General features: G+C 35.8%; 6 protein-coding genes across 11 annotated transcripts; 4 read left to right on the forward strand and 2 right to left on the reverse strand.

Moving 5' to 3' along the window:
• Positions 1-18,935: 18,935 nt before the first annotated feature.
• On the forward strand, positions 18,936-44,092 carry LOC128224638 (uncharacterized). Of its 2 annotated transcripts, none has more exons than XM_052934572.1 (8): positions 18,936-19,017; positions 25,693-25,847; positions 26,935-27,259; positions 28,082-28,290; positions 30,573-30,717; positions 34,740-34,867; positions 41,495-41,632; positions 43,468-44,092. In XM_052934572.1, the coding sequence occupies exons 2-8, from the start codon at positions 25,728-25,730 to the stop codon at positions 43,654-43,656; spliced, it is 1,254 nt and encodes a 417-aa protein (XP_052790532.1). In that variant the 5' UTR covers positions 18,936-19,017; positions 25,693-25,727; the 3' UTR covers positions 43,657-44,092. The 2 variants fall into 2 exon arrangements, with proteins under 2 accessions (XP_052790532.1, XP_052790525.1); XM_052934565.1 differs by having other exon boundaries at positions 18,966-19,148.
• Positions 44,093-49,663: 5,571 nt separating this feature from the next.
• LOC128220288 (uncharacterized) lies at positions 49,664-70,602 on the forward strand. Its single transcript, XM_052928635.1, has 25 exons — positions 49,664-49,813; positions 50,154-50,233; positions 50,632-50,769; positions 50,968-51,149; positions 51,897-52,073; positions 53,910-54,104; positions 55,274-55,522; positions 55,946-56,064; positions 57,258-57,408; positions 57,512-57,560; positions 58,184-58,254; positions 59,382-59,473; positions 61,707-61,869; positions 62,234-62,341; positions 62,662-62,818; positions 63,155-63,333; positions 64,183-64,311; positions 64,727-64,865; positions 65,246-65,436; positions 67,430-67,601; positions 67,920-68,149; positions 68,416-68,650; positions 68,919-69,034; positions 69,442-69,606; positions 70,038-70,602. The coding sequence occupies exons 1-25, from the start codon at positions 49,751-49,753 to the stop codon at positions 70,331-70,333; spliced, it is 3,846 nt and encodes a 1,281-aa protein (XP_052784595.1). The 5' UTR covers positions 49,664-49,750; the 3' UTR covers positions 70,334-70,602.
• A 1,625-nt stretch (positions 70,603-72,227) lies between these two features.
• Positions 72,228-81,453, reverse strand: LOC128206459 (26S proteasome non-ATPase regulatory subunit 12-like). Its single transcript, XM_052908892.1, has 11 exons — positions 81,333-81,453; positions 79,930-79,989; positions 79,585-79,713; positions 78,916-79,023; positions 78,509-78,613; positions 77,598-77,747; positions 77,005-77,139; positions 74,631-74,743; positions 74,254-74,431; positions 73,972-74,049; positions 72,228-72,841 (listed from the first exon to the last, which is right to left on the reverse strand). Exons 1-11 carry the CDS (start codon positions 81,429-81,431, stop codon positions 72,632-72,634), a joined length of 1,365 nt encoding a protein of 454 aa, XP_052764852.1. The 5' UTR covers positions 81,432-81,453; the 3' UTR covers positions 72,228-72,631.
• Positions 81,454-81,590: 137 nt separating this feature from the next.
• Positions 81,591-100,506, forward strand: LOC128206470 (cytoplasmic phosphatidylinositol transfer protein 1-like). The gene is made up of 10 exons (XM_052908901.1): positions 81,591-81,735; positions 86,787-86,935; positions 88,811-88,899; positions 89,657-89,664; positions 91,431-91,502; positions 91,720-91,818; positions 92,216-92,275; positions 93,901-93,996; positions 94,259-94,322; positions 94,870-100,506. The coding sequence occupies exons 1-10, from the start codon at positions 81,688-81,690 to the stop codon at positions 95,004-95,006; spliced, it is 822 nt and encodes a 273-aa protein (XP_052764861.1). The 5' UTR covers positions 81,591-81,687; the 3' UTR covers positions 95,007-100,506.
• A 1,053-nt stretch (positions 100,507-101,559) lies between these two features.
• LOC128216424 (alpha-(1,3)-fucosyltransferase C-like) lies at positions 101,560-103,099 on the forward strand. Its single transcript, XM_052922990.1, has one exon. The coding sequence runs from the start codon at positions 101,560-101,562 to the stop codon at positions 102,727-102,729; it is 1,170 nt and encodes a 389-aa protein (XP_052778950.1). The 3' UTR covers positions 102,730-103,099.
• A 52-nt stretch (positions 103,100-103,151) lies between these two features.
• Positions 103,152-119,850, reverse strand: LOC128209654 (dual oxidase maturation factor 1-like). Of its 5 annotated transcripts, none has more exons than XM_052913793.1 (12): positions 119,696-119,850; positions 118,100-118,271; positions 113,197-113,254; positions 112,592-112,726; positions 111,929-112,021; positions 111,480-111,633; positions 109,209-109,420; positions 108,788-108,907; positions 107,164-107,178; positions 104,415-104,599; positions 103,959-104,092; positions 103,152-103,806 (listed from the first exon to the last, which is right to left on the reverse strand). In XM_052913793.1, the coding sequence occupies exons 2-12, from the start codon at positions 118,256-118,258 to the stop codon at positions 103,764-103,766; spliced, it is 1,308 nt and encodes a 435-aa protein (XP_052769753.1). In that variant the 5' UTR covers positions 118,259-118,271; positions 119,696-119,850; the 3' UTR covers positions 103,152-103,763. The 5 variants fall into 5 exon arrangements, with proteins under 5 accessions (XP_052769753.1, XP_052769765.1, XP_052769759.1 ...); XM_052913805.1 differs by lacking the exon at positions 119,696-119,850 and adding an exon at positions 118,916-119,030; XM_052913799.1 differs by lacking the exon at positions 119,696-119,850 and adding an exon at positions 118,907-119,030.
• Positions 119,851-121,896: the final 2,046 nt, after the last annotated feature.

Below are 121,896 nucleotides of genomic sequence, written 5' to 3' on the forward strand. Positions count from 1 at the left end.
AATCAATATGGGTCATCTTCTAGTCATGACCAACTAGCATACCAAGTATGAAATTCCTGGTTGCAAGCGTTCTCTAGTTATTGAGCAGAAACAGTTTCTTCACCTCAAGGTCACGGTGACCTTGACCATTGACCTACTGATCTCAAAATCAATAGGAGTCATCTACTAGTCATGAACAACTATGAAGTTCCTGGGTACAAGCTTTCTTTAGTTATTGAGCAGAAACCATTTTTAAGCTTAAGGTCACTGCCAACATAACATTTTTTACCTGAAGGTAACCTTGACCTTTGACCTTTTGATCTCAAAATCAATAGGAGTCATCTAATAGTCATGAACAACTAGCATACCAAGTATGAAGTTCCTGGACCCAAAGGATCTTTAGTTATTGAGTGGAAACCGTTTCTTCACCTCAAGGTCACGTTGACCCTGATCTTTGACCTAGTGACCCCAAATTCAATAGGGGTCATCTACTAGTCATGACCAACTAGCATACCAAGTATGAAGTTCCTGGGTCTAAGAGTTCTATAGTTATTGGGCGGAAACGAAGTGTGACGTACTGACTGACTGACTGACAGACTGATGGACTGACTGACGGACAGGGCAAAAACAATATGTCTCCCCATGAATGGGGGAGACATAAAGATATTACACGCAAATGATTTTTACATGGAAGGTCACCACGACCTTGACTATTGACCTTGTTACCCCCAAAACAATTGGGATCATCTAGACATCATGACCAACCTCACTTCAAAGTTTGGTGAACCTAGATCAAAGCATTCTCCTGATATTGCACGGAAATATTTTTTTACATTAGAGGTCACAGCGACGTTGACCTTTGACCTTGTGACCCCCCAAAATATAGGAGTTTTCTAAACCTCATGATCAACCTCCCTACCAAGTTTGGTGAACCTAGGTCAAACCATTCTCAAGATATTGAGCGGAAATGTTTTTTACATTGGGGGTCGCCGCGACCTTGACCTTTGACCTAGTGACCCCAAAAACAATAGGGATCTTCTACACCTCATGACCAACCTCCCTACCAAGTTTGGTGAACCTAGGTCAAACCGTTCTCAAGATTTTGAGCAGAAATGTTTTTTATATTGGGGGTCGCCGCGACCTTGACCTTTGACCTAGTGACCCCAAAAACAATAGGGATCCTCTACACCTCACGACCAACCTCCCTACCAAGTTTGGTGATCCTAGGTCATGCGGTTTTCCAGTTATCGATCGGAAACGAAGTGTGACGTACAGACGGACTGACGGACTGACGGACTACCGGACTGACGGACAGGGCAAAAACAATATGTCTCCCCCAGAGAGGGGGAGACATAATAAATAATTAATAAATTGATTAATTAATTTACTTAATTAGTTACTTTTAAATGACTGGATGAATAAATGAATTATCAATTAATGATTCAAAATAAAATAAAAAAGGATAATTTTAATAAATCAATGCAATAAATCATAATTTTATAATATTATGCAAAATAATACACTTACAAAATAAACAGTTATTAATTACATTCAACTGAATATTCACAGAATTCATATTACTTTAATTTCTATACATGTTATCATCATAGATCTTTAATGCTTTGTTCATAAGCCATTCCCATGATAAGCCATATTTGTACAACAACTAATCAGAATCTCAGAACCAAATTTGAAATAGGGGCGGCCATTTTGTTGGGATTTCAGCAGGAAGGGTTGGATGGTTTTAAAGAAATTAATGAATTTACACAAATAACAACCATTGATGATTAAAGGGATAAATTAATGATATTAAATTTATGATATAACTATCATAAGATCAGATGAACATGGACTATGATTTGGAATGACAATCCAATCATTTGATGTTTTGTAAAAGATGACATTCTCGACTTTCCAATAGACCATAATCCTTTGGGGCCGGGTGACTTCCGGTTTATTTCCGGGTTATAACGAAGTATAATAACAGCGATAAATACGGACAAATTATCATTCCAGGTTTGTTATAATTTATTTATTTTGATTAGATTTGTCATTTTAATGAGTTTATATTACATTATTGTGATATTATTTGAATGTCATAAGTTATAAATCACTTGACTGTTTACCTGGACAGTTAGTTCTAGTGGGTGGGGTAGATGGTTCAGAAAAGACTGCGGTTACTATTCTTATTGGAGTATTATTAACAACAAATAATTATCATCTATTCTTAAACATTTGTTTTGAAAATTAACACAAATAATATATTAGTCTGTTTTACTATCTGACTGTCATAATCTATAATGAGAAATCTGTACATTACCAGGTATAACTACTGTATGTAATAGTCTTATGAATGAACATATATAAATCATCATCAATATAGATTATGATATTTATACTGCTCGGTGTATTTTATTACTATGTAATAAACATTTTACTTAGAAAGAGTAATTATGTCATGCTGTCACCTGTGTAGTCTTCTGAATGATTTGTTACTAGTTAGTTATGTTTAAATATTATGATGGCCACCCAAATAGCCGCATACACCCAGGCCTGGAATTAAATCGGGGTCCTGATTGTCTTAAAACCCATCCATAAATAAGTCTGAGAGTAACTTACCTTTTTTTATAAAAAATATACTTTTTATGTTCCATTCCTTTCTTTACAGATATGATTCAAATATGCGGATGTTATCTTCTGAGATCATTACTATCAATGAAGAACCTCACTACAATTGGTTGGGCTGCTAGATTGGTAGCAACGTGATGGACAGCTAGTGCCTGTTGAAACTTTTAATAATTGTTGGTTGGGCATCTATTGCTTACTGGGCCGCTATATTGGATGGGCCATACGTGTTGGTTGAACAATTATAAATGGTTGGACCGGAAGTGTTGGTTGGACCATCAGTGTTGTTTGGACTGCTTGTTGGACAGAATGTGTGATGGACAACTAGTGTTATTTGAATCACTGTTTGATATACAGCTATTGTTTAACGGATAGCTATACTCAGTTGATTTACATGTTTTGGTTGAACAACTTTTAATGGATGGACAAGAAGTGTTGGTTTGACCACAAAAGTTGATTGGACTGTATTTAATGGATGGATATCTAGTTGAGCCTGATTTGAACGCAATGAAGTGATGATTGAACCTCTACTGTAGGTTGTCAGGTCATATTGGTTGGATTCCCATTGCTAGTACTTGTTGGATCTCTTTTGTTGGTTGAACTGTTGTTTTTTGACTGTTATTATTGATATTCATACATGTATAATATGTTAAGTGCTTAGTATTTAACACTTATAACTATTATTATTATCATAAGAGATATTATTATTCAATAATCATATAAATTAAATATTTCTTTATGTCCTTGTACTTACATTTAAAATGTGCATCATAATGTTTTATTATATGAACAACTCTTTTTATAGATATTTAAATAAATATTAATTCTGTACAACCATTTTTTGTTTGTTTTGCTATAATTTGTATGATAGTATTAGACATTTTCTACAGATATGATAAATTTGTCATAAAAAATCAAAAAAATCAGAGCTCATGGTGTTCATAATATGATGATTCTAATCAAAATGAATAAGTTGAATTGCATCATTGAATGTATGATTCTTCATTAAATACGATGAGATCTTCTGCCAACTGATCTTAAGGGACCTGCACCTTTAAAACTGCAATCTCACAGATGAACCGATTTTGGTATCATTGCTTTCAATTCAGTCAATCATATAAAATGATTCACAGTAGAACAGATCTCAGTTGTTTGAAACACTGTCAAAAGACTCCATTTTCTTAAAGCGTTAGTAACGCTTCTAACCATTAATATCAATTTTCAAACAAAGATATGTAAAAATGTTATCTGATCTTCTATCAGCAATCTTATATCACTGGTTTTCAGACATTTTTTGTTTGTCAAAACAGTCAAGATATGTAAAAATGTTTCCTGATCTAATATCAGCATTCTTATATCACTGGTTTTCAGACATTTTTTTGTCAAAACAGTCAGTCTGTGAGAATGCAGCTTTAAACTTGAGCACTATATTTACAATGATGAACAATCTTAGTTATGGAAATTTGAATACATAGCAGCAGATGTATTTAATCATCCAAGTGTTGAAATATTATGTATGATCTTGCTGGACATGAGCCTTCTGTTTCTGAAAATTTGCATGTGTACCAAGTTTCATTTAAATCTCAAGGCTGTTTGAATTGGGGCCAAGAAAATATTCGGCCTACTGTACGCTAACGACACCTGGGCTTATTGACTATAAAAATACTAAAGTAACATGATAGGAAAAAGCTCGAACCAAGGGCTGTTGGTATACTAGCACGGCGCTGCTACAAACTAAGTTAACCGGGTGGCTAGTTATTGCCCACAAATCGATTTTGTGTCTTTTTAATATTAACCATGGGAGTTAAACAGTCATTGGAATAAGAAGATCATAGACAATTATATTAATAAAAACGTTTTTTATACAATTTAATAATAACATTAAACATTATATAATTCAAAAACAATAAATTGTCCTTGGTATGCAATAATTCCTTTAAAGGTTCATTTGCCAATGGTTAAAAAACCCATCTTTCTTCTTTTTGAATCATCTCTTGTTCGACTGTTATCGGCTATGAAGTGTTGTTTCACATCCTGTGTCATAATTTTAAGTTCTAAACGTCTACTTTTTGTATCAAACATTTAAATCTATGTCACTTGTGTGCATTTCTTTAGTCCTTGCAGTCAAGGAAAGTTTTCATTCATATTGACACACTTCATTTACTTCATCTCTGTTTTTGAACCGAATCAGTCTCTTGTGTTTTGAACAAAAATATCTTGTAAAACCACTGATATAGCAGGTGCTATCAGATTAATGGTATCAACTGCCTACTCCTGTTGAGCATCAACTTGGCTGACTCAAACATCCGGAATGGACTTCTCTGAAATTAAATAAAATAGTTTTATCATCATCCAAGTTAGCCAGAAAAATAAAAATATAAAACACTCTAAAGAGGCTGTTAAAGCTGCACTCTTACAGATTTACCGTTTTGACAACTTTTTTTATTTTGTTGTCTTGGAATGAGGCAATTTCTGCGTAAATATCTGCAAACCAGTGATATAAGCCTGCTGACAAAAAAATCAAATCACCGATTTTCATATCTCCATTTGAAAATTATAATTTTATGGCTAATTTTAAAAACGTTACTAACGGTTTAAGAAAAATGCATTAAAATATTTTTTTAAATATGAAAATCTGTGATCCGATGTTTTGTCAGCAGTCTTATATTACTGGTTTTCTTGCAGGTTTGCATAAATTGGCTCGTTCGAAGACAATAAATAAAACAGATGTCAAAATGTTTAATCTGTGAGAATGCAGCTTTAATATCAGTCAGATATTTAAATAGTTACAATTTACTAGTACATTATTTATAAGCTGCTATTCTATGACCTGAATATTTGTTTATATATATACAGCACAGCAGTCAGTATTTAAATGCCCTTCGTAATCACATTAATCATGCTTTAAGCTTCATTCACTTGACTGCTTTAAAGTTGCATATTTTAACAATTTCACACTATTTGCAAAATATTATTAATTTAAATTAATAACAAACTCAACAAACCACAATTTAATGCATATTTCATAACAATCAATATGTATTTGAAGTCTTTGAAAACTACTATGAGTCTTTTGTTATTTTACCCCACCCACTTAAATGTGTACTGAAGTTGGGTATAAACGTCGAAAACTTCATTGACATTTACAAAAAACGGTAGAAATTTATAGAAAAATGTATAAACTGATGTTCCTAACAGGTTTTACTCACCTATCGATCTATTTTGCCAATTATGCTCTTCCTTTCACTCGTATCGATAACTAGGAAATTGAATGCGGAAATATACCGGAAGTCACCTTTGTCGCAAAGCATTCTGGTCTTTTGGAATAAGGCGAATGCAATACTGGTGAGTTCTTATAATATTCTGATCTTATTTTAGTTGTTTATCAATTACTTAATAACCTCAGTGACTATTTTCTTAAACATGTTGGACTTATATTTCAAAATGATATCCAGCTCATAAAAATACAATGAAATTTATAAGATATAGTTTTTAAAACTCATTGATTTCTTGTTTTTACTCTTACAGAATATCTATTAAAGTTTGCAGAATGTTTTTCCATTAAATGTACATCTGATAAGAATCAGTGTTGTTTTACAAGGGGTAATAAAACTGCCATCTGCCAGATGGCCTACCAGATATTGAAAATTGGATTGATCAATTATGTCAAGTATTAATTAACAATCTTGTAGTTCACACTGTGTAATAAACAGAGCTGTTAGGAACCTCTAAATTTAACAAAAGGGCAACATAAGGCAGAGTATGGAAAAAGTCATTTTACTATGTAGTTGACAGTTTAAAAAAATAGTTTACAATTTAGGTATCATACTGAAAGGTATGCCTCTACACCAACTAATGGTGTAAATAATTAGAAGATCTAAACAAAAATAAACAATATTAAGGATAAATATTGATTTCAAACATTTAGAATATGCTTCCATGTGGTTTAATAGTGACTATAGTATCAGTGAAAAAGAATTGATATACAGCAATAAATGGTCATAATGTTTTGTTTTTATTCTTTATTGGGGAAGTTTATACACAGGTATCAATGGGATGATTATTCATATCATGTGGGAACTAGTGATAAACTTGGCATTGATGTATATATGATATATATTTTATTAAAAGTTTTTTGTTACACCAGTCTGAGGCTTTTTATCCCCTATAGTATTAGAGGATTGGAGGAAAAAAAGCAGCTTTTGAGAAGAGCTGCGTTTTTTTGCCACAAAAAGCGCAGCTTTTGCGAAGCTTTCTGCAGTATTGGCCCAAAAAGCGCAGCTTTTGCGAAGAGCTGCGCTTTTTGATTGAAAAGCGCAGCTTTTGCGAAGCTTTCTGCTGTATTGGCCCAAAAAGCGCAGCTTGAAATAGCGAAGCTTTGTGCGGTATTGGCCTGAAAAAGCGCAGCTTTTGCGAATAGCTGCGCTTTTTTAGGCCAATAACGCACAAAGCTTCCCAAAAGCTTCGCAATTTCAAGAAAAAAGCGCAGCTTTTGCAAATAGCTGCGCTTTTTGGCCAATTCCGCACAAAGTTTCACAAAAGCTTCGCTATTTCAAGCAAAAAGCGCAGCTATTCGCAAAAGCTGCGCTTTTTGGCCAAAACCGCACAAAGCTTCGCTATTTCAAGCAAAAAGCGCAGCTATTTGCAAAAGCTGTGCTTTTTGGCCAATACCGCACAAGGCTTCGCAAAAGCTTCGCTATTTCAAGCAAAAAAGGAAGAAGCTTCACAAAAACTGCGCTTTTTCAAACAAAAAACAGCTATTGCGAACAAAAAACACAGCTTTTGCTAAGAGCTGCACTTTTATGTCCAAAAAGCTGCGCTTTTAACAAATCGAAAGCTTTGCTAAAGCTTTGTTTTTTTGGCCAATACCGCATCGTTTTGCGGCACTTTTAGCATCGTTTTGCGGCGCTTTTAGCATCGTTTAGCGACGCTTTAGCAAAGCTTTTTTAGCAGTTGTATTCCATTTATATGCCAGGTGACCCAATATTATTTTGGTATCAATTCAAAAGTATATAAACTAGACACAAAATGTCGACACGTCGAGCCTATTAAGAGCTTTTAACACAGAAAAAAGTGCTCTTCCATGAATTGCAACACAGAATAACATGGAGTTGAACATTACATGTACCTGTGAAACAAAGCCTCAGTATGGTGAAGCTCCATGGCAAGTTTTTTGAAAATCCTATAATGCATTGTCAGGATACAGTCTGGACAAGGATTATTTCAACCTTTGACCTCTACACTTTGCACATACACAGAACAGCCATTGAATTTTTTCAAAATAGGCAACTTTATGTCCAATCCCAGTCGAAAACAAGAGCTGTCACAGTTAGTGAGGAATGCCCTCAAAAATGCCATCCAGTTCAATGGATTATACAATTACTCATATGCCTACTTTCAAGAAGATCTATGATAACTAAACACAGGTGCCAATTTATATTCAAACCCCTCTGTGCAGGACAAGACTCTCAACCAACTCTTAATGTATATGCATAATATTATGCAGCATTCCATAGTAATTAATCTGCAAGTGTGGCCATGACCTTTGAGGTAGGGATGTTGGTCTTGCAATATGTCATTTTTATGTACAAAACACAGTGCCAAGTGATTTTAAAATCCATCTGTGAATGACAAAGTAACAACCAACTATACTCTATGTTCTTATATATGCAGCTTTTCATAATAATAAAACTCCAAGTGTTACTTTAAACTTTCAAGTAGTAGTATATGAGCATAAGCAGAATTACATAATTATAAACCTGTAAATGTGACCTTGACCTTTGAATTAGTGCAGTGGGTCTTACACACATGTACATCAACTTTTTGGGCCTTGCCTTTTCAATGAAGATTTTTGAAGATTTTACAGTATATAGAAAACCTGGGACCCCTGGGGCTGGGCATGTTCTGACCCTAGGGGCATTATAAGAACAACTTTGGTAAAAGGCCACTTAATGAGGCTACATACCAAATATAAATATACAAAATTGGGCGGGGCCAGTTTAGACGTCAGGGACATAATCTATACAAACTTGGTATAGGGCAGCTTCGTGATAATAAATACCAAAGGTCTTGGATCTGCAGTTTCAGAGAAATATAAAAAAGTGCCCCATGAGGGCCTATGCTCTACTGGCATGGCTCTTGTGGTCATTTTTAATCCAGAGCATGAATGTATGGATAATCAGCAACAAACATAGTTCATGTTTTGGGTTAGCTGAAAATGTTGCACGTTCAACATCTGAGGACAGATAGTGTAAGCAGATTAGTTGCATGAACTATTTTAATATGTGCCAAGTCAAGGTCATCTAAGGAAAAAATAAGTATTTGTTTTCAAAACTGTGCTCATACCCAAAATTTCACTGCTGTAGCTTCAAATTTAAGAAAGTAGGTCAAAACTTCCCAGTCAAGATCATCAGAGTACAACATTGATGCTCATTTGCAAAACTCTACTCATGGTCCAAATTTCATTGTTGTAGCTTCAAAAAATAGACAGTAGGTCAAAAGGTCACTGTCAAGGTCATCCGAAGACAACATTGATGCTCGTTTGCAAAACTGTACACACAGTCCAAACTTCACTGCTGTATCTTTAAAAATAAAAAAGTAGGTCAAAAGGTCATCCGAGGACAACATTGATGCTTGTTTGCAAAACTGTACACATGGTTCAATTTTCATTGCTGTAGCTTTAAAAATAAAAAAAAATAGGTCAAAAGGGGTGGGGCCAGCTTTGGCCCAAGGGACATAATTTCAACTGTTTTGCTAGACGATTTTGAAAAAAAATCTTAAATAAGTCTCTAGGAAACTTGTGACCCCCGGGGCAGGGCCAGTTTTGACCCCAGGGTCATAATTTGAACAACCATGGTAGCAGACCACTAAATTATGCCTTATTCAAAATAGCAAGGGTCTGCCTAGCAGTTTCAGACAAAAATGACCCCAGGGGCATAATTTGAACAAACATTCACAAGCAATTGTGTTTAGATGGATGAACGAATGACAGAACTTCTGGTCTTTGGCCAATAGCGCTAAAAATGGCCTTTTGCCAAGAGCTAAAAATCAACCAACCCCTTTAACTGTAATTTTGATCTCTTTCAATAACAGCAAAGGAGAGTACAACATAAAACCAACTGCACAGCCCGAAAGAAAGTTGTTTCTCTTTAATCCTAGAGTTGGCTTTACATGTAGACTTCGCTAAAAATAGCTGTTTTTTATAGTTTCAAGGGCCATAATCTAGTCATGCATGGGCAGATCAGGCTGGTTTTCGAAAGGAACCGAGCTCTGATGGATATCTAAATACTGTACAAGTTTTATCGAGATACAATCAAAACTGAATACTATATAGTATTCACAAGCAATTGTTTACAGACGCACTCATGCACTAACGCACAGATGTACTGACGCAAGGACGCACACACGACATACACATTACCATTGCATAAGCTCTTTTGGCCTTTGGTCAGTAGAGCTTAAAAAAAATCCCATTTCAATACAGACGATTTGTTGTCTGCTCAAGTTATTTGTTGTTTGGCGTAGGAATTTTGATGGGAATGCACACAGTATTGTGATTGCGTCATTCAAGGCTTTTTTATTTGCAGTGTGAACACATTAGTGAAATATTGTAATGTCAAGTTTGTGATGTTGGATAAATTTGTAGTCTAGTCTGTGGTGTCCAGTATAATTGTTGAAATTCTCATTTGTAAAGAAGATTAGTTAATGTTGTCTAGTGTAACACAATGCGGTCTTGCATATTCACGTAAGCACATATTGGGGAAATACCTGAGCTACGAAGCTAGCCAGGCGAGGTCACATGTATATGACGTAAGCAAAATGTTGTGCTTTGGGCCGTCTGCCCGTAGCCTGAGAGTCTGGTTCGGACTTCCAAGCTATGAAGTCGGACATTTGCTTCTGAGTTGAAATATGGTTTTAAAACTCCACCATTGTGTTGCTTGTAAATAAAATGTAGAAACTTTGCGAACTTATTAAAAAAACATATCGTGACCATGGACCATTGTGTCACATCTAGGATATATTGATTATTTTGATTAGGAAATATTTTTACTTACGGTATTAGTGAGTAGGAAGATTCAATTTCAAAGACGCTAAGATATTATTATATAAATAAATCCTGAGACTCCTAGAGAGGCAGCAACTTTTGACCCCTAAGGGCCATAATTTGAACAATCTTTGTAATGGACAGCTTCATGAGGCCAATTATCAAGCATGGCCTTCCTAACAAATAATTCAGGCGCAATGTTTGAAGAAGGGTTACCCACTTCCGGATGGTGATTTTTTTTACATTTCTACAACCAAATCTACGAAGAGAACGCGGAAAAAGGAGACAAAATCACCATTATTATGGAAAGACATGAAATAGTTCATGAAAAAATATTATATGAATGGATATTCATCACCAGAATCAACAGAAAATGTAAACTGGACTCAACTTATGGCCACGCTCCCCCAACTATTTCTTCAAGACTAAAATTGATTGAAACATGATAATTTAGCTTAAACAAAATGAAATATCAACCAATAATTCCAAGAAAAAAATCCAAATATATGCTCCCATGACATAGTTTACAAGGTTTAGACACTCATATGGACAGTGTTTTTGTTAAGCTCAAACTAATTTTTTTCAACCAGTGGTCGCCAAATAACTTGCATTGGTCTAAAAAAACATGATACAATTTTAGGAAATGTAAATCAATCGGATATTTTAAGCCCAAACCCTGTGAAGCTCTTCGTAGGCAATTCATAATAAACATTGGAATCTGTGTTTAACAAAGTTTCGCTCTTTTCGTCAAATAAAAAATAATGTCAGGGCATGAAAATTATTGCAGACGATAAAACACGAGAATATCGCTGGAAGCAATGGATAATCGCCATACGCCCATTTTCAATGAAAAGGCAGAACAAGTAATACAATGTGCTGGTAGAAGGTAAATTGTTGTAGCATTATTATACACAGTTGGAGAGATTCATAACATGGAAAGATATGGGCAGGTTTGAGAAATAAATTTAAAGGTAATTTGCAAGAAATGAAATAAAAAAGCAGCAACTGAAATCTACAAATATTGAAGATATGACGCCAACAAACTCCTGCCAAAATTGCCAAAAATGTAAGAATTTTATTTTTTTAAATTATGATTCTAGATGGATTTGAACTGATACCTTGAAACCCTCAAAAGATTTGTAGTCATGTGCTTAACAACATAGGCTAAAGCTTTAAATTAAAGAGTTTCATGTGGAGGTTTTCATTAGGAGTGTGCTACCTTAATATACATGATATAGGATTATGGTGCTTGTGCACTGCACTTCCTCTCATTGCAATCTATCTAAATAAGTTTTATTTCAATCCCATCAGTTGTTTTGAAGTTATGGCCCGGAAAAGCACCAATCATGAAACTAAAACTCTGAGAGTCGGAGGTGTCGCCTGACAAATTATTTACTGTCTACATTATAGCTGTTAAATTGGAATTTTATTCATTTATAGAAAATGATGTTGCCATTTAACTTCCAAGTGTAGATGGCATTTGAACCGCCGCGGACAAAAAATGCCCAAATAAAATCAATCAAAGGGAAATAATAAAAAAATGTGCAAGGTAAATTTAAACATGAAAATTTACAAAGGGCAATAACTCTAATATAGAAGCAAGAGATACAGTTTTTGTGCACTGCACTCCCCCTGAATAAGATCTATCCACCTATAAAAGTTCAAGTTGATAACTCTTATAGTGTTCGAGATATGCTCTGGACAAAAAGTAACAACGAAAATTAACAAAGGGCAATATCTCTAAAAATATAGAAGCAAGAATTACGGTTCATGTGCACTGCACTTGCCATCAATGAGATCTATGTACCTATTAAGTTTTTGGTTGATACCTCTTATGGTTTATGATATATGCCCCTGTCAAAATTTAAGCTTGAAAGTTAACAAAGGGCAATAACTCTAAACATATAGAAGCAGGAGTAACAGTTCTTGTGCACTGCACTTGCCCTCAATGAGATCTATCTACATATGAAATTTCAAGTTGATACCACTAATAGTTTACTAGATATGCCCCAGACAAGTGAAAACAAGACGCGGACGCAAATAAAGGGCATTAACTCTAAAAATATGGAAGCAAAAGTAACGGTTCTTGTTCACTGCACTTGCCCTCAATGAAATCAATCTAGCTATGAAGTTTCAAGTTCATACCTCTTATATTCTTCAAGATATGCCCCCGACAAAACTTTAAGCATGAAAATTAAAAAAGGGGTATTATCCTAAAACTAAGAAAGCAAGAGTTACTGTTATTGTGCACTGCACTTGCCCTCCATGAGATCTATCAACATATGAAGTTTCAAGTTGATAACTCTTGTATTTTACAAAATATGCACCTGACAAAGCAAGAAAATTGACGAAGGACAAAAACTCTAAAAGTATGGAAGCAAGAGTAACAGTTCTTGTGCACTGCACTTGTCCTCAATGAGATATATCTTCATATGAAATTTCAAGTTGATACCACTAATAGTTTACGAGATAAGCCCAAGACAAGTGAAAACAGGACGCTACCACCGCCAACGACAACAAAAGTAACCCCTATATGTCACCTAGTCATGCGACACAAAAATTGATAAAGGGAGATAATTTAATAAATATGCCTCATAGGATTATGGTTCTTGAGCACTGCACTTCCTCTCGATGCCATATACCAAGTTTTATTTCAATCCCATCAATAGTTTTGAAGTTATTCTCTGGACAAGAGTGTGACAGACAGAAGGAAGGACAGACAGACAGATGTAAAAACAAAACCCTAATTGCTACCAAGTCTGTATTACGTCAATTTGTTTTTGACCCCAACTTTCCTCAATTTCGATACCCATTATACGGATACGGCTATCAGAGTATGGCTGTATCTGGTTGCTCATAGGGAATTATTTATAGAGTAGGAAGTTAAACCATTTGAAATGTATCTTGCGTCAGTTTGCATGCTCTCTCATTTGTTTTGTTGGACTCAATGAGCAAACTTTGTTGAACACACAGATTCCGTGGATGATAATGACTTAAATTCAAATACGGGTTCCCGGAAGTGCAAACTGCCTAAAATAGTTGATTAATATTTATAACCAATCATCCAAAATAATTACTCTGCATCAAAAACACCGACTAAGATCAGTTAAATTGATTGGCACAAGTCGTAATAAAGAGAGTTATTACTCTGATATCATTAAGCAGCTAAAACAACACCTGTCATTAAAAATTATGTAATACCCATGTTTGGCACAGACTTATTGGTCAAGAAAATGCAAGCGTCCTGGGAATCAATCAGGTCAAAGCCAACATATTTTTCTAGCTATTGGAATTTTTTTACATTTAAAAATACAAACGCCTAGCGGGAGTTTTATCTTAATGCCATACGATTTTCAAGTGCCCCGGTGATACAGATTTTAAAAAAACAGATGCCCCGGTAGGCTAAAATGGCCTGGCGATGGCCCTGATCAAGGTTCTGCACCATGCAGTTTTTGAAAAGAAGATTTTAATGTATAAGTGTATTGAAAACCTTAAAAAAACGCCAGCTTTGACCCCAGGAGCATAATTTTGGTGAAGAACCACAACATACGGCTACTTACCAAATATTAAAGGTCTGGGCCATACAGTTTTAGAGAAGAAAATGTTCAAAAAAAATACTATTTTAGTATACAGAAAACCTGACATTTTCAAAATTTTACTATTTTGGTATACAGAAAACCTGGGACCCCTGGGCCAGGCCAGCTTTGACCCCACTGGCAGGGACATAGTTTGAACATTTTGGTGATAAACCACTACATGAGACTAAATACCAAACATCAATTCCACAAAAAGCCTCCGTGGCAATTCTTTCCAATCCAAGTTGTCTGGTTTCGTTGAGGGCAATACTTAGTATGAAATTTATCTAATCCATTTTTGCCAGTAACCCAAATGTGTAAACGGCATAAAGCAGTTGCAAGATTATGTCTTCAGATAAATTTCCGAAAGTTTCATGACTTTCAAAAAGCCTCATTTGACTTTCAGTTACAGCTACCATGACCTCACCAACACAAGCAAACAATCTCAAGTTTCATCACAATACATCAATTCTATCTCAAGTTATTAAAGTTAAAAAGGTAACCATATCTCTATTTTAAATGAGGCCAAAAAAAAAAAAAATTGTTAAGGGTAACCTTCCCAAAATTTCTAGGTAGGGTAGGTAGGGATTTTTTTATTTATTTTTTTCAAAATCTGTCGTAAGTTCAGAGTGTTTTCTTGCACATGGCAGTCTTTCCTACATTACTGTCATTGCCTGAGTTTGTTTTATCATATAAACAATAATTCTGATTAAAATCTGCATTTATCCGCCATTCGTAACTCTCTCTTCGATAACGAAATTTTTTTGGCTCAGAAACGGAAAAAAATAGTTAGGGTCGGCGCATTTTAATAGGTAGGGTCGGGTTACCCGAAACGGACATATTTTTTTTAGGCCTGACCTTGATATTTAGGGTTTAGAGAAAGATGATCATGTTTCAATTAATTTTGGTCTTGAAAAGGTCAATTTTCACATCGTGACTTACCCCGATATCCTGGTAAATGACCACTAACTCTTTGTTTCGATTAGGTTATTGTGTTGTCACCTCTCGAAGACAGGCTTAATATGTTTTTAAACTCTCAGAAGGCACGAGTTTTCTGCTGTCAAGTTTTCCCGCCAAACGTCACTCAGAACCTCGACGAAGCAGTCAACAGTTCTATTTCGCTTTAAACGAGTCTACACACACACACACATATATATAAATATACTGTAATCTTGTTGGACCTACACCCAGCTGCAATTCATACATAGGCTAGGCGTCGGAATCTAACGAGGGGGGGGGGGGATTGAAATATAATCCATTATAGTGTGTAGATGCACTTTTATATATCAGTTTTCTGTACTTGAAAATAATGAAAGGAAAAGAAGAGAGATATCAATGCAATATTACAAGAAATGAGATAACAATGGTATTTTCTAGACAAATAAACACCAAAGGAATTTGAACAAAAAACTTTATAACTCTGATTCTCTAGTAGTAACCCTTATTTATATCAATGTCACCAAGTCATCGAAAATACTTAATGCTCTTGCATTTCGTCATAAATGCTATGTACAGGATTAAGCCCGACTGACACTACCGATCCCTTTTTTGGAGCTGACCCTTCAAGATCGATTCCTTTCTTGGAGCTGACCCTCCACGACCGATCCCATTCTAGGAGCTGACCCTCCACGACCGATCCCCCTCTAGGACCTGACCCTCCACGACCGATCCCATTCTAGGAGCTCACCCTCCACGACCGATCCCATTCTTGGAGCTGACCCTCCACGACCGATCCCACTCTAGAGCCTGACCCTCCACGACCGATCCCATTCTAGGAGCTGACCCTCCACGACCGATCCCACTCTAGGGCCTGACCCTCCACGACCGATCCCATTCTAGGAGCTGACCCTCCACGACCGAACCCACTCTAGGGCCTGACCCTCCACGACCGATCCCATTCTTGGAGCTGACCCTCCACGACCGATCCCACTCTAGGGCCTGACCCTCCACGACCGATCCCATTCTAGGAGCTGACCCTCAAGTTTACTTGTTGTTATTTTTCATGTGGTAGAATTTGCTTCCCAGTGTCTGTCAGTTTCAGTTATTTTGTCTACTATTTGCTAAAATCGACGTGAAACTGAAACATATAATACGGTAATTTTTTTTAATGCCATAGGCGTATAGGTGTAAAAAAACACCATGTACATGAAAATATGTTGTGGTCGAATAACGTTAGTTTAAAGGGAGTTATTCAGACCAAATTACCCCAAATGCCTTGAGGACACTTCTCCAAAATAGTAAAAACTAACAACTATTTTCTACGCCCAAATAACATGGTTTGTCAATTTGGAAAAGCTTGATGTGATTCACTCAGACCAGATTCCTGTCAGGGTCATACCTACAAGCTGTTCCTGGTGTGATAATATAGTTGACATCCAGGCTGTAAAATATTTTAAAATTAGCCTGTCCGTTTGACCATTTCGAAGTAATTGTTTTCTTCCCTAACTTTCCATGGCAAGCAGAGTTCTGCAAATCATTTCTTTATAAACTTTGAAGGAGAAACACCTTTGATACTTTCTGTGAAGTTTGGTTGACATTGGCCAAATGGTTTAGGAAAGAACGTTGATTGAAGCAATTGTGAACAACGGATATTAACTTGTAGTAGTAATAGTAGTAGTAGCAGTAGCAGTAGCAGTAGGTAGTACATGTAGTGCGAAACCCCGGAATTATGCTACGAAGTTAATCATGTACATGTATGGAGACTAACTATAGTTTTCTTAATCAAAAACAGAAATGTTTGGTTATGCATGTTGTCAACAATAACAACAACAACAAATATACAACATATATAGTCAAAATAAACTAATAAAGCTTGAAATTATATCCGTGATTCCGGATTCACCCCGGTGTCGTTAGCCCCGACGATGACGACGACGATCTGGTTACGAAATATACAGTACTATAAATGCGTCAAATCAATTCAATGCTATTCCCATTGAAAAACAAATGCTCAGTAATAGTAAAGAGATGAAACATAATTTGGTGATATACGTTCTTAGAGTTCCAAATTAAATGGCCGGAACAAAAAGAGAAATAGCGAAATCAGTTTATTTCATCTTAGTATGAAAAAGTTTTACTTTTTTTGTTTTTATTATCAATTCTTGGATCGAATACCCATTACTGCAGTAAACTATGAGCACGTCAACATATATTGCCGCTGTTACCTGCACAGCTACTGGTGTCGCGTGTGTCTGTCATGGTTTTACGAGATGTTGCTATAGTTTATTGTTCCCCGGGTATTGTAACTTTAGGCCCATGCAACACAAGAAGGGAATCTGCTGTACATAATTTGAATTTTGGTAAATAGCTGAGAAAAGTATTTAGATAGTCGTGTTCGTCATTTGAGCTGGATTTCAATATTATAAACCAGCAAGGTCAATATTTTTTTCATTTCAATAGTCTAAGTATTAAAAGATATAAACTTTCGTACGACATTAAAAGGAGTTTATTTTTCAAAATTCATTCCGTGCGGACCTAATTTAAAAGGAAAATACTTGTTAAGATGGTACCATTGTTCGCAAAAGTAAAAGTTTGTGTTATAAATGTATTAGATATTGTTTTGCTGTGTTTGCAAATGTCGTTATGACTGGGATGTTTCAACATAAATTTAGCGAAACTTTGAAAGGAATGAACAAGCTGCAAAAAATATCGTGCAACTTATATTATTTTTGATAACTTATATTTTTTAATTTAATTTATGATTTACTACAAGATACCTTTTATATAAGTGTGTTTTTTTCCATTCCATGGTTGATCTATAAAAGTTCATTATTTTAATGATATACTTAGAAAGTCTTTGAAACAATTCCTTTTCAATAAGTTTCCGTTTAAATTCTGTACTGCTTTCGGGTACAAATCATGTTACGTAATATCTCGTGAAGCCAATGATGTATTATGTTTTATGGCACGGACAGTTTATAGGTCCGTGATTCTCGTTAGGGAGCACTTGTTTACCGTTCCGATTATGCCTATATTTCCATCGTTTAACTATTCAGTTATGAGTGTATTTCATGCAAATGATAGTTTGTGTTTAATTGAAGCCATAATGTGGGAAAACTAATATTTTCTCTGAAAATGAGCGATTCGCCCCAATATTGAAAGTGCAGCAGTTTGCGCCATATTTATTTCAGCGGAGCAATTTATCCCCAATATTGAAAGTGCACCAGCTTGCGCCATATTTATTTGAGCGGGCACTATCGAGTTTTTATCGCTCAATGAAATGGAAACTATTTCAACCCCAAGTACTTGTTTAAACTTAGCATCATTTTGAATTTATAGAAAATAGAAAGAAGAAAAATATTTTGTTTTCAGTAGCCGGGATATTTTTATATATAAATTTGGGTAAATTATTGGTACAGTACCATGTCATTTTAGTGTATTTTGTATACTTGGCTCGCGAATTCCTTCTGAAGATTAACATTTATTATGTATTTTATTATTCTGAATTTTAGACCTATGCATAATCTTTTGCCCGGTGAAATTTCTTTTTAAAAATTTAAGTTTTTATAAAAAATATTAAAAAATACAAATTTCCGATTATAAAAGGGGTCCCTCACCACTAACCAATCGGAACACGAAGACCATTATCCAACAAAATGGACCAGATCTTGCCGGAGATGGCCAAGTTGTTACGATTGACCACTTTCCAGTATTTATGAAAGGGCAAATAACCACTGCGTAGAGTTTTATGAAGAAGTGTTTTGTGCTACCGTGTTTATTATTGCAAACATTTCGTGATCCTGATGAAAAAATGGCTGCGACCTGTCCTTCGCCGAATGTGAAATAGTTATATCAGTAATCTTGGAATTTATTATTCTAAATAGAAGCGATTTTCTCAACAATTTGACATCAGCTTCTCAAAATGAGTTATTAATACCAAATCATTACCTCTTAGAGAGTGACATTCTGTTCCTGGTTATGAAAATGTACGTATCCACCACAGTTACTTGGTATTTGGACCAGTCGAGCGATTGGTCTCTAGGGTCATCTCTTGGACTGAGAATCATAAAAATGTGTTTTAGTATTCTATGATACCTATAATAAACTAATAATCTACTTTTTGTCGTATTCTTGTAGATCTGAGCTCGTTTCCACACATGTCTCAATCCGAAATCTGCTAACCTTCATAACTTGATAACGTGAATGATAAAGATTGTATGAAATTGTAGAATATTTAATATGTAAAAATAAATGACCAAAAGTTGATTATTTGTTTAGTATGTGTATCATAGAGTACTAAAACACATTTTTTTTATGATTCTCAGTCCAAGAGATCACCCTAGGGACCAATCAACTGGCCAAAAAATGCAGTCCCAATACCAAGTAACTGTGGTATCCACTTCACTTTTCACTCACATTCACAATCACAGTCATCCTGAACTAGAGACAAGCCAGGGAAAATATATTTAATACAAATGAAATCCATTAACAAACAAAACTATTTTTTCTCAAATACATTGGAATATTCACTCCAGACATGAGGTAGAGTAGTCATGGTCTAGGGCTATCCCCAAATATACGAATTGCCAGTGGTTACCGATTACTGGTGTAATCCAAATGATCCAAATATTGAGTTCCTGAAGAGCATATCTGATGTCCTTTGTTTACAATATATATCGGTATATGTGAATGTGAATCCTTCAATAAATATATGTTCCCAAGGGGAAATAACACATTCATTAAATACATCAAATTCATTGAAAAATTTTTTTGTCACACTTTTGATTATCATACATGTATGTAACAATTAATGAATACATCTTGAGTAATTCACAAAACAAATTTTGACAGTCGGCATCTATCATGTTGATTACGTCATATAAGTCACCTCTGCACATGCGCTTTTTAGCAACAGTGCTACTCAACATAACCTTGGACTTGTCACTGTTGAAAACAGAAGCCAGTATTAAATTTCAGTGGTTTTTCCACTTTTAAGAGAATGGTGGCACTGCCCTTTGATAGGGGTGAAATGGCGTCGTTTTTGCAAAAAGGGGGTAAATATTAGCATGATTCATATGATGTTCAACATGCTTTTAAACCTTTTATTCAACAAACCTATCGGCATATATTCATGAATGGCACAAGTGTATACTGCTACCTTTGATAAATGTTAAGGGGTCTATGCTCCTCAAAAAATTGGGATTATTTATATAAATTTACACTTTATTTTTGCAGGGTATAATACATTCCTATGGCCAGAACTGCCAGCCATGCTGACTTATTAATTGTAGCTTACCAGGGTTCGAATTTAACTTTGAGGAGCACTCGCAAAATTTTGCGAGTGCATTTTGAGGCAACTCGCAAAATGACAAATCAACTTGCAATTTTATTATTTGCTTTATTCCCTTATAATATTGTCTAATTAAAGTAGAAATTAACACCTAAGACATATTATGAATATTAAGAAGTATCAATCTTGAGTGACTCGACTACTAGAACTTGTTGATGGCTTATTTTATTTTGGGGGTATGGAAAGACTCGTCTGATGCTGGCAGCTTTTTGATAACAAAGCTGTCCAATAATTTGACATTGTTCACTTTGTATATTTACTACCCTCGCCATCGGGTAATTTAATACCCATTCGACAAGCACGCTACAGATTTCATTAAGTCTATAAGCATTAAAAACAATAAAATAATAGATTTAAAATAAAAAAGCAACAATAAATGTGGTGTGGATACTTTGGACCATGAAATATATCGATCAACGAAGTCTATTCATTTTGACAGGATGATGGGGTTTACATATAGTGCGCAAAAGCGCTAAATTTAGCCAATGATTGAGCTAGGTGATTACGTCATTCGTATTTACTTTGTATTATGCACGCCTCAGAGCATCCCCGAAAGATTCGAGATAAAACTCGGCCTTTTCCGTATTTGTTCTATTTTTGAAAACCTACTAGAGCGTGACTCCGTACTGTCTTCTTTATACCGGTAGTGTAAACATGCCACTGTTTACACTCGACTACATAGCGGAATTAAGTTCATGTTTATTCTACTTTCCTTTTAACATTTTGTGGTCTAGAAAAAGCCACTCGCAGAATTTTGCGAGCTTGAATAAAAGTCACTCGCAATTTCCAAATGTCGCTCGCATTTTGCGAGTATGCGAGTCTAAATTCGAACCCTGCTTACTGAATGGAAGTTTAATGCATTAGCCTCATTTCCCATGATTCCAACAGTAATAGGTAACTGAAAAATTCTAAAAACTAAAAAAAAGCCACCTAGAAATCAATAATGGTGATCCCTGGTTTAAAAAATATACTGTTACTGATGGCAAAATGATTTTTGAGCTTGACTATTCAAAGAATAAGGAGAGCTATGCTACTCACCCAAGCGTCGGCGTTGGCGTCACACCTTGGTTAAGGTTTTGCATGCAAGCACACATAGGTTAATATAATATCTCAGCAACAACTTGAGGTATTGCATTGAGACTTGATACAATGGTACTCAACCATCCAACCTACTTAATAACCAAGTTCGATAACTTTAGTTTGCATTTAATGCAAAATAATAGGCCTTTATTATTTGACTTAGAAATTCTGGTTAAGGTTTTTCATGTAACCACAGTTAAGTCAATATCTCAGCAAATACATCATGTATTGCATTGAAAATTTTGATATGGATTCCCAACTATCTAACCTACTAAGTTAATGAAGTAAGATAACACTTTTAATATATTGAAAATTATGGGCCTTTATTATTTGACTTAGAAATTCAATTGTTGCATGTAAGAACACAAAGGTTAATATCTCTGCAACTACTTGATGTATTGCATTGAGACTTTATTCAATGGTACTCAAAGACAACCATACAATCCAGGGTACCCCCTGGGTTCTAAAAAGTTGTCGCCACTTTTTGCGCGGGGGGTTAAGGGGGCCGCGAAAGGCCCCCTTACGGGTCCACGGCAGCGTCCTTGTGGGGGTTCAGAGCTTAAATTGCATTTAATTAGCACATTGTCGTAGATATTAGCAAATTGTTATTCTATTGACAAACTATATGGACAAGTATATAAATAAAAAAAATAATGCAAAAAAATGCGACAAATACATCAATATGTTGATTTCAGTCTTATGCCTGCTTACAATAGTGTCATAGAATTAAAAAATACAATTATAAAATTATGAGATAAATTGGAAATAAGTATAAACTCAAAAGAAATATATATATTGTCAAACTAAGGCCATACTGTCCTAATAAAATAGTGTTTTAACTCTTTACTCCAGCCAACTTATTGGAAGCCTTATCAAATGGGATGTAGTTCTATTTATTTGTAAGCATACCCAATGACTTCTGTTCATCTTTTTGACTCTTTTTAAACCCCTAAAATGCACCATTTATGGCAATTACAAAATGCAACAAAACCGTAAGCAAATCTATTTTTAGCGCGTAAACGTCATTACGACAACCTAAAAGTCTTTGATTTGCATTTTTAAAACTAACTTGTTAATTACACAACAACAAAGCTGTTGAGATAAATCTTAAAATTGTTTGCTCATAAGCAGTGTTCTCAATAAGAACCAGTTGCCGGCCAAAATGGACGGTTCAAATGGCAATTGGGCCGGTTCAAATTTGTAAAACTAAATGAATTTTAACTAGAAGCTGGTCGGTTACTTTACTATTTGAGACGGTTAAACCGAAACTTATTGAGAACCCTGCATAAGAGACATGGTGTTTGAAGGATGTCATTGTTAATCTGTTAAAGCAATAAAATTCTGCAATAATTTAGCGAGGTGTTGACTGGGCCGTGACTGCTTGCTAATTATCGGATTTGTTGACGCACCAGCAGATGCACTTGATTTATGACAGACTTGATTATCATGCAGGCCACATGGGCACTATCGTTGTCTCCATAAATTCGCCAAATTTGAAAAGTTGTTGCCACTTTTGCAATTTTGTCGCAAATGGCGACAATGGCGATCTCCAGTGGGAACCCTACATAGAAATTCTGGTTAAGGTTTTGAATGTAACCACTTTAAAGTCAATACCCCAGCGAATACATCATGTATTGCATTGAAACTTTACACACAGGCTCCCAACCATATAACCTTCTTATTTAATCAAGTAAGATTATAAGTATCTTCCATGACCGAGAGTGCAAGATAGGTTCATCCCGACCCGAGCGTAAGGTGTTTTGCGGAAACGAGGTTTACGGAGTTTCCGCAAAACACCCTGCGCGAGGGTCGGGATGAACCTATCTTCACTAGCGGCTATGGTAGATGCTTTTTCTCCCACCTCAGTTAAACAAAATTGTGATAAAATGTTTTTTTTGCTGGAACTCTTTTGTGCGTAGTGAAAATAAATGCGTATGGATATTTGATAATTTGTGGTTGTCATGGATATTCTCGCAGTGATTTAGATTATGTTACTAGTCAAATCGGTCTTTAAATAGTTCGGAGGAAAGTGGAGCATTATTTCTCGAAATATGCGTGAAAACTTTTTTATGGTGACATTTGAAGCGAGAAATAGTTAATTAGCATTCTAAATATTGCCACAAGACATTCTTTCTATGATGCTACAGACAACTGTCTTCAACAAGGGAGGTAATTATTACTATGTGGTGACCATTAAAAAGGAGTTCCTTTTTACGGGCATTTTATCTTCGCCCGTGGGCAAGATAAGAATTTCTAGCATGGTTAAATTATTGGATGTACTTATCTGAGGTGGGAGAAAACACTATCTTTCATATTATATAATTTTTGCCCCGTTATTATGTGACTTAGAAATTCTGGTAAAGGACTTGCATGATAGTACACATAGGATAATATCTCAGCAACTACTTGATGTATTGCATATTGCATGAGACTTTATACAATGGTATTCAACCACCCAACCTAATTGTATAACCAAGTTAGATAACTGTATTTTGCAAATAATGGCCCTTTATTATTAGACTTAAAAATTCTGGTTAAAATTTTGCATGTAACCACATTTATGTTAATATCTCAGCACATCATGAATTGCATTGAAATCTAATCTAACAGTGATCCATGCATGTTTCTGAAAAGGCAACTTTCACCAAAACTTTTCAATCCTTGCACTAAAAAGCGGCGGAATAGTGGAGCGCGCTGTCTCTGTGACAGCTCTTGTCTTAAATATGAATGAAATTAAAAGAAGCTTGCACATAACCTGGCATAAAACCCTTTGGGTCGTTTGCTATTACGCTGGTGATTGGTACATCCAGGATAGTGGATATATTTACTTTGCAAGGTCATTGACACACTTCACAGTTTTGTTACAATTCTTCCCAGAATAGGGCACAAAATGTTGTTCTTTTCAGTGTACAAAAGAGGTTTGTGAATGAGGTAAATCAAGCATTAGTGATAAAATGTGTTTTATTTAGTAAATGTGCTGCGAAGGACCGGCTCTTTGTTTTACATTTGCATACATGGACATGTAAATACCGGACATATGGGTGACATGATTTCAACCCATGATTATCATTTGAACAGCCTGTTCAAGATAGGAATTATACATCACAGACATCACTTGTTATTAAATGTTTCCTATGTGACGAACAATTGAAAACTTTTACATCTCAATGTTCATTTTTAATCACCATCTTGTAATGGGGCCCACTATCTTCTAATTAGGACAAAATGTCTCCTGGATTGTATCTCTCAAGAGTGTAATAGACTCTCAGACATTGCGAAAACCATTGGTCATACAGTGTATGACAGGTAAATTTTGGCCTCTGTTGGTTAAATTTGCATTGAAGTCAGTCCATCTGACTTACAGATTTAATCTTTATCAATTATCAAACACTGCTTAAAAGTAAATATATTTTGTTTAGTGGACTAGATGCACGTTTTATCAATGATATTGTCAGAATACCATTTGTTCACATGTCCGATGTTGTTTTCATAGTGTAGATGTCGGAATGTGTTCCGCACTAATTCACCATGCTTTATTTGCCTCCCTTTGCAATACATTTCCAAATAAGTTTTATTACTGTGTATATATATCATGCAATGTTTTGAAACACTAAAATGATAAACTTAAGTCATGAACATTGGAATGTTTTAAAGAATAGTTCCGAATGTTCCAAACAAAAATCTTATCCTTTGGAACTTGTTATTTGATTAAAATCAGTTTGGGTACGGTCCAAAAAATACACATAAATAGACATTGCCAAAATCTCGACCAATCAAAATTATAATTACAATTAAGTGTGAGTGTCAAAAAAGGCGCCATTAAAAGTTTATTTCGGAGCAAAACCTGGCATAAATTACTGGTTATAGCTTTATACCTTTTTATTCCTCGTCGATGTAAAAGACTAGCAACAAAGACTTTTAAAAAGCAAGTTTTCAAACACAAATTTTCAGACCGGAAAATTTTCTTTTGTCCTGACAAAAAATCAGAGGAGGCTGTTGGTCCGAATGACTGACACTTTTCTGAACTTTCGCGATGTCTGGTCTCTGGTACTATGATATTTCCATAATATTACAGTATACTAACTTGTATGTATTTTCAGCTTCAGTCGTAGTGTAAAGACAACACGCTGTGAAAATGCTTTCTTTGGGACTGGTATTGCGACATTCTTGTGCTTGGAACAGAGCGACCTACCATTCTAGGATTCATCTCCGTGGCCTGGCTGTTCTTACAGGACCACAAACAGCAGTGTCCATGGTTAGTCATTCTAGTCTCAACCATGCCATCAAAATATTTGTTGGCCATAATTTGAAAACTGTAACTACTGTTTGCAAATAACTTATCACAAAGTGCTTGTTAATCAGTTAAACTAAGCACGAACACAACACAATTTTGCACCAAAGAAACAGTCAATTTGTGCTGTCGGGCTCTTCAAAGAGTTTTTTATCACTGCATGTTTCTTTCTAGCGTTATCATAAGCTGAGATATATTTGGCTGTTGATCTGAAACCAATGAAAACTGCACATGTATGAAAACTTTTTGGGTTAATAAGTTCCAAGATAGCCAAATCTCAGTGGCAGTCGCTGTTTCTTTGATAAATGAAGTCAATTGACTGGCCATAAATAATGTGCTTGATTTAAATTTTGTGGTTTTGGTTGGAGCAAAAGTCTCAATTACTCAATGCTTCAAAACCTTGAAATGCTTCATTTGCAAATTGTAGTAAGATATTCTAGTATTAACTTTGATACACTTGTACATTTTGACAATACAGACTTGTAAAGTCACATAACTCTCATGATATTTGTTCAGGTATGTCTGTTGATATATCTGCTTGCATTGCTCCTATTACCTAATGGGCCACAAATGAGGTTGAAAAATGAACAGTCTCTTATACTTAAATAGGCATAGCCAAATTGACCACAGGTACTACATTTGTGTTTGTAATTCAAAGCTCAAGCCATTCTTTATCAATTTCCAAATCAATTACCTACATGATCTGAGACAATTACATGTAAAGCAAGAACATTTACCTTATACAGGCGTTCTAAAGTTCATGATTATTCCTGAAAACAGGATGAAAGCTTCAATTAACTTCAGACTTTCGTACAATTCTGATGATTGCTTTTTTCCTTGTTTTCCTTGAACATTTGCAATAAAAACAGAAGGAAATACCTTGATATGAATATAAATTACTTTGAAATAATTTGAAAGAGATCTAAGCCCCTTTATCCTGCTTTTGACATGAATCCTTAATATTGCTTTTTCAGGATTGATAATTATCAGCTGTTAGCACCAGTGCATATACTAGTAATGAATTTGATGCATATTTCACTTACTTTTTCAGGTTGATTTTAATTCAAGCAAACAGCGAACATGCATCAAACGAAGGGTTGTGGCTCGTCATACCTGCTTAGGAATAGATTTAAATCAATTATCGCAACACAGGCTGCTGAACACAAACTCAAACAATAGTGTCGGCCTAGAAACTGAACAGCTTGGAGAAAATACAGTGTCTTCTGCAGCAGGGTCTTTGCCAAACACAACGGGCATTGACCCAAGTATACAAGTGGATGCTGGATTTAATGCCTTCTTCAGTTTGGTAGAATTTATGTCCAAGTATCTTCATTTTATATATGACTTCACTGGATTCAACTGGTGTGCTGTCATAGGTACGTTATAGGTAAATGTTTGAATCATTTCTGATCACAATCTATCTGGAGCAATCATCATCATAAGGCATTTGGATAACAAGACTGAATCCTTACTTTATGTGCTCATTAAATGTGATAATGCAAACGCTTTATTTTATCAAATTTCCTGCTGTTTTGTTAATATGGTTACCAAAACAAAGCTACTGTTAAAAACTTAAGCTTGATAATTTGATTTCAATGTAAACGGTCCATTTTGGTAACTTTTAGTAAGCAAAGTAAAAAATCATCTCTTTACCCTAGCATTCTGAGAATTTTTTTTTTTATTAAAAATGTTAAGATTAATATTTAGAAGAACTTATTTTCAATAAAGGTACATGTAACTAAGAAAAAATTGAGATAACTTGATCATGCAAGGAAAAGTTTTATATTGAAAATACCTCAGAACTGGTCTTCTCAAAAGGTATTTAGTTGATTCTTTATTCACATTAATTAAAAATTGGTGACATGCTTTTAAAGCTCAAAACTATTGCAGAAATAGATTGATGTGAAGGATCAGTTATAGGATTTACTGAGTCATCTGCAGAAAAAATGTTTTTGCTTAAAAAAAATAGCAATAAAATAAAGAACCCTTTTGCTTGTTAACTTTAACAAAGTTCTGATCAATCGGCAAATGACCAGCTTTATTGTTTCTCACACTTTTTTGTTTACAGAAATTTAAGTACCTATGTTCTGTCATTTTCTGCCAATAATTAAATTGCAGGTTTTTTTTTCTTCATTTAGGTTGGATATGATTTGATACCATGTACATTTGTTCATTTTTCATTTTTGTTTCTTTTACAGCACTGGGAATTTTACCTATTCGATTCATAAATACATACTGTACACAGTATCTAATTCTTCGGTATAATGCCAGATTATCAGTAGTAAACAAGAAGATTCATGCAGGGAGCAATGTGGACTCTGTAAAGAAGTATTTCAAGACGAAGGAATTTAAGAGCAGATATCCAGATGCAACACAGCTCTTCAAGGAGAGATATTTGATTAATGAGGTATTACCTATTACATGGCATGAACAATTAGAGATATGTGTCAAATGAGGTATTACCTATTGTAAGGTATGAACAATAGATATGTCAATGAGGCAATACCTATTGCAAGGTTTGAACAATATATATGTCAATGAGGCAATACCTATTGCAAGGTTTGAACAATATATATGTCAATGAGGCAATACCTATTGCAAGGTTTGAACAATAGATATGTCAATGAGGCAATACCTATTGCAAGGTGAACAATGAGAGATATGTGTCAATTAGGTATTACCTATTGCAAGGGATAAACAATGATATATATGTATGTCTAATGAGGTATTATATATTGCATGGTATGAACAATGAAATATATGCGTCAATGAGGTATTATATGTTAAAACAATGCTTGGCATGAACAATAAGAGATGTTTTCCTTTGAGGTGTTATATATTGCATGGCATGAACAACGAGAGTTTTATGTCTAATGAGGTACTAGCTATTACATGGCCTGAACAATTAGAAATAACCTACTGCATGGCATAAAAAATGAGAGATGTGTCTTATGAGGTATTAGCTATAACATGGCCTTAACAATTAGAAATAACCTACTGCATGGCATAACAATGAGAGATATGTGTCTAATGAGGTATTATTATGACATGACATGAACATTTGACTTCATACTGGAATTATATTTAGCAGCAATCTCAAAAAAAAAATTAATCCTTTTTTTTCCACTGTGCGACATAAAGAAATCCAACCATATGCCTGTCTGTCTGTCCATCCTCACAGTTTTAATCAAGATCTAAAGAAAGCAAAACTTGGTAGGCAGATAAGTCATCCATAATTGAAGAATGCTACAGCCCAGAAACCTTAAATTTGGTAGGCAGGTTAGTCATTACCCTATCGATTTTGAAGTAAGTAGTCAAAGCTCTAGGTTGCAATGACCTTGTTCAATGTAAACTCGTAACATTTCCAAGCTCTATTTGCACCTGACATTTGTGTTCTCATGTCAGAGGTCACGGTCACATTTTGTGATCAATGTTAAACCAAAACATGTCTAGGCAACGATGTTTTTTTCCTGATAACATGATTTTTAGTGCACATCTTTAAGATGTTGTCTTTAAACTAAGAACAGATGAATTTAAAGTAATTGTCACAGAATATAACAATTGCCCCTGATTGGACTTTGTCTGATAAATAGCCCTTAGTATATAACATACATTATGATAAATAAATTAATGAGAATCCTGTTTATCTTAAAATTTCATACTGAGATGTTTTCTTTGGTATATTTGTACAGCTTAAAAGATGTTCTCTGGGGTATATTGGCATAAAGCTTACAGACAAGTTCAAACTGTTTTTAGGGTATATTTTAGGGATGCAAACAAATGGCAAAATTGAAATTTGAACATTTGGTATTTTTTCCATAAATTTGCCGCTGAAATTCCTCATTTCCAGAAAAAAAAATCCCGAAAAAAAAGAAGATTCATTTTGATAAAACAAAAACTTTCTATTCCACTGCATTCATTTTTGTAAACAATTAGTTTAAGTAATCGGTGAAGATCATAAATTCTAAGGTGGATGATGTTATATCCTACTGGAGGGTTGTTCTGTAGGACTTGCAGCCTCGATCTCAGATGCTCCTTTACTAAATATAATTATAGAAAACTGCACTAAATCGGGAATTAGTAAAATAATAAATCAAAAACAAACATGGATTTTGGCTAATTTTAATTAAACAACAATAAAGGATATATATCTTTACACACTGTACTTTACAGTCACATTTTAAAGCACAAACATTATATCAAAACACTGAACAGTTTATAGCAGAAGGCTGATCCTTGTTAGCCCTTGGTCATTTTAGTGTACATACTGAAAATAATTGAAATTTGTTTGATTTCACTAGCCAGTTATTGTAAAATTACAGGGACTGTTTATAGTTTCCGAAAATATGTCTCTAATTGGCATATGACGTGTATATAGTGTATAGTTCATGCCACTGGCATTAAGGGCAATTTGTTGTAAACTTAAATGACAAACAAATTTTATACACAACAACATAGTTGTTGGCAAAAGTATATTCAACAAAAAACACGTCAAATATTCGCTGTGGTTCGAATACTAAACATTCGATCAAATATTAGAACATATGTTTGCATCCCTAGTATATTTGTACAGCTGTTTATACTGTTTTCAAGGACTTCGGCACAGTTTACAGATAAATTAAACTGTTTTCTAGGTTGTATTACCATAACTTACAGAAAAGATTATACAGAGATGTTTTCTCTTTACAGTTGGAGAGACAGAAAAAAGTGCTGAAGCGGCAGAACAAGTGTGAGATACCTCGGCTTTTATTGTACTCGATGTTGCCCATGCCTGTCTGGATCGGCTTCTCCCTAGCCATCGGCAGCATGCTTGGCATTAGGCGCGTTGTAAATGGTAAAGTTCTGATCTGAATTTTTGATGTATTTTTCAAGGTACCATACTAGATTTCTCATTATATCCCACGATAAATATATGAGGGGAATGTATAGGAGCTGCCCTTGTTTTATCATGTCACAATGCCTCACTTCATTAGAATTTTGTGTTATATATAGCTCCATAAGTATTGCACTTAATCGCTAGAATCTATGTTGGGGTATTGTTTAGAATTTGCTTTTAATTGTGCACCTGCCATTTCTGTTACATTTTATTAGGGATAACTTACCAGATTGACTTTCAGGGGTATTGTCTTTGACTTAGTAAAAATAGAATGAAAAATAGTCAGAATGGGCTGTTGTGCATCAACCATTTCTGTCCCATTTCACTCGGGCTAACAAGGAGTTAAAAAAAGTCTTAAAAATTTGTGTCATAGGCATCTCAAAATTAATTGCACATACATTCAAAAAACTTGACAGGAATGTTGTTTAGCATTGGAAAGTGTGTACGTATTTTGTCCGTCATTGACAAAGTTGTCTGAAAAAATAGTGTCAAAAGTAGTTTCCAACAGTTTTGCGCCTACACATCTTAAACTTCATAAGAGTGTTGGTCAGCATGGAAATATTTGCATGTTCTAAATATTTTACACTTTACTCGGTCTAACAAGAGTTAAGGCCCATGAATTAGTAAAAGATTGTCTGAAAAATCTTGAATAGATTGTAGCACCAGAAGTATTGCACATACCGGTACATCATGAAACTACATTGGAATGCTGGTCAGCATAGGCTGTGGTGCACCTGCCATTTCTGTATCATCTTACTCCTAAATTCCACAAATCAAGATTTAACCATTCCCGTGTGCCAGCGGCTGTGATATTGTTTGTTTAATTTGGTAGTAACGTCTCATTTTTCTTGCAACTTAGTATATAGGCTTTGAAATTGGTAACTACATTTCTTACCCAACTTGTGTATTTTATGAAATACGCTGTGATCTGTATGACTGTTGTAATGAGCCGCTGAGTGTAATTTTTGACATTCAGACTTATGTGCTATTAATGAAAAAATCATTGATAATAAATGCCAAAAAAAATTAAGAAGTTCATGCGCTACAATTATTTTGAAATTGATAGGGATTCGCACCGAAGTTTCTTTGAGATTTACAACAATTTAACTTAACCCTTTTTCCATAGTTTTTTGTCATGGCATATTTTAACAAAACTCATGTTGTTCCTTTCAAATGGCCTTAAATTAAATATATTTCAATGAATTATTCTTGTGTAACATGCGAGACCAACAAGGCCAGCAGATCCCTTCAAAGAAAAGCATGCTTGACCCTGAAGGGGTCCACTGGTCTTTATATACAGTAAACTCTCAATCCACACGGAGCCAGGGCTTTGCATATTACCAACCAAGTAAACATCCTTACTATGGACGTACCTCCGTCTATAATGTATTGATATACCATGAACGCACATCCACCTACAGCGGACCATTACATTACTTTACCCTCTGAGAAGACTCATTCTGGGTCTAGGCCTGGGAAACTCATGGGTATGGCAACTCCCATCTGGCAGTTGTCTTTATCTCACCACTGCCACCATTTGTAACATGTGACGTCAATGACGCAACAGATCCCTTCAGAGAAAAGCATGTTTGACCCTGAAGGTGTCTTTATATACAGTAAACTCTCAATCCACACGAAGCCTTTGCTAATTTGCATATTACCAACCAAGTACATTTTTCCAAGGTCTGAGTTAAAATAAAAAAATAAATATTATTAAATGTTGATTTGTTTGTCTGAATAAAATCAGTCTTCTAATTATGCCCCCCTTCGAAGAGGGCCATGGGTGCACAGGCATGTCGGTATGTCGGTCGGTCGGTCGGTCGGTCGGTCCGTCGGTAGACCAAAGCTTGTCCGAGTGATAACTCGACAATTCCTAGACGTATGGTCATCAAACTTCACATGAAGGTTGGGCCTGACCAGTAGATGACCCCTATTGATTTTGGGGGTCATCGGGTCAAAGGTCAAGGTCACCGTGACCTTAAATGGTAAAATAATTTTAAAGCTTATCCGAGTGATAACTCAACAATGCCTGCACCCATGGCCCTCAAACTTGACATGGAGGTTGGGCCTGACCAGTAGATGACCCCTATTGTTTTGGGGGGTCATCAGGCCAAAGGTCAAGGTCACAGTGACCTTGAATGGTAAAAGGTTGTCCGAGTGATAACGTGACAATGCCTGCACCCATGGCCCTCAAACTTGACTTGGAGGTTGGGCCTGACCAGTAGCTGTCCCCTAATGTTTTTTGGGCTCAATGGGTCAAAGGTCAAGGTCACAGTGACCTTGAATGGTAAAAGGTTGTTCGAGTGATAACTCAACAATGCCTGCACCCAAGGCCCTCAAACTTGACTTGGAGGCTGGGCCTGACCAGTAGATGACCCCTATTGTTTTTGGGGGACATTGGGCCAAAGGTCAAGGTCACAGTGACCTTGAATGGTAAAAGGTTGTCCGATTGATAACTCAACAATGCCTGCACCCATGGCCCTCAAACTTGACTTGGAGAATTGGCCTGACCAGGAGATGACCCCTATGGTTTTTGGGGGTCATCTGGCCAAAGGTCAAGGTCACAGTGACCTGGAATGGTAAAAGGTTGTCCGAGTGATAACTCGACAATGCCTACACCCATGGCCCTCAAACTTGACTTGGAGGTTGGGCCTGGCCAGAAGATGGTCCCTATTGATTTAAGGGGTCATTGGGCCAAAGGTCAAGGTCACAGTGACCTGGAATGGTTAAAGGTTATCCGAGTGATAACTTGACAATGGCTGCACCCATGGCCCTCAAACTTGATTTGGAGGTTGAGCCTGGCCAGAAGATTGTCCCTATTAATTTTAGGGGTCATTGGGCCAAAGGTTAAGGTCACAGTGACCTTGAATGATAAAAGGTTGCCCAAGTGATAACTCAACAATGCCTGCACCCATGGCCCTCAAACTTGACATGGAGGTTGGGCCTGACCAGTAGATGACCCCTATTGATTTTAGGGGTCAAAGGTCAAGGTCACAGTGAAAGCAAACTCGACAATTCTTGGACCTATGGTCATCAAACTTGACATGAAGGTTGGGCCTGCCCAGTAGATGACCCCTATCGACTTTGGGGGTCATCAGGCCAAGGTCAAGGTCACAGTAACCTTTAAAGCAAAAAAGTTAACAAATCTTCCCCCACTGATATCTCAACAATGCCTGAACCTATGATCATTAAACTTGACATGGATGTTAAGCCTGACCAGTAGATCACCCTTATTGATTTTAGGATTCATAGAGCCAAAGGTCAAGGTCACAGTGATCTTGAATGGTAAAAGGTTGTCCGAGTGATAACTCAACAATGCCTGAACCCATGGTCTTCAAACTTGACTTGGAGTTGCATCTGACTTGTAGATAACCCCTTATGATTTAAGGGGTCATCGGGTCAAAGGTCAAGGTCACAGTGACTTTGAACGAAAAAAACTTGTCTTGTGATAGATTGACAATGCCTGCACCCATGGCCCTAAAACTTGACATTTAGGTTTCTGGTGACCAGCTGATGACTCTGGCTTTTGAGTTCATAGAGTCAAAGGTCATGACGGTCATAACACACTTTATCCTCACACTTTAACGGTCATAATCTTAAAACAGCAACAAATCAGCTGTCATTTCGGTCCATGCATATTTCATTCAATTGTCCATATAATCCTGACAACATGGCGCTCAGGGGGGGCATAATGTTTGACAAACATCTCTTGTTTTCTCTTGCTATGTATGCATCATTGTTGTCTCTACACCACCACTCCGGTTGAATATTCATGGTATTTCTTGGTATTTTACTAACAGAGCCGCTTCCGCTTCTTTAAATATAGTGAGGATCAGTTGTATCAATAACACAAAACTTCTTGTACATAAATAAAATATACATAATTTGTTCCTTGTCACAAGTAATTGTTGAAAGTCTGATTTTTTTTCTGTACACCTGTTTCAACACAATGAAAAAAGTTGATTGTGTTCTTGTTTCAGTGGCAGGTATAACGCCAATCGAGGGCTTGGAAGTCAATGGCATTCTGTGGTTCCAAAACCTTGCTTTACTGGACCCCTACCACATTCTTCCTGTTGTCATGGCAATATCATTTCTGCTCCCTCTCTTTGTGAGTATTTGTTGATGATAGGTCCATAGGATTTCATTCTGTGGAATTGAGATATTTTAGATTTAATTAAAAGAAGTGAATTTTTAATGTTGAAAAGAATGAGGTTAAGTGAAACTTAAACTTGATATTTTTGTAATTTATTTGATCTGGATTATGACAGACATTAAAACACAAGAGAACCATAACCTTAAAGAATGATTTTTAGCTCTACTAGCCAAAGGCCAGAAGAGCTTATGCGATGGTAATGTGTACATTGTATGTGCTTCCGTGTGTGCGTCAGTGCGTCTGTAACCAATTGCTTGTGAACACGATACAGTCTTCAGTTTTGATTGTATCTCAATGAAACTTGAACAGTAGTTAGATAAGCCAAGTCTATAGCCATGTCTAGGACTAAAGGGAGACAACTTGATTTTTGGTTGTGCAGTTGGTTTTCATTCAGAACTCATCGGCCATTTTTATCGAAAACAACCTCGGATGTATGCCGGTACAACATTTTGAAGTAGTTCGTAATTTTTTGAATTATATCATTTATTAAATGTAGTGATTTAGAGTTGTATTTATTGATCTAAGTTTAAATTGATTGCCAGCAAAGTGTATTATTGCAAACATAATTAAGATTCCCAAGAGTTAAGTCATAAAGTTTAACCGATAAATGAAATTACTATGCGATCTACTTGCAGCAGACTTAAACGTGCCACTTTTTGAGTATGTAAACCGTCCAAATACATCCGAGGTTGTTTTCGATAAAAATGGCCGAGGAGCTGCGAATGGTTGGTTTTAGGTTGTACTCTCCCTTGGCTTTGTTAAAAAGGGATAAAAATTACAGTTGGTTGATTTTTTTAGCTCTATTGGCCAAAGACTAGAAGTGTCTGTCATTCGTGCATCCATCTGAACACAATTGCTTGTGAAAGTTTATTCAAATTATGACCCCGGGGTCATTATTGGCCACACCCGGGGTATCAAAGGTTTGGTAATTATATAGGGAAATGTTTGAAAATCTTTTTGTCTGAAACCACTAGCACGGTGGAGAACCCACGTGACTTATTTGGTAAAGTGCACGGCAACAAATGTCAACAAGTCTCGATTCAGGTAAGGTTTTTAAAGATAACTTTCTTAATAGTTGGATAATTTTTGTGAAATAAAGACCATAAACCCCGCATTTAAGAGCTCTATCCACGGTAATAAAGAACTTTCTCTAATATTCTAAAGTTTTCCTGAAAATCTTGACCAACTGATTTCTCAGAGTTGAAATCTAAGGCAAAGTACACGGCTTTTGACAAATCTATCACTTTACTGCGTGTTAGCCGTAAATAATTCATACACAAATCTTATTTTAAGCAAATATTATGTATTTTAAAGTTTTCAGCGTGTATTGTTTATCTTCTTATAGTTATTTCAAAGGCGAAAATGAACTAAAACCAAATTGATAAAGTATACAGACATTTTAGGTTTGATAAAGTACACGGTCGTTTATAACCTTCAGTGTATATACTCATTATTTCACTGACTGGTGCTAAAACGAGTTATTATAAATTTATTTATTATTTCTATTCTTCAAATTCTTTATTGAACATTGCTGCATGTTTGAAAAGACGCATTGTAATGGAGTGGCAATGGAAGAATGAACGCGTTTTAACAGTTATATCGACGGAGTCGCCTAAATGATTGGCTCATTTTCTTGAATCATGGAAACATGTATAATCACACTAAAATTCAGTCCCGTATTTTAACAATATATTCGCAATTGACATATAAAGGGCTTGAAGTTTTTGTAAAGGGTGTTCCACTTCTTTTTCGTTTCGTATACGTAAAACTTGTTTGTATTCATGGTAAACAGTAACACATAACTGCTTAATAACTCTTCATTTTGTCAATTTTGAGAAAGAAAAGTGTTCTTGTACTTTCATTTAAGAATATGAAGACTCTGACTTTAAGCAAAGAATGCGGAATGGCATTTCAAAATAAAAAACAACAACATCTAGTAGACCACGATAGAAGGCGTTCTGGTCAATTGCCATCGTTTTGCTGGAAAGTGTTTTCACAAACACAGGTTAGTTTTTAGCTTTATTTTTTTCGCAGAGAAATAAGAGTATACTAACAGTTATACTTTTATTATGACTCCCCTCGTGTAGAGGTTAAGATTTGCCTTCTTCTGACTGTGTTTTCAACGTTTTTTAGGGGTTGCGTTTTTCACATAATAATGTGGTCCGTGTTTCAGTAGACAGGGTCGTTTAGTTTTATGATGCTGATTACACGATCAAACACTCATTGCGTGGCAGTAATATAGTGTTTTTTATAAATTATATTCAAGTACTGACTTTGCCAGCATTTTTCGCTAACTTGTGACAGTACATGTATTTTTTTATAGGTGCAGCAGTAACAGCGTGACAAAGTTGCACGTTTGCAAATATTGTGGGAAAACTGCTCTTGCAAGACTTGGAGATACACGAAAGACTCGAAAGCGGCCAATTGAAGCTAACATGTGATGTGTGTGGGTTAAAATTGGGTGACACGACCAATCTCAGTGACCAGATTTCTACTAGACACAGGGGAATGACACGTCACAAATGTCTACAGTGTCGCTCAGCATTCCAGTTCAAATCTGGACTCAGCAGGCACGTAAAGGCGAAACACACCTAATCAGGACACATTGAAAGATCACAATGGTCTAGTTAGAAGTGCATTCCAGTATGTTGCCGAGTTAAAATAATGTTTTTTTTTTATGAGTTTAACATTTTATTAAGATAAATAGCAAAACATACTGTTACCAAATGGTGCTCTTTCAAAATGTTTGTCTGTCTTACAGTTCTGAAAAAATGCTGTGTAAAATAAGTATGAAAACGGATTAAGCATAAAACATTTTCACAAGGTTTAGAGATGCATTGTTGTCATTTTCCCATTGATGTCCTATAAACTCTTAACTGCATGTATCTTATATAATTCAGCAAGCTTTGAAACACAATTATTTTGTAATCACATTTCAGCCTTTAGTCTAGAGCATTCTAATGTTCCATGCTCAGCTCTTATCTAGATGTTCAAGTCTTAGTCCTAGCCTGTAAGTTGGTAATATAGTGTGCTCTCATTCCTCCTTACTGTTTCCCATCTAACGCCGAGCCTCCATCTTAACAATGAGTTCCTGTCTGTATTGTTCGAACGACCGCAGTTTTACTGATGTAGATCAGATAATATTTGTTCAGACTGAACCAAATAAAAGATTCAGCGTTACCTGAAAGGTATGAACAATATGCTTTAAATGTGGAAATATATATAAACTAATTGTGATGTGCCTATTTTATTGTTTTATATCACATCAAAATAGGAACATTCGTGAAATTTATAATCACCACAAACGGGCCCCTAACTACAGAGATGTTTTATTCGCCGTCAGTCCAGATTATAATTTATAAGTAAAACTATCTGATTTTTGAAGAAGTGTATGTATGATTCTGTATTGATCTGCATATTTAAAAGTAATCGAACTTATAATGGCAGACTTTCTCTTAATTTATCCCATAGACTATCTTTCAACTCCTCATTAAATATGATTGCTAAATATTTAGTTATTTAGGTGTGCGTTATAATGCAAAATTTATTGATACAACTTAAATAAAAACTAAACACTATACATTCTGACTTCACGAATAGAAAATGCTTATATAACTATTAGTTTGTAAACCACACTCTACTTTCAAACATAAATTAAAATGACCGTGTACTTTATCATCCTAAAATGTCCGTGTACTTTATCAATTTGGTTTTAGTTCATTTTAAGCTTGACTATTCGAAGAATATGGAGAGCTATACTACTCACCCAAGCGTCGGCGTCACCCCTTGGTTAAGGTTTTGCGTGCAAGCACACATAGGTTAATATCTCAGCAACTACTTGAGGTATTGCATTGAGACTTTATACAATGGTACTCAACCATCCAACCTACTTAATTAACCAAGTTTGATAACACTACTTTGCATTTAATGCCAATAATAGGTCTTTATTATTTGACTTAGAAATTCTGGTTACGGTTTTGCGTGCAAGCACACATAGGTTAATATCTCAGCAACTACTTGAGGTATTCCATTGAGACTTGATACAATGGTACTCAACCATCCAACCTACTCAATTAACCAAGTTAGATAACTCTAGTTTGCATTTAATGCAAATAATAGGCCTTTATTATTTAACTTAGAAATTCTGGTTAAGGTTTTGCGTGCAAGCACACATTGGTTAATATCTCAGCAACTAGTTGAGGTATTGCATTGAGACTTGATACAATGGTACTCGACCATCCAACCTACTTAATTAACCAGGTTAGATAACTCTACTTTGCATTTAATGCAAATAATAGGCCTTTATTATTCGACTTTGAAATTCTGGTTAAGGTTTTGCGTGCAAGCACACATAGGTTAATATCTCAGCAATTACTTGAGTTATTGCATTGAGACTTGATACATTGGTACTCAACCATCCAACCTAATTAATTAACCAAGTAAGATAATCTACTTTGCATTTAATGCAAATAATTGCCCTTTATTAATCGACTTAGAAATTCTGGTTATGGTTTTGTGTGCAAGCACACATTATTTTTTATATCAAAGCAACTACTTGATGTATTGCATTGAGACTTGATACAATGGTACTCAACCATCCAACCTACTTAATTAACCATAAAAGATAACTCTAGTTTCATTTAATGCAAATAATTGCCCTTTATTATTCGATATAGAAATTCTGGTTAATTTCTAAGCAACTACTCGATGTATTGAATTGAGACTTTATAGAATGGTATTCAACCACTCAACGTAATTGAATACCGTAACCAAGATATATAACTGTATTTTGCAAATAATTGCCCTTTATTATTAGACTTAAAAAATCTGGTTAAAATTTTCCATGTAACCACATTTATGTTACTATCTCAGCACATCATGAATTGCATTGAAATCTAATCTAACAGTAATCCATGCATGTTCGGCCAAAACTTTTCAATTCTTACACTGAAAAGCGGCGGAATAGTGGAGCGCGCTGTCTCTGTGACAGCTCTTGTTACCTTTGAAATAACTAGAAGTTAAACAATACACGCTGAAAACTATAAAATACATAATATTTGCTTAAAATAAGATAAGATGAATTATTTACGGCTAACATGAAGTAAAGCGATAGATTTGTCAATAGCCGTGTACTTTGCCTTAGATTTCAACTAATCTACAACATTTTCTGTCCTCAGATGTTGAATGTGCAATGTTTTCAGCTAACCCAAACACAAAATGTCCCAAATGAACTAAATGTTTGTTGCCTATTTCCCATACATACATGCTCTGGTTTGAAAATGACACACAAGAGCCATGCCAGTAGAGCATAGGCCCATAAGGGCCTCTTTTTTATTATGCCCCCTTCAAAGAAGAAGGGGTATATTGCTTTACACATGTCGGTCTGTCCGTCGGTCCATCGGCCTGACCAGTAGATGGCCTCTATTGATTTTAGGGGTCTTTGGATCAAAGGTCAATTTAACAGTGACCTTTAACGCTAAAAGGTTGACAAAGCTTCCCCGAGTGATATCTCAAAAATGCCTGGACCTATGGTCATCAAACATTACATGGAGGCTGGGCCTGACCAGTAGATAACCTCTTTTGATTCAAGGGTTCATCAGGTCAAAGGTCAAGGTCAGAGTGACTTTGAATGTGAAATGTTGTCATAGTGATAACTCAACAATGCCTGCACCAATGGCCCTCAAACTTATTTGGAGGTTGGGCCTGACCAATTGATGACCCCTATTGCTATAAGGGGTTTTCAGGTCAAAGGTCAAGGTCACAGTGCCCTTGAACGCAAAAAGCTTGTCTTTCTGATAACTTGACAATGCCTGAACCCATGGCCCTCAAATTTGATATTTAGGTTTGTGGTGACTGGTAGATGACCCCTTTGGATTTGAGGTCAAAGGTCAAGGTCACAATGACCTTGAATGTGAAAAGGTTGTCTGAATGATAACTCAACAATTCCTGCACCCATGGCCCTCAAACGTATTTGGAGGTTGGGCCTGACCAATAGATGACCACTATTAATATAAGGGGTCATCAGGTCAAAGGTCAAGGTCACAGTGACCTTCAGCGCAAAAAGCTTGTCTTTCTGATAACTTGACAATGCCTGCACCCATGGCCCTCAAATTTGATATTTAGGTTTGTGGTGACCAGTTGATGACCCATATAGATTTTGAGGTCAAAGGTCAAGCTAACATGTCATATTGGTCATTACATTATTAAAATCTCCTCATATGTACTTATTCCATGCTGCTAAGAGGATACACGTTTATCTGAAAATGTCAGTCATCATCTGAACATGATTATAAACTGTACCTAGTTTCTTCACACTTTGAATGGTCATAACCTTAAAAGTTCCTCAAACGCACCCAATGTCAATGACAAATCAGCTGTCATTTCGGTCCATGCATCAAACGTCTCTTGTGTAATAAATAGAATGACAGTACCACAGATTATATGAATGACTGTGATACCGTTCTAAGTTTTAAAGTTTAGATTATAGGCAGTTTTAAAAAATTTATCATTTTGCTTAATTAAGTTATTACTGAATATAAATATATCTTGTACTTGTTCTACAATGACTGTCAATAATTTCAGATTTCAGGACTGCTCACTCCAAAACTGAGGGCCTCAAACTATGCACATTTAGTCCAAAGACTACCGTTCATGATTATACAATCTTTCATAACAACATGGAGTATGTTTATGATGTTTGTTTGTTGGAATCTAAGTTCAGTAAGTATAGATGAAGGTGTAATAGTCCATGAAATAACCAGGCCCCAATATCAGAAAAATACTTCAGTGAAATGTCAATCTCAACTCATTTTACCATATAACATTAAGATGTTAAAAATCATCTATGTCTTTTTTTATAACACATTCTCTCATAGAAGATGTAAAAATAAAGCTTTGGTCAAGATTCAAATTTTTTTTATTCTTCAGCCTAAAATTTTCATCTTGCAAATTTTCTATGAAGTGTGATTTATGTACCGTAAATGACTGGGTATAAGACTATAGGGGGTATAAGACGCAGACGAAAAAATCTGTGAAAAATCTGAGAAAAAAACTTTTAATCTATGTTTTGGATTAAAGGACGCATAGAAAAAATGTCAAAATCGTCTGCCAATTTCGGCCACCATGTTTGTTGACAGTGACGAAAAAAAATAATCGTGAAAATGGTGATGGTTATCTTTAAAACCATACAATGATAATGCAAAATATTTTTCATTTTTATTCATTTCATGTTAGGATAGGCACTGAAAAGTACTGAGTGTGACAATTTGTTTCTGGATGGCACTGAAAAGTACCTTTTATGACAATTAGTAAGATTTCTTTCTGACGGAATATCGTAAACGATAACCTGTCGAGAATTACACCTTATCGCATGACTGACAAAAAATATTTTGACAGTGCCCAACTTTGCTTTTTAATATGCATGTTTAATTATTGTTATATTCAAAATAATATTGAATAATTTTAATCGTACAATATTTTTTTTAAATTATAAACGTCTATCGATATACTGTATCCCGATCTTCAACTGCCGTTTTAACCCGTATATACTCGATCAATATGACGTGGTTATTAGACGCATGCATTTTTTTACATCAAAATCTGAGGGAAAAAACTGCGTCTAATACCCAGTCATTTATGGTACTGATAATCTGCTCCCATACCCTCCCGTCTGTGTTTCTTACAGCATAAGCATGAACACTGGAAAAAAATGGATCAATCCCTTAATCTGTGTGTAGGGTGCTGAATGATTCCTTAACCCTGAGGAATATTTCACACACGGTTGTATTTTAAATTTATGTGACATTCTGTAAAGACGACACTTACGAGTTGATTAACTGAAATCAATGTGGTCCGGTGAAAGCAGTATCAAATGAAATGTTTTGTTCTAGCTTTTCATCCTAAAGTGACACTCTTATTCAAAATAAATACATATACATGAATAACAAAAATAAATATTGAGTGATAAACCTTTAACTACATACTAAATAATGCATTTGTGAAAAACATGAATTACTGATTACAAGATTGTAACCGTGTATTTAATAGCTGAAAATGCAAAAGTATTAAATGATTGGTGAATGCTAAAAGATTTACTTAGATAGGCTCAAAAGGTAAAAATACCGTGGTTTCTGCACCTTTCTTTCAAATTAAACTAGGTATCCTTCATTAGAATCATTGTTTTTAACATTTATTCATATAATTTTGGTAAATCTTATTTGGGAGTAAGAGTGCATCTTTAAAGCTGTAAAAACATTTAATCAAGAGTAATTCTTTACAAAATAAATTAACTTTTAATTACAAATGAACTTATTTTGTAAATCAAACATTATTCCAGGTACGTTTCATGAATTGATTTTCATAGAAATGGTACATTCTAGTATGATTTTCAACTCCACATGGACTCAGTTGAATTTTTGTGGTCTATTACAAAAGTCTTGAGCTAGCGTTCAAGTCTAAAAATGGACAAAGGGGAAATGTATTTTGTCCCTTAATGATTGTAAAATGATGCCACGTAAAATTCTACAAAAAAATGACAACTCTACTTTCTTCCACAGGGCATCGTGTACTACTGGGCGATGTCGGGCTTTGGTGCCGTGACCTTCAGGCTCATCTGTTACCACCCTTTCATTATGAACACAATGGTGCCAAAGGGCAAGTGGAATGCCTGGGTGGAAGACCAAATTATCATTGACAAACCATACACTACCATATGGACAAACTTCAAAAATAGATTCAGGTTTTGAGAATGTGACTGTTTAGTGTAAAATAATTTAAAAAAAATGAAAGAGCTACAGGACATGAAAGAGCTTCAGGATATGACAAAATGAAAGTTCTTGTTTGCTGGAAAAAGAATGGTAATATAACACAAAGTGTTGCCTTTTGAGTAACACAGTGTCGGACAGCAGTGTTATGTTCAATGTTATATATTGTAAAATGTTTGTCATGTTATTTGATTACAATGTATGTTAGGATGTGCATGAGGTATTTGTGACAATGAAAAAGGTTTTAACAATGTATTTATTCACAGTTTTGCTACCTGATTATTTTTAATACTGCCAACTTGTCAGTTTGACTAAGAAAAAAATACTGCAGCGCTTTATTACAATTTGTTTAGGTTATGATTATAAAAGCTAATGCTCTTATATTTGCTGTCAAATCATGAATACAAATACAAAAATGCAGTGGTTTACTTATTTTATTGCAGTTTGCATTATTATTCAGACATGGTCATTTTCCTAGTATTGCCTGTCTGAAAGTAATGATGAGTATATGTATAAAAAAATTTGAAATGATGGTTTTGCCTTTAAACGTCCATGAATTGAAGCCTTCGGTCATCTCATAATTCTGGCTGTCCTTCACCAGCGTTTTCTGTTATAATTCACTTTGACTAAAAAGAGTTATGGCCCTTGAATTAAAAAGCATATGGTATACAAAATCTTGTGTCAAATGTAGCTGCGAAAGTATGGCACAAACACATATAAAATTTCACAGGAATGTAGGTCAACATGGGAAAATGTGCAACTGCAATTTTTATACAACTTGACTTCACTTAACAAAAGTTACAATCCTTGACTTAGTAAAAAGATTGTATTGAAAACTACACCCATGAAACTTCATTGGAATTTTTTATCAGAAAAATAAATTGTGCCGCTGCATTAAGGGTGGCATTTTCAGTCTGCCTAACAAGAATTATGGCCTATGATTTTTGTGTCGCCTGAAAAGACGACATATAGGGGTTACTTTTGTCGGCGGCGGCGTCCGCGTCCCATTTTCGCTTGTCCGGGGTATATCTCCTAAACTATAAGTGGTATCAACTTGAAACTTCATATGTAGATAGATCTCATGGAGGGCAAGTGCAGTGCATAATAACAGTAACTCTTGCTTTCTTAGTTTTAAAATTATTGCCCTTTGTTAATTTTCATGCTTAAAGTTTTGTCCGGGGCATATCTTGAAGAATATAAGAGGTATCAACTTGAAACTTCATAGCTAGATAGATCTCATTGAGGGCAAGTGCAGTGCACAATAACAGTAACTCTTGCTTTCTTAGTTTTAAAGTTATTGCCCTTTGTTAATTTTCATGCTTAAAGTTTTGTCCGGGGCATATCTTGAAGAATATAAGAGGTATCAACTTGAAACTTCATAGCTAGATATATCTCATTGAGGGCAAGTGCAGTTTACAATAACAGTAACTCTTGCTTTCTTAGTTTTAAAGTAATTGCCCTTTGTTAATTTTCATGCTTAAAGTTTTGTCCGGGGCATATCTTGAAGAATATAAGAGGTATCAACTTGAAACTTCATAGCTAGATAGATCTTATTGAGGGCAAGTGCAGTGCACAAGAACCGTTACTCTTGCTGCCATATTTTTAGAGTTATTGCCCTTTGTTAATTTTCTTGCTTAGGTTTTGTCCGTGGCATATCTCGTAAACTATAGGAGGTTTCAACCTGAAACTTATTCCGTAGGTATATCTGATTGAGGGTTCAAATGCCACCTACACTTGAAAGTTAAATGGCAACATCATTGGCTATAAATGAATAAAATGCCAATCTAACAGTTATAATGTCGACAGTAAATAATTTGTCAGGCGACACATCCGACTCACGGAGTTCTAGTTGAAATGAGGTGAGGTATTTTGTGTGGCATTTAGCACCAAAGAAACTGCACTTAAACACTCAGAAACTAATAAGAGACGTTGGTCTGCATAGAAATTGTGCACTTGCAATTTGTGTGATATTTGACTTTGTCCTTCAAGAGGTATGGCACTTGACTGAGTAAAAAAATGGTCTGAAAAATTTAACTGCAGCTTATATAATGAGAATGTAGATCGTTTTATAATTTTGTTGGTCATTCAAATTACATCATTTAATCATTCAAATTACATCATTTAATCATTCCTTTGTCCAGGCATCATATGAGACATTCATCATCTCTGTCATAGTCCTGTAATTGTCAATTCTCTCAGAATGCTGTTGTTTTGTGATTGTTGTGATGTTTAAATCAAACTTTATGGAGTGATCAGGCTTGATATAAGAAGGGTTGACATGTGTAGAATTCATGTTGCCAGCTCAAAGGTCAAGGTCACACTTAGTTCAGTGCAACCCAACAAGAATGTCAGAGTATTTTACTGAATATAATGAATTCTATCAAATTAATGGGAATTCATTCAAACATCTTACAAGGTCATCTTAGGTCACACAAAATTGCAACTAAACAATTTCATTGAAATATTTTGTGTTTAAGTCATTTGATTTTCTTATTTGTAATGAGATTTTAAAAATTACGCTTGGAAATCAATGCAACCCAATAGCATAGAATTATGATTTCAAATATATTTTTATATAAGACTCATAGAATATGACTGGATTTTTTCTTCAAAATGCTGTCTGCTCCAAGGTCAAAGTCACTCCTGGAGGTCAATGCACCCAAATATGGGTCTCTAACAAGGCTTTGTGTCCCTATATGGTTAGTGTTAATGGGGTTTCAATCAAAATTAGAATACAATACTGTATTGTATTGTAATCAAAATTAGAATGGAAGGTATAGAGCTATCTGTCTTACAAGGCTCTTGTTTCATTTCCAGTCATTCTGTTAAAATTTTAACTATTATTGGCAGGCAAGCTATTTTCCTTTTCACTGCTGTGAGCATGGTGTGGATCAAGTCTTTGCTTCTACTGCTATGAGCATAATGTGAGTGTGAATCAGTTCGTTGACTCTTGCACTGATGTGAGCATGATAGGAATCCGGTGTTTTTACACTTGCACTGTTGTGAGCATGATGTGAATTAGGTCTTTGTTTGGCAATTGCACTGATGTGAGCATGATAGGAATCAGGTCTTTGTTTGACACTTGCACTAATGTGAGCATGATAGAAATCAGATTTTTGTTTGGCACTTGCACTGCTGTGGGGATGACAGGAATCAGGTCTTTATTTGGCACTTGCACTGCTGTGAGCATGATAGGAATCAGGTCTTTGTTTGGCACTTGCTCTGCTGTTAGTATGATGTGAATCAGGTCTTTGTTTGGCATGTGCATTGATGTGAGCATGATGTGAATAAGGTCTTTGTTTGACACTTGCACTGATGTGAGCATGATGTGAATCAGGTCTTTGGTTGACTCTTGCTCTGCTGTGAGTATGTACACTTGCACTGCTGTGAGCATGATATATGAATCAGGTCTTTGTTTGGCACATGCACTGCTGTGAGCATGGCGTGAATCAGGTCTTTGTTTGGCACGTGCACTGCTGTGAGCATGATGTAAATCAGGTCTTTGTTTGACACTTGCACTGCTGTGAGCATGGCGTGAATCAGGTCTTTGTTTGGCACGTGCACTGCTTTGAGCATGATATGAATCTGGTCTTTGTTTGACACTTGGACTGCTGTGAGCATGATGTGAATCAGGTCTTTGTTTGACACTTGCACTGCTGTGAGCATGATGTGGATCAGGTCTTTGTTTGACACTTGCACTAATGTGAGCATAATAGGAATCAGGACTTTGTTTGGCACTTGCACTGCTGTGAGCATGATATGAATCAGGTCTATGTTTGACACTTGCACTGCTGTGAGCATGATGTGAATCAGGTCTTTGTTTGACACTTGCACTAATGTGAGCATAATAGGAATCAGGTCTTTGTTTGACACTTGCACTGCTGTGAGCATGATGTGAATCAGGTCTTTGTTTGACACTTGCACTGCTGTGAGCATGATGTGAATCAGGTCTTTGTTTGACACTTGCACTGCTGTGAGCATGGCGTGAATCAGGTCTTTGTTTGACACTTGCACTGCTGTGAGCATGATGTGAATCAGGTCTTTGTTTGACACTTGCACTGCTGTAAGCATAATGTGAATCTGGTCTTTGTTTGGCACGTGCACTGCTGTGAGCATGATGTGATTCAGGTCTTTGTTTGACACTTGCACTGCTGTGAGCATGATGTGAATCAGGTCTTTGTTTGGCACGTGCACTGCTGTGAGCATGATGTGATTCAGGTCTTTGTTTGACACTTGCACTGCTGTGAGCATGATGTGAATCAGGTCTTTGTTTGGCACGTGCACTGCTGTAAGCATAATAGGAATCAGGTCTTTGTTTGACACTTGCACTGATGTGAGCATGATGTGAATCAGGTCTTTGTTTGACACTTGCACTGCTGTAAACCTGATGTGAATCAGGTCTTTGTTTGGCACGTGCACTGCTGTGAGCATGATGTGAATCAGGTCTTTGTTTGACACTTGCACTGCTGTAAGCATAATAGGAATCAGGTCTTTGTTTGGCACTTGCACTGCTGTGAGCATGATGTGAATCAGGTCTTTGTTTGGACTTGCACTGCTGTGGGCATGATGTGAATCAGGTCTTTGTTTGGCACGTGCACTGCTGTGAGCATGATGTGAATCAGGTCTTTGTTTGGCACTTGCACTGCTGTGGGCATGATGTGAATAAGGTTTTTGTTTGACACTTGCACTGCTGTGAGCATGTACACTTGCACTGCTGTAAGAATGATGTGAATAAGGTTTTTGTTTGGCACGTGCACTGCTGTGAGCATGATGTGAATAAGGTTTTTGTTTGACACTTGCACTGCTGTGAGCATGTACACTTGCACTGCTGTAAGCATGATGTGAATCAGGTCTTTGTTTGGCACGTGCACTGCTGTGGGCATGATTTGAATAAGGTCTTTGTTTGACACTTGCACTGATGTGATCATGTACACTTGCACTGATGTGAGCATGATGTGAATAAGGTTTTTGTTTGGCACTTGCACTGCTGTGAGCATGATCATACATGCCATATCCCCCGGCCGGGGGAAAAATCCCCCGGAATTTTGGTCCTTCCCCTGGTCTCCCGGCGGGAGATCAAAATCCCCCGGAATTTATATTAAAAAAAAAAAAAAAAAAAAATTTTTTTTAGAAATTTTACATCAGGCAATAATGACAAAGTAAGTGAAACCACAGTATGTGAGTGAAACTGAATGTAAAGAAACAACTCCACAAGGGTGAAATGCCAAAAGGAAACTTTTACAACAAGTGGTCAATTAATTTGTAGTAATTATCAAAGGCAAAGAAATATTACTATTTTGGAAGGAAGAAATTAATAATATTTATTCTATTCTCTTATTGTCTGAAAGTCATCAAGCTGATAGAATTAAGGACAAATTTTTAAAAGACTTTGGAGGAAGGTAAATTTAATTTAATTGTCTCGAAAACATATTTTTCCAATGACATATTTTGTTCTGCAAGTGCATTACAGTATGACATGACAGTGTATAAGAATATGATAAATCATGAAACAAAATAATTCTGTATAATGAAAAAGTTAAGAGGTTTTCAAAACAAACTATATGTGAATACATTTTTTCATACTTGAGTCTAAAAATACTTTAAAATTTCGCCAACTTACACCTGCTGATGTGAATCAGGTCTATGTTTGGCACTTTAACCTCTGGCTTGTTTGCAATTGCATGTATATGTAGTTGCTGGAAAGAAATATCTAGAACATGACAATTCTGAATTTCCAGCTTTCCAACCGTAGTCTTTAATGAATTATCTTTAATTCAGAAAAAAAGAAATGTATAAAGAAATGCTGATATTTATGCATGGCAAATTCTGTTTAGATGTATTATTCAGTTTGCTATCTTATCATACACATGAATCTGAGTTGAAGGATTAGACACAGTTATTAGCATCTCAGCACAACAAGAGCAGGCAATTAAGCACTTGAATTAACCACCAATTAAGGCAGTTTTAAGTGGATAAACTTTGGCAACTTTTCTTAGTTCTGTGTCAACATGGGCCTGTATCTCTGAACATTGTTTTCAATGTCATTGGATTTCATTTTGAAAAATACAACAAGAAAATGAAAAGTCTTATTTATTGTATTTTGATACTTGTTATTTTTTCAACCACATTGGCAAAGAAGGTATGTATTTTTATCATTTTTTCTAATAATTAATTGGCTTTATATTTTAGTAACAATGTTCATGAACTGTTCATGTTTTTATGTTTTGATAATACCGGTACTTATTTTTGTTATTGTTTACTCTTATGATTTTTTGCTTAAAACTAAATAAGGTATTATTGTAGGAATAGGTGACAAAGTTTAAAGAAACATTTTTCTCTAATTACACTGTGCACTATAGGTTAAACAAAAATACAATGGTAATGTAGTAGTTGATGAAGTTGAAAAGGTTTGCAAGTAATGGTCGCTTAAATTTTCAACTGGCATAATGATGAATTTATGTAATTATCTTTTGAAAAAGGGCAGAAGTAATCGTCATGGAGGTTACCATGGTAGAACGGCAGTTGTCTACCTTGTCCCACCCGATGGGCGGAGGATACGGTGAGCACTGATGTTAAAAACTGGTACATTGTACATTTAGTTAAATAAAATTGTTCAAAGAAACATTTATAACTATGCTTGCCTTATTATTTGTTCAATGTTTTAGGTGTACAAGTGATGATAATTTTACAAATAGTATACCGGTACATTATGTTATTATTTTCCTTGTATCTGTTTTTAGTGACAAGAAAAGTATCTGTAAGTTCATGCTATTTCCATCTCTCATTCTGAACAGGAAATACTTTTACAGGTATCAACGATATTTCACATTGAAAGTTCTTGTTCTTTATTCCTACATTTACTTTTAAAGACTCTCTGTTAGTACCAAATCCCATTCAAATAGCAACATGTATGTCCTATTTCAACTCTGAAACATGTAATTCTTTGTTAACTTGCAGACTTGGTGGGGAACAGAATCGCTCTCTGTATGCAGGGAATGTGGAGGTGTTTCAGCGTAACCAGTGGGGCGGCGTTTGTGATGATGAATGGAACATGTTAACCGGCAGCATCGCCTGTAGGCAGCTTGGATTTACCAGGTGATGGAAGGTTCATGGTCAGATTGAAGAACTCTGTTTGGTAATGCATACTTTAGAACATCTTGAATTATTGGGCTTTTCTTGAAAAGATTGCCTCCTATACTTGTAGTTATACTTTGAATTGATGATAAATTAAAAGAACACTCAAATTTTGGTGCATTTGATTTTGATTAAAAAAATATTTTAAATGTCTAATAGTGGCGTAGAGAGGGTAACAACCCAATCCGTATTTGGCAAGGGGAGCATTTCCTCTTTTAACATCCTGCTGGACGACGTACAGTGCCAGGGTGCAGAAACAAGCCTGCTGGGGTGTGACTACAAGTACCCCAGTAACTGCCACAATGGGGAACTGGCAGGCGTTGTGTGCAAACCTAACACAGGTCAGGCAATTTGAAAAAACATAGATACAGAGTTTCAGTGAATAATTAAGAAAAAAAATGCTCTATGCATAAAATTAGGACATATTATTTTATCTTAAATCCACAGTTCAATGTAAGACTACGAAATGTGGTATTAGATTTAAACCCATTTCATTGGCATGCAAGGAGTATTTATCATCGACAAAAGCACATCTTGCTCCTGGTATTACTTTATGCAACTGTTTGAATAATTTTCATTTAGGGTAATTGTACAACTTTTAATGATAACTTTAAATCAGTCTTGGGGATGTGTTCAATGATTTTGTAGTCCAAAAAGGGGTATTTCTAAATGAAAATAGCCGATAGGTTTGCACTCTCTGTCTGAATTCTGCAATAATAAAAAAAGAATGCAAGCTAAATTAATTAGGAGATAATGCACCTCTTTTTAAAATTATTTGTCCGACTATAAATGGATCATGCGATAAACAAGAATAATTCAATCTAGGCAATCTGACAGTTGGTCAGTGGTATAAAGGCCAGTATGAGATTAAACATGCCATTTTATTTATTTGTTGGACAAAACATGTGGTTGCAGACCACGTGACAGAAGATTAGTGTAAATCATTAGTCTGTCTGGAAAAAAATGGATCCTGCGATAACTCAAAAAGTATGCAAGCTAGATATTTTAATCTTTGTGAACAAGGGGTTTAGGGCCAATAAGGAATTATTCACATCAATTAAATAAATATTGTTACTGACTGTTTTAAGGTTGCCCAGACGACTGGATAGCAGGCCCTTCTAGCTGTTACTTTGTGTCTTCAATCACTACCACCCAGCGAAAGTATGCCGTCAACAAGTGTGCAGCAATAGGGGGCAGGCTGGTTACCATAGAAACAGAAGCAGAAAATCACTTTTTGTCCACCGTTTTTGGAAGCGCAGCTGATGGTTTGTATTTTCTTTTTAGTCATTTAAGTTGAAAAAAAATTCGGGGAAAAACGATCAGCTACTTATTGAGTACAGATGTAGATAAATATGTTGATGTCTATAAATGTTTTTTGCATTAATCATGGACATAAAGTAGGTAAGGGAAAGTGTAAGTTTATTATAGTGTCACCCATCTCAAATAAGGGCCAGTCTGCTGGAATCATTATGATACACTTTGATTGATCTGGTACTCCCGGTTCTTATGCCATATGCAGCCTGGGAGAAAGGCAATTGGTATCGATTATTTAACCATCGTCGGCAACCAAGGTACTTACTTACATCAGTTGACGGCCAAGTGGTTTGACTGCTGAAAAATATTATTGTACTGAAAAGGCGGACCTTGTTCAATTCCGGCTTTCGCTAGATTATATTTTATCAGGAAAGCATCGAGCACCTTGTGGAACAAGTAAAACTGCCTCATTAATAATTTGTGATTACTTGATTTTTCTAGCCAATTAGCCCACAGTTCACTTCCAAGCATAGCATAGTAATGTATTGGGGGTTTCCGTCAATGTTATTCCAGTACCTGCTGGGCCAGCAACCAGCCATATCAGCTCTGTAGGTGGACGCTCTAACCACTAGGCCATGGAGGCAATATACAAGTGGTACATGTAATTGATTAGAGTTAGATTCTCTTTCATGTTGTCTACAGGTAAAAAAAATTGACCTGCTGCGGAATGAGCCATACATTATTATGAAATGTACATGAATGTCTTTTATTAGTGATGTTATTCATACTTAAATAGGTGTGTGTGTGTAATAATAGAAGTTTTAATACAGTTGGCTCCAAGCTCTGGAACAAATTGCCTTTAATTATAAGACAGTCTGCCTCTTTAGACACTTTTAAGAAAAGCCTGAAAACTCACTTTTTTAGAGACTTTAATGCGCTGTTTTAGATATCGTGGTACAGTAACAGTTAATACACTATATAAGAGACTTTTCGACATTGTTTTCAATATACAGTAAAACTGTGATCGCTCGAGGTTGCCGGGGACCGAGCCTAAACCTCGAGGGAACCGATGTTTAGAACGACCCGATTTTCAATTCTCCAGTCTGTTATGAAATATATTTCAGTGTATTCCAAGTATGAAGTAGTCTGTTAACTAAGACACTGATTATGTGTTGCGTTGTGGAAATCGCTCATATGTTCAAAGGCTGTCATTTACTATAATATGTATACTTAATATAAAATATTATTAAATCGATTTTCTTTTTTACAAAATGGCCATATTGCAAAGCAAAGTGACAAAAAGAAATTCTTTTCAGAGATTCCTATGTTGGATCGATATGGTAGTGTTTATTCATATTTTTATTACTCATTTACATTTCTCAAAATTAACTTCTCATAATTATCTTCTAAATTTTTTAATTATAAGTTTATTGTGTTCTGATCAATGTTTTATGTCTGTTATTTTACATGTTTTATACTGATGTACAACGCCATTGAATGTGGTTTTGTACAAAAATAGGCGTTTAATTAAATAAAACAGTTTTAAGTTTCAAGTTTAATATTCTTTTGTTTTGTCACAGCTGCCGACACAATAGGTTGAAGGTGTGAAATGGACATTTGTTAGACAAATGCCTTGCCTTGTTGATACCTGAGTCTGACGGTGTGAAATGGACATTTGTTAGACAAATGCCTTGCCTTGCCTTGTTGATACCCGAGTCTGACGGTGTGAAATGGACATTTGTTAGACAAATGTGTTGCCTTGTTTATACCCGAGTCTGAAATCTAGATTGTATACAAATTTTATTTTTAGGATTTGTGAATAAACTACTAAATACATGAAACTTTAGAACCAATCCTAACTGGGGGTGTGAAGGATGGCTCCAGCTGGATGTGGGAGACAGTGGAGCGGTTCCAGTCCCCCGCGTCCTTTCGCCAACGTCGAGCTCCCAAGTTGCGAAGTGGTGGTCGCAGAACCGGTGGTCACTCTTCCACCATAGAGAGGACTGTTCAAGTGTCTATTGATTATTTCAAGTGGTTTCCAGGTACATAAATTTATTTTCATGTGGCGGAATTCATTTCTAAACCAAAATAAAAACTAAAATTGAATTAATTACTGATGATAAACTCAATATTTTAAGTCATAAGGTTTTGAGCCGGATTTTTCAAAAATGACGGGTTTTAGAATGGAGAAAACCGGTTGGGCAAGCGGGCGTTAACAATTCTGCATTAAAGTTTCCATTTTATGTAATAAAATCAAGAGTTTTTATCCAATGGTAATCAAACTTGGACAGACTATTTGTCAGCATGTTATCTTGATTATGAATAATTATGGGTCATCTCGGGTCAAAAACTAGGTCACTAGGTCAAATCTTTAGAAGAAATATTTCACGGTAATAAATTCAACAATTTTTATCAAATCTTATTGAAACATGGTGAGAATGCCTGTCTGCATTATATCTTGCATATTTTTTTAATATGGGTCAACCGGGGTCAAAATCTAGGTCACTAGGTCAAATCTTAGGAAAAAAATATTTCCACGTCATAAATTCAACATTTTTTTCATATCTTCATGAAACTTAGGTCAGAATATTTTTCTGCATAATATCTAGAAAGTTCTTAAATATGGGTCATCCCCGGCCTAAATCTAGGTCACAAGGTCAAATCTTAGGAGAAAGAATTCCACGGTCATATAAATTCATTAATTTTTGTCAAATCTTTATGAAACTTAGTCAGAATATTTGTCTACATGTTGTCTTAAACATTTGTGAATATGGGTCACCTCATATAAAAAAACTAGGTCACTAGGTCAAATCTTAGGAATTATTTTCCCAATGTCATAATAAAATGAAATCTTAGATGATAAAGTGTGTCATCTAGGGTCAAAAACTAGGTCTCTGGGACAGGTCTTATTGGAAAGGCTTATTTTATTATAAAATGTTCATTTTTCCTCACACAAATAGTTTCTGTTGATCAGGTTTTTTGTTTGAACGATATCTCCGATAAGTATAAATATGGGTCCTTTTGGTTAAAAATAATAGGTCACTAGCTCAAATCCTAGGTTTGCAAAATTGCATCATCAAAGAAATCCGGCTTTAATGCGGCGTTGCCGCATTGACGTCTTGTTAACTACAAAAAATAACTGCATTGTGTTGAACAATCTTAGTTACAACTAGCTTTATCTACATCTTTGAAATTATACACTTATTTTTAGGATGGTTGCCAGGAAACATAAATGCTGAACCAAGTGACAAGAGAAATGAAAAATGCCTGTACCTTCAGTCATCCTTCGCCCATCCTGACAAGTCTGTAGGCCCCCAGTGGGTAGGGTACATGTTCTGGATGGACGAGGTATGCAAACGGACCAATAGACGCCTCAAGAGCGGCTTCCGCTACATGTGTGAGAGACCCAGGGAAGTGAACGAGACAAAGCAGTCTCCGCAAGAGAAGGATGTCACTCAAGGTAATATTATGGCTTTCCCTACCAGGTTCAAAAGAGGGCACTATTGGTTTACCCTACGTCCGTCTGTCTGTCTGTCTGTCTGTCTGTCTGTCTGTCTGTCTGTCTGCACTTATATCTAGCAAGTTACATTAGAAACCACTAGAAACTTGATGATTATGGGAGATTATGTACATCATTTTAACAACTAAAGAAATGAAGATACCACTTTTGACTTGAAATCGGCATAACTCAAAAGGTATAAAAGCTACATTAATGAAAGTGAATATGTGGATAGATGTACAGTAAGGGGTTGTGTTCTTAATTTGTCTGTCAAGTAAAAATTGTGGTGGCTAATTTAACATATTTAGTTAATGATAGAAAATTGTTCGCTTTTTCACTTAGATTAGCCCTAGAATTTTACTGTTCAATTGCATACTGTTACAGAATGTTACACTGGTAATGGGGATTCCTACAGAGGAACGATGGCTCATACTGAGAAAGGCACCCCCTGTATCTACTGGGCTCTCTCTAACAAACACACACCAGAAAAGTTCCCGGACAAGGTAAATATCTCCGTCACAGAAATTAGGTGATTGCTTGAGAAAAAGCACAGGAAGAGAAGAAAACACATCGGTTGTTCTTAATCAACTCACTCTTTTACGAGATCAAAGCTTCTATTTATGAGGGTTGTCCCAATAAATTGTAGAATCATGTCATTGCAATAAAAGAACACTGTATACTAATACAAAACATGATATAGCAATGTAAGGAGCACACTCATGTTGAAAACCTCCGAACACATCAAAGTTCACTGTACATTTTCTAAAAGTATTTTCTATAAATTGCAATACATCTCTGATTTTTTTTATTTTAATGTATACATGTTTCTGTTGGTCAATTTACTCAGTGAAATGGTTCATGGTGCTTATCATTTTTCATGATCCTGAAACCATAGAAACCATGATGAGCTTGTTCTTATTTGGAAATATAGCCAAAGTCTAACAGTGTCATCAAGCTAAATTTAGCAAAACCATGCAATGCAGTGATTATTTACTAAAGAACTTCAAGCCGCATAAATGCAATTTCATATCACCCTCAAATGTTTATTTTGATATTTTAAATATGTCCCAAAAAGTAATTATTGCTTCCTAACGAAATTGAATGACAGCTATATGCGCCCTACTGTTATCTGACGTTAACACTAACATCATTGTAGTTTACTTGCACTTCCTCCATGAAGATGACATGTGGAATTTGAGACTGTAATGAAGCCGTATTCATGTTTAATTATATCCTTATATCATTTGTCTTATAACTTTTGTCTTGATATAATATTTAAAAACGGTAAATATTTATGCAACCCATATTAACAAAGCCAAGAGGCATTTTGGTATGCTCCTTACATGAATACATGCGAATCATGGGTAACAATTTCTTCATGCATTGTTATTTGTATGAGTAAACAGCCTCCCAAAGGTGAAATCGATTGCTTATCACATCTTGTTAGGTTGAAAATATATACAAATCCTTGATTAACTGGGACTCCCCTATTATATCTACATAAGTACAAAATTAATGTTCATGAGTCATAATACATCATTGCACAATATTTATGTTGTTTTTTGTAGTTTGTTTTTTTATGAAAAAATAAATAAATATGGGATTGAAGGAATGAGATCTTTTGAGCATATCTACATAAGTAATAGCTCTATGTGCTTTATAATTCCTTCTTACCAGTAATTTCTGCTATAACAAGGGTTTGGCTGGTCACAACCACTGTCGTAATCCGGACTCTGACTCCCGCCCCTGGTGTTACGTGGACCATGAAGGACATTTTGGCTTCTGTCCTGTCCCAGAATGCTCTGACGCCCATTCTGTCACTACGACAACCACTCCCTCTCCCACAGGTAGGAACAGTTCAACTTCTTTAAATACTTTTTATTTTTATCATTCCTTATATTGATGACAAAGGTAATATATTAAATGTAAACAATCATGTTATATTTACAGTTGCTCCCGAATGTCCAGATAACAAATTCTACTGCTCTGCTGGAAATAAGTAAGTTGTATGACATCATGGAAAAAAAGGTTTGGCAGTAGTTGCAATGTTTCGTTCACATCATTAGAACTGATATACATGTATAACAAAGCACCTTTCATCCTTGTATTTCAACCTTAAAAGTATATCAATTTCCAGTGGGAGAAACAAAATTGGCAGAACTTAAAACAAAATGTTTAGTATTTTTTTAGTATTTGACTTTTTATTAGGTAGTGTTATGACATATATACATTTTTAATGCAGTGAAATATATATTTTCACCTACATAACACAAAAGGCCATCATGCTGGTTAAAATGGATGCAGCACAAAATCCTTCATAGAATGTGGTTTCCTTTTGTTTAGCAAATGTAATGTAGTTTTTAAAGTGCCAGTTTAAAAATGTTTGAAATAACATCACCAAAACTATATATATGACACTCAATTTTCTTATAAACACCAACTAAGTTGACTTTTTTTTTTAAAATTGGCATAATAGGAAGAAAATATTTGTTGAGTTTTGGTGTAAGATCAAAATTAATCTCCCTTTGAACACAGAAAATTACATTTTTACCTTACACCAACATTAAACAAACATCCTCTTAACATGGCATTGGTGTTTGATAATGTAATGTAACATTGCAGGTGTATTGCCTCTCAGTGGCATTGTGACCATGAGACAGACTGTGAGGGAAACGAGGACGAACGAAACTGTGGTGTGTACTAAGGGTTCTTCCTGATCAAACATACACACAAGTATCCAGCAAGCATGTTAATTTATATCCATGCTATCCATTTTTTTTCTCACATGTTAAAAACTCAAGAGGTCCATCAAAGTAATTCATTGAACAGGATGTATTATAGTTTGCCTGCAATGTGCTGGTGGGCAGGTGGATGGTGTCTGATCTATAGTTTTATAAGCTTTTGTACAATCATTATTCATTTGGTCAGAATAAGTATGGGCATAATATCTCGGACGAGTTCAACAACCAGCCATATTGCTCTAGTCACTTGAGAGTCATGGCTCTTTAATTATAGAAATTACCTTAAATCAGTCATGTCTGATTTATAACTTTATAGATGCTTTTGTTCAATCATCACTAAATTTAGTCAGAATGTGTATGGGCATTACATTGAGTCCCATGAGAGTTATCATTTTTTAATTATAAAAATTACCTAAAATTGGTCTTTTCCGAGTACTAACTTTAGAATCCTTTGTTCTATGATAACAAATTTTGTTCAGAATGTGTATAGGAATAAAATCTTGGTCAGGTTCAATAACCATTTATGTTGCTTCCCTCACTCCAGAGATATGACCCTTGCGTTGGCAAAACTGTATTTACAGTGTCGGCTCACACAACATTTGGCTCAACATACAACCACATATCACTAAACTTGTAGTCTTCAAAAAAAGGACAGGCGTGTTTTGTGATAGTTGGCGCTCTTCTTTCATTTGTTGATTATGCAAATGAGATATAAAAGATGTTCCTTTCTTAAAATAGTTCCTGAGGGCTCTAGATTAATCGCTCTAGCAAAGCAGATCATAATTGACATTTCTTTGTTTTGGCTTCTATTAGTTTAAATATTATATATTTTTCAATGATTGTGAAGAAAGCTATGATAGCTTATACTAAGTCACTCTCATTGGCACAATATTGCGTGAGAGTGTGGTCTTGTGTTGTGGGGGGAAACGGGAGTACTAGAGAAAACCCACTTGTCTGGCTTGGTGACCACTTACCAAACTCACATGCGCCAAGGCTGGAAACGAACCCAGGTCGCCTTGGCTTCTATTGTTGTGGTTAAAAGTGGCATTCCTCTAGTTACCGGTAATTGTGTGTTTCAGACTATACCATAGATCAGTTTACAATGAAGCAGCACAGACAACTGGTGGAGTCGTTTGTCCAGGAAACATTCATGGGAATCTCAAATGAAACTGTAAGTTCATGAGCTAAGGTTTGTTATAATTGTTGGATGATATGGGTATAGTTATGGAGATCTGGGACTGTAAAATTAAACATGTGCTGTTATTTTTGTTTGTTAAGTGATATTCAATGAATGCATAAAATTACTAGTTATGCCCCCCTTCGAAGAAGAGGGGTATATTGCTTTGCACAGGCATGTCGGTATGTCGGTCGGTCCGTCGGTCCGTCGGTAGACCAAAGCTTGTCCGAGTGATAACTCAACAATTCCTGGACGTATGGTCATCAAACTTCACATGAAGGTTGGGCCTGACCAGTAGATGACCCCTATTGATTTTGGGGGTCATCGGGTCAAAGGTCAAGGTCACAGTGACCTTTAATGGTAAAATAATTTTAAAGCTTGTCCGAGTGATAACTCAACAATGCCTGCACCCATGGCCCTCAAACTTGACATGGAGGTTGGGCCTGACCAGTAGATGACCCCTATTGTTTTTGGGGGTCATCAGGCCAAAGGTCAAGGTCACAGTGACCTTGAATGGTAAAAGGTTGTCCGAGTGATAACGTGACAATGCCTGCACCCATGGCCCTCAAACTTGACTTGGAGGTTGGGCCTGACCAGTAGATGACCCCTATTGTTTTTTGGGCTCAATGGGTCAAAGGTCAAGGTCACAGTGACCTTGAATGGTAAAAGGTTGTTCAAGTGATAACTCAACAATGCCTGCACCCATGGCGCTCAAACTTGACTTGGAGGTTGGGCCTGACCAGTAGATGACCCCTATTGTTTTTGGGGGTCATTGGGCCAAAGGTCAAGGTCACAGTGACCTTGAATGGTAAAAGGTTGTCCGATTGATAACTCAACAATGTCTGCACCCATGGCCCTCAAACTTGACTTGGAGAATTGGCCTGACCAGGAGATGACCCCTATGGTTTTTGGGGGTCATCTGGCCAAAGGTCAAGGTCACAGTGACCTGGAATGGTAAAAGGTTGTCCGAGTGATAACTCGACAGTGCCTGCACCCATGGCCCTCAAACTTGACTTGGAGGTTGGGCCTGGCCAGAAGATGGTCCCTATTGATTTAAGGGGTCATCTGGCCAAAGGTCAAGGTCACAGTGACCTGGAATGGTAAAAGGTTATCCGAGTGATAACTTGACAATGGCTGCACCCATGGCCCTCAAACTTGATTTGGAGGTTGAGCCTGGCCAGAAGATTGTCCCTATTAATTTTAGGGGTCATTGGGCCAAAGGTCAAGGTCACAGTGACCTTGATTGATAAAAGGTTGTCCAAGTGATAACTCAACAATGCCTGCACCCATGGCCCTCAAACTTGACATGGAGGTTGGGCCTGACCAGTAGATGACCTCTATTGATTTTAGGGGTCAAAGGTCAAGGTCACATTGACCTTGAAAGCAAACTCGACAATTCTTGGACCTATGGTCATCAAACTTGACATGAAGGTTGGGCCTGCCAAGTAGATGACCCCTATTGACTTTGGGGTTCATCAGGCCAAGGTCAATGTCACAGTAACCTTTAATGCAAAAAAAATTAACAAATCTTCCCCCAATGATATCTCGACAATGCCTGAACCTATGATCATTAAACTTGAAATGGATGTTTAGCCTGACCAGTAGATCACCCTTATTGATTTTAGGATTCATAGAGCCAAAGGTCAAGGTCACAGTGATCTTGAATGGTAAAAGGTTGTCCGATTGATAACTCAACAATGCCTGAACCCATGGCCTTCAAACTTGACTTGGAGTTGCATCTGACTTGTAGATGACCCCTTATGATTTAAGGGGTCATCGGGTCAAAGGTCAAGGTCACAGTGACCTTGAACGAAAAAAACTTGTCTTTTGATAACTTGACAATGCCTGCACCCATGGCCCTCAAACTTGACATTTAGGTTTCTGGTGACCAGCTAATGACTCTGGATTTTGAGTTCATAGAGTCAAAGGTCATGACGGTCATAACACACTTTATCCTCACACTTTAATGGTCATAATCTTAAAACAGCAACAAATCGGCTGTCATTTCGGTCCATGCATATTTCATTCAATTGTCCATATAATCCTGACAACATGGCGCTCAGGGGGGGCATAATGTTTGACAAACATCTCTTGTTGACATTTGTTCATATAGATAAAAGTCCATTTCATTCCCTATCATGTAGACCTACCTATTGTATTATTGTAACAATGATGTAAGAAAATACTGTTTTCGATCAAATACACCAAAACACTGCATTATTTTCAGTGTGCCAAGATCTGCGTGGTGCGGGAGAGCTATGTGTGTCGCGCATTTTCGTACGATGTAGAGGAGAGGAAGTGTGACCTCTCAGAATTAGTTGAGCTGCCAGGACTCAGAATCTACTCATGGAATTATGCCTCCTCCGTGTTTGAACTCCCATCACAGATCGGTCAGTAATCACTGTTAACATCATCAGTCTGGAAAAGTCAGGAACAGTAACAGTTCGAAGGTTGAAAGCGAAAAGGTTGTATCTTCGACTTTATTTAATGTCACTTAGAACCTTATCGCATTCACCCCTCGACTGTTGACTCCACAATAATGTGGAGGATTTCATTTATTTTCCTAGGATTGAATGCGGAAAAGTAAAAATGTCAATATTGTAAATTTTTCTATAAAATTCAATAGCCAACATGAAGAAATTACATGGAGCTACATGACTTTCATCAAATCACATACGTTTCTAGCTTGGTTGAATATAGTTAATTTAAGATATATAAGAATGATAGAGTTTTATACTTCCATGTTCCCTGTAGGTGACTGTGCGGGTCAGTTCAATTGCACAAACGGCAGATGTGTGGACTATAGACTGGTGTGTAATATGGAGGATAACTGTGGAGACTTCTCAGATGAACAAAACTGTGGTGAGTTTGTGGGTAAAAGTAACTGGGTTATTGTTTAATATATGATTACTGGTACTTACGATTTTTATGGACTTGGAAGCTCATGCATTAAGGTCTTCAACATCATAATGCTGTCAAAATCATTTAGTATGTTTTGTACATAGAAAATAGGTACTCATAAAGTCAAAGTTTAAACTCTTATGCTCATTGAAAAATTTGAACATCTGCAGTTTGCCTTAAATACTAAATACTAAATAGGGTATATGTAATTGGGCAAACAGTGCCTCAGCCATCAACAAATTTGAACTTCCCTGTTATCATGTCCTTTACCTTATTTCAAGGAGCTGGGGAGGATGTGGAGGTACGTCTGGTTGGCGGGGACAACGAGCAGTCTGGCTGGGTGGAGGTTCGATACCTGGGCAAGTGGGGGGTCATATGTGATGACAGTTGGGACAAAAATGACGCCGCTGTTGTGTGCAGCATGCTTGGTTATAACAGGTGGGATGATGTCTTAGATGATAAAATATATAGAAATTCTTAATTCCTGCTCAAAGCATTGCTTTTTGTACTGGCACTTCAAATGATTATTTTATCAAATATACCCAAAATTATTCTTTAATGACTTAGCAACAAAATCATTTATATGCACATCTAAAATACATGTATTTGACGGTTTGCATTGTTGATTGCTTTTTATGAATCAAAATAAGTGCAATACTGGTACCATGGTAAATTAATAAAGCAGACAAAAAAAATCAGATAATTGTTAGAAAAATGACAGTCACACTAATACAAATGCTGTATTTTATTACAGTATTGAATTTTGTGTTTTAGTTTATATGCTGAGGCAATTGGTCACTCAAAGTTTGGGGAAGGGAATGGTCAGTTTTTCCTGGACGAGGTTAACTGTTCTGGGAGCGAGGCATCCATTGCAGATTGCGGACACCGGGGCTGGAAGGTGCATGACTGCCGCTCGTTTGAGGTGGCAGGAGTTCATTGTCATGACCAGAAAAGTAAGCAATAACGGTACAATGTAGTACTGTGACAATGATACAATGTAGTACTGTGACAATGATACAATGTAGTACTGTGACAACGATACAATGTAGTACTGTGACAACGATACAATGTAGTACTGTGACAATGATACAATGTAGTACTGTGACAACGATACAATGTAGTACTGTGACAACGATACAATGTAGTACTGTGACAATGATACAATGTAGTACTGTGACAATGATACAATGTAGTACTGTGACAATGATACAATGTAGTACTGTGACAATGATACAATGTAGTACTGTGACAATGATACAATGTAGTACTGTGACAATGATACAATGTAGTACTGTGACAATGATACAATGTAGTACTGTGACAATGATACAATGTAGTACTGTGACAATGATACAATGTAGTACTGTGACAATCCTCAAACAGATTAAGTTGATATTTGTTAAAGTGAGAGACAAAAAAACATGCATTGAGCAAGTGCCTTATTCCTGACAGTGTCTTCATAATCTGACACTTTATATTAAGGCACTCAGCTGCTTTAAAATGACTGTTGTTGATAAGCAGCTTATTTGGCAAGGTTGAGTATAAATTACTGTTTAAGGAATATATGAAATTGGAACCCAAAATAATTAGCTTGTTTTAAATACTTTCAAACTGCAAAGTTATTGTAAAATAACATACACACTTGTCCAGAATTAGGCACAAGCCCAGTATCTTAACTGCAGGCAAATTATGATCAGCATTTAAATATGGTCAATAATAGTTTTAGGTCTCTGCTTTCTCAAGTTTCCCCGTGTGCTCAGTGGTATTGCATATGTCTCCAGTTTACCCCCTTCTTATTCCAGCCTGCCGTTCTGACCAGTACACGTGCAGCATTGGAAGGTGTATATCGGCCAGCGGCGTGTGTGACGGAACATGTGATTGTTACCCAGAATGTGGAGATGAACAGGGTGATGGTACACATGACTGTGAATGTGAGTGCACTCATTTTGTTACTCGCTTTGTTAGTAAGAATTTCTGTAAGGTTTTCTTAAATGGAATGAGGAAATTTTTAACAATTCATGAACAAGTCATAAGGAATTGGTGTAAATATATGTAATAAGTTTGGCTGTTTAAATTACACTTGGAGTCCTTTGGACAACAGCCCAACTGTGTTCATTCCTAGATAATGACATCAACTGCCCAATTCAGTCCTTAAATAAAAAAGGTATTTGAAATGCCACAGGGTAAATTGTTTTTAGTACAAGTATGCCTTTGATATATTCAATTAGCCTTATACCTGCCATTTAAGTCATGTAGCTAAACATCTTAAAATATCATAACGAGAAAGTTTCACTTCGAAACAATTTTAACCCTTATATGTGTGTATAAGTGTTTTATTTTATGTAGCTGTTTCGCTGAAGTTGAAGAATGGCACTGAAAGCTCAGGCCGAGTGGAGATAACTCGTAATGGGGTGACTGGTACAGTGTGTGATGATTCCTGGGATAACAATGATGCTATCGTCCTCTGTAAAATGCTTGGATTCAGGTACCTGCTGGAACATGGTTTTGTAGTAAAGCATTTAGGCAGGACTTTAATCTAAGAAAAGTTATGCCTTTGTTGGTTACTATTTTAGGTATCACCCTTCTGTTTTTTTGAAGGTAGAGAAGTTGTACCTGAGCTAGTTTAATAACAATAATTTTCTCAAGGTAAACAATACATCAAGATAAAATATTATCATACAAACTTGTGTATAATAAGCTACCATACATGTTTGGCATTTAATGAAACTTGCTGATAAGTGTGTGTTTGTAATTGTTACAGTACTAGTATAACTAGTATAATGCATAACTTATAAAACCTTAATAAAAATGTATTCTGGAATTTAGCTTATGGCTTATGTAAATATATATCCTGATATCTCAAAGGTTTGGTGAGGCACGGGCGGGTGGCTCGTACGGTTTGGGTACAGGGCCTATCTGGCTGGACGAGGTTGAGTGTACTGGGGAGGAAATGTCTCTTATGGACTGTCCATCCTCAAACTGGGGCGTGTCAAACTGTGACCATGCGGAGGATGCAGGGGCATTCTGCAGCAATGACCTGCCTCAACTACCAACATGTATGTTATTCTCCCTGCTTCCAGCTAGTAAATTGAAACACATTTTATTATTAATATTCTTGAAAAAAAAATGTGATTGCTTTTTAGCTCAACTGAGCACAAAGTGCTCAAGGTGAGTTATTGTGATCGGTCTATGTCTGGCGTCCGTCATCTGTCGTCCGTCGTCAACAATTGGTTATAATCATCTTCTTTTCATAAACCGCTTGGACAATTTGGATGAAACTTCATAGGAATAATCCTTTGTTGGTGCTTTTTCAAAATTGTTCAAAGAAATGAATTTCATGCAGAACTCTTGTTGCCATGGCAACCTAAAGGAAAATGTCAACAATTGGTTATAAGCAACATCTTCTCCTAAACCCCTTGAACAATTTTAATGAAACTTCATAGGAATGATCCTTAGTTGGTGCTGTTTCAAAAATGTTCAAAGAAATGAATTCCATGCAGAACTCTGGTTGCCATGGCAACCTTAAGGAAAATGTCAACAATTGGTTATAATCACCATCTTCTCCTAAACCCCTTGGACAATTTTATTGAAACTTCATAGGAAGGATCCTTGGGTGGTGCTTTTTCAAAATTGTTCAAAGAAATGAATTCCATGCAGAACTCTGGTTGCCATGGCAACCTAAAGGAAAATGTCAACAATTGGTTATAAGCAACAACTTCTCCTAAACCCCTTGGACAATTTTGATGAAACTTCATAGGAATGATTCTTGGTTGGTGCTTTTTCAAAATTGTCCCCAAAAATGAATTCCATGCAAAACTCTGTTTGCCATGGCAACCTAAAAGAAAATTTACAAAACTTTTTTTGGCAAATTCTATTAGGCCTAGTGCTTAAATTTTGGTGTGTAACATTGTCTATTGGTTATCTACCATGTTTATTCAAATTAAGCCGCCTGAAGAAAAATTGGCCTTACCCAGTGGGTTACAAGTTCATTATACATTTTGTTAAAATTTGATAGTTATGTTAAGTTTACCCTTGAAACAAGGGCAGCAAGTCTTGCTATATGGTCTCCCTTTTTGTTGGAGATTCCACTGCTTTCTATTTTTAGTTACAAGGGAAAAGATTTTAAATTTTATTTAGTCTTCAACACAGTCACTTCTAAGGTAATTATTGTTCTTATTTTAGGATCATAGATTAAAATAGTTATTATACACTTTATTCTTTAGAAGAAATTGCATTTTTACTGAATGATAAATTTAATAATCAGACTTTTCCATTGAACATGTATATTATTGTAAACTTCATGTAGATTATTCTAAGCTACAAATCTTATCTTCTGTGTAGATAGTGAATAAACCTTACACAGAAAAAAATGATTAACAATAGTAGAATGATGGTGATGTTGACCTAGATGGGAGAAGCAATAATAGAATATGATTGTCTACTGCTCTTTGATTTTTAGAGCTTAAGGCAGATTATTGATTTTATTGGATGGTGCACTGTTTGTTGTTTGTGTATCTATACTAAACGTCATTTTAGTGTGCAAGCAATTTAACATAGTTTTGTCAGTGTGCAGGCAATTGAACAAAGTCCTGTCAGAGTGCAGGCAACTGAACAAAGTCCTGTCAGTGTGCAGGTATGAGAATCAAATTCTGTGAGTGTGCAATCAATCATCAAGTCCTGTCAGTGTGCAGGCAACTGAACAAAATCCTGTCAGTGTGCAGTCAGTGTGCAGGAAACTGTGACAAGTCCTGCTAGTGTGAAGGCAACTGTGGCAAGTCCTGTCAGTGATTATCCAGGCAACATGTTTGACCAGTATGTTTTTCAATATTCTGTGAGAAAAATATAAAGCTTATTGATAACAAAGGTTAAACTCTTTTACTCAGGTGAGCGATTTAGGGCCATCATGGCCCTCTTGTTTTATAATTGATATAGTTCTGTGTGTGATGTTTTATTGACTTCATAAATGATTTTTCTGTTGATGATTCTATGAGATGATAACCCTGAGAGTAAGTTAAGTTACTGTAAAACTGTAACTAATTTGTATGTCAGTGCCTCCAGATGAGATTGGCCCTGTTGGCCCTGTTGTTGTTCAGTTGGTGGATGGTCCGGATGCCAGCGCGGGTCGGGTGGAGCTTATTGTGGAAGGCAGGCAGGGAACCATCTGTGATGATGAGTGGGACAACAATGATGCCACCGTCATATGCAGAATGATGGGATACAGGTAGGGAAAATATTTAACCTGACCATTTCCACTAGGATGAGATGATAAAGGTAGGGTAAATGCTGTACATTTTACTAGAATGGTTAGACAATGAACTATTACTTCGTACTGACTTTATCAACTGAGATTTTTTATGAGAGATGAGAAATTATTTCATTTCAATTTTCATTTCTATATTCTGGAGAAAATAGTCTTTCATATTAGTTTGACAGGCTTTGACAGTGAACGTATCCAGATTGAGAACATTTTTAAGGATGAGGTAAGTTTGTTTTATACATTATAAGATTAAGAAATACAATTTAATTACATTAACATTAGCTCTGGAGAAGCAAAAGTGGAGGGAAGGTATGGTCCTGGCAGTGACAGGCTGGAGATCTTATTTGATGACGTTGACTGTGATGGGACGGAGAGCTCCATCGTCAAATGTGGCCATCCGGGGCTTGGTATCAACAACTGCGCCCATGGGGAGGATGCCGGGGTTGTGTGTTATACGGAGGAAGAGTATGGGGACCAGACAGAGGAACAGGAGGAGTCTGACTTCATCTGTGGTAAGCTGGAACAAGATTATGTATTTAATTTAGCCATCAAATGAAATGTTATGCACAAGTGCAGTAACAAGATGTTTTAACTCGTCTTGTTTAACATTAAGGTCCTGATGAAGTCAGTCTTTGTAGTCTTTGTAGTTTCTGAAAGATACACATGTTTTCAGGGAATAACAATAAATAAGACTCTTATTTGTCTTTGTAACACCAAGAAATTAAGATACTGGTATAATACTATATCATATAATTACCTGAATGAGGTTTATTGCTAGGAAGGAGACCTAGAGAGTTTAGATCAAGAAAGAAGAGGGAAAAACCAATGGAAGAGAAGCAACTGGCCCCGCCTCCGAAGTTTGAGCGCATTATAGGAGGGTTTACAGCATCAAAGGGCTTTTACCCATGGCAGGTTGGGGTGCGACGGATCATAGAGCCCGATTATCACAGTCACTGGTGTGGGGGAACCATTCTCAACAAACACTGGATACTAAGTGCTGCACATTGTTTTCAGTCAGTTCATCATTTGATTTAACCAGTTTATATTACAAATAAGAACAAATATGAAGATTGAATAAACTGAAGAATGTATACAAATCGGATAATATACAATATCAATGATATAGATTTCATAGATCTGGCCAGAAATGAGTTTCCTTAGTCTATCTTTATTTGAATATTCAGAGTTTAATATGATTATTCCATGCATAATCCCAAACAGAAACTTAAATTGCATCTCCTTCTTACAATTTGTTGTTAAATCTGGCTTTGTCTGTGGCAGGGATTTGTCAAAAAGTGCCATACTGGTGCGGACTGGTGACCATGACAACAAGGTTTTAGATGATCATGAACAGGAGTTTGAATTAGAAGAAATGATCAGCCACCCAAGATACGATGGTATGTCCTTTTTATGCTCTATGAATGCAAGGATTGAGCAAACTTGTTTAACACTCTGGTGTTAGTTTCTTTTTCTTTCTCAGGTTCCTATATATTGTTTCTAAGGGCATGTTAAATTTTTAAGTACATGTTACTATAATATATGCAATATAAATGCACTAGATATTGAAAGCAATCTCTTTGTAACATTTCAGTTATTTATTATAGAATTTATTTTTTTTTCAAAATTTTTCTTTCAAACAAAAGTAGTGTAAGGAACGGCTTAACTTTGGCATTGTTATTGAATGATTATCATTAGCTTATAGATTTCTTATTTAATCAAGGGCAGGTATCTGGCATCTGGTAAAGTTGTCATAATACTCAAATCAATCAGCAAAAAATACAAATCTATTAACTTTTTATTTCAGATAACACTTTTGACTATGACCTTGCCCTGCTCAAAGTGAAGCGCAAGGACGGGGCAGGGATCAAGTTCAATGAAGAGGTTCAGCCGGCATGTCTGCCACAGGAGGACACACCATACGTTGTAGGAGAGAAGTGCCACATCTCAGGCTGGGGGAAAGATGAGTATGGTATGTGTCGTTAATTTGAATATGCTATTGATGCCCTTTTTCAGACATGCATTGTGCTTCAAAAAATATAATTTTACATTTAAGTTAAACAGGACCGGTAATTCAACCAATTAACTTCATTAAGTCAGTTATTTTTTCTGACAAAACTATAAAAAATATCCAAGTCATGATATTAAACAATCGAATGAATTATACACTTATGAACCATTTCTGGATATACCAGTAATGTATAGATAAAATTCAGGTTTGAAATGCAAGTTGTTAACTTTATCCATACATGTTTAATAGTTTTCAAAAAGTCCATAAATGTTTATACAACTATGGTTAAAATACAGTATTTCATTATGCTGAAAGAAGATACATGCTCACATGGTATTTTTGTCCACACTATTTATGGCAGGATGACAAGACTGTATTTTCTTTTTTACTAGCTTACCCGAACATGCTGAAGTCAGCCAGAGTGCCAATCATTGATGATGCAACATGCATTCGCTTGTACAAAACCATCTCACCGAACATGGTGTGTGCTGGCTACCTGGCTGGTGGGATAGACTCCTGCTCCGGGGACTCTGGTGGGCCTCTTGTCTGCGAGGTAGACGGCGTCTACACTGTGATGGGGGCAACCTCGTTTGGGGCTGGATGTGCAGAGGCCAATGCTCCAGGTGTGTATGCTCGTGTGACAGCATTCTTGCCTTGGATCATGGACACCATTCAACAATTCTCATAGAATTTTGACACTCGCATTATTTTAGTATGTCAAGACTATATGGTTTCTCTGTTGATCATGGAAATATTAGGATGCACATTGCTAAGTGTACACTGATCTTATCTTTGGAAAGAAAATAATTAAGGAACTCTTTTCAGCTAAGTGTGAAGGTTATTACTGTTTCCACATGACTACCTTTTTTTGTGCGTTAATGTTCTTTGGATTATGTAAATATGAAAGATTTATTTTGAATAAACGATAAATAAACACAGAAATAGTTCATGCCTTTTAAAAAATAATATTTGGTTAAGATGAAAACAAGTTAATTTTGATTTTGTTGTTATGGCCCCAAAGGGTGGCATAAAGTAAGGTACATGATCTTATATGATTATGTTTTCTCAAAAAAAAAACACCATAAAAATCGGGGCTATTTTCAAAATCTATGGAAAACATAAACAAGAAATGTTGGTAGGTCTGTCTGTCCATCCACACTGTTTCAAATCAATAACTAAGAATGCTTATGCCCAGTGACCTCAAACTTTGTAACCAGTTTGATCATGGCCAGTAGATGAACCCTATCAGTGGGTCAAAGGTCAAGGTCATGGTGACCTTGCCCTGAAAATTTGTTTAAGTTCAATATCAACAACTTAAGTACACTTCGGCACAATGACCTCAAACTTGATAGGCAGGTTGGTTATCACCAGTAGCTAAGCCCTATTGATTTTGAGGTCAGCGGGTCAAGGTCTTGGTGACCTTAACTGAAAATCTGGTCCTGTTCAAAAATCAAAGAACACTGGGGCGCAGGGACCTCATACTTAGTATGCTGGTTAGTCATGAACAGCAGAGAATCCTAACAAATTAGATGTCAGTGGGTTAAAAGTCAAGGTCATTGTAACCTTGAGCTGAAAATTATATTTTCCAATAAATAACTGAAGAAAACTGGGGCCCAGGGATATGCATATGTTATTGTCTCATTTTTGACAGGTTAATGCACAAGCTATCAAAATTGATGACATGTATTTGGTTTGACAATGGGGACATGACCAGCTGCCATGGAATTCTACTCTTATTGTAGATACCTTTCCAGGCTTGTATCAAGTGATCAAATAACATATATAATTCTATATGAAAATCATGACCTTTCACTCAAGTTTTTAGCAAGGTATCAGTTTGGCATCAGTGCCTGCTTTTTACAAAGTCTCATTTATTGACCTCCATAAAGTTCTATTAATAAACTATCAAATGACAAAGCTTGACAAATACCACAAATGACAATATAATACAGATGTAGCAAGTCCTAGTGCACTGGCTGACATTTTCGTGGAGTTCGACTCTAGACACTGAGAAAAAAATACCACGGGCTATTATCAAAATCAATGGTTCTCTGTTTCGTGGTAAAAAAAGTAAAATATAAACCATTTAATATTTTCATATCTTCCAAGATATTGCCATTTAAGAAATCGACAAATCAAAAGGTCAATGTTGCTTAGTATTGGGGAGTAATTGATGTCATTGCTTGTATTGCACTTCATGGCACTGTTTCACTTCCTTGTCTGTTATTTGGTAATCTTTTCAGCTTGTCACATCTTCTTGCCTATTCTCTGTCACGTTGATTGGTCATTTTTACATCATTTGTCACACCATCTTGTCTGTTCTCTAAAGTCAGCCTTTTATTTGTTTATTAATAAGTTTATTTTAACATAATTTGTCTCTCTTTGTTGCCTGTTCTCTAACGCAAGCGTAATGTTACTCTTTAAAGCATTGTTACACTTCATCTATTCTCAAATTTAATTTCTTTTGCTATCTATACCAAACTTGGTGACAATGTGTTTGAGAAGAATGCCTAGATGCGTTGGATTGTCAGAAGGAGCACATTCAAGACTGCAGGTCATGTCAAGGTTTGAAAACAAGGAAAAAAGTTTACAGGTCAATTTATTGTAAGAGATATCAATGGTAGCACTAATAGTGCTTCTTGTGGCATGAAATTATATTAACAAATACGCAAACATATTTTACATAAATAAACATACAAAATGAAAAGCAACCAATGAGAAATTGCTTAAATCAGAAGCTCAACGTTTGAAATATTCACTTGACAACCTACTTATTTGATTCAAGTACACTTATCCATCCATGCACCAATGGTCCTTCAAAACATGAACAGAACTAACAAATTCCATGTGCTTCCTTGGTAAACAACGTACAAGAAATATTTTCTATATTTCTAATATTTCTAATTTAAATCCAGTAACAGCCACTTAGATCTCAAATTACACATGACAGTTACTCAATTTTCTAAGTGAAGGCACGCCTATATGGCTATGCTAACTTGTGAACCATTTCTTCTTTTGTTATCAAATGTGTAGTTTTATTCACAAGCTGCATGAGAGTGTTAATGTTGTGTGACCAGTCATTTAGAATGTCATTAGGGTCCTTTTGTTCTGTGAAGTTCACAATGCCTTCTAGTCGATCTATCTTAGCCTGGACAGTCTTGTTGACCACTAGGGTGGACAGAAATTCCTCAACTTCCTGGAAACAAAAGATGAAGTGTAAACTGCCAGGAAAACACACATACAGCAATATTTCTAAAAGAATACACGTAAATAACAAAACTGTAAGCTGTAAATATTTACATTCAAAATGAAACTACAGTAAAACTGTCTTAAGTGACCACACTGGGGAGAAAGAGAAGCTGGTCTCTTCAGACAGGTGTTCTCTAAACTGAGATTAGCATTAAAGGAATTGTGATATAAATAAAAATGTGAACCATGTTAATTTAAATACATGAAATATGTGTGTAAAAACATATTCGACAATAAAAAAAAAATCAGATAAAAAACAGATAGTTGTACCATTTAAATTTGTTCGATTGGTAAAATAAGTTTAGAAAACTTAATAAATTGATGAATAAAATGGATGTATTTATCATATGTAAAATATTCAATAAACGTAAATTAATCAAGTCTCGGTGTCTGCATATTACAATTTGGATAATAAATTAAACCACTAAAACCATATGTTTGTTCATTTATGTCACTACTTTCAGTAACTCCAGAGCACCCGACCCTTTTTTACTTCTACGTGTAACATTGTTTTCCCAATCATCGCTCAATTACAGTTTTTGTTTGAATAAGAGATTTGCCAACTCCAATTTGATTGGCTATTTTGTGACATAAAACACCTTTGTCAAGTTTATTTAATTCTCTATGAAAGGTTTAAACTTTAAATTTTACAGACAACTATATCATCCACTGTAAAAAGCTGATAATCAGTGCTATAAACTTATAATACATATATAAATATCTAGATACATATAGCAACATTCCAGTTGGCTGATTTACCCATATATGTCATAAAGCAGTCGCTTAACAACTATGAATGAGGACTAAATTATAGGTCATTAGTCACTTTTGACAGATGGTAACATAAATAAGCTAAAATTAAAATTTAAAAACACTCCGCAGGTATTCATTTCTAAAAGGTGGTTGGAAAACTGTTGCGTGAACCAGGTTCTCCTTTAGTAACAAGTACTGTATTTTATATAGCAGTTATACATCATATAAATGCCCCGTTATTACATTTGAATTGATGAATATTTGTTCCATCTATTATGATATTATAAACAAGATTGGAAGACAAAACCTATAAAAAGAACATACTGCATCCGCAAGGTCAAGAAGTTCACCCATCCTCTTCATGCGAATCCTGGTATAGTACTTCGCCATCACGCGGATATTCTGTTTGAAGATAAACATTGCTGTGAGTTAATCTATTTTACACATAAATAATACTAAAGAAACCAATCTATTAAATATATCTTATCATTAAATATCTGTTGATGTAAAATATACACTGTATAAAAATTAAACAAGAAGGGCTGGAGTGTAACATTGAAACATCAAATTGTTAAGACAATAGGCAAATGTTCAAACACTTCTTACATGTTCTACAACCCTGTTTTTGAGGTCTGCCCAGCGTTTTGCTCCACCCTCCTGTTTTGTGTTGAACACGTGTGTGGCAGGGTTGCCAGGGGAACCAAACTTGAGCTCAGCCTCGAACTGCTGGCAGAACAGCTTCCACTGGATGATCTCGTTGGTGATGAAACACTTCAACAGATCTCTAGCAACAGGACAGAAATTCATAGTTAGTCATTCAGACGAATCAGATTTGAGCAAATACATGGCAACCAAAGCATAACTAAAATTAATGTCCTAATTCTTGTGGAGATTAGTTATATGATCGGAACCACTATACCCTTATAATGATATATGTACATAAGAGAAAACAACTATTCATGACATAACAAACTTGTGCTTACTTATATTTGGGCATTTCTTGAATCATTTTTTCTTCTTCCGCTCTGTGTATCATGTCAGATTGCTCATTGTCGAAGGGAGACAGGACGAGGTACAGGATCACATACCGCAATGCCTGCTCAAAAATGTTCAGAACATTAATTTTATTTACTGGGTACAAATTATAATTGATTTAAGCTGGTTTTTCAATTATGTTTGTATATTACAGTTATCATTAACCCTTTAGCACATAGAACAGTGGCCAGATTACACCTCCCAGTCAATAGCCAACTTACTGATAAGCAGTCCTTATCTGCATAGGTACTTTTCAGGATATTTGAAAATGAGGTAATGAATACAGCAGTATGACCTTAAAATCAATATAACTCCAAATTATTGTTTCCCAATCTTTTTGATGTGAATACATTTTTATAGATAATTAATTATCTAATAAATGGTGTCAATAATGAAATATAAAATTATTTTATTCCGTTTTATTTCAACTGTGAATGCATTTCCAAGATGGAATTGTAACATTTCTTTGAAATGTCATAATTGCATTAAATCAAAGGGTAATAAAATACTGGGATCGATCTAAATTTTATTACCCCTATCATAAAAAAGACCCATATGGATTAAAAAGCCGACAATTGATGTTCTTGTGTATAATACACAGAAATGTGTCAGGAATATCCGGTGTCATCCTACTGAGAGATCCAGTCCAGAGTGTCTGTTTAACTTTATTACCTCCTCATAAAATTCTTTACAAAACAAGAAACAAGAAAGCCGAGAAATGTTTTCAAAGGAATGAATAAAAACATCTAGATCATGAAACGCTTGCACAAATGTGTTTACTTGACCTATTTTACGACCGGAACCATGCTGGCCATCGATTAGCTCAGCAGAAAATTAACTCATCATTTTCTCGGCTACTTATTGTTTCTATTGTTTGTAACACAAAATATTATCATCAAATAATAATAATAATCTTTATTGATTTCAATGGTTAAGTCAACTGACATAATATATTCAATGATTTATGCATCAATGTTTTTGGGGAAATTCCATACTGTACAGTACTGCTATTCCTCGAGGTTTTATTACGTCACATTTGGATCTCACACCTGTGATTGGCAGTATAAATAATAAATTTCAAGTTTTAGCAGACGACATTTTCGAGGGAAAATCAATACACAAAAGGTTAAGCTTAAGCTTTATAAACGTCCGGGATATTGTTTACAAAAAAAAAGATGCAAAATTGAAGTATTGGAATTCAACCATTACTAGCTGCAATAGAAACAAGAGCTGTCGTTAAGACAGCCCGCTCGACTATGCCACTTTGACTTATAAGTGAATACAATAATGATGTATGTGCCTGTTGAAAGGAATAAAAATCAAATTTAAAAGTAAACAGTGACCATAACTTTTGGGGGCCTAAACACAATCTCATGAAAGAGCTCTATAAAATTATATATACCAAGTTTGCTTGCAATATGTCGACCCTTACTTAAGTTATTCAATACCAACCATTTTTCTATTAATAGTACATTCGACCTTGACCTTGATCCTCAAATGCGATCCCATGAAAGGTCTCCATAACCTCTTTGTACATACAAAGTTTGGTCTTTCTTATAACTCGTTTTCCCTTTGTGAAAATCTAGTTAAGAATATAAAAATGTGCTTGTCAAAAGAAATCAAAAGAAAATTTCAAAAAAAAAAGTCAATCAAGGGCCGTTATTGGTATCTAGGGTTTAAATGTAGTTATGTAACCTTACTGTAAGATGGTCATCATTAATTGTGCGAAGTATTAAGTCAATTTAATGAAGGGTATACATTTTTTTTTTTTAAATCCAAACTTGCCTTAAAACTTTAACGTGAGTTCCTAAGTCAATCAGGGTCCATAACTTGTATTAAGGATAATATGGAGTCATGTAACCTCATTGTGTGATGGTCCTGAACAACTGTTTGAAGTGTCAAGTCAATTGAATGGAGGGTATAGAAGTTATTAATAAATAACCCAACTTGCCCTAAAACTTTAACCTAAGTTCCACAGTCAATTAGGGGCCATAATTTGTATACATGTAACGGATAATATGGAATTATCTAACCTAATTATGTGATGGCACTGAACAACTGTGTGAGATATTAAGGGAATTGAATGAATGGTATTGGACTTATTAGTGAAAATCCCAACTTGCCCTAAAACTTAAACCAGATGCTGACGCTGGGGCGAGTAGTATAGCCCTCCTTATTCTTCGAATAGTTGAGCTATAAAGCAAAGTGATTCACATTGAATGTTAATGTTTTGAATGTTTCAGTGTCCACAATGCCTATGTTATTTGTGTGTACACAGTGCAATTTCTGCAATGTTTTGACAATTTTAACTGTACCCTGTACCTCTTTTGCTTTTTCTGAACTGTCTTTGATTTCCTGAGTATCGAAGACGGCGCGGTAGTGGCGACAAATGGACAGGTATGATCCCTCATGCTCATCTAGCTCAATCATCAGCTGGTAAAACTTCAACTTCAACTCCTACAAGTGTATTGAATTGTACATGTATGTCTCAACATATTTTTAAATTTAAAAATTTAGTTATGATTTAGTTAAACTTAAAAATGAATTTACTTCACTTGGACCTAGACTTCAAAATTCCTTAAATAAAATGTCAAATTTTAAGTCACAACTATATATCCTTTAATTTACAGTGTGTACAATGTTGTGTTAAATAAATAAGTATTTCAAGCAAAAGACCGATCAGTGTTATCAATTTCTGAGGCCCTGATGGCAATACATGAAATCATTATCAGCATTCAAAAGTATCAAAATCACCGTCTGTGTACCTGCTTCATGCAAACTGACAGCGTAATAGAAAGATGTAGTAGCCTCAGTGAAACATGTTATATTTCCATGAACATATACATCTATTTACATAAAGCAGCAAACTAACAAAGCCTAAAACTCTTCTTTAACCCATTTAAAAGAAAACCTACTGTGGAAGCTGCATCCTCAAAGAACTTGGTGTTGATTTTCTTGCTGATGATCTGGGTGCGGATGAAGTCCTTCTTTGCGAGACACAGCCTCATCTGTTCCAGGATAAACTCAACCTTTTCCTTCTTCTCCATAGAACCGAATGTCTCCACCTGAGTATGGTATGTATACATTTGATTGGTTTTAATTGTTTTCAAAGGAGTAAGTCTGGCAAATCTGTTAAGCTAGTTTTCTGCATTTTACAAATAAACGTCCTTTAAAAGTTAAGATGGTTTACTTACACATGGTCTTCTTTTAAATATTTAATAAAAAACCAAACCTATTTTCCAGTCTTGTTCTGATGATAGACTACTATCGATAGTGATTATAAAATAGTTCTTATTAAAAATATAGATCTTGAGGCAGTTTTTGCACAATTTTAAGACCATTAGGCATTTGGTTCGCTTTTCTCCTTTTAGATACTTCAATTTGTAACTAATACATTAAATCAAGGCTAGATCAATAAAATAAAAACTGACAAGTTGGAAAATACATAACAAAGACATATTTGTAAAATAATGAAGCTGATATGCAAATTGGACATGAAGACAGCAGTCAAAATAAAAACAAGAACTGCAATGGTAAAATGCTTCGGCTTGCTCAAAACAAGTTTGATGCCAAGAACAAATGTAGACTTCGGAATTATTAATCCAAAAGTCTAAATGCAATGAATGGTTTGTAGATGTATGAAAATACTGGAACATTAATCAATTGATCAGTTTTTCAACCTCTGATAATTGACAATATAATTGTCCAATACTTCTTTTTTCAAATATGGAAACCGGCCATTATGTATTTAATCTTCATTTCTTATAAGGAGATAAAATATTAAATATTAGCAGCCTCAAAGATAAAGATTTTCTGTTGAGTTAACCTGAAGTTCCTGGAGAATGTCTGCCGCCTCTGAAATCTTCCCAGCATCCTCCCGGATCTTAGCAAGGGTTCGGGTCAGTCTCGCACGCTCTATTTCAACATAGATCTGTCAACAAACATCAGCATTTTAAATTAAACCTGTATTGCACACTGCATTCTTAGGCCTTTGTTTATTTATACTTTGATTTTGCTATACATTCAGTTGTTTTCCTCAAATTTTAATTCTTGTTTGTTACACATCTCTGTGGGTACAGGTATCTTATGGCGATAAAACTGCAATATTATTGAAAGCACTCTCTAAAATAGTCATTGTAATTACAGTTATGAGAGTCTCAAGATTTAATAAAAGCTCATGATCATTTTATGTGGTTTCCAGATCAATATTTCTTAAGTTAACAATGTACCAACCTTTCCAGCTGTGACTGTCCGGAGGGTATCAATGAGTTTCAGCTTGATGTCAAGGTTTGGGGTCTTTTCTACATAGGTGCATGCTTCCTGTATCATCTTAGTCACAGACTGAAAACATTCAACACTGTCTATTGACTGATTTGAACAAGAAAAGTTACTAAACCAAGCTTAAATGACATTATGCCATGCCGCAGAACAATGTGCATGTCCTGATGTAGAGTCATCATTCAGACAAGCTTTGGTCTACTGACCAACCTACCAACAGACATGTGCAAAGCAATATACACCCTCTTTTTTGCGTTTTGGAATTACAAACATACCTTAGTTTCAGTACATAGCACACTCATGTACTATGATAAAAATACAAAAAATATTGTCAGATTAAATATAATGAAGAGATCCAGGCATTGTAGAGTCATCATTCAGACAAGCTTTGGTCTACTGACCGACCTACCAACAGACATGTGCAAAGCAATATACACCCTCTTTTTTTTTGGTACAGATAATATGGTTTGCTGTGGGTTTAAAATATAGTATCATAATTACTAAACACTTTTTTGCATTTTGGAATTACAAACATACCTTAGTTTCAGTACATAGCACAATCATGTACTATGATAAACATACAAAAAAAAGAAGAGAAATTATAGATTCCAATAACTAGCGCACCTGTTTGATTTGGCCTCTCTTCTTTGTGAGAAGAACAATGTTGTCATTGAGGGCATCCCAGTTCTTTGTTTCAAAACACAGCCTCACAATGGTCTCCAGCACACGGCTCAGGGAATGTGTGTCTGCACCCTACAGCATTTTTTATAATAAAATACAAAACCCAAACAACACCAGAAGTATTAAAACATCATGCAGAGGACATATCATTGAAGTGATCATTCATATTTCATTCATCAAACAAGTTTTCTAAAACTGCTTAAAACACCCACAATTTTAACAATTCTCATTCATGCCATTACAAAAGGTGGAAGATGTTTACTTCACACTGATCAACAAATGACTTACTGTTCTGGTTTGCTTTTCCATTGCCAGAAGGATTTCCAATGCATCACTAAGTTTTCCTTGCTGAAATTAATACAAAAATATACATGTACCAGTACAATGATTGATTGATGTTTATTCAGGTTAAATAAACTTTTATACATGTTGTTATACATAAAACAGTAGCTTATAGGACACCTTTTTGCCCTAGCATTTAACAATTAAATGCCTGCATCCTATCTAAAGTATTAGACCTCTGACATTTTTTTTCACCCAGTCCATTTCAGGCTGAATTTACTTTAATAGGGCCGGAGCACGGAGCACTGACCCCTGCAGAACTCCTGATGAGACAGGTATTGGCTCTGAGCTTGTACCGTTTTGGATCACGGATTGAAGCCGGTTATCTAGAAAGCTCTTAATCCATTTTAACGTTTGACCACATATGCCATAATTATGCATTTTTAGGAGGACTTTCTCATGGCTCACTTTGTCGAAAGCTTTGCTAAAATCTAAAAGTATCAGGTCAACCTGTTGTTTGTTGTACACTGGTAATGATAGAAACACCTGGTAAGCGTGATCTTTAGAATACAGATTAATCTAAAGTTTCGATATTGTTCAAGAGGGTTTATATAGTATGGTTCAGTAATAAAATGATTATAAATAAATATGCATACAGTGAAGTAGCAAGAAGCTTTTATTACAAGACAAAATGTTAAAATGAAACTAGAATAAACATGAACTTCACTCCCCTACGTAGCCAGTGTCAACAGCTTTTAAATGGCATGTTTACACAGCCAGTAAAGTAAGGCAGTATGGAGTCATGCTCGCTAATAATGATTTCAAAACTAGAATGAATACAGAAAAGGTCCAGTAATGTATAATCTAGAATCTTGCCAGAATATTCTGAGGCGTGCTCAATACAAAGTAAGTACAAATGACGTAATCACCTAGCTCAGTCATTGGCTAAATTTAACGCTTTCGCGCGCAATATGAAAACCCCATCAACTTTTAAATATTTGCAGCCAACTGTCAAAGTAAACAATGTCAATGGACAGCTTGGGTGTGGACGAGAAAATAGTAACACATGGACAGGTTTTAACTACCAAAAACGGTGACATTACACCAAATATGAAAGCATTTTGAGAATGCCTGTTTTCGAAGATTTTGACAGAGGCATTAAAAATGATAGAAACACTTTGACGTTTGTTAGTCAACTTCTCTGAAACGTTGTGCATAAACTGAAATATCAAAATTATTTGATAGATATTGGAACATTAAGACTTTAACATGAAAATATCATGTTTTTTACCCCACCCACTCCCTTTGTACTTTGGTATGACAGGCACTTTTGAAAACAGAGTGTTGAAAGAACTATGTGATTCTTAATGTACATATTATACCGATTATTTTGAAAGATCATTATTAACCTTTGCCAATTTTTCGCATTTCGGGACTTTCTCGTCCACTGTAGAACTGTAGTCCACTTCCATTTTCTGGACACGATCTTCGTTACCGGTGTCCGCCATGATTGCTCTAAGTAGACTGCGTCTTATTTATGCGTACATTAAACAAGCGAATTAACATAAATAAAACGGACACCGTCACACTCAGACTGCTTCACAGGTATTTGTCATCAAAATTATTTCATTCAATACATATGAGCACAGTCTAAATACACATGAGCACAGTCTGATATTTACTACACTACACGGAAACGATATGAGAAACTAATTGATCAGTTTTGCTCGAAGGTTAATTAAATTATTTTGAAGACACATCGCCATGCATTTAAAGGAATACAGAATATGCATGCCCCTCACGGTTCAAGAGGTAATTTTAATATTGTCATAATAACATTTCCTTTTGGAAAAAAATAATAGGTAAATAATATTTTTAATAAAATAATATGTCAAATAATGCTCACTCTCGACTTGAAATACTGTCATACATTTCTCAATTGTGGAATAGTTGCCCATCTCGGATAGGGCCACATGAGGCCAAAATTTTGACGTATGATAAGTTTATCTTATATAAAATAACAATTGTGAAAGAAGTTATTACAACATTATATTTAGCCACAATAATGCGTATTTTTGGAACTTTTTTAACATGTGGATATTCATTTTGTTCCCTAAACGCCACAAGTCGACTGATCCTTACCAATGTTAAATATATTCTTATACTGTTACTCCACAATACTTAACACTTCACTGTTAAATAAATCAAAAGTTACACTTTAATTATTTTAGCAGAATACTTTTACTTATAACACAAACATGTTTAATGAAACACAAATAATTAGTTTAAGTAAGATCCAATCGCCATTTTGAAACCATCAGGTGCCTGTTATCTTTCCGCTCAATATACTTAGCACTGGGATCTGTCATTCTTGGCTAGGAAAACAACAATTGGTTTATGGACGCGTAGAGTCGCTAAATCAAAAGTCGCAAAGACTCTGAAGCGGCTGTTTACATATACTACATTACATTACTCTTGTTCAAGGTGATGATGCAAAGGGGATTCTTTCTGTCCACATCCTTTATTTGTGGCATCTATCTGTCGTGTTAACATTAAAAAATGGAATTTCATGTATAAATCATTTGTGATAAGGCGAGTTGATACCTAAAGAATAACTATTGACAAAAATTAAAAAAATTAAAGCCACATATCTTGTTAATATTCATCTGAATGAATAAAAATGATACTGCGATTCTAATTCTGACAGCAAATACCATGTAAATATTTATTTACTATGAGCTATTTACATCCTAATAATTACGTTTATCTTTCTTATATATATCTTTCTTTATATTTCTTCGAAGTAGGTCTTATTTAATTTCTTGCTTTTGTATATAACATTTGGGAATAAAGGCCTCTCTTGACAGTCCAGTGTAGCTCCAGATTCTATCTATTATGAACAGCTGTAAAGAAGTTTTGGCATCAGATATATTTTGTCACTCCCCCCGGATTCATCCAAGATTTGATATGCTGTATTTTGTTTGTTTGTTTTCGGTCGAAAAAGAAGATCAAATCTTTCTTTGAATAGAACAAAGAATTTAATAAAAGACTGAGGAAACTTCAATCAAAACATATAACACCTACTCTCATTTCTTATGATGCAAATCACCCGGATTTAATTATTTCTTTTGTTATTAGTAAAACTTATCTGACTTATGTACATATTCGAAGTCCTGAAAGAAATATAACCAATTGTCAACATGAAATCAGTTCTTGGAATACATTATTTCTTTATATGAATTTCATAATTCCTTTTAACTGCTAAACTGACCATGCGGGATGCTTACACATTTTTAGGGTCCCCCCTTACAAACACCCAGGTTTACTTTTTATTTCAATCAAGGAGAAAAATAGTAATAAAATATGCCTAAAATGTACCATTTCAGACTAGAAATTGTCAACACTATAAACCAAATTAATTTCGGTTCTGAGGGAAGGGTGCACTTAAGGTGACGCCTCTTACATAAATCCTAGATCTGACCCTGCTTAAGTCTTTAAAAGAAACAAATTGTTGATAAGTTTAAATTACTTTTCATTTAGCCATTATTTAGTTTTATTATCATTTTATCAATAGTTATTTAACATTTCAATACCAGTAGAATCTGGTGATCACAATGACTCTATTCCGTTGCCATGTTAAAACGAAAGTAAGTCCTTAAAACATGATTAAACAACGAATTTAGATAACCTTAGAGCATGGTTCTTAGGTTTTTATATATTTTGTTAGAATAAGTGATAATTCAAAAATAGAAACAAAAAACACATTTTGTGCTCGTCACCTTTGTTTTTCATGTGAAATGTTTTCATTTTTTTTGGTAAATTTGACAAGATTGTAGAACTGCATCTCTTAGATATCCAATTACATGTATGTAAGTTACAGTCACTAATAATATGGTCATTTTTTTAAATAAAGATATTTTCCAAGACCCAAAAAGATAACAGTAAAAATTTGTTGCCATTTTGATCGCCCTGTCTCCGTCGTCAGTCGTCCGTCGTCAACAATTTGACTGTTAACACTCACAATTTGGGCACTAGCTTAATGAAACTTGGTCAGAATGTTACCCTCAATAAAATCTTGGATGAGGTCGATATTGGGTCATCTGGGGTTAAAAACTAGGTCACCAGGTCAAATTAAAGGAAAAGCTTGTTAACACTCTAGAGGTCTCATTTATGACTATATTCATGAAAGTTTGTCAGAATGTTTATATTAATAATCTTTAAGTCAAGTTTAAAACTGGGTCATGTGTGGTCAAAAAGTAGGTCACCAGGTCAAATCATAGGAAAAGCTTGTTAGCACTCTAGAGGTCACATTTATGACTGTATGTTCATGAAACTTAGTCAGAATGTTTATATTGATTAGCTCTAGGCCAAGTCTGAATCTGGGTCATGTGCGGTCAAAAACTAGGTCACCAGGTCAAATTAAAGGAAAAGCTTGTTAACACTCTAGAAGTCACATTTATAAAGGTTTCTTCATGAAAGTTGGTCAGAATGTTAACATTAATTATCTCTAAGTCAAGTTTAAAACTGGGTCATGTGCGGTCAAAAACTAGGTCATAAGGTATAATCATATGGTTATTGGATCAGGTGAGCGATTCAGGGCCTTCAGGGCCCTCTTGTTACGAATATTATCTGCATCGGTGCCGGATAGAACCACTAAATGAAAAGAATGGGGATGGAAAGAATTCGATAAGCATCATCATAAGCAGAGAGTGTGGTCTAATGTTGAGGGGGAATTTGGAGTACCTGGAGGAAACCAATTGAATAGTTTACGCAATGATCATTCAATGTGTTAAAAACTGGAACTGCTATATTCTTTTGTTAACAGTTGTATCATTTACTTGTAACTTTTATCCAGCTATTTTATGTATGACATATGGATGATAAACCTTTGTGTCTCTGACTTAGACAACTGTATTTTAGGACTGAGACTTATCAGACTTTCCAGTCCACTCTCTTCTGTTCCCAAAACTTTCTGAGTTGTATGTCTTATTACAGCAACTAGAAGTTTGTTCGAGAAAATGTCAGCAAAGTCAGTGTCAGAAAGGAATTCATTAACCATCAGTGAATTTATAACTGCAGCTTCTGCTGGGCTCTTATTGCTTAAATAAATTATGTGTGTAAAAATGGGTGAAGTAGTCGTTTTATCTCAGTTTTTGCCCTTTAATTAACATATAAAATTAATGAAAAATGTACTAATTGATGAATTCAATCATAATTCTGGTAAAATTAAAAGAAATAAAAAAATGCATGACATTTAATCTTGTTTAACCCTTTGCATGTCTTTCACACATAACAGGTGCTGATTTAACAAAAAATCATGTTTTATTAAATATATTGATAAGCTGCTTTGTTTCATGGCTTAGTATCATGCTATAGAAGTGTGACATCACTGGTACTTTCAGCAAACTATGTTTATTTACATCTCATCCATGTACATACAGTTCATGTTTATACAATTTACATGTACACAGCCATTCCTTTAAAGATTTATAGGAGATGGATTGGCAAGCACAATCTTGCCAATAATCATAACATTATATGTACATAGTAACAAACACTAAAACTATAAAATAGTTGCTTATTTCTTAAAAAGAGCAGTATTTATGACCATGATACTTACATTCATGAACTAATGCATGTCATTAGCAATAAAAAGATTTTATGTAACTAAAACTTATAAGACTAAAACATTGAATAAGAGCAAAATAAAAAGCTAAAATAAAAGTTGTGTGCAACTCTTACCTAGTATTACTTTTACAATATAAAACATTATTTCTACATTTAAGTTTTTGACAGCAGGTTTTTGCAAGTTGTTACAGAGGGTTCTGGGTTAGCAAAAAGAAACTTAAATTTGTCAACATCTGGCATATCATCAAAATTAACAAATATACTTTGAGCCTGGTTTTTGTATGCTATCATATACAGGACATTGAAAGAAACCAGTAAATCTGTTTCCACTGTATGTAAACATCACTATAATAAATATTCATGCACAATATGACACTTTGTATCCAAAAAATGATGTCATATGATCCGTTCAAAGAATTCTCTTATATCAAATAGTGCTGCAGCTCTTATTGTTTAGGCTTTAAAAATACTTTATGGGTCAAGTAATTTCCTAACTCCCCACAAAGGATAACAAATAAAACTTTGTCATAAACTTAAACTCATGTTCTTGTAAGGTTGAATCAGATAACAATTGTTTTTTTGGTGAACAGTGAACCAAATAGTGTACACTAAATTAGTGATGGTGTGTAGCATTATCTTACATCTGTAAATACTTTGAATGACTGAAAACAAGTTACAAGAATAATTTGCAAATTTATGGTATCTTCATATATATGTGAAATTTAAGCTTTTAGGTTTAAGTGCTTGATAAACAATTCTTAACACAAAAATGCAGTCCATAAAATTGTCTGTTTGCATTCTAAAATATATACATAAAAGACATTTATGCTCTGTTACACATGACTGCATTATATTACATAAAGAATTAAGTCAACCTCAAATGTCAATGTGTACTAGATTAGTAGCTTTGTACTCTTATCTAGTATTGGTAGTAACTATTATGTATCTAATATAAGAGATTTAACAACCTTCGTTAACCAATCTTGCATTTTTGTTAAAAAATCCATCTTCAATATTTTATTACTTGTCAACAAGAATTCTAAATGTAGGATCTGTACTAACTTTCATGAAACATTTATATGAAAATGCTTCATGTCTTGCCGTTCATTTTCATGAGGTTATGTTTTTGTCCCCATTTTTCAGCTTCATATTTACCACAGAACCTTTAACCCTCATCTTTGTTCCCAGTATAGTTTTATACAAAGTCTACTATACTCCCCTCTCCATTTTTCCAGTACCGTATTGGCCAGTTGTTTATGATTGCGAAACACAGCCATGAGCAGAGCCAAGAGGGGGAGGGAGTGGAGGTCGTCAAGAACGAGCCCTGTGAACATGAGGAGCATGGGAAAGGACAGTTTACCGAGAAACGGATACACCTGTCCAGGTACACTTGTCTTCATGTTAATGTATACCGTACACCTGTCCTCATATAAATGAATACAAATATCATCATGTGTTAATAAGTACACAAATCAGCATGTTAATGAATACACCTCTCATCATGTTAAGCTCTCATCTTTCTAGCTATGCAAACACATGCCAAGTTCATAAACAAAAATACTCAAGAGTCTTTTTATCACATTAAAATTGTGGACTTACACAATATAAAGGTGAAATTTAATAAATATTTCTATTGTAGCTAGTGGCAATGCATTACTATCGGAGTAGTGTGTGCTTTGATGTTAAAGTAGGTTTCACCTGCTAAATATTTTAAGTTGTATGTACAGTGGAAACTCACTAAACCGGATCTCAACAAAACCGGAATCCTCGGGATACCAGACTTTTTTCAGAGTCCCGGTTTTCCCCTTCTATTTTCAATGTAAAATAATCCCTACAAAACCGGAACCTCGGAATTCCGGAAACCGGACAAAAAATCGAGAAAATTTGTTAGTTGTCAATGTAATTTTACCTCACCAAACCGGATGTATATTTGTTCAAACATGTCAAAATGATTTTGTGTATTAGGAATTCGCGAATCGCGTTTCACTTTGTTTTGACAGCCGGTGCGTCGTTAAATATTGCACCTGTGATGTTGTGTTAACTCGATAATCGATAATGATGATTGCGCTGTGGATTGACTGCCACGCGATAATCAAACGATAATCAAACTTGTGAAAAGAAAATTGATTGAAACATTAATTTGTTTGTTGCAGAAAATAAAGAACTAGAAACGGTTATTAAGTGATCATTTTGGAAGGTTGTTTTATCAAAGACTTCTATGATTGAATCAAATTAGAGCGGTGCGTTAATTAAACTATCAAACATACTTAACAAGCATTAAATTACGCGAGTTGTTTTATTTTAAGACTTGGAAAAAAAGATGATTATTAAAACGCAGAAATGTTTAATAATGTTTATCACTTTTGCATGTGCTTTAATTATGTCTCAACCTCCGTCTAAACGTAAAGGTTAACTCAGTTAATATTTTGAGTAAACTTACTCCGTACATCAAATCCTCACTAAACCGGAATCCTCACTAAAGCGGAAATTTTGCCCAGTCCGGACCTTGTCCGGTTTAGTGAGTTTCCACTGTATTATAATCATATTTAAAGTTTTATTTAGAGAAAAAGAAGTGTTTGGCAGTATTGAGCATTTACTTCTATGCAGACAGAAGGATGATCATGCTGGCTAGGTTATCACATAAATTCTTACCTGGTGCATCAATTCTCAATCTCATATGATTTTTCCACATAAAAGCATGGCATGGTTCAAAATTACATTGTATGTATGCTCCATCCATTGTTAAAGCACAATCTTTAGTAAAGTATTATGTCGATAAAAGCATTGCTATAATTTTAAGGAACAAATATTTTTAAGCTATCTTAAAATGTACTTGAGAAAAGTGTAGCGAAGCTTTAGCAGTATTTTCCCATAAAATATTGACATTTCTAACTTACTAATGAGATAATAAAATTATGCTTTAAAAAATAGTGAAACATGTAAAAACAAATGATATTCCATTTGGTAAAATGGGTTGAGATTGAGTTTGAGAATTGAATTGAATTTGAGACGGAAGATTGCTTCAAAAAAAAGGACAGGGTGCATATACATTTATATACACACTATAAACGCACATGTCCTGTTCATGAATACATCAATGCACACGACTAGGTTTAGAGTTTGCATGCCAAGGAAATGAATACACAGGTCTAGGTAATGCATAAACATGCTTAAGACTGAATGTAATGAACACATATAATGTATTCCACTGCCATTTTATGAATACACGCCCAGTGAATGACAACTTATTTTTATTCAGCAAACTTCCCCAGTGGATCCGCTCCATGATTCCTGCGATCTTCTACATCACAGAGAAGGCGTGGAACTACTATCCCTACACTAGGACAGGTAATTTACAATTGAAGAACTAAATTTTTATTCCCTACGTTCATTTCTAATCAATTGTTTATTGGATATTATCCATTTCCATGTTTGTTTAAGTGCATTAATATATTGTATATTTCATCCCCCTGCAAGGTTAAGATGGGCATTAAAGAAGTAGTTGCATGTTTTAGAGGTTTAACAGGGGTGTAGCTAGTGATACAGATATAAGTACACGCATGGCAACAAATGGAAAAGTCTATAAAATTCACATTTATTCACTATAATTATCAAGAATTGAAAGAAAGAAAAATGGAGAATGGAGGTTAAAACTGTTCACTCTGTAACTGACATCTACAACAGTATGGTGTAATTGTGTCATATGTTGTTGTAGCATTTGGGGAAAGGAATATATTACGAGTATGTCCTGACAATAATTACACATCAAATTTGCCTATAAATGTTAACAAAATCTTAATATTTAGTCAGAACACATATTACAAATCACCATTGATTTAACATGATAAATATCAATCAAAATCTTTTGGTTTTTAAACTATATTATAAATTTGAAGGCAGTTAATTTCAAAACTGATCATGTCAATTTGTTGTACAGTGTTCTGTTCAGACATCTCATGCCTACCCAGTAAATGGTTGTCACATACTTAAGGTCAATTGAATATGTTATAAACTTTTTCAGCCTACTGAAGTACTATTTATGTTTATAAAATTTATTCACATTAAACTTCTGTTTTTTTGCATGTGCTGTTTCACCATTTAACAGAATACACAGTAAGTAGCAACTGAGGGTGGGTTTTATCTTAGAGACTTGCCATATTTACTATTACTAATGCTTCACATACAAAGAAATTAAGCATGTGTGCATCTCTTTGAACAATTCATTTTAACAATATGCAGTGCTCTGGATAAGGTTTTGGATCAAAGGTATTTTACTCCCAAATTATTTTCCTCAAAGAGTACGCGCTGATTTTACTTTGAAGAGTACCTGTACTCATTGAGGTGCAAAGCAAATTTACCAGTTTTAAACACTTAAACAAGTATCAGACAGAATTAAGAGTTGTGTAGGTATAATTTCTAAGGTAGGTGCTCAACATAGGACAATCTCACAATTTCCTAAGAGCTGATCCAGGAAAATAGGCAAAATAGGGCTTGGGAATTGTGATAAATACATTTTTTTTCGTGTGATGTATTAAAGGAGTTCCAATTGTCTTGGATGGGGCTTTATAGGAGTCCAAATTGTCTTGGTGGATGTGTTTCAGAGTTCATATTGTCTTGGTGGAGGTCAGCAACATATTCTAGTGAGTTGGTGGAGGGGGCTTAAAGGCCCGCAATGCGGATGTAACATAGTAAATGTGGGCATCATTACTTTCGTTTTTGTTATTGCTGCTCCAGTTGTCATATTCACCATTTTTGACATCATTATTTTTTCCATCATTTTTTCAGAAACCATTCAATGTTTTAAATTTGTTTCAAGTGCTGTCTCTTAATTTTTTAAGAAAATTTATCTTATTTTATGATATATTGCATTGTGCAGCATCTGAGCTATAAAAAACAGGTTCTTCCAATGGTATCTTTAAAACTATTTTTAAACATTTTTTTCCTGGAACAGCCCTTAGCAGTGATCTCCCCCATAAATGAAAAACGGGTATTGTACTATGGAGGCAACTAACTACTACCTTAAATTGGCAGTGAATCACTAGATAACAAATTTAATTGATTAATAACTTACTTTAAAATGTACGCCAATCAATAAATAAGACTCTTAAACTGAATCCCATGGGAATTGATATGCAAAGTTCAATATCAGTTACAAGTGTTATGTGCAGTAGTTATTCACCTTATCTGGAGCTCTGGATAAGTTCAGTTTATATTTCAAGTTACTGCAGCTAATGTTGTATTTAGTTTAGGATTTATAATTTATGTTTGGAGTGCATAAATGACATTGCATTGCTAAGAGGTTCAATGATTTTAATGCACTTTGTCTTCTCTCTCAAGTAAAGAATTGTTTTTAGTGTTTTTACTGGTGCGTACTTAAAATATTTTTTAGATGAATAGTTCAAACAAAGCTATAAGCATGTGAACAGGAAATGTATCGCAAAAAGTCTTAATTGCAAATCAGTTATTTATTATGAAAAGCTTTATTTATTTTTATTCTGCAAAGCCTGGTAGACGATTTAGAATTACATAAATTTAACAAACAAAATATTGCTTAAATTCATTTGCAATCAAGTGTTTATGTGTGACCATTGCTGTCACACTACATGGGCCTTAAAAAAGTAGAACTTTTTGAATGTATCAGATACTATCTTAAACTTCTTGTTCTGAATATAATTACACTGCATTCTTTTAGATGGAGCTAACAATTTAGATTATGATATTTATTTTGTTATTAACTGCGTTATAAAAACTATTAAGGTACATATAGAAGTAAGAAACAATCTGGGAAATATTTATAACTCTCTCTCTGTCCATCAAAAGAAGATTTTCAAATGCACTTCTTCATGTTAATGCTATGTTTCAAATTTTGTAAATTTTAGTGTTCATTCATCCCCCGATTCTCGGTGCATATAACGACCAAGTATGAAGACAACAATGGTTCTACAGAAAATGTAAGTAAATATTGTAATTGTGCATCTATTCTTTCCAGCAAACTCTTGAACGAACAATACAAAGTTAGTTATTTGAACAACATCTCTCATTCCTTTATTTGGTTTATGAAAAATTAAAACAAACTTGCCTTTAGAACTTTCTGATTTTGACCGCTAAGTATTGGCACACATGCAAATAAACATGTGGTGTGCATGTAACATTTTTGTTATTATTCAGTGCCATAACCTGAGCGAGGAGGAGTTGAGTCAGCGTGAGGTGGACTTTATAGACATTGTTAGCGACCCTATCGACGAGAGCAAGTACAAGGAGGAAGAGGTACCCAATGTTATTGTGCAAGTTGTGGAAATTAAGTTATCCAAATTAGACCAAAGATAAACATGCCTGAATTCTTATACTACTGCTTGCCTGCTGACATTTAACCATCCTGTCTATTCAGTCTTGTGATAATTTCCATGACTTAATTCAGTTTGGAACAGTTATTGTTTTTCAAACAAAAGAATAGGTGGTTGTTCATACGGTAGCTTCATTGTTACCCTTGTGAGACCAGTTGGCTAGATTTTGATCACAAAGTCTCCCTTGGTGATCTAGTTTATTTGAAGCAATGCTTAGTGCATTATTCTTGCTTTTTGATTGTTTATGTATCATTTTTATAAATTCCACTTTTTAACATTTAAATACAGAATAATGAGCCCCATGGTTAATTCAATTTCAGGATCTCACAAAAGTGAAATCAACCAAGACAGGACGAGGGCCATTTGGAAAGGACTGGAGGGTAGGTTGACAAACTGGATAAGATTAGAGTAGGCAATATATCAGCAATAGAACATGTGACTCTTGTGAGCTTTTGAACCACTCATAACCTTGCTATTGTGATAGCGTTGTTGTCATTGTCTATGGCAGTGAAGCTAGCACAAAAAACTTGAACCTTTGCTAGAACATTCAAGGTATTCAGATGGAATTTGTGATGGTAGAGACTATAGATACTTGTAAAGCAAGACAATAAGCTTTAATAAGCGTTGAATTATATGCCCCATGTCTCTTTTGGAAATAAAGTACTTTAGTGGACTAGTAAAACATTGCCAAATAAGTTAAAATGGTATTCATTATGGATAACATCTTGGCATAGGTAGACTTATGGTTTGATGTTAATAGTATGCTTTGAATTCATTACTTAAGATGACAAGAATGTTACAGTTCTAAATATGTGTGCAATGGTTCATAACAAGGCATTTAGGCACACATGTGTTAACACTAGAGATGCAAACGAATGGCAAAATTGATATTCGAATATTCGGTAATTCTTTCGATCGAATATTCGAATATTCGATAACCAAAATACATCTTTTCAAAGTTGTATTAAACTATTATTATCATTCGCCAGTAATAGCCAATTCATTTTGATTCTTCTTTTTCGTAGCAACTACGCGCGGCGGACCCTGATTTCCCCATATGAGTTTCTGAAATTCCCCATTTGTATATAGAAAACGGTAATTCATTATGAACAATCAAAAATCAAAATCGAATAATTCCGCTGCCTTCATATTGTGAAACAATGTGAAATTAGATGGATTCCTAATCATATGGCGTAATGAGCCAATGGAGGGTCTTTCCGTAGGACGAGCAGTCTCGTTCTGGGATAGACCTCTACCTTATATACCAAACCAACTCGAAACATATATGAATTTGATTCTTCTACATCAATAGGGGCAATATATCCTAAAACGCTATACTATACAGTAACATTTCAAAGCAAGAACAGTGCATCGAAACATGGAAAACAGTTAACAGCACATGTATCTGCATTATTGTAGCAAATGCCATACATAGTATCACGGCAATTTGAGCAATGTTGCATAGCTTAATCTGCAACCAAGACAGCGCATTAGTGTGAAGGCCGTTTCCTTAAATCCTTAATTGACAAAGGCATTGGTGTCACTTGTCCAATAGCAAGTTGTAAAATTCCAGGGACTTTTTATAGCACCCGGCGATATGTCCCTAAATGACATATGCCCGTGTTTAGTGTATTGTCATCACATTCACACCTCTGGCATTAGGGGCCAATCATTGTAAAAACATGACAAAAGAACTAAATACACAATTGCAGCCTTGTAGGTCAAAGGTTTTTTTATTTTATTTATTCAACATTTTTTTTCGAATATTCGAATACCGATTTTGCCATTCGAATACCAAACGTTTGATCGAATATTCAAATATTCGAATATTCGTTTGCATCCCTAGTTAACACATACTTGGTGGGAATAACCTTTTAACTACTAGGAACTCTTGTGTACTGTCTTGTGGGTAAACCATTACTGTTAGTTCCATTGGTGAAGCCTGAGAATGTATATGTGTATAATTTAACAAGCATTTCAGCCAATATAATTTGTGTATTTCCAGGATACTACCTCACCAGTTATGTGTTCATACAAAGTTGTTCGCTGCTTCTTTGAGGTCTGGGGTCTACAGACAAAAGTGGAAGGATATGCTCAAAGGGTACAGTTTGTTGTCATTATGCCGTTATATTTATTGCATTTCTTAAGTTTAACTGTGGAACACATCTTTTGCAGTGCTTATACTTAATCTGTTTAAATTCAAATCAGAATTTCATCATGAATGTATGATGGCAAATGCTTGTCTGGTAGTTTCATGTTAAATATTTAACATTTCGAATGAATGAAAAAAGTAATAAGACATCTAGTTGGTATATGGTAATGTCTGTCAATTTATTATTGTGACACATTATTGAATATTTCAGTCATGTCGAGATGTGAATCTCCTTGGACACAGACAGGCCATCTCCTGGATGGACGAATGGATAGGTATGGCAACATTTCTCCTAATATAACTTTCAAGATTGTACATTTTTATAAACTGATCCATTGACTTCTGTCTTGTCTCCTAGTCGTGTTGCCTTCAAAGATGGAATAGTTTAGTCATAACTAATTTTATACCAAGAAAACCAAAGTAATGCCAATGAAACACACATGTGTGCATTGAACTGCAACAAAATTAGAGTACCAGGATACAGGATTGTCAGTATGATATGCACATCTGTAAATCATAATGTAACTGTACCACATCAGCATTCAATGTTATCAGCCCTTATTTCTCGAAAGTTTCCAGCATAAGTGTCTTATTTCATTAACCTTAATTTCTAACTTTATCTTGGTTTAATCTACTAAAGAATTAGTTTATCTTGAAGGTTCTTTCTTCCAAGGTATAAAAACGCTTAAAAATTTAAACACACCAAAACAAAAAAAGTGAGGTTAGCTTAATCCTGTTGTAAGGGATTTCAGATGTTTCGAGACTTTGGGTCTAGATGTATTCTGGTACATTGATGTTACTATTTACATAATGCCATTACAGGCATGAACCTGGATGATATACGCGCCTACGAGACAGAAATGAACAAGAAGACTAATCAGAAAGTTCTCCAGGATGTGGGTGAGCTCCCCACCGAATGTTCCCCGTGCGAGGTAGGAGACAACGTGGACGCCTTGTAACATCAGCACATGTGGAATAGTGTGTTTGGGCTCGCATCTAAGAACATTATTTTTGGCCTGTGGCCTTGTTTGTTTTTCAAGTATAAATGTCTGGATATTGTGATAGACTTGGTGTCGTCAGCAGCAGTGTCAGGCAGAATTTTTTACCTTGACCGTAATTCTACTCTAGACATGAAAATAAGTAGACATGAAAGTTAGTATACATGAAAGTTAGTAAACATGTCACCATTGACATTTCACTTACATGTATAAGGGGTCATTAATCTAGCTGTATTGTTTTTGGAGTAAAGACCCTTGATAGACTAAAAATATTGATGAGCGTTGACATCCTCCTATGGTGTTCAGATGTTGTTTGATACGGTTGAGATTTTAATCTTATCCTGTGGATGATTTTGAAATACACTGCCTTGTCATTGTTAAAAATCTCTGGAATATATATACATATAAATATATATTGTTATGGTGAACAATGGGTCAATTGTTCAGAACTTTGATAAAGTGAACAAGTATCTCTATTTAACTGTGTCTCATAGACTCACTTGTTATCTGCAGTTGAGACCAGCTTTCCTCATTGTATGTAAGAATGGTGGTTAAAGGGTTTTAGTATGTATTTACCAAATTAAAAGGTTTCATTCAACACAGCTTACTGTTTGAGATTAGGATTGGTCTACTGGCCCAGCCTCTGTTTAAATCCACCATTTCACTTGATTAAAATCAATAACCACTGACTGCTGATTTAAACAAAAAAATGTATGGCAGATTTGAATAATACTGCCATCCCATTAGAAAAAAAATATCTTTCAATGATTAGATAAAAACAATGAATACATGATAATTAGTTCGCCTTTTAAAGTTAACATTAATGCCTTGAGCAATGCTGTTTCATCAATGCTTTTAAGAAAACAAATTTCTGAACAAATGGTCGATTGTATATTAAAATGTACCTTATGTTTGAATTGATTGGAATGTTTTACATGTAACTTGTTTGTGATAAGCTAAGTGTTGTTGGAAGAGTTTACAAGATGGTAATGGAACATCCAGTATTGGAGTTTGAATCATTGTTTAGTGTTATTGATATTATATTATAATGTAGTTGTAGTTGTTCTACAAGTAGACACAGCGAATAGATAGAATCAAATCCCACACACACTGATCTCTGCGAAATCCTCAAATTTTAAGCACATTCTTCACCACCCTTCCATGCATTATTTACCTGCTTCTGACCATCATATTTATATTTATTTAATGCTTTCATTCCCACTTAATAGTGTGAACACTTGACAAGTCACACTTTTAAATTAGAGTGAAGACACTAATTTAGCCCTTAAAGATTATGATTTTATTAGATTTGTTTTTTTTAGATTTCTGAAGTTAAAATGTGTTTCCCCACCTTATCACTGTATTATTTTACTAGCCATTTTGTAACTTGTAAATACAAGAAATACATAAAAAAAATAAACATACTATTATAAATAATCAGACGTAACTAGTCAATGCTCATACATATATTTACATAATCATGATTATAGTGTAACTATTATAATGCAATATGATACAACTTCAATATTGTTCTCACATATCCCTCTCGTTACTGCTTGGAGCTGCTGATACTCATTGTATATACACCGTGTAAATGATTCCAATTATATAATGTTTCATTTCTTGTACCCATTATCACAATGCATTTCTCTCAAGCATTAGAAAGTATGACTTTATGCTGATATAACAAACATGCCTACATGCTGCTGCCTGAATGTGCTGACTTCTTGACATATATAGATGTGCAGCTTCAACATTTCAGCATTTTTAATGAAAATATGGCATTCATTGGAACAAAACTATTCTTAAGACCTCAACTTCTTTGGACTATCTCCTGCTTATAATTTGTTGATGAGATAAGACTTATTTAGTGACCACTGTGCTGTTCAGCCAGCTGATTTTATATGATGTTTAAATTTCTTTCAAGATTTTTTTTCTTCAGTGTTATAATTGGATTACCTGAAATATTTTTGTACAATTCACAAATTTTAATATTAACATTCATCTGCGTATGAAAACATTTGGTCAGTGCACAGATAATCACAGATGGTAATTGACATATTTTTTCATGCACTAATGATACACATACAGTTTTCATTGCAATGATTCTCATATACATGTATAATTTATGTGTTGATCTGTTTCTTAGACAACATGTACAAATAGCAGAGTGACTTAATGGAGTTTGTTACTGTCAGTGAGATAAGAAACCTCAATTTTGCAATTATATCAGGCAGGGATGATAAAAGTCAGGATTGTTCCTGACATCAGGTTTGAGAATGTTCAATATCTGACTATCAGTCATTTGTTAAGTTTTTTTGTTTTTTTGGCAGGATGACATTGCATTTAAGGTGGTGATTTGGTGATTGTACCTTTAAATTGTTATGAAGTATTTAAAACAATTTTAACAGGAGTCGAGGCCAATTGACCTTGCTTTTGGCCTGAATACCTCAAACTCAAATTTTCAGGATGGGGATCTTGGGTCAGTTACCATCCCTGATCAGGTGAGGGGGTCTTATTTTATGGCGGATACTCAAAACAAGATCATCGGCATTAATTTATATTTATTTATTTTTTTGTGAAATTACAATTATATGTAGTATTTGATGAAGCATTTTATACAGCATTTTAGATTTGCAGAGCAATGCTAGAGCTTATTTTGTACTTGAAATGTATGGATTAGTTTTGCTACATTCCAAATTGTCATACAAAAGTTGTCGTTTTCCTGCTAGTTGAGGGCATAGATGTAATGCTGTGTACTATCCTTAGTTTCATGGCTATTTTGGTTATGTTGGTAGTTTGTAATTAATTACCTCTGTAGGTCACAACCCTTTCAAAGACTTTTAAACAATTAAATATGCTTTATGTTTGACAATCAACAAAAGAAATACAGCAAAGGAATATTTCCAGTTCCCCTTCAGATTCTGCTGTAAGAAGGAATTTTTTTTTATATATTTTCATAAAACTGTTACACAGTCAGTTGAACAATTTCAATGCTTGTTTATGATTCCAAATCTTTAGAAGACTCATGCTTTAGCTTTTATCAAAATAATTTTAGTACTGCAATACTGTAACCTTTTGTTCACAGTTGAAATATGTGTTCAGGCTATAGTATATTATATGTATTTAATGAATGTGTCCCTTCTTTGTATATCTAAAGTTGATCAGTCCGTATATCACTGTATTTAAATATAAATCCAGTTTATGATGTCAGCGTTCTATCATATTTTTGGCTGACCCAGACCTTGCCATAAATATAATATGGGCAGTTGACATCAAACAATTCAGCTTGCTCTTTTCACAACGGCAAAACATTGTCGCAATAAAACATTATTTGCTTTGTTCAATAAAACACATCTATAGCGCTTTGAAAATATTCAATATGGTATAAAATGTTTGGTATAATATTAAAAACATTTACACATGACTTCAGGCCATATGGCATAAGGACCGGCCAGTCAACCCCCCGAAGGTGAATGGACCTCGGTTAATGCCTCGATCCATTTACACTTGCAGTGGCTGACTGGCCGGTCCTTATAATGTCATATCACCCTCAGTGGTGTGTAATACTTCTTAAATAGGTATAAATATGTTCTGCATATAGTCACTAGTGTATTGTTTATTTTTATTTTAAGCAAAAACATTAACCCTTGTTTTTATGTCACAAAATTTATCATGGTTCTTTATAAATACAATCAATGTAAGATCATACAATAGATAATAAGCCAAGTGAACTTATTTATGTTTTCATTGAATGAAATGTAAAGAAGGCTAATGGTTTCTACTGTATTTAGTTTATGGAGATCATTTTGCAGTTCAAGTTTGCAATGTACCAGCGGGATGGTGTAAAACTCCCATATGAAAATTTGAGAAATAGCTTCTGTATATGTTCATATATCAATGAGCGCAGAAAAAGGGAATTCACTTTTGTAAATTGAACACATGATATATTTAGTGATGAAATACCCCCAATAACCACTGATTAACACCAGGAAAACTAAATCATACAACAAATTAACCATGAAGATATCAAACTATGGCATATTATTTGTAATGTAGAGTCAGTTTTTTTCAGCTGAGTTTGTTTTTTTGATGAGTTTTTATTTTATGTTGTCTATTAGACTGTTGTTTTTATTTGCTCAATGTTAAGTTGAAATTGATAATAATGTATAAATTGTGTTTTAAAAGAAATGTACAACGCATAGTTGTAGTTTGCGATCCTATCATGTTGTACAATATTGATGGGGAATTTTGTCTATCATGTTGTACAGTGTTGATGGGGAATTTTGTCTATCATGTTGTACAGTGTTGATGGGGAATTTTGTCTATCATGTTGTACAGTGTTGATGGGGAATTTTGTCTATCATGTTGTACAGTGTTGATGGGGAATTTTGTCTATCATGTTGTACAATGTTGATGGGGAATTTTGTCTATCATGTTGTACAATGTTGATGGGGAATTTTGTCTATCATGTTGTACAATGTTGATGGGGAATTTTGTCTATCATGTTGTACAATATTGATGGGGAATTTTGTCTATCATGTTGTACAGTGTTGATGGGGAATTTTGTCTATCATGTTGTACAATGTTGATGGGGAATTTTGTCTATCATGTTGTACAGTGTTGATGGGGAATTTTGTCTATCATGTTGTACAGTGTTGATGGGGAATTTTGTCTATCATGTTGTACAGTGTTGATGGGGAATTTTGTCTATCATGTTGTACAGTGTTGATGGGGAATTTTGTCTATCATGTTGTACAGTGTTGATGGGGAATTTTGTCTATCATGTTGTACAATGTTGATGGGAAATTTTGTCTATCGTGTTGTACAATGTTGATGGGAAATTTTGTCTATGGTGTTGTACAATGTTGATGGGGAATTTTGTCTATCGTGTTGTACAATGTTGATGGGGAATTTTGTCTATCGTGTTGTACAATGTTGATGGGGAATTTTGTCTATCGTGTTGTACAATGTTGATGGGGAATTTTGTCTATCGTGTTGTACAATGTTGATGGGGAATTTTGTCTATCGTGTTGTACAATGTTGATGGGGAATTTTGTCTATCATGTTGTACAATGTTGATGGGGAATTTTGTCTATCATGTTGTACAATGTTGATGGGGAATTTTGTCTATCATGTTGTACAATGTTGATGGGGAATTTTGTCTATCATGTTGTACAGTGTTGATGGGGAATTTTGTCTATCATGTTGTACAATATTGATGGGGAATTTTGTCTATCATGTTGTTCAATGTTGATGGGGGAATTTTGTCTATCATGTTGTTCAATGTTGATGGGGAATTTTGTCACATATCCAGGTTTTGAAACGTTCATGAATATTACTTTTGAAATTAATTTTATGTAGAATTTTAGACACAAACTGTTATAATAAAACATCAGTACATTGCGATCTTTGTTATGAGCTGATCAAAACATGCACAAATAAATCGTCATTATCCAGATATGTTCGTTCTGAATCTGATGTATTGTTTATGCGACTAGAGATAGTCAAATACAGTATATTCGTCCAACGATGGTTTGAAGTACATGGGGAAAGGGTTTATTTCGCTGTTATGTCATAAAAACGAAACATAAAAGTAGATCAAATTTATGTTCATTAAACTTCATAGGATGTTTTTAATGTTAAATAATGATGGTCAGTTTCACAAATTACTACTCAACTTCCTGATACACATTTCCGCTGTCGACGTATAGTGTCACCATTAACCCTGTGGCCATTAGCATCTTCAAATGGTCAAGGCAAACTGTTACACACATAGTGGTGCTAGCAAGTCACAAACACACACTTGATTACAGTTTCAATCTTGGAATGGTGTAAAACAACGTGCTTTATTCAAAGGTAAGTGCTTTGTTTTGATTATTGACATATAGAAAATATAGTGCAAAAAACAAAAACGGAAATGGGGTTAATATGGTTCGTTGGCGAAAATCATCGTTTCGTTTTGCGCGCGCTAGTTTTATAGATATCCACTTCTCATCTTTGAAGTCGTGGCTTAAAGCCTAAGAAAGGCCACGTTTTCTGAATGAAGTTTATGCCTATTATCGTTTAACTATGGATCGAACACGTATTATTTAATTTTAGTAAGTTTTATTAACATTTATTATTTAGTTTGTTAAATAAACTTCGAACAGAATACAACAATAGTTTGTACGAAGGAGGTGAAATGAAAGAGTGATTCGTATCAGATCCTTCCCTATTTTTTAATTGGGATAAAACAGTTTAATGTAATACAATTCATTTTGAAATCAAGACGGTTGTCACGTGTACCATGTCCGTAATCTTCGGCTTAGTTCTCATATGTATCATGAACCAGTAGTATCCAAAACCTCGCTACCATTGAACGCATGAATGTGTGGCCGTGCGTGAACGAACTATTATTTTTTGGTTTAACAATTAGTAACTTGACTATTTACTTTCAGAAATGCGTGTGTCTCCTCGGATATCCAGAAAACTAAAGAATATGAATCCTAACATAACAGTGTTACTCCTAATGATGGTATTATCCGGGCTAGTGTGGGTTTTGCTGACAGTAACGGCAGTTGCCATGAACGATGGAGCAGTCCAAAGCTCTCTGGCGGAGGGCAAAATGAGGCTCACGGTACCAATGACTTCTGGAATGGACGAAACAATCGGCGATGCTCTTGAAACTGAAGAGAACTCAATATCTCCATACATCAACAGGAATCTGTACGTGAACACTAGTATGGACATACGTACACACAAAATATTGCTATGGAATCCTCCTGGTTGGTTAAAAAACTGGTGGGGAGACACGGACATGAATCAATGTTCGTACAGGAACTGCAAAATTGTTTATGACAGAAGGGATATCGCAGACAGCAGTGCGGTTGTTTTCTCAATCGCCGATGGCGACATGAGCGCCGCCCCGCCAGTTTCGCCGAACAAACGGAATCCCGACCAAGCGTGGATATTTTTCACCCTTGAAAGTCCCGTGCACGTGGTCCGCAAGGAATTCCGGTCCCACAATTGGCACAACGCCTTCAACTGGTCGTGGACATACAGGACGGACGCGGACATATTTCACCCTTACGGTATACTAAAAACTCGGACAAAACTACTTTCAAAAAATTATACGGAAATATTTAGAAAGAAGTCAAAGATGACTGCGTGGGCTGTAAGCCATTGTAAAACTTTCAGTGAGCGCGAAAACTTTCTTCGGCTTCTTGTCAAACAAGGCATCCCTATAGACGTATATGGCAAATGTGGCACGGAGAGGGCAGACGATCTTAATGTTGTTCTTGATAAGGATTATAAATTCTATTTTGGTTTTGAGAACTCATTTTGTCCAGATTACGTCACAGAAAAGTTTTTCCAGTATTATAAACGCGATCTGATAACTGTGGTTAGGGGTGCGTCAAACTATGGAAAGTATTTGCCACAAGGCTCATATATAAACACTGCGGACTTTAAATCAGTAAAGGAATTGGCAGTTTTCATGAAACGGTTATCTTTAAATGAAGAAGAGTATATATCATACTTGAAGAAGAAAGACAGATACGAAGTGTTTGAGCGAGAATATACATACCGAGATGCCGTATGCAATATATGTCATAAATTGAATAACTTGGACAAATATCGAAAATCATATGGAAATATCGAGGAGTGGCTTGGAAAATGTTTTGCTGTGAACGACCTTAGATGAAGTGCTTGTAACTGAACAATGTTGGGAACCTATTTACAGCATGTTATCTTCCCTTAAACTGCCATAGAAGGGACGACCACTTTTAATTCTGGTTGATTCTGTTGAGACTTCCATGTGTCTGAACTCGACGCATGTTTTATATTTCGACCAACTTATTAGACTAAACTTGACGACAATCACCATGTATCTAATCAAGTTTCTTGCGTATGTGAACACGTTTGGCCAAAAAAAACTATTACGCTGGATACATTATATCGTTTGGACGTCAAGGCAATAGCCTTAGGTTCTTGGTCAGGATCGACAACACAAGCAAACCTCCAATTCCGTAGTGACATATCGTTCAATTACTGGACCAGCTGCAATATTAAGCTCTTAGAAGTATGCTTTGATGGACCGACACACATAAATGATATAATTATGTACAGTTTTGTAGAATATTTATTCGATTATATTATTGATATATTGTGAATCACTAAAATATAAAATATAATTTATTAAAACATACAACAATAAAAATGTTTGTTTTTTATGAAGCAAATTCACCATGAAATGGAAATAGGATCGTTTATTATAATTTTAGCATTATGATAAAATCATTAATACATCTTATAGTTCTTCTATTACACAGTAATCATACTTTCTTATGAATTGAAAAAAAAATCACAAGTATAAATTATGTGTTAAGCACAAAAGGTTTATAGCAAGTGTGCAGTCAGGTACGGAGGGCACATGCACACGTCTTTAAAAATGAAATCAGCAGTCTGGTTAGATTCATATCCTCAAGGATAAGCCCTGTGTTCCCTGAAACCAGGAAGAGCATGGCGTAACAAAAATGGCGATAGCAAACATTGCACATACATTTCCCAACAATCACATGATTCTTACGGTTTCTGTCGTTTCTAAATCTTGCTTTCTTTCACATTTTTAGCTAACAAAATAACGCAAAGCTTCTTAAGTCAATATCTGTCGGATTTCGGCTGTATTTTGATTCCTCTCTTTATACGTGGCGAAAAAAAACCCATCTAGTTGTTGGGCTAAGGCACATTTATCCGCACGTCACCGGCACCAACGTTGTACCTGAAAAACGTCCACAAGTCATAACACTAGACAAATGGTTCAGGATTTAACCGAGGTATTGAAGTGAAAGGAGTCTCTTTTGACCGTTACTTATCGGATTATAAACGAATTCATGCATGTCCAGTAACCGTACCATCATACACATGACTGACCTCTCGTTAACGTACATCTCCTGCTCGTCTTCTTCTCCCGGAATCGGCGGTGGGGCGCGGTGGCGCCGCGACCTCTGGAACTTCTTGATTGTCAGACCACGAGACTTCTGCTTCTCATACCTGGGTGGCTGAACCTGTAAAATTATTTATTTAGTAACGCTGATTACACTTTTTATCTAGCAGATATTAACAATGCCGGTTAATATTGATGGCCGCAAACCAAGGCAAGTAAACAATTTTGATTTAAACATTGCTCAAACGCATTGAAGTATCGATGACGCCTATACGTCCCCCAACGTTATTTCATTTTATCTTTGACTGCAAACCCAATCTCAGTTTAATGGTACAACTCACAGCATGTCGCCACTGGTTCCAGCTTGCGCGTTCAGCTCACTCGATCTCCCTTGCATCTTCAATTCACTCTTCCTTATATGCAACCCCAATGCGCACACTTACCGGTTCTGGTGGCGCATACAATTCCTCATCGTCCTCCTCCTCTGCCGCCTCCTCCATTAAGGCCTGGGCCGGCATAGGTTTGGCGATGGGTGGTCGCATGGGTCCGCTCCCAGAAGAGCCACCGCCGTCTATTGCCCGCATCTCAATGGCGTCATTGTTGCCGTTAGCACGCGGCTCCTCCTCCTCTGCAACCAGGTACTTTCCACGTTATTCAGTATACAAATCACTGTGTCCTAAATACAATTTTTCTACTGACATTTACAATGTTATTCATAGATAAATATCGTCGTGACATATACAATAACATTTCATAACAGGACAGTTTCTACCATTTGGTATAAATATTAGATTTATATTATTTATATCCACCTGTCTATAAATACATATATGTGTGTGATCTTATATATACTGCATCCAGAACACATGGCGTTTTAGCCATTCTATTCATAAACTTATACGTACTCAAGTAGTATAAATTGCAAAAAGAAATTCAAATCAACGAATTTAGCATTTCTTCGAGTTTTAAGCGCATTGCGATAAATAGAAGCCATTCTGTGCTCACTCACTAAAAAAGGAACTTCTAGCAATATTGCAACACTGTAGAAATAGTTTGTTTTAACTCCCACATAATGGAAAGCCATACATCAAAATAATCGAGTGAACTTAACAAATCTCGTAATAAAATTCTATTCTATTTTAACTTTGGCCACTACTTTACAAAACAATGGTATCTAATTGCCCGGTAACACACTCAACCTCGCCATAAATAAAATCATTCCATGTACTATTTTTACACCAAACAATATATTTCAATATTGCAGATGTACTCGCTCAATTTTCATTCCCTTTAACAAAATCCCAGCCTTTACTTCCATACATAAAAATGGGCAAAATCAGCTTATCACACAAATGTAACTTGTTGCTAACAATACCATAAATTTATTCAAACACTACTTCAACTTAAAAAGCCTTAAAAGCTTGACCTTCAAATGTATTTTGGACAACTGAAAAAGGGCTCCGAGGGTAAAATTAATCATTTTTGTTTACAATATTTCGAGAAATAAATACCTACGTAAACAATATTCGGGTAATAATTTTATACTAAAGCGTAGGGTGAGATAGGTTCATTGGTGTAGTGATTAAAAGGATCTTCCATGGCCGAGGGTGTAAGATAGGTTCATTCCGACCCGAGCGTAGGGTGTTTTGTGGAAACGAGGTTTACCGAGTTTCCGCAAAACACCCTGCGCGAAGGTCGGGATGAACCTATCTTACACGAGCGGCTATGGTAGATGCTTTTTCTCCCACCTCAGTTAAACAAAACTAAGTAAAAATGTATTTTTTCCTTGAACTCTTTTGTGCTTAGTGAAAATAATTACGTATGGATATGCGATAATTCGTGGTTGTCATGGATATGCGCGCAGTGATTTCGATTATGTGAATAGTCAAACCGGTCTCCAAATAGTTCTAAGGAGAGTGAAGCATTATTTCTTGAAAGGTGCGTGAAAACTGATTTATGGTGACATTTGAAGCGAGAAATAATTAGTTAGCGTTCTAAATATTGCCACTAGACAAGGTTTCCATGATGCTACAGACGACAGTCTTTAACAAGGGAGGTAATTACAGTGTGATGACCATAAAAAAGGAGTTCCATACGGGCATTTTATATTCGCCCGTGGGCAAGATAAGAATTTCTAGCATGGTTAAATTATTTGATCAACTTATCTGAGGTGGGAGAAATAGATGGCCGCCTCTCAACGACTATACATGGGTTCAATCCCTACCAGTGATACTTTTACATGGCCTCTCTAAAAGGTCACTTTACTTATTGATGCCAAGATAATGGACTCAAGAGCTGTCTTTACACGATGAATACCAACAGTAAACGTTGAATCATGTCTAAATCTTTCCTCGTTATCCTTGTTAATAAGTTTACTCCATAAATTGTCACTAACAACGCAATCAAAAGCTTTAGTAAACTCGACAAACACACAGCACAGTTGCTTACCTTGATTAAGAACATGCGTTAATAAACAATTTAGTACAAAAATATTATCTTCAGTACCCGAGCTTTATTATATACAGATAATATGTTGTTCAAAATTGGTCTAAACGTTCCCACATTGAAATAAGTAATGTTTTTTTTTCTGGTACAGTAATTTTCAATGAAATGGCACGACAAAGCCTTCAGACATATATTAACCGGATTGATCATTTTTTAAATTGTTAAGGTTGTGTTGTTTTGCGTTGTATCTAGGCGATATAAACTTCTAAATCGTTAAAACTGGCAAAATCCTAAACCGTTCCACCAATACCTAAACCCAAGAGCGGTAAGAGATGGAACTAGGGCATGGACGTTTTCGCCTGGTACCCGGGTACAAATACCGGATCAATACAGCGTACAATGTAGCATTTAAAAAAACCAACAACGTTTTTTGAATGTATTTCACATAAACAGCATTTCGTCTTTCAAACTGTCAAACTGCATATTTTGTTTTAGCCGACATGGTTACTTTAAGAGAAGTAACTATGTATGTACTTTTGTATTGCGTTTTTATTAATACTGCGGCGTGAACTATAGAGAGAGAGAGAGAGAGAGAGAGAGAGAGAGAGAGAGATAAAGAGTATCCGCGGGAAGCTTGGCTCCCGATTCCAAAGCTTCTACCCGTCCATGCCCTACATGGTATCCTTTCAACAAAAGCAAATATTCCACACTACAGAACCACACACGTTGTACGAATCGAAATCTTACCACCTTTGCGTCTGTCTGTCAACAAAAAGATGTAAATGAAAAATATACACACGCACACAAACACATACACACGCGTGCGCAGTCCTTTCCTTTGTTCGCTGAAAACAAAGCAATTTCAGATAGTATGTCTGTTAGTTAGTATGGCTGTTAGTATATATGACTTTATCTCCACTTTAGTTCTATTTTGGCTCCAGTCAAATTCATAAAATACTATCATTGTCAAAATACGGAATACTTGCAACGAATTTAACTCTTCATGTGATAATTCGGCTAAAGGTAAATGACCATATAAATACTAATTTAACATAGGCAAATCATCAGCTGGGTAGAATGCTGGGATCCTTATTAATTAATACATATACATGTATATGGAAGCGGACCCAAAGAACAGTCATCTTCCCTTTAACTTCCAAGGGCCTTGAAGGCACATTGCTAACTTAAATATTAATCATTTGCAACAAAATATTTCCCCAGACATACATGTATAAGGCTTTTGTGAAACCTTTATAACTGACAAAGTCAGTTATGTCACATTGAAGATAACAATATAATTGTACCGAAATAATGGATATCTCCATTAAATAAAAGCGGCGGTTGATTGCTTGTATATATGTATATGAAATCATATATAAACACAAACGAAGAATCGATTTAGAAATCAAAGTTATCGAATAATTATGATTAGAAGTTGTGGTTAATCCTTGTTAATATTTATATATCGACCCCCAAATTCTAACCAGTCAGATTGATTTGTATGACTCCTAATTAAATATTGTAGTCTTTTAGAATATAGAGTATTATATTCTAGTCGATTTTAATATACACTATTATTGTGAATTGAAAACATTTGGTAATCACAAAAGGTCGGTCTTAACCTTAAAATTTAACTGTGAACAACTTATCAAAACGCCAACTAGGATGACGAAGTAATTGATATCCAATATGTTTTACTTGTCTTAGAAGAATAAATGTAATTAAACACTGAACACATACCAAATCCAAATTATGTCTTAGATTTGTTTTACTCACTATTAAACAGTGTTCAAGATAGACACGCCCCTTTAAAGGAAATAGAGTAAAACGCGATTACCAACCAAACTGGTTGACGAGTTAAAGGCCCTTCTTTATAAAAGAGACAAATGTCATACAAATGGTGAACATGATCGATTTGATATACAATTTCAGTCTTGCTTCCATGAGACTTTATATGATATATAATAATCAATCGGGGTTTAGTGAAACACATTCATGTATCACCGCCTTGACTAGTTTGATAGATGCGTGGATTAGAGATGTAGACATCGGCACAATTATTGAAACCCCTTTTCTTGATAGACAATCTGAATTACTGACTTTTACTTCTGGTGTACCTCAAGGGTCCATACTGGGGCTATTATTTTTCATAATCTATATCAATGACGTTGCTTTATGCAATGCTAAAATGAATACAGATAGTTTTGCAGATGATTCAACATTGCATGAGGTGGGCACTGTGTTAGAAAATGAACATAAGCTTCAAATAAATCTAGATGGCATTACATAATGGTTCAATGTAAAACGTATGTAATTACGTCCTGTTTTAAGTCATTGGAACGTCTTAACTGTTTACATTATGTTACGTTACCGGAAACAAGGTTGTCCTCGTCGTCCTGCAAAACGTCGACACCGAAGAACGTCGTGGCCCAATCGGGACGACACAGGTCAACGATGTAGATAAAGAGCCCGGCAATCATGCATACGACACCTGGCAAAGAAGGCCGCAAGGAAATGAATATCTCCATATTAATAAAACAGGTCGTAATAAAACTACGAAATAGACTTTGAGTATGCTAAATTGAAAGGTTATACCTATGTATTGATATGTACTGTAAAAGGGACTGACTTGTACGAAAGCCAAAAATGTATATATGATTTCATGTATGTTTACTGGCAGGATACACATGATAATTTCCATTAACATTTTGGCCATGTGTATTGCGACATGATGAACAATGCCAATAGCGTCTTGTCCACCACATGTACAACTGTTAAGCACACAGCCTTACCTGTGATGAGGCAGATGTAGTACGACCCGCCGTATTTGAACTCCATGACGCCGGCCTCCCAGGGGATTCGGAGGTCGTTAACGTTGCGCCACGACGACCACAGGATGTTTGCGACCACCATACACAGGCCCGTGAAAGCCAGGCTGATCGCGCCGTACTTGATCAGCACGAAAAACAACACGTTTGTCAGCAGCCACATCGGGAAACAAAACCTGCAGCACCGGGTGTTTATGCTTTTGACTTATATAGATTAAATTTGTGCGTGCGTTCATAACTGTGTTCAACTGTGAGCTTGGTAATATTTTTGAGAGCTGTTTAGGCGTACGGCAAGGTGAATGCCTCTCGCCATTTCTATTTTCAATGTATATCAATGATTTAGAAGAGGTTTTATATTTACAAGGAGCTAAAGGCATTGGTACAGACATGTTAAAAAATTTCTTGCTAATGTACGCTGACGACATAGTCATATTTGCGGAGTCAGGTGAAGAGTTGCAAGCAAATTTTAATATACACAGTGAGTATTGTAACAGGTGGAAACTTAAGGTCAACATTGACAAAACAAAAGTTTTAATCTTCCGAAAAGGTGGAAGAATTCCTGCTAATTTACGTTTCTATTATGATGCTAATATCTTAGATATAGTCAGCCATTTTACGTATCTCGGCGTAGTATTTACGACAGGTGGTTCTTTTCTGCAAGCAACAACAACACTCGCTGGACAAGCAAGAAAAGCAATTTTCCGTTTAAAAAATATTTAAATAAATTTACAAATATTACACCCGGTCATAATTTAGAGCTCTTTGATAAACTAATTAAACCTTTTATATACTATATATGGGTCTGAAATCTGGGGTACCTCCAAAAGGATGCCCATTGAACGCATCCATACTCTTTACGTCAAATCTGTGCTATGTGTGAAAACAACAACCCAAAACGACTTTGTTTACGCCGAGACTGGTAGACTCGATATCAATTCATATAGTATAATTAATATGGTGCGGTTTTGGTTTAAAGTAATAAATTCGCAAGAACACAAATATCTTAACATGGTTTATAAAATAATGTTGTAAGATATAGAAACACGTCCACGATCTACAAATTTGGCAATGAGTATCAGAAACATTCTTACAGATTTAGGTTTTTATCATGTTTGGCTCAACCTGGGTGTCAATGATATCCCGCTATTTATGTCTCTTTTAAAACAACGTGTCAGAGATATTTTTATTCAAAACCTTGAAAGTAGGATCCATGACTCCTCAAGAGCAAGATTTTACAGTACTTTCGTTAATTTTAATTTCCAACCCTGAACTGCGTTGATATTCCAAAATATAGATTTGCACTTAGTAAATTAAGAATGAGCGCACATAGATTGAATGTAGAAGTGGGTAGATGGAATAGAACTCATTTGAATGAAAGGCTGTGCCCTATATGCAATGTACTTGAAGACGAGTTTCATTTAATTTTTGAATGCCAGATGCATGTTGAGATAAGAAATAATTACATACCTAGATATTATCGTCAACGACCCTCTATGTTAAAAGCTATCGAACTTTTACAGTCAGAAAATAAACATATACTACGTAACGCATCCATCTTTGTGTACAAAGCTTTTGAATTGAGAAATCGAAATGCTATCGAATGTAACTGTTACACTAAGTGTTGTCCCCTTAACTGTCATATTGTAAATTGCACTTTTTTCATAATGTATAGTTTCAAAGAATTGCATATTTAAATGTACTTCGTTGATTATAATATGTTATTGTTTGTGAATGACATTAGCACTAACACCATCACGTATAGATATCTACACAAGAAAACTTATAGGAATATAGCTTAAACAGTATTTATTTATTATTTTTTTTTTTTCTTTCTTTTTTCAGGCTTTTGTTCATTTTTATAACTGATCGCCATTTATATATGCAGAATATTCTATTTATCAATGATCAAGGGTCATCTTTGACTTATATCATTGTCTTTATTATGTGAACTGTTTTATACGAAATAAACTTTGTTCTGTTCTGTTCTGTTCATAAATGATGTTGCCAATGTTATTGACATAACATATCTTGGACCAATGATTATTTGCCCCTACACTTACATATTTTAATTGATTATTAATTTAAGAAAAAAAACAGTATTCATAGGTTTGCTATCTTGAGCCGCCAAGGCTTATAAATATGTCGAATGTTTTTGAATCAGTAAAATAACTGCCTGGTACAAAAACAATTGAAACATTCAAACATTCAAAATATTTAAAAAGAAAGTTAACGTACCACAAAGATATATGCGCAAACCAGCCTGCCTGTCTGTAGTGGCGACCCCAGCGGATACCCTCGCCGTCGAACGTGAAGTACTCGGCGATCCAGAGGATGGGTAGCGGCAGTCCCCGGAATTGGGCGGCGCGGTACTCCTGGTTGAACGGACCAGCTGGAATAGAGAATAGGTGGTTATTGATCTCCATCTGCTTTTTAAAAAAATAATTTACCCTTGACCTCTCAACATAGAGTGTTTATATACAATTTGACCAAGGAAAATACCACCACATTAGCCTCTAGTACTTTTGTCCAGAGCGAAGCCTTTGACATATAACACTTTTATATACATATAGGTGGAATTCTCGGGGCTCTATAGACATCATTGTCTCAATAAGTTTAATTGAAAGTATAGAACAAATAACTTGTTCGTTTATTTCTTACTAGTTTTTTGGTATGCAATACTTTACCGAAAGGACCAAAGCCGAGTCGGCCCTGTTCCCACTCCCACCCGAAGTGTTCGTTGTAGTTGATCGTCTCGTTCAGCTGATGCTCCGGATCACCTGGTAACGAAATGCAAGGAAGAAATGCAGTAATACATTTACATTCCTTATCAGAAGTAAAAACTTAAGGTGTTTGTTTATATGCATTCGAGAAAGTAAAGATGAGTAAGCCCGGCGCATGCCGGTCGACCACTTCAGCTTGGCAAATGCAGACTAAAACAGATATATAGGCTTACTGTTTAAAATCATATTTTGTACGGCCTCCGTTTAAAGCAGCCGATAAATCGGATTTAAATCAAAAGCAGCTGACTGCTAAATTTACTAAAATAAATGTACGGTGAATTAAAAAAAACAATACTACGACCCCATTTGACCAAAACCATTCAAACACTAATTTAGGTTTGCTTCTAAAGTGAGCTTCATAAATGGCAAACGTTCAGAAAACATACTCGATGAAGTTAGTTTTGTGACACTCGAATAGATTGTAAATAACATATTGTTTGGCAGTTTTGCATATTGAGGCGAACTTTCTTGATACAAACTGTATCAACCAACAACTACGATAACGTGTGGATTTTGGTTCAGTACTATACATTTTTTTTGTTTTTACATTGAAGAGAAAATGCCCACCTTTGAGTGTGATATTGACCCCACGGAGGCCGATGTTGACACCGATGTCGGCTGTGATTTCCTTGCCGGTGCCCGCCTTGTATTTGGTCTTGGTATGCATCGCCCCCGTCTCCCATGTGTAACTCCAATTTGTTACTGTATTTATAAATAAGGGTTTATTTGCGTGTTAATGTAAACTGATTTATAAAATGTACAACAAAATCTATACTGTTTAGTTCCCAAGTGACTCGTTATAACGACTTAGTATCGCGTTTTAACGACTTACACAATTAGTTATAACGACTTACAGAACTCGCTATAACAACTTACATAATTGGCTTAATTAAGCGTCTTACTTAACAAACTCGTTATAAATTCTTACTGAAAACTCGTTATAACGACTTTGACTGCTCGATAGAGCCTGAATATCTCGCTGTAACGAATTGCCATCCCGTTGGATATAAGAAGTCGTTTAAATGCCATAATAAGTCGTTATGACGAGATACCAGATACAATATGACAGTACGTAACACGTATTTATTAGTCGTCTACTTTTTTCTTCGAACACAGGTTAGTTCAATACTGTTAAAACTATTACTTTAATGTGTCTTAAATGCTTGACTTACACACAATAACGGCTCCTATATAGAGGCTAACGGTGACCCTGATGAATGTGAACAATTTCTGGAACAAAAGAGAAAATTATGCCATGTATTACTATTAACTTATTAAGCATCAACACTTTATACTACATGTACAAAACATAATTATGTGACTTCTTTTATCTTACTATAGTTGATAGATATTGAATCATTAATATAAGAACGTCCAACAAGATGTGTATTTTATTCCATTTGAAGCGTGAGTGTGAAGGTTCCAATGTGTATCTTTCTGGAAAAAAGATTTAGATATTCGGTATTACCTTGAGAAAGCGAAGTGAGATTAACTTTGAGACGAAAAGACCGACAAGAGTTGCTCTAACCCCCAACCCGCGGACATTAAAAAGAATTCATGATGTAGAAGGCACCCGACAAGAGCTGCACTAACCCCCTTCCCGTGGACACCACTATGAAGAATTCATGATGTAGAAGACACCAGCCAAGAGTTTCACTAACACCCAACTCGCTGACACCACTAAGAAGAATTCATGATGTAGAAGGCCCAGCCAAGAGTTTCACTAACCCCCAACCCGCGGACACCACTAAGAAGAATTCATGATGTAGAAGGCACCAGACAAGAGTTGCACTAACCCCCAACCCGCGGACAGCACTAAGAATAATTCATGATGTAGAAGGCACCAGACAAGAGTTTCACTAACCCCCAACCCGCGGACACCACTAAGAAGAAGTCATGATGTAGAAGGCACCAGGCATGAGTTTCACTAACACCCAACCCGCGGACACCACTAAGAAGAAGTCATGATGTAGAAGGCACCAGACAGGAGTTTCACTAACACCCAACCCGAGGATACCACTAAGAAGAAGTCATGATGTAGAAGGCACCAGACAGGAGTTTCACTAATCCCTAACCCGCGGATACCACTAAGAATAATTCATGATGTAGAAAGCACCAGGCATGAGTTTCACTAACCCCCAACCCGCGGACACCACTAAGAAGAATTCATGATGTAGAAGGCACCAGACAAGAGTTTCACTAACACCCAACCCGCGGACATCAATAAGAAAAATTCATGATGTAGAAGGCACCAGCCAAGAGTTTCACTAACACCCAACCCGCAGACACCACTAAGAAGAATTCATGATGTAGAAGACACCAGACAAGAGTTGCACTAACGCCCAACCCGCGGACAGCACTAAGAAGAATTCATGATGTAGAAGGCACCAGACAAGAGTTTCACTAACCCCCTTCCCGCGGACACCACTGAGAAGAATTCATGATGTAAAAGGCACCCGACAAAAGCTGCACTAACCCCCAACCCGCGGACACTAAGAAGAATTCATGATGTAAAAGGCACCAAACAAGAGTTTCACTACCCCCCTTCTCGCGGACACCACTAAGAAGAATTCATGATGTAAAAGGCACCCGACAAAAGCTGCACTAACCCCCAACCCGCGGGCACTAAGAAGAATTCATGATGTAAAAGGCACCAGACAAGAGTTTCACTAACCCCCTTCCCGCGGACACCACTAAGAATAATGCATGATGTAGAAGGCACCAGACAAGAGCTGCACTTACCCTCTTCCCGTGGTCAATAAGAAGAATGCATGATGAAGAAGGAGCCAGACAAGAGCTGCCTTAACCCTCTTCCCGCGGACACTAGAAAACATGCTTGACACTAGGAAACATGCATGATGCAGATGGCACCCGAGAAGAGTTGCACTAACCCGCTTCCCGCGGACACTAGGAAGAATGCATGATCTAGAAGGCACCTGTTAAGAGTTTCACTAACCCCCTTCCCGCGGACACTAGGAAGAATGCATGATGTAGAAGGCACCAGACCAGAGTTTCACTAACCCATACCCGCGAACACCAGGAAAAATGTATCCCTACCCGCTTACACTAGGATAAAATCCTTATGTAGAAGTTACCAGACAAGAGTTTCACAAACCCCCTTCCCGCGGACACCAGGAAGAATGCATGATGTAGAAGGCACCAGACCAGAGTTTCACTAACCCCATTCACGCAGACACTAGGAAGAATGCATGATGTAGAAGGCACCCGACAATAGTTTCACTAACAACCTTCCCGCGCACATCACCAGGAAGAATGCATGATGTAGAAGGCACCAGACAACAGTTTCACTACCCCCTTCCCGCGGACACTAGGAAGAATGCATGATGTAGAAGGCACCCGACAAGAGTTGCACAAGCACCCTTCCCGCGGACATCACCAGGAAGAATGCATGATGTAGAAGTCACCAGACGAGACATGCACAAGCCCCCTTCCCGCGGACACTAGGAAGAATGCATGATGTAGAAGGCACCAGAAAAAAGTTGCACAAACCCCTTCCCGCGGACACTAGGAAGAATGCATGATGTAGAAGGCACCAGACAAGAGTTTCACTACCCCCTTCCCGCGGACACTAGGTAGAATGCATGATGTAGAAGGCACCAGACAAGAGTTTCACTACCCCCTTCCCGCGGACACTAGGTAGAATGCATGATGTAGAAGGCACCAGACAAGAGTTTCACTACCCCCTTCCCGCGGACACTAGGAAGAATGCATGATGTAAAAGGCACCAGACAAGAGTTTCACTAACCCCCTTCCCGCGGACACCACTAAGAATAATGCATGATGTAGAAGGCACCAGACAAGAGCTGCACTTACCCTCTTCCCGTGGTCAATAAGAAGAATGCATGATGAAGAAGGAACCAGACAAGAGCTGCCTTAACCCTCTTCCCGCGGACACTAGAAAACATGCTTGACACTAGATAACATGCATGATGCAGATGGCACCCGAGAAGAGTTGCACTAACCCGCTTCCCGTGGACACTAGGAAGAATGCATGATCTAGAAGGCACCTGTTAAGAGTTTCACTAACCCCCTTCCCGCGGACACTAGGAAGAATTCATGATGTAAAAGGCACCCGACAAAACCTGCACTAACCCCCAACCCGCGGACACTAAGAAGAATTCATGATGTAAAAGGCACCAGACAAGTGTTTGACTAACCCCCTTCCCGCGGACACCACTAAGAATAATGCATGATGTAGAAGGCACCAGACAAGAGCTGCACTTACCCTCTTCCCGTGGTCAATAAGAAGAATGCATGATGAAGAAGGACCCAGACAAGAGCTGCCTTAACCCTCTTCCCGCGGACACTAGAAAACATGCTTGACACTAGGAAACATGCATGATGCAGATGGCACCCGAGAAGAGTTGCACTAACCCGCTTCCCGTGGACACTAGGAAGAATGCATGATCTAGAAGGCACCTGTTAAGAGTTTCACTAACCCCCTTCCCGCGGACACTAGGAAGAATGCATGATGTAGAAGGCACCAGACCAGAGTTTCACTAACCCATACCCGCGAACACCAGGAAAAATGTATCCCTACCCGCTTACACTAGGATAAAATCATTATGTAGAAGTTACCAGACAAGAGTTTCACTAACCCCCTTCCCGCGGACACTAGGAAGAATGCATGATGTTGAAGGCACCAGACCAGAGTTTCGCTAACAACCTTCCCGCGCACATCACCAGGAAGATTGCATGATGTAGAAGGCACCAGACAACAGTTTCACTACCCCCTTCCCGCGGACACTAGGAAGAATGCATGATGTAGAAGGCACCAGACAAGAGTTGCACAAGCCCCCTTCCCGCGGACATCACCAGGAAGAATGCATGATGTAGAAGTCACCAGACGAGACATGCACAAGCCCCCTTCCCGCGGACACTAGGAAGAATGCATGATGTAGAAGGCACCAGAAAAAAGTTGCACAAACCCCTTCCCGCGGACACTAGGAAGAATGCATGATGTAGAAGGCACCAGACAAGAGTTTCACTACCCCCTTCCCGCGGACACTAGGTAGAATGCATGATGTAGAAGGCACCAGACAAAAGTTGCACTACCCCCTTCCCGCGGACACTAGGTAGAATGCATGATGTAGAAGGCACCAGACAAGAGTTTCACTACCCCCTTCCCGCGGACACTAGGAAGAATGCATGATGTAGAAGGCACCAGACAAAAGTTGCACTACCCCCTTCCCGCGGACACTAGGTAGAATGCATGATGTAGAAGGCACCAGACAAAAGTTGCACTACCCCCTTCCCGCGGACACTAGGTAGAATGCATGATGTAGAAGGCACCAGACAAGAGTTTCACTAACCCATTCCCGCGAACACCAGGAAAAATGCATGATGTAGAAGGCACCCGACCAGAGCTGACTTAACCCTCTTCCCGCGGACACTAGAAAACATGCTTGACACTAGGAAACATGCATGAAGCAGATGGCACCCGAGAAGAGTTGCACTTACCCGCTTCCCGCGGACATTAGGAAGAATGCATGATCTAGAAGGCACCTGTTAAGAGTTTCACTTCCCCCTTCCCGCGGACACTAGGAAGAATGCATGATGTAGAATGCAACCAAAAAGTGTTCACTAACCCTCTATCTGTGGAAACCAGGAATAATAATGTAGAAGGCACCCAGTTGCACTATACTCATTTCTGCGTATACTTAGGCAAATTATGTTAAAGATACCCGACAAGAGTTTCATAAACCTCATTTCCGCGGAAACCAGGAAGAACGATTAGAAAGCACCCAACAAGAGTTGTACTCCTTTCTCCGTTTACCTAGGCGAATTATGTGGAAGGTACCCAACAAGAATTGCACCAACCGCTTTCCCACGGATACCAGGAAGAACGATGTAGCCGATGCACTAATCTCCTAGCTTCCTCCGGATACCGGGAAGAATAACGTAGAAGGCACATAACATAGGTAACACTAACCTCCTTACCCCGAATACCGGGGAAAATGATGTAGAAAGCACCTTACAAGTGTATTTCTAACGTACTTCCCGTAGACACTGAGAATAGTGGTGTAGAAAGCACGCTACAAGTGCTGTACTAACCTCCTTCCCCCGGATGCCGGGAAGAATAATGTAGAAAGACACGGCCACGATACAAAAGGCGAAGATAAGCCCCGCTTCCAAAATGTCCGCCTGCCAAGCTGTCGGATTCGCGTCATAATACGTCGGGGCGCCGTTAGTGCGAAACGCTTGGTACGCCATGGTTTAGTCGCCTCTGAAGTTGTAATTTTATATATAGACCATCTAGTGTATTGTATGTCTCCATAGGAAGTGAAGTAAATGTGTACATGCACGTTTTAATATGTACCACACAACCAAATGAAATGGTAAAAACATCGATGGCAACAGCCTGATACCTGCCCCCCTACCTTATCTCTGACTTCCTTACTTTTGGTTTCTAACTTCCTCACTTATTTCTAATTTCCTTGTTTATGACGATAGGTGGCTACTGTTTCAGTAAGAAATAGTTACTTAAACAATTGTTTGATATAATAACATACACAACACGCCGGTAAGTAACAATTAACATAATACGATGTTTATAATTGTAAAGTAAAAAGAATCACCATCTCTGAGTGATACTGCCAACTATGCTTCTGACTTTCCCAGTTCGAACGTACTTACTTCTGACTCAGTCTAGCGTTTAACTTAATCAAAAGTAAGGAAGTCGCAATTAGGGAAGCAGTCTAAGGACGTTACCCTATTCCAACTCTTGAAGTTCAAGATACAGCGTTAAACAGTGATACGTATTCACCGAGAATGTCACCAATTACAAACTAACTTTGACACTACCTTTTCATCATAGATTAGTTTCACAACGAGTAAAATAATATCAAAAGTCATATTTACGTTTCTTACATCCACAAAAGGTTCGCACGACTGTCTGCTGAAGCTATATACTCATCAATATGCAGGAAAGTCGTGTCTTGATGATCTTTCCTCTTCCTTGTTACTATCAACTAAGGTTGTTTCCCTTCATTGATAACACCGTAAATAATACCCATTCGGAGCTCCTCGGCCATTTTATCGAAAACAACCTCGGATGTATTTGGACGGTTTACATACTCAAAAAGTGGTACGTTTAAGTCCGCTGCAAGTAGATCGCGTAGTAATTTAATTTAGCAGTTAAACTTTGTGACATTACTCTTGGGATTATTCAGTATGTTTGCATTAATACAATTCAATGGCAATCAATTTATACTTAGATCAATAAATACAACTCTAAAACACTACATTTAATAGATGATATAATTCAAAATTTTACGAACTACTTCAACTGATGTACCTGCATACATCCGAGGTTGTTTTTAAAAAAATGGCCGAGGAGTTCCGAATGAAATAATACCCTGATAGCTCTCTTAAAGGTCATAAAACACTTCCAAATATTCATTTACAGTATTCGACATGGCTGAATGAGAAAGTGAGCATGCGATACTTTAATTATACTTGATAGTATGTATATTTCAGTATGAAAGTTAAAGAACATTTTATTTCACATATCACATTACGTTCTGATGGTCGGTACATTAATTAGTTCAATAAAGAAGTAAACGTTTTCTAGTTATTGTCAAATAATAATAATAATAATAATAATAATAATAATAATAATAATAATAATAATAATAATAATAAACAAACCTGGTTTAAATATGAACCCAACTTTCACTTTTAAAACTCCATACTATAATGTAAACATGATGTCGTCAGACACTGTGCAAACTTCCTCATTGCTAAGTTTAAGTGCACACTTAAAGGGTATGGTATCGAGGTTAACGCTACAGTACAATGAATACCGAACCTTGACTACTTTTCAAGCACGGCAGTTTGTAATCTACCTCCATTGTAGTCGTGAATGAGCAATGAAGACGTGTCTCAAAAACTTTATATTTAATACTCAGTCTCATGCCGCTGACAGTGGGATCGACGGATAGGTTCGCATTATATCAGTAAAAAGAGCTCTGACAGCCAAAAATCAATTAAGCTGATTGCAAATGCGAAATCACCACTTGTTATCGAAAACAACCAAGAATTTTAATTTAGTCATTTTAATGTGTGTTTTTTTTTTTAAATATTATATTTAGAAGCATCTGCATCATCCAACTGGCTAATGTACGAAAAAGCAATGAAATCAAAGTGTGTGTAACGAAGACACATGAGTGTAAATGGGTAAAAATAAATGATTTGCTAAAATATTTTTAACACTTTTTGACTATGGAACAATTAATTAAGGTATAATCTGAATCCCCAACTACTATCGGATTCTTAGTTATTCATTGATTTATTCATATTCATTAGCGAATAACCAAATGGAAATGGGCGAATGTACGAAAAATAGTGATTTTTGAAGATGCATTTGTGTAAATGAATAAAAATACCGCAACTGTTTTTACATGTGTACCCGTGTGTAACTATAAAACAAGAAAAATCTGAATCCCCAACTACCAACCGGTTGGTAGTTGAATATTCTCCAATAACCAATTGGCACTGTTTGAATAACCTACTGGCGAATGTAAAAGAGAAACTCAGAAAAAACAGTGTTTTTCTCGAAGATACATCTGTGTAAATGCATAAAAAGACATTTGACGTGTGAATTCGTCATATGTGTACCTTTCAACCAAATAATAGAACAAAATATGAATACCTAACTACCAAGTGGTTGGTAATTGGATATTCGCAAATAATAGCAAAATATCAACATCAACATCTTAAAACTATGTAATTTGGATTAGAATCGGATTACTAGTATTCTAATCCACATCTTGCAAATATAGCATGTAGTTGATTATTCGAATAACATATACTACCAATTAGTAGGTAGTTGGATCCTCGATTTCCCAACAACCAACTACCTCAGAACTTTACCGTCATAGTTAGCATTTGTTTTTGGTTCTATAAAATGAAAAGTCGGCACAGAACTGCATACGTCGACTTAATTATTTAGATGACCAAAGATTAACATTAACTACTAGTACTGCATATATGAATGCTTTAAAACACACGCATGCACGCACGCACTCTTTATATGCGTTCAGTCAGGACATCTAGTCACGTATACCACTAGACAACTCGTCGCCTGCGATTAATAAAATTGAGTTTTGTTGTCTTACCTATGATAATACTACATGTCTATGGTCGTAGGTGGCAACTATACATGATGAATATACTACATGTCTATGGTCGTAGGTGGCAACTATACATGATGAATATACTACATTTATATGGTCGTAGCTGGCAACTATACATGATGAATATACTACATGTATATGGTCGTAGCTGGCAACTATACATGATGAATATACTACATGTATATGGTCGTAGCTGGCAACTATACATGATGAATTTACTACATGTATATGGTAGTAGCTGGCAACTATACATGCTGGTCAAAGTAAATGATGATTATACTACATGTATACAGTCGTAGCTGGTACCTTTACATCGGATGGTTATAGCTAATGATGTTTATACTACATGTATATAGTCGTAGCTGGTAACTTTACATCGGATGGTTATAGCTAATGATGTTTATACTACATGTATATAGTCGTAGCTGGTACCTTTACATCGGATGGTTATAGCTAATGATGTTTATACTACATGTATATAGTCGTATCTGGTAACTTTACATCGGATGGTTATAGCTAATGATGTTTATACTACATGTATATAGTCGTATCTGGTAACTTTACATCGGATGGTTATAGCTAATGATGTTTATACTACATGTATATAGTCGTATCTGGTAACTTTTGATTACAGCTTATGATGATTCATGATACTACATGTATATGCCCTCCAGATTGCACCTCAGCTATTCTAAAAACAAAACTTTTCCTGGG

The sequence above is a fragment of the Mya arenaria genome, chromosome 2 (genome assembly GCF_026914265.1).
Source record: "Mya arenaria isolate MELC-2E11 chromosome 2, ASM2691426v1".
NCBI classification, from domain to species: domain Eukaryota; kingdom Metazoa; phylum Mollusca; class Bivalvia; order Myida; family Myidae; genus Mya; species Mya arenaria.

Bases quoted from the DNA above. Each gene is read 5' to 3' on its own strand.
- LOC128216424 (XM_052922990.1), top strand. From the start codon at position 101,560: ATGGTATTATCCGGGCTAGTGTGGGTTTTGCTGACAGTAACGGCAGTT.
- LOC128209654 (XM_052913793.1), bottom strand. From the start codon at position 118,258: ATGGCGTACCAAGCGTTTCGCACTAACGGCGCCCCGACGTATTATGAC. The intron at 113,255-118,099 runs GTTAGTACAGCA...CTTTTGTTCCAG, and splicing joins CCGGCATCCGGGGGAAGGAG to AAATTGTTCACATTCATCAG. The intron at 109,421-111,479 runs GTACGTTAACTT...CCGGTGCTGCAG, and splicing joins TTTGCGCATATATCTTTGTG to GTTTTGTTTCCCGATGTGGC.
- LOC128224638 (XM_052934572.1), top strand. From the start codon at position 25,728: ATGCTTTCTTTGGGACTGGTATTGCGACATTCTTGTGCTTGGAACAGA. The intron at 25,848-26,934 runs GTTAGTCATTCT...TTACTTTTTCAG, and splicing joins CACAAACAGCAGTGTCCATG to GTTGATTTTAATTCAAGCAA. The intron at 27,260-28,081 runs GTACGTTATAGG...TTTCTTTTACAG, and splicing joins CAACTGGTGTGCTGTCATAG to CACTGGGAATTTTACCTATT.
- LOC128206459 (XM_052908892.1), bottom strand. From the start codon at position 81,431: ATGGCGGACACCGGTAACGAAGATCGTGTCCAGAAAATGGAAGTGGAC. The intron at 79,714-79,929 runs GTAAGTCATTTG...AAAATGCTGTAG, and splicing joins TGGAAAAGCAAACCAGAACA to GGTGCAGACACACATTCCCT. The intron at 72,842-73,971 runs GTATGTTCTTTT...TTTTGTTTCCAG, and splicing joins TTCTTGACCTTGCGGATGCA to GAAGTTGAGGAATTTCTGTC.
- LOC128206470 (XM_052908901.1), top strand. From the start codon at position 81,688: ATGCATTTAAAGGAATACAGAATATGCATGCCCCTCACGGTTCAAGAG. The intron at 91,819-92,215 runs GTACCCAATGTT...ATTCAATTTCAG, and splicing joins GCAAGTACAAGGAGGAAGAG to GATCTCACAAAAGTGAAATC. The intron at 93,997-94,258 runs GTACAGTTTGTT...TGAATATTTCAG, and splicing joins TGGAAGGATATGCTCAAAGG to TCATGTCGAGATGTGAATCT.
- LOC128220288 (XM_052928635.1), top strand. From the start codon at position 49,751: ATGAAAAGTCTTATTTATTGTATTTTGATACTTGTTATTTTTTCAACC. The intron at 64,312-64,726 runs GTGAGTGCACTC...TATTTTATGTAG, and splicing joins TGGTACACATGACTGTGAAT to CTGTTTCGCTGAAGTTGAAG. The intron at 69,035-69,441 runs GTATGTCCTTTT...TTTTTATTTCAG, and splicing joins CAGCCACCCAAGATACGATG to ATAACACTTTTGACTATGAC.